At 42.7% G+C, this 144,179-nt stretch overlaps 1 protein-coding gene across 5 annotated transcripts; it reads left to right on the top strand.

Annotated features, from left to right (window-relative positions):
- Positions 1-37,443: 37,443 nt before the first annotated feature.
- Positions 37,444-77,828, top strand: CALCOCO1 (calcium binding and coiled-coil domain 1). 5 transcript variants are annotated; one of them, XM_089481228.1, is made up of 15 exons: positions 37,444-37,519; positions 50,251-50,407; positions 52,567-52,672; positions 53,536-53,735; positions 56,570-56,728; positions 58,345-58,493; positions 58,788-58,878; positions 59,014-59,169; positions 60,619-60,873; positions 62,135-62,260; positions 63,418-63,513; positions 64,140-64,251; positions 66,562-66,776; positions 68,534-68,640; positions 69,902-77,828. In XM_089481228.1, the coding sequence occupies exons 2-15, from the start codon at positions 50,267-50,269 to the stop codon at positions 70,101-70,103; spliced, it is 2,115 nt and encodes a 704-aa protein (XP_089337354.1). In that variant the 5' UTR covers positions 37,444-37,519; positions 50,251-50,266; the 3' UTR covers positions 70,104-77,828. The 5 variants fall into 5 exon arrangements, with proteins under 5 accessions (XP_089337354.1, XP_089337347.1, XP_089337368.1 ...); XM_089481221.1 differs by having other exon boundaries at positions 37,489-37,547; XM_089481242.1 differs by lacking the exons at positions 37,444-37,519; positions 69,902-77,828 and adding exons at positions 46,167-46,408; positions 67,629-67,722 and having other exon boundaries at positions 68,534-68,634.
- Positions 77,829-144,179: the final 66,351 nt, after the last annotated feature.

The following is a 144,179-nucleotide window of genomic DNA, read 5'->3' on the forward strand; positions in this document are numbered from 1 at the left end:
CCTCCCTCCTCAAGCCATGCCAACTTTGCAGTATAGTCACTACTGGATTTTCATGTAAAGCAAAAATTTAATAGGCAGTTTGGGGATCCCTGCTTGGGCATAGCATCCAGAGCATCTTCAGGGAAGCCAAATGACTTTTGACGAAACAAATACAGTTTTAGATAGGGAGGGGAAAGGAGTTGCAGCAGATCCTACATTGTAAGGCAGGTACCCTCTCAACAGTTTCAGACCAGCCCACTTTTCATTTATTTTTTTAATTTATTAATTGGAATTATTTAAAGTTCATCCTGTTTTCTGAGAAATGAACCCTTTTAAATTTACACATGTTGAACAAATTTCTTTGACACACACAATTGTTCAGTTGTTTGCTTTCAGTCAAGAAGCAAGAGTCTAACAATTCCATCTAGAGCATATAGATGCAAAATATACCAATGCAAAATGTTATATTTTATATAGAATTTCATTTCATTTCATCTAGAGATACAAAGAATACCTGTATGGCTCTGTCCTGACCAGAAGGTTTCTGTAGGACTTGATTTTGTTGTATGCCTAAGAAATCACTGTTATCTAGGTTAAAGCAGAAGATGGTCTTGGGTCTTCTGGTTTCTTAATTTTAGTTTTGAGAATGATGTTGGAGAACAATGGTTGGGACACATGTCCCAGTTTGGCAGGGACAATCCCAATTAATTCTCTGCCATCCCACTTTTCCAAGGGCTGTTACAATCTCCCAGTTTTTCTTTCCTCCTCCCCCTTTGTCCTCAGCTTCCTTCAATTGCTGCAAACTGAGTTCAAGTGCAAAAGTAGCTTGCACTCCTGAGGCCGTGGTGTATGGTTGCCACAGCCTCCTTCTGGAACAAAAACAGGCGGCATGGAGCCGCCCATCTGTATAGCCCTTCAGTCAAAAGCAAATTTCTGCAGCTTCTCCTAGCTTGTGTGCTCTTAGGGGCTGAACACACTGCCCCTAAAAGGTGGCCTGCAGCTGCCTCTTTCTTTGCTGGATCACGGCCACAGAAACTACATGCCACATCCCCGATCTGATGGTTTTGTGGCACGAAAGGGAGCCACAAAAACCAGCTCCTTTTTTGCACTGTGGAAAGGGCACCATAGCTGCCAGCACTGTGGCTTTTCGGCACTCCTTTAGCACTGCATCATCCAGATGCAGTTCCAGAGAAGCACCATGATGCTGCCCGCCATGTGGTTGGATACACGGAATGACTGTGACATCAGGGCAGCGTCGGGACATGCGTCATGTGGACGCTACACCCCCCATTCTGCCCCCAGGCCAGTGTTCATCACCGGTTTGTTGAGGCCCTCAGAAATGTTGCAGCCTAGACATTTTACAGCTTCTGTATTTCATGTCTACCAATGCAAAATGAAGACATGTACCAAAATGCATCTAGTAATACTGAACATTCATCCAACCACAGTGATCCAAATACAAGCATGTGTCCTGCTTGACAGAAAACACCTCTCTATTTGGAGGACTCTCAGAATACAATCTTGTGTTTAAAGGTGTCCTGTATTCCAAGTGCTCCTGAGTCCACATCCAGTGTAAAAATAACAAACAATATGTTATCATTGAAGCTTTGAAATTGCTTATCCACAATGTGCACCTGGACAAGAACACCTGCACAGCTTTTCGCACTATGGTGAGGTCTACTGTGTCTCTATTTAACTTACAGTAATTACTTATAAATTTGCATCTATGCATAAATCTGTGTCCTTTTTTTGTCCTCTTTTTTTTGGTGAAGCATAATCAGTTACCCTTCCCATTCACCACATGTGCAGTGTAGCCCACATCTGGAACAGAGTGTTCGTGTACATACAAAACAGTCATGCAAATCAGTCCTTGATTTCTTTTCAAAGTCAGATCTTAACTTGCATCATTAAGCCTTTTCTTCACTGTACTCAGTAGAGGAAAATGGTACACGAACACATCTTTGCCAAGAGAGGTTTGACTGATGGGATTTTTTTTTTTAAAAAAAAAAAGGCAAGGTAGGCCTTATCAGTTGTGATAGTGCCTCCTAGGATATCCATAATAGAACTATCTCAGGCCCTTATATTTCAGAGCCAAACTCTGAGACCTCGTGATGATCCCTTGTGATGCATGTCACAGGGGGTAGGCCCTGTTTGATGTTGTTGTGTTGTTAGCTGCCCACGAGTTAGCTCTGACTCATGGTAACTCCATGAATATGATGTCTCCAAGACTCCTTGTCCTTAAACGCTCTGCTCAGGTCCTCCTTGATTGAAGCTGCATCCCCACTAAGAAATAATCCAATTTGACACCATTTTAACTGCCATGGCTTAATTCGGAGATTGTCGTCTGTTGTGGCACCATAGCTCTCTGACAGAACAGAGTAAATGTCCCACTAAACTACAGTTCCCGGAATTCCATAGCACTGAACCACAATAGTTAAAGTAGTGTCAAAGTGGATTATTTCTGAAGTGTGGATACAGCCTGAGTCTGTCCACCTTTTATGTGGTCTTCCTCTCTTTCTACTATCCTCTGCCTTTTTTTGGCATTACTGTCTTTTCTAGTGAGCCATGCCTTCTCTTTATGTGGCTGAAGTAATATAGTCCTCTTGGCTTCCAGGGAGAGCCCAGGCTTGGCCTATTGTATGACCTATTTATTTGTCTTTTTTTTACCATCCATGGTATCCTCAGCATTTTTCTCTACCACCTCATTTCAGATGATTTTCTTTCTATCAGCTTTCTTCACTGTCCAGCTCTATCCTCTGTACATGGAGATGTTTCACCAATGATATTACAACAGATAGCCCCCTTTGAATTTCAATTTTTAAAATGTGCAACAAATTAGGAAAAAAATATACCTTACACGCCCCTTTCAAGGTAATATGTGGACTTGACGTTACAGGAACAGCTAGGCCCTGAGACCTGGGAACCCTAGTGCTTTTCTGAGGGTGGTTGTATTGTCAAAAAAGAAGAAAAATTATGTCATAGAGTTGCACAAAACGTACATCTGCTAATTTTTCTGTATAGAAACATTTTACTGTTAAACATTATAAAAACTAGATAAGATACTATAAAACATAGTATTGATTTGTTGTTGTGTGCCTTCAGGACTTTTCTGACTTAGGGTGATCCTAAGTTCACCCAGTGGGTTTCCATGACTGGGCAGGGATTTGAACCCTGGTCTCCAGAGATGTAGTCCAATGCTTAAACCACTATAACATGCTGGCCCATTAGTATTAAAGTACTATAATTTAAAGAGAAGTGCAATATGTTTCACCATAGGGAAGGAAACTCCAACTAGGTTACCTGTTTGCTTCTTTAACCTCTTGCCTTGGTTCTCCCTCTTCACTATTTTTACCTTTAAACCAGATTTGGATTGGACACTCCTTCAGATGTGGACAGCTTTAAAGAAAAGCCTATTTTTGGTACCCCTTCAAACAGAGGAGTGTCTTCTGTAAAGCAGGTAGTATGGACACCCAGTGATTGCATACTCTCAAATGTTTCACAGAGGAAAACAAGGACACAGGTGCCCAAAGAACATCAAAGTATGGTCAGGATAGCAATAGTTATTGAGGAAGAACACACAAGCTAAGAGAGGCTGCACCAGTTTGGGTTTGCCTGAGCCTCTTCGGAAGTATAAGATTTTGTCAAATCTTGCCAGCTGGAAGGTACAAGTTCCCCATTCATGGTGTGATGGCAAGAGAAAAGATAGCCTCACTTACAGTCAGGAAAACTAGTATTCCAGTTCTTCTAGGGCATCCACATTCTTGTCTTTCCTTAAATTAGTTCAAGCATACAGAGTTCTCCTTCTCCCTATGTACATGTACCATGTACGACAGTCATGTGAGACACATCAAGCAGAGAAAAAGAGTGGGGCGAGTTACTGGGGTCAGGGATACCTGCTGAGTATCATGGTTTTATGGGGGACTTGAATCCAAATCCAAGTGACAGCAGCAGCATTCCACCCTGAGGTCTGGCGGGGTCGTCATAGGGAATGCACTAGTATGTGTTCAGTTTGGAAGTCACTGAATAGCAGCTACACAGAAGGATGCCCCATAATAGCTCAAATCATCCAATGCAGCATTGCTAACACTGACTGCCAGCAGCTTTTGGGACTTTCAGACACAGATATTCCCAAGCTCTACCTGCAGATGCAGGAGAATGAACTAGAGATCAATTTTTAGTGGGGGGTATAAAGCAAATAAATGTATATCTAGATGAAGATTAGAATCATATTAAGTCTTAACTAGAGTAGACCCATTGAATCAATTGTGGTGAATCAACACATAGGTAAACCCTATTGATTCAATGGATTTTCTCTGCTTGGGTCTAACAACAGAAATCAGGCATGTCTTTTGCATGTAAACGAAACCTCAGGCCCTGGCAGGGATTCCACAGGTTCCCAATCTATGGGGTTGCCCAGAGGACCACACTCCCTTCCCCATGGCACCATTATTTAGTGGTCATTAATTTTGTACATGTGTCTTGCTTGTTTTAAAAAGTTGAAATGCTTCTGTTAAGGCTTTGCTATTGCCTGTGAAAAACTTTAAGTTAAAATGTGTTGGCATTTTGCCTTTGGTTCTGGACAACACTAGACTGAGAACATCTCTGAAAGGGAATTTGGCCCTGAGACCAAATGAGGTTCTCTACCTTTGAATCATAAAATCACAGAATCATAGAGTTGGAAGAGTCTGCAAGGGCCATCCAGTCCAACCCCCTGCCATGCAGGAAATCTAAATCAAAGCATCCCCGAGTCCTATCCTTGTGAGTGTAGCTCTGAAGAAAACAACATTGGAAAAAACAGGGCACTTCTCAATATGGGACAACAGCAATGTACAAAATTGTCATACAAACTTCCTACTCATAATACACTCTCTTTCTGTCTCCCCCCGCCTTCCCTCCCTCCACTTGAATTTCTAGCTGCGTTGGCAGAGAGACACAACAAGTTCACAGGCATCTTTTGTTAAAGCCCTCTTGGGTCCCTTCCCTCCTCCAGTCTTCTTTGCTGTAACTAAAGAGACCATCCTCCTTCCAATTACTAGGGAACTAGGCTGTTAAAGGCAGCAGCCAAATGCCCTCTATGGCAGCCATGCCGAGGCCCTATGGGCTCGTTTCACAAGTGACCTTACCCAGGATTTGAACTCAGCCTCTCCCGAGGCAAATAGCGGAGTGCATTAGCGCACGGTGCCACCAGAGCCCAATAAGAAGGCAACGACAATTTGTAACGGGCACAACATTTTCACGAAAGCTTTATGCGTGGCAATTATTTTTTACGATTACACCTTTAACGTGACTTATCCTTAAGGACAAATTGGAAAAAAAACAACCTTGTAACTAAATGCCCCTTCTTATCCACCCAGACAAACAAGGATTTCCTCCCGAGGCTCCCCAAAATAGGGCAACGTGAGTGAGCATCCTTCGACCAAACCCAAAACTGAAGAAGCAAAGAAGAAAAAAGCTGAGGAATTGTTTCAGATTTTTTTAAAAGTTAAAAAAAAAGGTAAGACAATTAGGAATAATAAAATTCTACATAAAGCCGAGATCTACATGTTCTAACACCCGGTAATTGCTAAATTGCCGAACCATCTGCTGACTTGCTTTACGTAAATTACCAGCTATATATAAGTCTCTGTGCATCGCAGGCTTTCGGCAGCAGAGACCTGATGACTTTGAATGGAGCTCAGGGACCCATCAAGCCTCTTTTACAAAATTTTAATTGTTTTCTTTCTAACTGAGGGGAAGCAAGGATTCAGGTGAAGGAGGTTTTTTCCCCTACTCTTTCACTTACTGAAAATTAAGCATTAAAAAAAAAAATCCAACTCCAGCCACAAACCAATAATCTTTTCAATTTAGCTGCTCTACAAGAAGGGTGGGCTTTTCTCCCCTAGAGGTTGAGGGAGAAATAACATTTATTTGTCAAATGCTTTCCCTCTCAGTCCTCTCCTGAAAAGGTGTCCACAGAGAGCCATCTTTTTTCATCAATACAGCAGAGAGGTGGTACTACCTGCTAGTTCTGACAAGAGGCCAGGAGTTGTCTTCATGGGGTTCAAATGACCCATTACTGTGAGTGTGTATCAGCTGCCAATCTACCTCTTCACCTGAACTTGCCTGGTAATTCTGAGTGGAAGAATTTCACACCTGATGGTTGTGATGAGGTCTTCCCCCCCCCCCCACCCCAAAACTGAATTTGCTTGGGACCCATTTGCAAAGGTGAGTCAGGTCAGGACTAAGAATATGGGAAAGTTATATCATCAGGTTCCCTGTATTCTTACATAAACCTTATCAGGAAGATAGTGGAAGAGATATGGGTTGTGTGAAGCCACACATGTACACAATAATGAACAGTCTCAACCAGTGATTCCCAAACTTTGGTCCTCTGGGTATTTTGGACCTCAGCTTCCAGAGATCTTGACTGTTGGTCAAGTTTGCTGGAGCTTCTGAAATCTGAAGTCTCCTTCTTTGGAGGACTTTAAGCAGAGGCTGGATGGCCATCTGTCAGGGATGCTTTGACTGTGAATTCCTGCATGGAAGGGGGTTGGACTGGATGGCCCTTGTGGTCTCTTCCAACTCTATGATTCTATTAGTCCAAAATACCTGGAGGAGGGGAAGAGTTTGGGAATGACTGGTCTAGACCTTGGTAACAGAGACTCAGAACATGACATGTTTTAAATGTTTAGAAAAACCAAACCAATGCTCGAACTATAGGACGGGGTGGAAGGAATGTAAAAGCCTCCTTAACAAATGTGACAGACCAGAATGACCACATGCTCTCTTTTTCCAGAACATGTCCTACATTTCAACATTCTGTCCAGGAGCAATTCCAAAATGTCCTCCATTTTTATGACTACGAAGCCCATTGAGTAACATCACATTTGCTGTTCCCCCTCAAAAATTTCATCTACATGGGAGCCCATCCTTGCTGCAAAGGAGGAGATTGAATGGATCCTTTTAGAGTTCTTTTTTCTTATGAGCACCAGCAGACAAGACTTGTCCCCAGAGGTCCCGGGGCATGTCAGGCTATGGGCTGCTTCAGGACACAATGCAAATACTTAAATTGGTATTTTCCTTAATTTCAGCACAATGGACAAATGAAAGGAATAATTTAAATGTAGATTCAGTGAAAGGTTTGCTGCTAGTAAAGTACAATTTGAAATAATTGTCTAGCTTACAGTTCTATAAGTATATTGCAAGCCAACAAGGCACTTTAAAGAAGGTAAGTTCATCAGAAAATTACAGTGCATGTAATATAGCTGTAAATAAAGCATATGAATTGAATTTATATTTATATTAGTGCTTTTAGCTTTTATTTTGCCTTGTCCTCCTTTGCAGTTTTGACATCTGGTCACCCTGTGATAGACAATTTAACTAGCAGCTACTGTTTTTGGAGTAGGTAATAGCTACTGTTCTAGAGTGCTTGTGCAGTGTAGTAGTTTGGCTATTACACTAGGAGTGCATCCACACTGTAGAAATGATGCAACTTGATACCACTTAAACTACCATGATTCCATCCTACAGAATCCTGGAATTTGTAGTTTTGTGAGGCACCAGCACTTTTTAGCAGAGAAGGCTAGAGATTTTGTAAAATTACAAATCCCGGGATTCCATAGGATGGAGCTACAGCACTTAAAGTGGTGTCAAACTGCATTATTTCTACAGAGTAGATGCACACTAGGACTCCAGGAGACCAGAATTTGCATTTCCATTTTACTCATGAATTCACTCTCTTCATGTAATGGCAGCCATCTGAAAACCAAGCCTCCAGATGCCTCCTGTTCCCAGATTTCCCTGGGTCTCTTGCTATGCCAGGGAGAGTAAGAAAGCCTTTTTCTTAATGGGATACACACACAAACTCCCCTCTTTCTTTCCCCACTCACCCAGCTGCATTTCTCCTGGACAGGAGGGAGAAATGGAGGACATGTCCTGGAAAAGGAGGGCTTCTGGGAGTATCAGCCCTCGCTGGAATCAGGCAGCCCCCTCCTCTCTCTCTCTCTCTCTCTCTCTCTCTCTCTCTCTCTGTGTGTGTGTGTGTGTGTATGTGTGTTTGTAGTTCTACAGTAGTTTGTAAAGGGAAACCTCAGCCTGTCTGCCTCTGAAACAGTGCAAAGAGGATTTTCCTCAGCCTGCCCTCCTCTGGAGCATGTGGGCTTGAATGCACTTGTGGAAATGACAGCTTGGAGCATGCTCAGAAAAGGTATTTCCCAAGCTAGCAATGGGGATTTGTCTTCCTCTGTTTGATAGCCAAATCCGCATTGGACCCTAAGTAATGTGTCTTTAACCCCTTGTTGTGCTCCGTGTGTGATAAGCATTAGCAAATGGACTTGCTTTTCCGGAATGCCAATATTTTAATCATTTTTGGAATGGTATCACATAGGTCCCCGTGTGAAGCAGCCCATAGTCCAGTGCTCAAAGCACATTATCTCCTAAGCATTATCATTTTGGCTCTGTCATCCCCTATTGATATCAATAGGGGTGAGTCTTGCTGAAGTCATTAGTCATCATACACAGACAGCGTGTAACTGAAATAATAAAATCAAGTATAGGACAAATGAGAAATTATTTCTCTGAATGGCAATGCAGTTTACCAAATTCCATATCTAAAAAGTGGGGAGGTGAGACCAGACAGTCATATGTATACACTTCTCTCAGTTCTGTTTTTAACATCTTTGCAAGAACTGCATTTTAAGGAGACATGGACATTGTAGCCCTACCAAAGAATGCTTTCTAATCTCTGCTTTGAACAAAAAACAGTCTACCATCACTATGAAGCTCAGTACATATATAATAGTCTGAATCCTATTGATTTGTCCTAGCCAGAGTTGACCACTTGAATCAATTATTGAATGGTAAGTCAACACATAGATAAATTCCATTGGTACAGTAAGTCTACTTTAATTGACTTCTACCAACACGATTCAGATCTGTGTGTGTGTGTGTGTGTGTGTGTGTGTTGTTTATGTTACGTGTGTTTCAAGACAAAGTTGTCTCCCTGAGATTCCTCTCCTTTACCTTGAGGATCACAGGCAAAGGACCAGGTGCTAGGACTTGAAAATCCTAATCCTGTGGTCAGGCTTGTGAATTTTCCAGGATGTATCCAAAATCATGGTTCATTCTAGATTAGATTTCACTATGCACGGAGAGGTTCCTGCTTCCATGAAACCTCTGAAAAGTATCAAGGAAAAGGGTGAAAAGGGAGTTTTAAAGCTAATAAAGTTTCTCTTTCACACATCTCTGCCTGGGACAACAGATAATGTCATTGCTGGCAGTTGACTGAGCTGTGCTATAGCTCTCTGTCATCTTCTGTTTCGCAACACCACTGGATGTACAAAATGATGCATGGTGCAGGAAAAGTGAATAATTCTAATAATTCTTTCATAATTCGAGAAGCCAGGATCATCCTGTGAAGAATGGTGGGAGAGTCAGGACAGACAAGACAAAGTACTTCCTCAGGCAGCAGACAGTTAAGCTGTGGAATTCACTACTACAGGATGTTGTTACCTGGACAAGGTTAAAGAGTTGCTGGATAAATTCATGAAGAATGAGACTCTCACTGCTAAAAAAAAAAGGGGGGGGGGGAGGCATGACTATAATAATTTTGATAGACATTTTCCAGGGTTGATGCCATTCTCTTATCAGTCCAAAAATGTATTTTCATCAGGAGGAGGAGGAGGAGGTGGTAGTATTGGAAAGCTGCAAATAGCTCACCAAGTATTTCAGAGAAAGGAAATGGCAAAAACACCTCCAAGTACTCCTTGTCTAAGAAAGCCCTATGATGAGTTACTTGTACTGTAAATGAATGTTGGTTCTGACAGCTATATATTGTCTCCAAGAACAGAGGCAGTGTGCCCCTCAGTACCAGCTGCTGATGCAGAGCGGGGAGAGATACGACTGCATTTCTTTCCTTCTTCTAGGCTTCCCATAAGCATCTGGCCGCCAACAGTGTGATCAGAATTCTGCATTAGACAGATAGGCCTTTGTGCTCTCTTCTTCCATTATTAAGCCTTTCTGGGAATCCAGAGGGTTGTCTGTCGTTGTTGTTGTTGTTGTTGTTGTTGTGTGCCTTCAAGTCATTTCCAATTTATGGCAACCCTAAGGCAACCCTATCATGGTTTTGTTGTTCTTGTTGTTGTTTTTGGCAAGCTGTTCAGAGAAGGTTTGCCATTGCCTTCCTCAGAGATTGAGAGCATGTGACTTGTCCAAGGTCACCCAGTGGGTTTCATGGCCAAGTGGCAAATCAAATCCTGGTCACTATGCCACACAGACTCGCTGGGGGGGGGGGGGCTGTCTACACTATTATAAAATCATTATAAAACCCCTCACTTACTTTGAATAGGCAGTGATCCCAACACATGACATTTTGACCAATTCATGGAGGGCATAGGTCTTTTAGGTGCCTGAAGCATTAATCCACAGGAGAAAAAAGGAATATTGTACTGATTTTCTCTGAGGGGGTGTTCCCACTTAACTTTTAAATCGCTATATAATACACCGATTGTATTAAAACCGATGTAAAATACCACGCTATTTACCCCGCTTTCCGAAACGGGTTATTTTTCGTTCCCATTCATCCCTATAAACCGGTTTTAATGTTACCAATCGTTCCCATTTAAGAAATAGATCGATGTATTTAGAAGCCGAATTTGCATATAAACCGGTTTTGTGGCTGTCAATCAATCTTCGTCATTGATGACGTAGTATTAACCCGGGTTAACATAACCCGATGTATGTTCGATCTTCGTTCCCATTTATCCAACCGTTATCTTTTTTTTTTTTTTTTTGGCGCTTTTTTTTTAATGGACCAATAAGGCAGCGCTTAAGTTGTGAAACGTCATGAGCGCTTCTGCCTTTAAAAGTCTGCCCCCACCCGCACAGTTCACTCTCCCTCTTGTGCTAGTGCTTCCTAGCCATGGACCCTCGAGGCGACCTACAACATATTTTTACCATGATTAGCAGCGATGCCTTGGGTCTCAGGAGAGAAGGAGAAGTTTGCAAGGGAGGTTTCTGTTTCACTCCTTGTTCCCCAAACCGAAGGCAGTGATGGGATTTATATTCCCATCACTTCTCAGGATGGAAGGAGGGAAGGAGAAGTTTGCTAGGGAGGTTTCTGTTTCACTCCTTGTTCCCCAAACCAAAGGCAGTGATGGGATTTATATTCCCATCACTTCTCAGGATGGAAGGAGGGAAGGAGAAGTTTGCAAGGGAGGTTTCTGTTTCACTCCCTGTCAGGGGAAGCCAGGAATCAACCTCCCTACAATCCCCCATGGCAGGAGAGTCAAGAAGGGCATGGAGGAGGATGTCAGCCGGCAGCCATTGGTGCTGCAGGATTACATGCTCCAGTCCAGCCTGTCATGAAGAACGCAGATAAGGAGAGAGACCCAATCCACTCCCAACCAGTGCAGGAAAACAAACCCTCAAACCCCCAGAAAAAGCCAAAGCCTCTCAGAGAATTGCTTCGAGAGTTGCGAAACACCATCTGGAAGCAGCTTCGTACACTAGGATTTAGCAGACAGGAGTTAGACAGAAAGCCCAATGCACAAGAACAGAAATGCCCCCCTTTTCCCTGGAGAAAAGAACCCAAGCCTTGGAAACCTTTCCAACCAGCCATGCATCCTTCCCAGCCCTGAAATGACAGAAGAGGTCCAAACTGGGATGGTACTGGACGATGCAGCCACTGGAAAGGACCAAGAGACAGGTCACACTGTCTCAGCTCTTATCAGTCCTCACCACCAGGCAAACGAAGCTCTCCCTATAAAATCAGTTCAGGATTGGCCTGAACTGCCAGTTGTGAATTTGTCTGATTCTGTTCTGTTTTGTGGCAGGTAGTTTAAAAGAGCCCTCCTCCTTGGAAAGGAGATAGCTCAGAAGTCTTACTTTGTTCCAAGTCCTGTTGACACATTTTGTGACAGAGTTGTGGATTGGCTTTTGCTTGTAGTTTTATAGTTTTCTTCCTTTGTCCCAAATCTGAGAATAGTGGTGCTATTTTAGAAGGGACAACACATAGTTTGGTTTCTTTAGGGTGCACAAACCCTGTAGACAAATAAACTTTAGCATTTCTTTAAGTTAGCATCTGTACTTAGTGGTACTTAGAAGGAAACTACGTCTTGTTTCTCTTTCACTGGCTGGTCAGCCCTGAATTCCTTTGTAGCACAGCAAGTCCTGAGGCTGGGCAAGGCAGATCTTAACCCTTGGAATGCCAGCTGAGTGGAGCTAACATAGTTAGGGAATTACAGGTCCCATCATCCCTTTGTGATAGTTTGCTGGCTGCAGGCTTTCAACAGCCCAACCTGTACGAAGGCAGCAATGGGATTTATATTCCCATCACTTCTCAGGAGGGAAGGAGAAGTTTGCAAGGGAGGTTTCTGTTTCACTCCTTGCTTCCCCAAACCGAAGGCAGCGATGGGATTTATATTCCCATCACTTCTCAGGAGGGAAGAAGGGAAGGAGAAGTTTGCAAGGGAGGTTTCTGTTTCACTCCTTGCTTCCCCAAACCGAAGGCAGCTATGGGATTTATATTCCCATCACTTCTCAGGAGGGAAGAAGGGAAGGAGAAGTTTGCAAGGGAGGTTTCTGTTTCACTCCTTGTTCCCCAAACCGAAGGCAGTGATGGGATTTATATTTCCATTTATATTTCCCTCTGGATTTAATATTCCCAGAAGTTTGCAAGGGTTTTCCAAGTATTTGTGTAAAGCTGGTATTTCTATGTGCATGCTATTAAGAAAATGGTTTTTATTAAGAAATAAATGTTGCTTTTCATATTGTTTAGAAATAATAACTTTTTATTATTCATAGCATAATTCCACTTCTGCCCGTAAATTGTTAACTCCACAAAATAGAATTAGGTCAAATATTTGGCAGATGTACATAAGCACTACACTAGTTTACACAATGTGATACTATTTTAAGACTACATTTCGCATACATTGTTAAGGGTTACAAATTGCTAATATTTAACACATATCTGTTACTAACCCTATCTTTACTGCTGAATAGAATATTATGGAGAAAAGGGAACAGGTTTCCGAATAATTCTTTGTGACCTTACTTTGGACGCTGGTACCATAATGCTACTAGTACCTGGGTCATTCCCATCAATGTGCACCACACATTCTTTATCACCAAGCTCAATCAAATCCTGCTTGTGTCTCACTACCCTGATTTCTTTAGTTTGCAATTTTGAACAAGCCTCCTTATAGATTGACGAGAGATCTTTCAGAACAGAAATAAGCTCCATAAAATTTGAATTAGTTTTATCCAAAAACATTTTATTCCACTGCATCTCTTTCCTCAGTCGATCATCATTGTTCGCACAATTTCTCACAACTAGTCGGGCAGCGTCGGTTGCTGAAATAAGCAGAAAAAAAATTCTTTAGACAGTGAATTCCTGCATGGAAACACACACTATCAGAACTTTTCCCCAGTCTTGGCTTATCTGATGTATGGGTTCTTTCAGGCTTGCAAAATGTCACTAGAGAGGGAATTCCTGCATGGAAGATCATGCATGCCTCTAACAAAACCATGTTCCTGCATTCTAAGGTCACTCACTAAAAGCGAGTCCCCTGGGGTGGCTAGACTGCTGACCATGAGAGGCTTGCCATCCTTCCTATTGTCCTGCAGGAAGTAGTGCATGGCAGATTCCAAGGGAGCAGCTGGACTGCCACCTTGCAAAATGTCACTAGAGAGGGAATTCCTGCAGGGAAGATCATGCATGCCTCTAACAAAACCATGTTTGTTACTGAGCTGGGCATCCACGATGGAAAGGCCAATTCAATGGCAGATATCTGAAAGTTGCCAAGAACACTGTCATTAGAGAGGGAGTTTATATTTCCATCTGGATTTAATATTCCCTGGATGTAATATTCCCATTTATATTTCCATCTGAATTTAATATTCCCTGGATGTAATATTCCCATTTATATTTCCATCTGAATTTAATATTCCCTGGATGTAATATTCCCATTTATATTTCCATCTGGATATAACATTCCCTGGATATAATATTCCCATCTATATTTTCCCTGGATATAATATTCCCATCTATATTTCCCTGGATTTAATATCCCCATCTATATTTCCCTGGATATAATATTCCCATCTATATTTCCCTGGATATAATATTCCCATCTATATTTTCCCTGGATATAATATTCCCATCTATATTTCCCTGGATTTAATATCCCCATCTATATTTTCCCTGGATATAATATTCCCATCTATATTTCCCTGGATTTAATATTCCCATCTATATTTTCCCTGGATATAATATTCCCATTTATATTTCCATCTGGATTTAATATTCCCATCTATATTTTCCCTGGATATAATATTCCCATCTATATTTCCCTGGATTTAATATCCCCATCTATATTTTCCCTGGATATAATATTCCCATCTATATTTCCATCTGGATATAATATTCCCATCTATATTTTCCCTGGATATAATATTCCCATCTATATTTCCCTGGATTTAATATTCCCATCTATATTTTCCCTGGATATAATATTCCCATCTATATTTCCCTGGATTTAATATTCCCATCTATATTTTCCCTGGATATAATATTCCCATCTATATTTCCCTGGATTTAATATCCCCATCTATATTTTCCCTGGATATAATATTCCCATCTATATTTCCCTGGATTTAATATTCCCATCTATATTTTCCCTGGATATAATATTCCCATTTATATTTCCATCTGGATATAATATTCCCATCTATATTTTCCCTGGATATAATATTCCCATCTATATTTCCATCTGGATTTAATTTTCCCATCTATATTTTCCCTGGATATAATATTCCCATTTATATTTCCATCTGGATATAATATTCCCATCTATATTTTCCCTGGATATAATATTCCCATCTATATTTCCATCTGGATTTAATTTTCCCATCTATATTTTCCCTGGATTTAATATCCCCATTTATATTTCCATCTGGATATAATATTCCCATCTATATTTCCCTGGATTTAATATCCCCATTTATATTTCCATCTGGATATAATATTCCCATCTATATTTCCCTGGATTTAATATCCCCATCTATATTTTCCCTGGATATAATATTCCCATCTATATTTCCCTGGATTTAATATCCCCATCTATATTTTCCCTGGATATAATATTCCCATCTATATTTCCCTGGATTTAATATCCCCATCTATATTTTCCCTGGATATAATATTCCCATCTATATTTCCCTGGATTTAATATCCCCATCTATATTTTCCCTGGATATAATATTCCCATCTATATTTCCATCTGGATATAATATTCCCATCTATATTTTCCCTGGATATAATATTCCCATCTATATTTCCCTGGATTTCATATTCCCATCTATCCCTGGATATAATATTCCCATCTATATTTCCATCTGGATTTAATACACACACACAGTATATTACACTGTGCATATATTTATGTATATATCTCTATTGTTATCTCTTGGAGATATATATATATATATATATATATATATATATACAGTGTAATATATATATGTACAGTGTAATATATATATATATGTACACTGTAATATATATATGTTCAGTGCATAGATAGATAGATAGATAGATATATCCAAACGATCATATAAATAATCATTCACCTGTCAATATGTAGATATTTATATTAACACACACACACACACACACACACACTCTTCCAGTCAGTACTAAATCACACAGCATACACCTTTTTTTGGAAAATCCTAGTGTAATCCGTAACATACCAGATCATTTGTAAGTAGATACATTCTGCTGGGGGAACGGCTTACAGAAGAAGTTTGTAATAAGTTAAGTTCGAAATTTAACATTATATCAATTTAAAAATTGACACTTATGACAGATAGTAAGGCCACCGCTATGATATTAGACAATTGCGATATGAAAAAGCCAGAATTTTTTTTTTAAATATTAAAATATACTGATCTTACCTTCGGAACCGCAGACAAAGGACGACTGATGAGAAAATGGCGACTGCCATGACGGACGGGGACTAGGCAAGGGGCCGGCCCACTCGCACTTGACTCCTCCCATACAGGTAACCCGATTCACGTCCTAACGTTCCCATTTGAAATACATCGGTAACTATCCCGGATTAGAGGAAAATAGAAGGTTCGACCCTTCTATTTTTTTAAAGTGGGTTAAAGGCATTTAACGCGGTTTAAAAAAAGGACGAAAAAAAGAATCGATTTCAAATGGGAACGCATGCGGGGTGATCTAGAACCGTTCTAGGTTTAAATCGGGTTCAAATGGGCACGCCTCTATCTGAATTCGATTCGTAACCCGCATTAAACCCCAGTGGAAACACCCCCTGAGTTTTCCTGGAAAATTTGGATGAGTGGATGTCTGACTGGCAGCTTCATATTGACAGTAGGAGGAGGCTCTTGTAGTGGTTGGATTGGGACAGACAGGGTCCGATGCTCACATGATCATTCCTGCTGCCTGGATATGACAATTCTCAAGAACAGGAAGTTCAAGTGGCTTGTCTGTTGTTATTTAAAAGATGCTTCATTTGTACACATAACTGGGTGTCAGTATATAGACTTGGTAGATATTGACATCTGTTTCTGCACACCTCCAGTTCCATATTGTCCAGACAGAGCCTGGACATGTTACTTTTTGGGGAAGACTAGACTCCCAGAATTCATTGGTCAGGATGGCCCCCATCCATTCTGGCTGGGAATTTCTGGGAATTTTTATCTTTAAACCATGCCTTGTCTAAAGTCTTTGTGAAGGCCCAGAAAAAAATGGGGGGGGGGATGTGGAAAAAATGGAAGAAAATAAATTATGGAATGTTTTGTAGCATAATTTAGGGGGGGAAACAGAAAAAAATGTTTGTTTTCCCAATTTTTTTCTGTGCCTTCACATCTCTAGCCTCAACTAAACTTGACAAGACATGAGAGGAATATCTCACACAGTTCATAACCAGAATGAATCTGTGGAAGGCTGAAATGTAGTTTGAGAAGCAGTATAAGGAAGGGATGTATTTCCATGTAGGCTACTTTTCCAATCAAAATCACATACACACGTGGATCTGGTTCTCCCCCAAAAGAAATGTTCAGATCATCCTCTTTTCCTTTGGGGGGTGGAAAAAGCAGCTGAGGTGGGCCTTTCTGAGTGTGAAAATAGGGTTAGGCACACCTGCACACCTGATTATTTGTTGCCAGTCCTGGAATCAATTCACAGTGCTACCCATAAATCCCCTCATCAATGGGCTGTATGTCAGTTTTCAAAAGGAAAAGAAGCATTTTCTTTTTGCAAAGAACACATCTGCTGCTTGTCACCCAGTTTGACCCTGAGATCATGATGAGATCCTTCGTGATGAGCTGCATTTGCCCATGTTAGGAAAGTGTAGCATCCCACTTGAGCATTTTCCCCTTCCCAAAGGGCTCATTGTGAGTAAAACGTGCTTTCTCTCTTTCTGCAAAGCTGCATCTCGGGCTCCATCCTGATGAGATTTTATTGTGCAATTTGCCCTGCCACCCTGATGGAATTTAACAAGGGCAGCCATCACTTCTTTCATTTTTAACCTTCCTTTATTTGCCACCTCTTCATCCATCTTAGTTTCTTACTACACACATAACAAACAAAGTGTAGTAAGGTGGAAGAAGAACAGCTCAGTGTCCTTTGACTAGTGTTTCGAGCAGCCTTCCTTTCTTCTGGAAGTGTAACTGGTCTTTACCATTACAATTTCTATATGATTACATGCTGGAAAAAGACATGGCAAGGTCATCCAGTGGGGCCGCTTTTGCAACATCAATCTGCTGTGAGAGCTTTCCAGCAAAGAAATTAGATACTGTAATGGGATAATCAACAAAAGCATACTCACAATTTAAAGTACCAGTAATAATGTTTCAATTATGGTCAGTTCTCTGTATCCACAGATTCAATTATCCACAGTTTGAAAATGTGTGTGTGTGTGTGTGTGTGTATTCAAAAGCCAAACTTTGATTTTCCAATTTTATATAACAGATGGCATTTCACTATGCTTTTATATTTAATCAGATCTGAGCATCCACAGATTATGGTATCCATGAGAGGTCCTGGAACTAACCCTCAGTGGATACCAAGGGCCCACTGTATTAACCAGTATATGTGTAGGGAATATATATGGCAATCCCATCACAGACTTCCTTTGAAATATAGTCTACCACGCCTGGTATTCATTCGCAGTCTCCCATCCAAGTATTAACCAGGGCTGACCCTACTTAGCTTCCAAGATCAGAAGGCATGTGGTACCTTTGGGGTATTTAGGCTGCATAAAAATGAACACCTGAAAATTTTATGAAAATCATTGTCCATTTTTGCTCTTTTTATTTATTTCAAGAATGATGCATTCTACTCCCCTTTTTGGCAATGTGTAAGCAGTCATCCTAATCTCAGTGCACTAACTTGGGTCAGATATTCAAATGCTCCAAAAGGTAGATAGGATTGCTCAGGGTTGCCCAGTGCTGGAAGGCTGATGTTGCAAGTGTGATCCTGTGTGCTCCTGTGTTAGATACTCAGATCATATTGCACCACTTTTCTACCACCTGTACTAGTTGCCAGTACACCTCTGAGCATGATTCAGAGTGGTGGGTTTTGACCATCAACACTCCAGAATGGTTAGGTCCAGTTGGATATAAAGGACAGTGCACAAATGTTATGAAGCTGTTCTTGTTTTATTCAAAATTTCTATTCTAGTGACATCACTAGGAAGGTGTGGTGGAGTACAAACTGCAACTGGTAACACCATCAGAGGTGGTGACACCAGGCATTAGAGGGGCATCCCAAAGCCCCTCCCCAGAAAGAAAGAGAGACTCTTCTTGGCATGCCCCTTCCTTTTGGGGAGGTGAGGACAGGGATGAAGCCAGGGACCTTTCTCCCCCCCCCAAAAAAAAAAAAAACTTTTGCAGCCTCCCTCTATCAGTCTGTTTGACTCCTTTCTACCATTGTCCTGAAAGGGGGTTATTTGCTGTGGCTTGTTTATTATTATTATTATTATTATTATTATTATTATTATTATTATTTCTTGAGGATGGAGATCTGGATTTGTTTCAGTTACTTTGATAGCTACGTGGGCATGTAGCTTCAGTAGGTACTTGTACCACAGGACAGCAGCTTGTAGCATGTGGCTGTTGTTTTTAAATAACCACACAATGTGTATCATAGTTATTTTAGTTACTTTCAAGTAACAAGCAATTACTAGGTTATGGTAGCTAGGTTCTTTGTGGCTTGTAACTCTCACTAGTTACTTTTAAAAATATCTAAGTTCTTCCCTCACTGCATATCACACAAACAGAGAGGAATAGGGTTTTTTTATCATTTCATTTCTAGCCTTCTTCAGCACATTGATGATGCACAATTTGCATGCATGATTTATTTCTGCTATATCCGATGCTAAATTTGCATACATAGATATGAACACAATTGCTCTCAGATGCACACCATTTGTTGACTGGGCAGTGACCTTGTGAATAAAAGATGTAAGTTAACACAACGCTCACCACACAGAGCAGTATTGCCACCTTTACAAGAGAAGAAAAACTGTTTGTATCTCTATAAAGTGGATTGCAGATTAAGTAGGCAGAATCTGTGTATCAAAGCACCAAGGCCCAGGGTTTATTTATTTTTTAAGGTTCAGCCATTCCTAAATCTAGACCTGGCCTTGTTTGCGTATAGCCACAGAAAACAATATGTTCCCACACAAGTCTCAGCTGGTTATTTCTGGGGGCCACAAGCCATAGAAGTTTCTTTGGGTGAGCATTTCCCCCCAAGAAAACATCTAATGGTTTTCTTTTATGAATCTAGACTCAGATGGAAGAACTTTATACAGTTTTTCAGATTGATGGAGCCCATTCCGGGAAAACAATTTCAGGTCAGTGGCTGGAGCTCTGCTCCGAGCCTTGCCCTCTGGTCTCCATGCCAAATATTTAATTTCTCCAGCTGGCAAAGAGGTGCCAGATGGGCAGGGCCAATAACCTTTCTTCTTTGGTGGGAGCTGAGGCAGGACCTACCCAAGCTGAGCTGCCAAGATGCAGCACTTTGCCCCTTGGCTTCCTGAGACAGATGGAAGAGACTTTTCCAAGACTGGCACACTGCTTGCCAGAATCTGAAAACCATTAACCCTTAAAAAGCACCAAGATTTCATTTCTCCAGATGGCAGAGAGCTGCCTGCTGGGCAAGGCCAGCAGCCTTTTCTCAGATTTATCTCTCTTTGGGCAAAAATCTCTCACCCCCAGCTGCCCCCCAGACTGAGCTGCCAAGATCTGGTACTTTGCCCCTTGCCTTCCCTTGACAGATGGAATGGCCCTATTTGAGAATGGCATCATTTTACTTCAGTGTATGCCAGAATTTAAAAAGAAAAAAATAATAGAAACCCTGAAATAGGACCAAAATCTCCTGACAAGGAATGAAACTCATGCTGATTAAAGTTTGCTAGACGGGTGAGCTGTAATCCCTTCTCAACTGAATGGCAGGAAATTGTTGGACTCACTCCTTTGACTACTATCAAGACAGATTATGGACTAAAGTCAGAGCTTGGAAAAGTTACTTTGGGACTCTTCCCAGGCTTCCAGGGGGTTTGGAAATTATAAGACAAATAAACATAGATATATTTTCTCCCAAATGCAACTACTACACCTTTGTTCCCACCACCCTGATCCTTTTGGAGCAGGCAGACAGCTATTTTGGTAAGTGTGTCACAGCACAAATTTAGGATATGAAACAATGCAGCAAGTGTATACTATAAAACATATATATCCAGGGCAGACCCAGGACATTTTGCAGCCTGGGACATTTACAAAAGCCAACTAGACCAGCAGCTCAATACAGAAGCAATGGGGCATCATCCTCCATCACACCTGAAGCAGCAGGTTAGCTGAAAAGGGCTCAGGGCAGATTGCGTGCTATACAGCTGTCTTCTCCAGTACCTCACTACTGTCAGGTATTTCTCATTTGTTGCCCTGCTCCAATCTGACTGACCAAAAAGGATGTTCTGTAATTCTGTAATTAATTTATTTCTTTTTGGGCCTAGCAAAATAGCCAGTTAGGCCAGACAGCAAAGGCTAGTTGCTCTTTATAAGACAGCCAGATATAGAAATATTGTTGTTCCTGTGCATTATTATTTCTTTAGCACTCCCCAACATATAAAGAGTATAAAAACCTCACACCTATTTCTCTCGTTTCAGTTTAGATTTAGGGTCTTTTTTGTCATGACAGCACAAGCAAGAGGATTACAGCACACCCTCCAATTATCCTAATTTGCCAAGGACAGTCCCAATTCATTGCCTCTTGTATTACTTTTCAGCTTTTTAAATGTCCCTATTTCTCTCTCCCCTTCCTGTTTTGTCCTCAGCTTCATCCTTTGCTGCAAACTGATTTCAAAGTGCAAAAGTAGTTCTCACTTCAGCTGCTGCCACACTGCAGAATTAATGCAGTTGCCGTAAAGTGGAAATGACTTGAAAGCACAGAACAACATATTACAATCACAGACAGTACTTATAACAGCAATCCAGCCCAACCATGCTTATAAGAACACCTGTATAAGAGTCAGAAATAAAGCACTTTCCAGTTTGAAAAGTGTGTGAGAGAGACAACATTCTCAGATACAGAACCAAATAGCTGCTTTTGGGCCTTTTAAAGAGATAAAGAGAGGCCTGGGTAGAATGCTTATTTGAGCCACCTCCCTGCAGTCAGCGTCATGCAGTCAGTGTTAAGACTGTTGGACTGTGATTCAGTAAATCCAGGTTCTAGGCCCCACTCAGCCATGAATCTCAGTAGGTGATTTTGAGCCAGGTCATATTGGCAGCCTAACTGTCCTCATAGAGATGTTGTGAGGATCAAAGGAAGAGAAGGAAGAGTATCATGTAAAGTGCTTTGGGTTCCTTGGAGGAAAAAAGGAGAGGGATGGTGGTGGTGGTTTATGGTGGTGTATGATGAGGATGATGATATATTCAAAGTAATCCCCCAAATGTGTGCCAAATGAGGGTTTGCTTAGTAGTAAAGAATTTTTTTCTATGTGCCTTCAAGTCACCTGTCAACGTATGGGCAGCCCTCATGAATTTCACAGGCTTTTCTTAGGCAAGGAATACTCAGAACTGGTTTTGTCAGTCCCTTCCTCTGAAATATAGCCTACAGCAACTGATATTAGCTGACCGTCTCCCATCAAAGCACTAACCAGAGCTGACTCTGCTTAACTTCCAAGATCAGACAGGATCTGGTGCCTTAAGGGTGTAGAATATTGGAGCATGTTAAACACTAACAGGGTCTAAGCTTTTATGGTCTCCAATCTACTTCATCAGGCACTGCAGTGGGCTGGAGACCACTGCAGCTCATGCCACAAAAACTACTAGGTTTTAAGATGCCATAAGTCTTTTTTGTTTTTCCTGCGACAAACTAACACAGCTTGCAGTTCTCATTAGTAAAGTGTGATCACAGTCACAGCCTCCAAACACCAAATCCTTAACCTCTGGACATGCTTCATGCCAGCTGGTAAGGGTGCCAGTCTTGTGAACCTGACCCAGGAGAGCATGGGCAAAAGCTGAATTCAGCATCCCATCCATCTTGCCCTTCCAAAGGATGCAGCGTGAGGAGCAGTCTCTCTCCAGATAATTAGTGTGCTCTCTCAGCTGCAATAGAGAGTCATTACCCGCCACAGCGATTCTGCAATAACACACCAAGTCCTGGTGACAGCAGTCGCCACCACAAATGTTCAGCAATTATCCAGTCAGTGGCTTGCTTAATCACCGGCTGCCCAGACTACATGAAGAGCACCAGGAGCACAGAAGGGCTCGATGGTTCCAGAACTGTGGCTACTAACAAGGAACAGAAAACTCCCCAAGCATAGCCCAGAAACAGCGAAGCTGCTGTTGAACAGGTGGGTGGCTGTGGACGGTTTGGATGGTTCAGGTTCTACTCCATCTCTGTCAGGGACAAAGAACAGCATAACAATAAAGGTTTCTATTGGACAAGACAGATGGCACCATTTCAGTACCCAAAGTGGACTTAGAACAAAACCCATCTGGGTGCCATGCGTACATTGTAACCTCTCTTAAATTAATGCTCTCCAGACATGTTGGACTACAACCTTCATCATCCCTAACTAGTATTGCCATCTGGAATACACTCATTCAGGGAAAACTGATCAGGATTACAGCCATAAACAGATTTAGGCTTTAGTCCCATAGCAACCCACCTTGGAGTAAATCTAATTGAACTCAGTGGGGCATACTGCTGTACAATCTGTATATCAGTGATTTCTTAGCCTTGTACATCAGAATCAGACCTGTTTTAAGCTCCAGCACTCGAACTGTCTTGGGTTCTTTGAGAACATTCATTAGCTCCTTCTTTCACCCTTGCTCCCAACAAGCAGAGTCAATGCATCTGTGTCAAATAATCTGGGTCATTCATATCTTACAGTTCAAGAACTATTAAAAGTGAAAACACTCTCATATTGTCATATTTTATTTAGTGGTTTGTTTATTCTGATTTATATCCCACTCAGAGCAGCAGATTTGAATTGCACATAAGTGTCTACATCCCTTTAAAGGGATTGCAGTAAAAAAATAAACCAGATTAATATATGCAGTGGTTGCAGGGCAGAATGAGCATAAAGAAAGTAAAATTTAAGCATGTTGATCTCAACAAACAAAAACACCTTCTTTCACAAGTTAAAAGAGTAGACTTTCCCACTGTTTTAAATCCTAATAAAAATGCCTAGCTTCCTTAGTTACAGTTCACCTTTATCAAACAGCAAAAAACCTGGAACTCAGATGTTCTGCTTTGATATCACAGCTCAGCTCTTGCAAATCTTAATCTGCTTTCTCTTAGTTTACCAGTAATATATTGTGCAGAAAATTCCTATGAAGGAAATAGACTCAGCAGAGGTCTGAGAAGCATTGTGCTAAGTGTGTTACAACAGATGTGGGCAATCTGTGTTTGGACTGCAAGTCCCATCAGCCTTATCTGGCAAACCTAGGTGAAAGGACGAGGGAAGTTTTAGTCCAACAACATCTAGTGGACCAAATGTTTCCCCACTACATCTTACAAAGAATGACCTGAGCTACTTGTGGATTTGTTGTGGGAAACATTGCACCCCCTTAGCTCTAGTTGATAAATACTATCAGTCAATATCTGTCCTCTTAATGCAGTATTCACAATGTATTCCACTGGTTATCATTTGATTCTTCAGGAAGACAGGCTTCCAAACTCCCTGCAACCACATGTTTTCAACATTTCCGGATCTGGCTGTGTAAGGGGTCATTTTCACTGGCAGGATGAATCGCTTCGTGGAAAGCAATTTCAAAAGACCCCTAGTTCTCATTATGAAAGAGGGTTTTTTTCCTTACTCTGTGTGATCAGGTTTTTTTTCTTGAGGGATTGTGGTTCCCACTGGCAGCACCACTTTAAACTCCCCTGTCAATCATCTGATGTAAACCCAGCTTGGAAATTGGAGGCGGGGGGGGGGGGGGCGGCTGGAGGCTGATAGAGTATGTTCTGAGGCTGAGACAGTTTGAGGCTGAGATAGTGTGACAAGGAGGATGGCAGTAGAGCAAGGCAAGGCGGGGGGGAGCGGAGAAGAGGAGGAGGATGAGACAGAGGCAAGACTGGGAAGGGAGCTTGGGGCTGGGGAAGGGACACTGCCAGACTGGGAAGGGAGAAGAGAAGGAGGAGGATGACCAAAATGGAGGGCATTGGGAACCAGGGAGAACTGTGAGAAGGAGGACAGGGCATCTTTTCTTTTCTTTTTCTTGTAAATACAATTAGGCGATTAAGCGATAGAGTGGTTTAGCACCTTTGCAAGTAGTTGCTAAACCATTGGGTCACTTAGTTTTATTTATTTATTTATTTTTAAAAAGGAACCAAATATCACACCAATAAATGACAAGGCAGGATTGGGGGGGGGGGGGTGACATCTTCCAAAAAATGGGGAGGGATGGTAAACAGCTTTCTGCCATTAGTCCCTCCCCTCCAGAATGCTACGATTCCAATCTTTCATTCCCACTTGCTCCACAAGCTTTGGAATCCCGTTTTTTCAAAAGAACCTTTTTTTAGCTGGTGTCTGGAAAAACCGGTTCTTTCGCCTTTGCCTCGCTTCATCATGACAGATTTGATCACATTGCGACAGGAACTGGTTTCAAATGGAAACTAGGGTCATTTAATTTGCTCATCAATCCGATTCTTTTTATAGTGGGAATGGGGCCATAGGTGAAGAAGTCAAATGGCCATCCACAGCACAGAAGCATATTCATTGCCCCACATCTTGGTGTATTTAATCATATAATTTGGTCTATAGTTTGGTAAGATCTGTGAGCTTATATAGAAAAGTTGTTGTGTCTGGTGATACAGAGGTGCTGAACAATCCAATTTCACAGTTATCACACTGAGAAGCTCTTCTAATGCAGTTAAGCCTGGATCATGGCATGAGACTCATCTGGTTTTTGCCACACTCACAGAGCTCAGCCAAACCAGGATGCTACAAGGTTGTCTGCTAACACCAGCTGGTCTGAACAAGGATGTGCCAGTGCTCTAATAGAGCCCTCTGGAGTTTTGCACAGTGAAACCAGCCAGGGTGTATAAATGTGGACAAAGCTAGAGGGGCAATAGCTTTCTGGAGTTATTTAGAGTTTGGACTACAACTACCAGAATTCCCTGTCCAGTGGCTTGGAGATTTTAGCAGCTGCAATCCAAAAAGATAACTTTTCCTAACTCAGGGCCTGAACAGACAGGCCAAAATACAGCTGCTTCGGGTCACTTTGGAGGTATGCTGTTTAAATGACACATGCATCTTAAGAGGACAGAAACTGTGCCAAAGCTGTGCTCCACTCCTTAGGACTGGAGAATGGCTTTGGTGCAGCTTCCGGCCTCTTAGCACGCATGCTTCATTTAAACAGCATACTTCCAAAGTGGCCAGAAGCAGCTTTATTTTGGCCTGTCTGTTCAGGCCCTCAGACAGAAGGGCAATGAGTGGTGAGGCTCTCAGAGGGTAAAGCTACAGGCTTTGGCTACAGACCTCTGGAGCAAATAAACATTCAGGGCTAATGGAGAGAGAAGATCATAGAAGATCTACTTTAGACTTTGCTTGAAAGCTGGAGTTACGTATTGGGATGGTCTGCCATAGCTGTAGTTGGTGTGCCATTAGAAGGCCGGATTAGAATTCCTATTCCTAATATTTCCTGCAAGAAGTCATTGCAACCAACATTCCCCTGAAGACTCATGAGTAACCTACTTTGCAGCTTTAACCATTCTGCTGTTCAACTTGAGCCTCTGAGTGGGCTATAAATCTGGAAAATAACCAAACCTAAGGGCCCTTTCTGAATTTCTATTGGTCTTCCACTACAACATGGAATGTCAAGGCTGCAGTAGCCACTTTGTACAGTCACTCACTAGATCAGTGATCCTATTTGCACAATGGCTGGCTTGCCCTTCTCCTTCCACACTCACATCCCATTTGTCAGATATGTCAGATCCCAACACAAAAACAGTTTTAAAGTAACTTACAAGAAAGGATACAAAATCCATAATCAATACAGCAAAGTCAATATAACCAACTGTAATAATAGAAACTAAAAAAAAAATGTTGCAATAACAACAACAAGACACAATACACAAAATCAACAGCAAGTATCTCTCCTATACACATGACCACCACAAAACATTCATTCATTCACAATGTGGGCTTGAATGAGAAGCCTGACAGTACAATTTGGGTGTGTGTGTGTGTGTGTTTAAAATTAGGGTTGTTCCTATATTTTATGTTTTGCCATTTTTGCTTGGATTATGTTCACTTATGCATCTTAAATTGCCTTTGAGCCTCTCTAGTGCTGTTTATATTCATTTCTGATTATAAAAGTTACATAATGGAGTTATATTCCCCATTTTGTGGGACAGAGAGAGGGATCTGTAATACACACAAGGATTCTGGATATTGTAAGCTTTACATGTGCATTGTGAAATGCCTGAACCAAGAACAGCTTCCACCCTCATATATATGTATTTATTCCTTTATTTTAGTAACATTTATAGACTGCCTTTCCACCCAGAATGGCCAATGCAGCTAAAACTATCAAATATTAGCACAATACTGAATAGTTGACATTAACAAACCACATAAAATTAAATATAGAGTGACAGATGAAATAACAATTCCCACCAACCAGATAAATCTTAACTTCTGAAAAAGCAGTGGTGTGCCAGACAGCAGAGAATTATATAATTGGGCTCAACCATAGGAAACCCTTTCCCCGTATCTCAACCACATATACCTCTGATATGGGCAGGGTCTGCTTGGAAAAGTTAATTGTTTGGACAATTCCAGTGGGCTTGAACATTTCTTTTAAAAATTGCTAAGAAAACACCATGTAAGGTTTGCCTTTGGGTCACCATAAGTCAAAAATTACTTGAAAACACAGAACAACAACAGCAAAAAACCATAATGTGGTAGAAAGAAAATCTGACAAATTGCTTAGCTATTAAAAGCCTGAGCTCTTACTTGCTTGGCTCTTAAAAGTCTAGAGTTGAACTTCAATATATTCAGTTCTCTCAAGGCGGAATGATGGTTGCCATCTCTTCTTCATCTTCTTTTTCCCTGGCAAGCTCCCCATTTTTAACACTTATATGGCAAGCCAGTACGCACGCCATGGCCCTCCTTTCCATGCTAGGACCAACTGTACCCACTGAATTTGGCAGGTGCAGATACTACAGATATTTGGTCAATACAATTTTGAATATGAAGTGAGCAAAATCTACAGTTTGCTTGTTTCATAATGAGAACTAAAAAGCTAAAGGGTTTTAAAAAACTGATGTAGAAAAAAGAAAAGCTGACTTTATCCATCCCTTTGCACACAAATTCCTTCTACTTTTCTTAATGGATGGTAAGACCACAGAGTGTGATGTCTTTCTCTTCACTAAGAAACAGATAGCATGTGTTGTACTTATACACAAGCTCATTATATTCCCTGCCCTAGAGTGGATTATTGAACACCACTGGACTCCCATCCTGTTAAATTTATCCTATGATCCTCCATGAAGTATTGCTAAAGAACTGGACCTAGGCTGAAACAGTGACAGTAACGATTAATGATTACCTTTTTATCCCATTTGTACTTTTAACTCAAGGAAGTACATATGGAAAATCTAATTGTAACTACAAGACATTACTGTAAAGTAGACCAAACTGAGACCATGTGTGATTTGCTTATGATAGAGGATTGGAAAGCTGTAGCCCTCTAGATACATTCTTGGACTACATCTCCCATCAGGCATTGGCTAAAAAGTATGGAGATTAGAACTTAACAAGGTTGGGGGGGGGGCTGCACTTCCCCAGTCTCTGGTAACCTTTGTGACCAAGCAAGGTCTTCAAATCAGGACCCTTTACCTTGCCCAAGACTCTGCTTCATACTGACTAAAAGCATTGTGATATCACTGTTGGAACAATGGATTTGGAAAGAGACTAATTGAGACAAGGTACTATAAATAAGGCTTTATCTATAAATGCTTAAAAGGGTAACAAATAATATACGTAACAGAATCATACAAAACCCATATATACAAAAGGATATAAAATAAACCATAGTAGTAATGGCAAACATAATAATAACAAATAGCAAATAATACAAACTATATAATACAAGCAAATAACACAAGTATAATACAACACAAAAGAAGGCTGAGAATAGAGTAAGCAAAAGAGGGAGAGAGAGACATCTCACTACAAAGCTAGCCTTATTAAGACTCTAAAGTTGATTAGAGCTATGCATATACAGCTGGAAGTCATCTCTGTTCTCAGTAGGTCTCCGTTAACCCTGTAATGGTCATTAACCCTATAATAGCTCAAGTGTAGAACTTGTCACTATCCCAACAATTCCACCATGGATGCTTCTCCACGGATACATATGGATATAGGCTTGCCATATCCCGCCTGGGGGCGGGACTTTCCCGGTTTGGGGCGGGGCCACATGGTCCCACCCCAGTTTGGCCCCTCCCCCAGGACCTCCCCCCCCAGCAAGGCCCTGGAGGCAGCTGTGTGCCACCCTCCCCGCCTCCCTGCCTGCCTTAAGCCTAGAGAGCAGGTCTTAAAGACATCTGCCACTCAGAGCTATTGCCAGCCCACTTGGTATATATACCCTGGTACAGGATTTCAGCCTTATTCTGGTGGTGGTAGCTGTAGTCCGGGTGTGCTGAAAAAAATTGTACAGTATTTGTGTGGCTTCTGCACTCCTTTTCTGACTTAAAAGGAGGAGAAAAGCAACAAATCATTTGACTTGCAGACTGAAGGATTTATACATACACAGCTTCATGGCCAAATGTTCTTCTGATGAACAAGTTCACTTTAAAGCCCAGTGATTGGCAGGCTGGAGGAGAAGAAGGGCAGCCTGGCGCGACGAGGCGGGCTGGCACACCGTGCGGGGCCAGGCACAGAATGCTGAGCCAACAGCCCCTTCTGTTCGTTTTAGTGCCAGGCCTGGCATTGGAGGCACTAATGAGAGGCAAATGAGCCAGCCAGAGTGAAGGCCTTAATTAGGTCCTGCTTCAAGCGGTGGTTCTCTTGCTTTTTAGCACTGTGCGGCGTCACTGCCCTCCAAATCTATGGCACTCTGGGCCACAAAAAACATTTTTTATGTCCCGCCAGCATGTACACACACGTGTCCATGCACACTCATCATCCCTCCGTGTGCTCCAGGAGAGTGAGAAAGCTGCTGACATGAGGCTCTGTGGGGTCTTAAAAGCATTCTCTCAAGGTACTTCAGCTCCTGCTTAAAGTGGCAACAAGACTCTTGTTGCTTTTTACAGCATGAAGCCCCAAGTAGCTGTAAAAAGCAAAGGCTCTTCACAGCAGACATTTCTTGATAGGCTTTTCTTCCATAATACAAACCCATGCTGTGTGCATCAGGTTTTCTGGTGCCAAAATATACAGGCAGACTGGGCTAAGTCTTTGGGAGATGAGGCAGGTTGCGTATATCAGTCCTACAGGTCCAGCCGAAGACATTTTGCCACCTAAGGCAAAAAGTAAGAGGGAACCAACCTCTACCTGCCTTGTTGTTGTTGCATGTCTTCAAGTTGTTTCCAACTTATGGCAGCCCTAAGGCAAACCTATCATAGGATTTTCTTGGCAAGTTTCCTCAGAGGGGGTTTGCCATTGCCATCCTCTGAGGCCCAAGGTCACCCAGTAGGTTTTTGTGTTTGAGCAGGGAATCAAACTCTGGTCTCCAGAATTGTAGTTCAGTTCTCAAAGCACTACGCCACCCTTTCTATCGCCCCAATTCCAGTGCAGAAGCCAACTGAATGGAGAATTGTTACAACAATGATGATGCCATACATTTCACTATTCCTGATGTGATAGGGACAGCCCTGATTAATCTTCTGTCATCCCAAAGGTCCAGCTCCTTTTAAAATGTCCCAGTTTCTCTCTCCTCCTCCCACTTTCCCTCTTTATCCTCAGCTTACTTCAGTTACTACAAACTGAATTCAATGTGAAAAAGTCATCTGCATTCAATTAACTCACCAGGGTCAAGAGGAGCAGGTGGAGTCTTTCCCTTCCCAGTAGGCAAAGGCAAACTGCTGCAGCCTCTTTTTAGCTTATGCATTTTAGCTTGTATCCTGTAAAGAATTTTACAAGAACGGTTAAATAAAATTCCATTTAGCCTTCAGTTGCACCAGAGTTAACAGCATCTTCACAGCACCCTTCTTTATCACTTTTACTTTCAAGCTGTAATTTAATAAGGTCAGCATTTTGAAGAACAGCAGGTGTAGCTTCTGTTGCAAACTTCAAACTCTTTGTTTTGACAATAGTTGGTTCATAAACACCAGCTTACTTGTTGTCATGTGGCTTCCCATTGACTAAATCAAGGTCAATCCAACTGAGATTTTTATCTTCTGGATTCACTTGAGCTTCATTGTGAAAAGGCCCTGAGTATTGCACAAAGAACAAGGACTATTGCCATCTTGACTACACAGGGATCCCAGTTTTCATCCATGAAACCTGCTGGGAGGGTATGTGACATATGGTATTTATCACACTATACTCTTATAGTGCTACTATTCCACTTTAACTGCTCTAGTTGCCTCCTGTTGCATTCTGGGATTTGCAGTTTTAAGGAGGGGTATTTAGAATTCTCAGGCACTCTGCCTGAGAATTCTAAATACCCCTCCTTAAAACTGCAAATCCCAGAATGCAACAGGAGGCAACTAGAGCAGTTAAAGTGGAATAGTAGCACTATAAGAGTATAGTGTGATAAACACCATTATCTTAGCTCAACACTGAGCTAAGGAGAAAGCAGTAGCCACCATTTTCCTTGAGGACGTCAAATGGACTTAGGCTATCTGCAACACCTTTCTGTTTTCTGTATGGAAGAGTGCCAGATTTACATACAAGATAGGTAAACTACAGCATAGGGCCTTAGATTAAGAAAATACATACTAAGTAAATAAATACGTTGAAAACTACATTTCAAGCTTTACATCAGATAATTCTATCAGGGCTTTTAAACATGAGAGAGTGAAATGTCTCAGGCAGTCTTAATCTCTCCCTGGTCATGGGGTGTAGGAGCTCTTCCCCACTCTACACCACTGCTGCCTCATTCGCCTAACAAAAGAACTCAGTCCAAATTGGTAGTCCAACATATCTAAAATGCTTGCAGCCCAAAATGATAGACCTTTTCCCAAGTGCCCCTCAAATGGAGGTCTGCTCCCTTATAATTGTGGCTCTTATTATGAAGAACAGAAGTGTTGTTCTTACATCTCACATTCCACAAGGATGAAAGAATGCAGGATGTTTTGGGTATACCAATCTCCCATGTGGCTGCCTGGCAGGAGCCAGCATACTGTTTCCATATTCGACTGGCATCTAGACCTAAGTGCAGGGTAGACCTGTTTCTTCTCAGTGCTGAACAAAAAAAAAAAGTCTTAGAGGCTGTGCAGACCAGTTTTATACACTGGCCTTGGGGGAGAGTGGGGGCGTGGTGTTCACAGGATACATGCCCCCATGCTGTCCTGATGCTGCCGTCATGCCGCTCACCCATCCACATGCCAGGCAGCATGGTGGTGCTCCTCTGGTGCTGCTCACGCTCCCCTCAAAGGACTGTGTTCGCAGCTTAGGGGTGCTTCTCGACTCGTTGCTTCAGATGAGAAATCAGGTGAATGTGCCGATCAAGAGTGCCTGTTATCAGCTCCGGCTGATATACAAGCTGCGCCCTTTCCTGGAGCTGGGTGACTTCAAAACTGTAGTACATGCACTGGTAACTTTAAGACTTGATTTTTGCAATGCACTCTACATGGGGTTACCCTTGTGCCTAGTCCAGAAACTTCAATGGGTACAGAATATGGCAGCCAGATTGATCACAGGAACAATTAGGAGTGACCATATTACACCAATATTGAAATCACTCCACTGGCTGTCTATTAGTTTCTGGGCACAGCACAAGGTGTTGGTCATTACCTTTAAAGCCCTCCATGGCTTGGGCCCAACCTATTTAAGGGATTGCCTCCTTCGATATAATCTGCCCCGTGCATTCAGATCCTCTGGGAGGAATTTGTTGCAGTCCACAAAGACCAGATTGACGGTGACCTCCCAGAGAATGTTTTCCGCGATCACTCTCACTTTATGGAATGGCCTGCTGGACAAGATCCTTCAAATTACCAACCTAAAGAGCTTCAAGAAAGCTGTCAAGATGGATCTCTTCCGGCAGGCCTTCCCGGAATAGAACCCGGCCACGTAAAGATCCCCCCCAAGAGACACATATAAGTGAAGATTCTGCCCACCATTATTCTATCATTGTACCATTGTTTTTAGATTTTATTGTCTGTAATTTTATTAGATAGAATTGTTTAATCCTTTTTATGGGGGGGCGCATTAAATTGAACAACTGATTCACTATGTGTGGATCTACGTGGTGTAGTGGTCTGAGCATTGGACTATGACTCTGGAGACCAGGATTCAAATTCCTGCTTGAGCATAAAAACCCAATGGGTGACGTTGGGCAAGTCACACTCTCTCAGCCATAGACAATGGCAATGGCAATTTCTGGGAACGTTGTATTTTTGACTTCCAGCTTTCAGAATCCCTAAGATAAAATGGTTATTCTGGGGGGTTCTGGGATTTGTAGTCCATACATTAAATTTTCAGAGCTCAGGTTTTAAAAGAAGCCATAGTAATACATTGGTGTTTTGGACTGACTGGGCCTTCCAGGATCTGAAGTCCAAAACATCTAGAAGGCCAAAGCTTTCTCCCCAGAATGAAGTGATGGAGAAAACTTCGCCTGTTTAATTTCAATCTATGTCTCAGGCTGATATTAGGCACTAAAACCTGGTCTCTCCCACCAGACTGTAATGATACCTGATCTTCACAACAGCCAGAGTACAGGGGAGGAGAAGCAGAGAGAGAGAGAGAGAGAGAGAGAGAGAGAGAGAGAGAGAGAAAGCATCCATCAAACGCTGATAGGTTGCAGCTCCTATAATGCATCAATCACTGGCAATGTGCAGACAGGTAGCTGCCACTCACCACCCTGGCATACCGACACATGAAAAGATTTGTCTCTGGCAGAGATGCCCCAAGACTAAGGGATGGGGAATAGATGCCCCTCCAGATGCTGCTACTGGACTACAACTCCCATCTTCCCTCCTCATTGGCTAACATCAGGAGGACTGAAGGGAGTTGTAACCCAACAATCTCTAGATGACCACTTATTTCCCCACCTTTGTCTTAGCTGAATTTTGTTCCAGTGTTATCCCACAAAAGGGGATAGACAGGACTGATTTTTATCTGAAGTGCATGTTTTCCATCTTCTTCCTCTCTCAGCTTTCTTTGGAAAGATGGTGAGATAAAAATTTCTTTTTACCTGAACTATCCATTAAGTAGATTAGGATACAGGCTTTATGTATACATAGATTAAAGTCATTAATAAACTTTTGTTTTGAACAACAAGCTACTTGTGTTGTTTTTGAGTCAGTCTCGGTTCTTCAGGAAACGTAGGCCCGTTACAGACCGCCGAGAAGTGGCGGTCTGCCGCCGCCGTCGGTTGCAGCGTCCGGGAACCACAGCAGCCAAACGGTGCGGTTCCCGGATGCTGCAGAGAAGGAGCGCGAAAATCGCGCTCCTTCCTGGGCCCCGGAAAAGACGCCGTGAGGCGCTAGTCATGCACTTGTGGCATCACTTCCGGGGCGCAACGTGCGGACTGCTATGTCAAGATGGCGGTGGCCATGTGGAACGGTCGCCGCCATTTGTTACGGACTCAGTCCGTGGTAGGGTTAGGGGCATCTGGAAGAGACGCCCCTTTCTAACACTAGCATGGACTGAGTCCGTCCTAGGGTGCCCATGTGTAACGGGCCGTAGTTACACAAAGGCACATTTCTGCTGTTCTGCTGATTTAAAGCTGGTCCCTAACAGGCTTGGCTTTGACATTTTTGACATTTCCAAAGGCCGAAGCCTTAGGAAACTTAAATTACCCTACACAAACCTCCTCTGAAGAAAGTTGCCAAGAAAACCCTATGATAGCTTCTCCTTAGGGTTGCCATAAGTCAAAAATGACTTGGAGGCACACATCAACAACAAACAAGGAAGAAGTCATCTTCTTCCATTTGTAAACTTCCCGTGTTCTTCCTACTGCTTCTTCTATCTTTTTCTACCTATTTAAGAGGCAAAAGTGGGCAAACCACTCAGTGTTCTTTGTCTGGTAGAGTTAAGAACTTACAGAATCAAAGAGAGGGAAAGGACCCCAAGAGCCATCTAAACTAACCCCCCGTAAGTGCAGGAACCCACAGCTAAAGCTAAACTTTAGAGCATTCTCTGAAGATGCCAGCCACAGCTGCTGGCGAAACATCAGGAAGAAACTCTTCTAGAACATGACCACGTAGCCCGAAAAACCCACAAAAAATTATGAAGCTAAACTGTTTGTCTGGAAGTGCTCAGAGAGGAACCAGTGTCGCTGTATCCCAGAAAGGTGCATAAAGCTAGGATCCGATTACCTATATTTTTAGTAGGCTGTTGAACTGGGCAAGTAGCAACTTTCTTCTGTGGTCCTAAGTTATATGGAACCAAGGTGTAAACCTTCCAGGTTCTCACTGTGGCTGAATCTGCATTGCAGAAAAAGCAATGCAGTTTGACACTACTTTAACCATAGCTCAATGCTATGGAATTCTGAGAGCTGGAGTTTTGTGAGATATTTAGCCTTCTCGGTCTGAGAGTTCTGGCACCACAATAAAAACCACAAATCCCAGGATTCCATAGCATTGAACCATGGCAATGTCAAACTGGATTATTTTTGCAAGAGCAGATTCAGCCTGTTTCCTAAGTGACTAACTCTGTCTGTATACCTTGGTAAATGCTGTTAACAAGAATATGAAAAAAATAAAATAAAAACCAAACATGCATTCTAGAAAGCCAAGGAGGTAGTTAAGAATGGTGGATCAGAACCATGGAGATCCAGAATCAAATCCCTGCTGACCCATGAAGGACAATCTGACTGGCCCAGTTCACAGGATTGTTGTGAGGATGTAGTGGATAGGAAAACCATTAATGCTGCCTTGTGGTTATTGGAGGGCAGCTGAGATACAAATATGAACAAGACTAAGGTTTGAACCCTTCTCCACCATGGAAACCCATTGGGTGGCCTTGGGCAAGTCATTCTCTCTCAGCCTCAGAGACAGGCAATGGCAAACTCTCTTGCCAAGAAAACCCAATGATAGGTTTGCCTGAGCTTCATCATAAGAAAAACAAAATATAGTACTTGAAGGCACACAGCAACAATAGTCCATGTCCATGTCATTGCTATTTGCAAAGTGCAACTTCAAAGACAAAAAAAGATGAGAGCCGGGAGTGCAATAACAGGTAACAAAAGGAGTCCGCTTTTATCTGCGTATGAGCCTTTGGAATTTGGAAACGGTGTTGAGACAAGCAGCCAAAGCTCAGGCATATGTAACACACCATTTTGTGTGCCTCATGAGGCTTCACTTTGCATGCTCTGTACTATTTCATATCACTTACGCCTGCACAGGTGCAGTTCAGGTTTTGTAACGGCGCATTCAAAATGCCACTCTAAGACTTTCTGTGCAAATTCTTTAAAATACTTTTTCATGTTAGTGGATGTAAGGCTTCTGTAGAACAATTTCTGTCTTTTGACCTCTGTGCCAGCTTCTGTTTATTTGCAAATGGGGCTTAAATCATCAAGTCCTTACGCTATTAGACAACAGCATGAATTTTCTACATGTGGGGGTGTGTGTCATTTTTACAGTGCTATTGTACACAGTGTGTTTTTGTGTGTATTCCTTGGTCATATATCTTAACATTTCTTCAGGTTCAGCTTCCATAAACCACATTAGGACATCGTTCTGGTTGCATTTCAGTGAACTTTTATTGTTGTGTGCCTTCAAGATGTTTCTTACTTAAGGCGACCCTATCATGGGGTTTTCTTGGCCAGTTTCTTCAAAGGGTATTTGCCATTGCCAGCTTCTAGAGCTGAGAGAGTGTGATGCTCCCAAGGTCACCCACTGGGTTTACATGGCCAAGTGGGGCTTTGAACCCTGGTCTCCAGGGTCGTAGTCCAACGCTCAAACCACTACACCACGTTGAACTTGCTCCACCTGTACATCGCTTTCAATACAGGTTGAGTTTCCCTCATATGTGTGTGTGGAATATCTCTATTTTCATTAAACTTCGTAATGGAATACAGGTATTCCATATATATATATACACATACATACATACATACATACATATATATCTATATCTCCATGCAGCTATATATGGAATGCCTGTATTTTGTTATGAACTTTAATGAAAATACAGGTATTTCATACACACACACACACACACACACACAGGGGATACCAGTATCCATCTGTGTGTGTGTGTGTGTGTATGGAATACCTGTATTTTCATTAAAGTCTATAACGAAATACAGGTAATCCATATATATATATATATACACACATACACACACACATACATATATATATATATATATATATCTACACACACATACACACACCTGTATTTTCTCATATATATGTGTGTGTGTGTCAGTCTATCTGTCTGGAATACCTGTATACGTGTCTGTGTGTGTGTGTATCTCCAAAATCCCAAACACTTCTGATCCCAAGCATTTCAGGTAAGGGAAACTCAGTCTGTGGTGGTGGTGGTGGTGGTGATGATGATGATGATGATGATGATGTAAAAAAAGGAAAGCCCCCCCCCCCCCCAGCTCCAACTCAGAGCCAAGGCAGGAGGCCCTTTCCAGGCACTGAATCCTCCACTCCAGCAACTGGAGCCTCCCTCTGAATTATTTACTTCCCCTCAGCTAGCAACCCAGGCTGCTCCCTAAGTGCGTCAAGCCCACCATTTTCCCCTTGAGCAGCAAGGCTTGGGGAAACTACTCCTCCCACAACCCCTAGCGGCCCTCCCCCGCGCTCCTCCTTGGGAGTTGGAGTCCCCCGCTCCCTCCCAGCCCTTGGCCAGGCGGCGGAGAGGACTCCATTTCCCAGCATCCCTCTGGGCCTGGCATGCTCTCCATCTCCTCCTCCTGCTCCAGCTGGCTCCTAGGCTGTTATTGTTGTTGCTGAAAGGTTAGTGGAACAGCTGTTTGCTCTCTGGGTAAGAGACGTCTTCTGTATTGGGGAAGGGGAAAACTTTGGAGTTTTCCTGGCTCTCAGTGGAAGGGGATGGAAGGAGGAGAGGATTTGGGGGGTTTGTTTTGTTTTTATGGTGGGGGGGAATGAACCCCCATCCCTTTAATTCAGGAGAATTAAATCACCTGCAGTTTTTGCTGGAGCAAATTTTAAAAAGGGGGTGGCAGCCATTTGCACTGACTTCCACCCCACTTTAAATGGGGAGGAATGTGTTTATAGGGTTAAGAGGAGATAAAAATTATAGACACATATATGAGAAGCTAGAAGATTATATATATATATATATATAGAGAGAGAGAGAGAGAGAGAGAGAGAGAGATATTCTCTGTGTTTATATATACAGAAATTCCATATGAATAGAGATATTCCAAAGATTAAGACCTGTGCCTTCTTTGCAGGCCTTCAATCTGGTTTGCAACAGGGCCTCAAAGCAAGAGAGCAACCCCTTTTCTGCATTTAAATATAGTTCTTTAGTTAGTCCTTCCTAACTACTTTTTTTGTTTTACTTCTCTGGTTGTAGGATTCAAAGACCTGTCCCTGTTAATCTGGGAAATCAATATACAAAGGGATCTTGGAGCACCTCTGAGGCTAAGGTCAGAAATACACTGCAGAAATAATCCAGTTTGAGACCGTTTTAACTGCCCTGGCTCAGTGCTAGCAAATCCTGGGAATTGTAGTTTATTGTGGCACCAGAGCACTCTCTGACTTAGAAGGCTCAATGTCTCATAAAACTACAGTTCCCAGAATTCCCTACCACTGACCCAGGGCAGTAAAAGCGGTCTTAAACTGGGTTGTTTCTGCACCATGTTTTGGACCTAAGAAAGGGTTTGAGACCCTCCTCCTCCTCCTCCTCCTCCTTCTTCTTTTTTGCTGCATCCACACCACTGAGATAATCCAGTTTGACACTGCTTTAACTGCCATGGCGCAACACTATGGAATCCTGGGATTTTTAGTTTTGTGAGACATTTAGCTTTCTCTGTCAGAATTCTGGTGCCACAACAAACTACAGTTCCCAGAATTGTATAGTATTGAACCGTGGCTGCTAAAGCGTTGTCAAACTGGATTATTTCTGCGGTACAAGTGCAGCAAAAAAGGTCTTAAATTATTATTATTATTACTATTATTATTATTATTTTCTTATATCCCGCCTTTCTCCCAATATAGGGACTCAAGGCTGTAGGTTTTGAAATGGCTCCGCATTTCAGCAAAACACCAAATCTTTCTTTAGCCAATACTTTAACCAGGGAAGTCACTTCTAGGTTGCATCCACTTCGCAGAAGTAATCCAGTCTGACACTGCTTTAACTGCCATGGACCAGTGCTATGGAATTCTGGGAGTTGTAATTTTTAGAGACATTTAGTCCTTCTCTGTCAGAGAGTTCTGGTGCCACAACAAACTACAGTTTCCAGAATTTCGTAGTGTTGAGCCATGGCTGTTCAAGTGGTATCAAACTTTTTCACTCTTGTAAACTGTTTAAAATAGTTTCAAACTGGATTATTTCTGCAGTCGGGATGGAGCCTTTGAGGCTAGTGTCAAAAGTGATGCAAGAATAGATCCCTTTGCCTATTTTTTCTTCTGTCTCCCCTTTTGGTCTGTAGACACAAACACATATATAGAGAGACCTGCAGACTTGGCCAGTTCTAACACAACCCCAAATCTCTTCTCTTCTGCCCCTTCTTCACATCTTTTTGTGCCTGCAATTTTTCACTCCACTCTTTCTTGTCTCTCCGCTTAGCCAACTCAGCTACTCCTGAATATGTATGTCTCTGCTATTGTTTCTCAGCTGAGGCCTACCCACTCATCCACACACAGAGAGAGACATACACACAAAAGCATAAATGCAAATAAGAAATGTGAGGCCTGTGCGAGAGCTGACTTGTTGTGTTTATAATCTGAGAAAGAGAGGAGAGAGCGAGCATAATGACGTTTGTCATTTCTCGTCATTTCTCGAATACCAGTTTCCTTTGTTTGGCGTAAAGGCCTAAGCTTGGACAGGAGGATATTTCTCTTCTCTTTTTTTCCCAATAGGAGAATGATAGCCATTTTCCAAAACAAGGAGGGGATTTCAAAGCCTTCCCCTTTCACCGACATTGCAACACGGGCCATTCCCTCCTATAAACCAGGGTGATGAGTGGCTTGCGTAAGAGGAGAGGCGCTCAGGTTTTTGTCTGGATGCTTCCCACGCTCCTGTCGATTTCGATGGAGAGATCTAATTGCGCCTGTGTTTTTGTTTTTTGACTGCACCCCAACTCAAAGACATGCCTGGGCTCTTCCTTGGGCTCCCAGTGGTGTGCCACTTGGAAGAAATCCCACCCAACTTCCTACCCTCTTCAGCAGAATGTAATCTGGCTTGTTGATGCTGCCAGGGTTTCGTTTACCTTATGGCTTGGTCACCCGGGGCATTTTAGGAAAAGCTCGCATTGCCTTGGCATGTTGTGCTAATTAGGAGGCGTCTGGTACAGGCCTCAAAGTTTCATAACAGACTTTCCCTGTGAGGTATGTTTACAGCATTCGGGGGTTTATTTTTTTTAGTTTAGGAAAAGGTGAAGCGTGAGGTGGACTTCTGCAGTTATGCCTGCTGAGTATGGACAAACTGCATTTCCCAGAATTGCATAGCACTGAGCCATCTTTCTTTAGCAATTACTTTAACCAGAGAAGTTACTTCTGGGCTGCATCCACCCTGCAGAAATTATCCAGTCTGACACCGTTTTAACTGCCATGGATCAATACTACGGAATTCTGGGAGCTGTAATTTTCAGAGACATTTAGCCCATCTCTATCAGAGAGCTCTTGTGCCACAACAAACTACAGTTTTCGGAATTGCATAGCATTGAACCATGGCAGTTCAAGTGGTGTCAAACTCTTCCGCTCTTTTATCTTTTTAAAATAGTTTCAAACGACTTTTTCTACTGTGGCAGTGCAGCCTTTGAGATTGCAGTGGTCCCTTCACATTTGTTGGGGTTAGGGGTAAAGGGCCCCCATGAATGTGGAAAAACCACACATTAAAAAGAAAACTCTATTCTTTTTACCTCTAGGAGTCTCCAGGCTCTCCAGCACAACTCTGTGGTCAACATCTGCCAGAAATGAATCACAGAATCATTCTGGAGGGCCTATAAATGCCCAGAGAAGTATTTTCTCTAGGAAGTTCTAGGTTCTCCAGCACAACTCTGGCAAAGTTGCACTAGAGAACTTAGAGATTCCTAGAGGTAACATTTTAATCAAAATCACAAATAATCAAAGCCACAAAAGTCAAAGTTGCAAATATAGAGGGCCAATGGTAGTCAAATGTTTTCCCCCCTCTGCTTCTTACAAGTTCCTTGAGGCCACTCTGTTTTTAAAGCAACAGGTGCATGGATTTTGTTTGTTCGTGTGTCTCTTCAAGACATTTCTGACTTATGGCAACCCTAAAGTGAACCTATCATGGGGTTTGCTTGTCAAGTTTCTTCAGAGGCTGAGAGTGTGACTTGCCCAAGGTCACCCAGTGCCTTCCCATGGCTGAGCTGGGATTCAAACTATGGTCTCCAGAGTCCCAGTCCATCACTCAAACCAGTACACTACATTAGCTGAAGGTGACATACAGACAAATAAATAAGGCACAGCTATCATGGCAAAGGTAGCACCATCATCACCACCATCATCTTCATTGGTCCAGTCCTGCTATGGATATGATATGTGAGTAGTAATCACCCTGTAAATATATTCCAAAATTTTGTTATGATACAAACCAAAGTCAGTCCTGCAAATTTAAAGTCTGACACCTAAAAAGCTCTCTGTATTACTGAAATGAAATGTCTTATGCTGCGTTTTGGACCACAAATACTTCACTTTAGAAAAAAAGCAGTTCTCTTCTTTTACCATGAGAACGAGAAATATTTTTCTTGTTTAAAAAAAATCAGTAAAAGCACTAGTCATGGTGGGCTGCCGTGTGAGAAATTTTCACATTAGGCCTAATAATTGCTATTCTCAATGATCTCTTGTGTTGGTAAGAGGAAAAAGACTATCAAGGACACAGTATTATTGTGTATGTGTTAACTGCCTTCAAGACTTACAGTGATTTGATGATGAGACACCTCCATGATCCGCTATCTTCAACTGCCTTATTTAGGTCTTGCAGACTCATGGCCGTAAGTCTAGCCACCTGCAATGCAATCTTCATCTTTTCCTGCTACCTTCTGCCTTTCCATGCATTATTCCCTTTTCTAGTGAGTCATGTCTTCTCATGATGTGTCTAAAACACAACAGCCTCATTTCTAGTCACTCTAGCCTCCAGGCTTGATTTGGTCTCAAATGAGTTGGTTTTCTTCCTATGTGCTTCCTTTACCTTCCAGTTATCACATCCGTAGTGGTGTGCAATACAATGGCATGGACAGTCATAACTAATATTCAATGAAATGTCTTTCCACTTTAAGATCATGTCTAGTTCTTTCATAGCTGCTCTTACAGTCCTAGTCTTTTTCTGATTTTCTACAATCCCCATTCTGAATAATGATGGAGCCAAGCCACGGAAAATCTTTATTTCGATTTCTTCATTGTTGTCATTGAAGTTATGTAAATCTTCCATGGTCATTATTTATTTATTTTTCTATAGTGTACCTTAGCACCTTGTTCAGCAATTGTTCCAAGTCTTTGCTATTTTCTGCTTGTATTATGGTCCCATCTGCATATCTTAGATTGTTCCTTTCTCCAATTTTCATGCCTCCCTTCTCCAAGTCCAGTCCTGCTTTGGATATGATATTTTCTGCATATAAGTTGAATAAATATGATGCAGCCTTGCCTGCCCCCCACCTTTCCAGTTGGGAAAAATCTATTTCTCCATATTCTTCTCTATTAGTAGCCTGTTGTCCTGAATATAGGCATCACATCAGGACAATCAAATGTTGTAGCACACCCATTTCTTTGTATTAGGACCTGCTAATTACTTTCAAAGTCTCAAGGCCAAACTTGTTAATACTTGCTCCAAATCTTTTGCTCCACTTTGTAAAACCTAGGATTAAGAAAGCAAGTATCTGGGTTTGTATTCCAGTGTGCATGACTAGAACCTTACTTTGGTGACAAATAAGAGGATTGCAGCTGGAAACCTCACAGTTCCCCCCAAAAATACCACATAAAAAAGTACTCCTGGGCTCATTTCAAATGTAGGAATATTGATAACATCAGCTGAGCTGCAGAACAGGAGTGGAAACCATATGGCTTTTCAGATGTTGTTCAGGTACAGCTCCCATCATCTTTTACTGATGGGCATGATGACTAAAATTAAGAGTCCAGCAATATCTTGGGCCTTATGGTTTCCTCACTCCTTCTGTAAAATATGCAACGCCTGTTGCTTGGAGCTTGCTATTGTTTCTCCCCTCCATGGCTGATAGAAGTCAATCCCAAGGAGGGGAGGTAGAAGTGGCAAGTGCCTGGCGCACTAGGCTTGCCACCACCACTCCCTCCCCCCTAGGCTGTTGAAAATCAATCCCAGGTTGATCGTGGCCAATACTGTATCTAGTATCTAGTATGCCAAAGGCTCCAAAAATTTCCATCCAGAAACCACCTGCCCACAACAGAATAAAGCTTCAAGAGGATGGGGGCAGTGGTGGCAGCAAGCCCTGAGCAAAGGTAATTTTAAATTTTAAATACTGACTTGAGCATCAACATTTTTGAGTATCCATAAGGAGTTCTGGAACCAAATCCCTGTTGGTACCAAAGGCTCACTGTATTCCAATTCTATTGTTTTTCTTCCTTTGTAGTGGTTTTTTGTTGTTGTTCAAGGATTTCTGTTCTAAGGTCCAAGATGGAATGTTTAGGAAGATTGGAGGGTTCTGCAACTGGTTTTTGTGTATCGCCATTCCTAATGTCTCTTTATCCAGAGGAAAATCAACAAACATCAGACATTAGGAATGGGAATACACAAAAATCAGTTGCAGAACACTTCAGTCTTCTTGAGCATTCCATGTCAAACCTCAGAACAGGTCTTCTTGAACAACAACAAAAAACCCACTACAAAGGATGATTGGAAAAAGAAACAACAGAATTGGAACATATCCACAAATTCTAGTCCATCAGTAGTGGGTTGAACAGAAACAATGGTTTCCTGGCACACCACACACATTATAATACTATTTAACAACCCAACCTCATGAAGGCTCTCTTGGGAAGTTCATCACATCTCATTTCTGGTTCTGAACCTGCACACACCACATTTCAATAACTTCCACCTCCAATCATATGGTTATCTACTTACCTTGACTTTAGGCAACATCTTTCCTCCTGCCTTTGGCCCCCAGTGACCATAATCAGAACTGCACTTGTCACCTTATCACCATACTCATAAATTTTGCATGTCTATTGTTAGTCACACATCAGCCTGCGTATAAAGGTCTGTTCCTAGGCACTCCACTCGGTGTATCTGAGTAAGTAGATTTAAGTCTATGAAAGCTTATGTTACCAACTTCTTTGCATGTTGATGTTGTGCAATGAAATACACATAAACAACTTCTTATTGAGCCAGTGAGTCCTTGCTCCCATACAGTAGAGATGGGTATCCATGTCTTAAAGCCACTTCACGTAATAAAATCAGACCTTTTCCTCCTTCAGTGCTGCCTGTCCTACCTGGTGAAATAAAGCAATTCTCTGAGGCTCCAGTTTATCCCCTGAGACCTGATTTTTAAGTGCATACAGGGTGAGAGACAGAGCGTGAGCAGACTTGATACTAGAGTCAGTTGCCATAAAGCTAAAGTGGTGGAAGAGGCATATGAGAGATCCTCACGCAAATCTCTGCCTGTTCAGCCATGAAACATGTTCTGTGGCCTTAAGGGGAGGGGTAATCTCCCACAGCAAATCTCTCCTCATGCTGCTGCTTCAAGAGAAAGATCTAAGGATGGTAAATTGCCCTGTGGGCTAAAAGTGTTGGAGAAATAAATGGTGGCAAGTAATTATAATGGTGTCATTTTACTACTGGTCAGATGGCAAACCTGTCTGGGTGCAGCTGACCTCCTTTTCTCCTATATCCCAAGACTGCATTGCAGACAGTATTGCTATCTGTTCTGGAACAGAAGGAAGTAAGAGTTTATTGTGCCCTTCCCTGTATCTCTTGAAATATCAAGGACTGGTCTACTTTTTAAAATGCTCCCCAGATGCCTTTGTTTACAAATATCACAATACAATAGATAGCTGAGGATGGTGGGAATTGTAGTCCAACACATCTGGAAATTGCCCAGCACTGGGTTCTAACAACCAGATCCATCAGTTTAATTATCTAAGGGCCTGAACACATAGGCCAAAATAAAGCTGCTTTGGGTCACTTTGGAGTTATGCTGTTTAAATGACACATGCATCTTAAGAGGCCAGAAGTTGCTCCAAAGCTGCTTTCCAGTCCTTAGGACTGGAGTGTGGCTTTGGCATGGCTTCTGGTCTCTTGGGACGCATGCAGCATTTAAACAGCATACCTCCAAAGTGACCCAAAGCAGCTTTATTTTGACCTGTCTGTACCAGCTCTGAATTTCCCTTCTATTCTTTTTACATCCACCAACATAGAAACTGTTCACTTACCCTTCAAGTGCCCTGAATACAGCGGGCCTTCCATGTTTGCTGGGTTAAGGGTGCAAGACTGGCAAGAAAGTAGAAAAACATTTTTTTTTTTACCACAAGGAACACCTCTCTAGGAATCTCTATGTCCTCTGGGACAACTCTGTGGTCAACATCTGCCAGAGGTTGACCATAGAATAGCACTGGAAGACTACAAATGCCTAGAGAAGTGTTTTATCTAGGAATCTCTAGGTCCTCCAGTGTGACTCTTCAGCTTCTGGCAGAATCATGCTGGAAGACCTAGACATTCCTAGAAAGGACATACTAATAAAATCCGTGAATAGTCAAATCTGCAAATGTGGAAAGCCGACTGTAGTTTGTTTGGATTGGAAAAGATGAATAAGAAGGATGTTCTTATTCCACTTGGAGAACACTGGTCTAAATTAATATCGAAGTGCACAAGCAAGTGAATGTAAAGATCAGCTGGTTTAAGGGGAAAGAATTCTTAATCAGATTTTTTTAAAATTATGATCACATGAAGAACATTTTCCTGCATTACTGAATCACCACATCCTTTGCCTCTCTGTTAGAATTAAAAAGCATGATTTTCAGTGATTAATGGAAGAGCACATACCTTGCATGCAGTTGCAACAGAAAAGTTCAAAACTCAATCTCTGGCATCTACAGTTTAAAGGATCAGATATTAATGCAGCAGACCCAGAGCTCGGCAATGTCTTCCTTACTATTTTTGTCCTGCCTATATATACTCGTACACAAAACCTGTCTGCCACTTTGTCCTTTTATGTACTCTTTATACCAACCTTTGTAGCATTTCCATTAAATTTCTCCCTCCTTCCATTTCTCTCTCTTTCTCTCTCACATACATACACACACTCATACACTTGTGTATGTAACTGTCCACAGAGGCTTCACTCCATCCATTTGATGAAATGGATTAGAGTCCATGAAAGTTGTTAGTCTCAAAGGTGCTACTGGATACCTTTATGCCTTTTTATGATAAAACAGAGTAACAAAACTAGCTCATTAAATTCATTCTTCTCATACACTTTGGCCTCCCCCTCATCCCAGTTTTGTCTTTCTCCTGTTTTTAAAAACTTGATTGGCTTGGTGTACAAAGGAAGGGATATATCTGCTTCATGATCTGGAAAAATGGACATACTGGAAACAAAAAATTGCAATCTTATACCTACTTACCTGGAAGTAAACCTCACTGAACTCAGTGAAACTTACTTCTGACTAGATGTGTACACAACTGTGCTGCACTTGCACAAAAGATTATTTTAAAAATAAAACAAGGTGAGTAGGGCATGTCTCATATCCTTTCCCTCCAGAATTTTTAGAAGAATTCATTAAGGGCAGCATTTTGTTCTGTAATAAGCAGATGTGGAAAGTTTTACATACCTTGAAAAATACCACTTTAATAAAACCATACAGTGGGAATACCTGAAAGATAACATACAGTTATTTTTCTAAAGATGGTAATGAACTTCAAAAAAAAAGAAGAACAACCAACAACCCTGACAGAACAGTAACTGGAAGAGAAATGCCTTGAATATCTTTTCAGTCCTAACTCCTGATTTACATTTTGCACAGAAATTCTCATGCAAAATAAACCTTCAACAGTAAAGGGGAGGTTGCCTGCTTGAAGCCTCTTGAGCAGAGATAAAACCTTGTTGTGTTATAGAGTTCTGCCCTGTTAAGCCAACCTTTTCTTAATATAAATGAAACAAATGATTTCCAACAGATTATTTCCAAGCTCTGCCTTGGGACAGAGCCCTGTTTTGTTTCTCCAATACACACCCCACAATGCGCCATCGAAGTGGTTGATGTGGCATAAATAAATGATCATACTAATTAATAATTAACAGGTTCTCACGGCTGGGGAAATAGCATCTGCAGAAGATTGGGTGGGGTGCTACATCTGTGTCCTGTGTCTTTTCTTCATGACCTTCAGCTGTGTCCCTTTGCGCATGTGCCATCATGGCCCACTGCTTATTCCTGTCTCAGTTCCTGGCTGAAACAGTCCACCTGAACATTTGCTAGTTTTGTGCACGCATCCCAAAAGCTGACTGTTTATTTTAGAGTGATGGGTATGGATTGTAGAATCAGGTGGATCAAATGTCGGTGGAGGAAAGAATCCACTTAGGGAGCTATCCATGGTCTGAACCCAGTCCCTAAAGTTGGTTAACTCCCCTTGATAGCTCATTTTAAAGTTCAGGCAAAAACCTGGAGCAGATGGATTGTCCTACTAACTGCCTCCATCAGAGCTAACTGCCTCCATGAACAAACAAAATTTTTATAGTCTTAATGAGTCAGGCCCCAATACTGATTGAATGTGTTGTGTGCCTCCAGGCTGTTTCTCACTTATGGCTACCCTAAATGAGACCTATCACGGAGCGGGGGGGGGGGGGGAGGAGAGATTTCTTCAGACGGGGGTCATCATCGTCTTCCTCGGAACATGAGAGAGAGTTTGACTTGCCCAAAGTCACCTGCTGGTTTCCATGTCTGAACAGGGAGTCACACTCTGGTCTAATAGAATCCTAGTCCAATCTCTCTCTCTCTGGCTTTAATTTGCGAACAAAGATTCAGGAAGGACTCATCCCGTGCTTTCTACAAGAGCGTTGATGACTAAAAAGGTCAATCCAAGATAAACAAGTCTGGTTGCAGAAAACACAGCAGAAAGTCTCCTTGGGTGATGTTTCCAGGTTGTGGTTCTTTCTGCGTTGTCGTTTCTCTTCAAGATTCGTTCGGCGTGAGTTTTCGAAAAAGGCTGCAGCATCGTAGATAGTGCATCTCCATGCCTCTTGATGCAAGGCCAGGGTGGGCCATTGTTGGTGATCAATGTGGCCAAGCCTGAGATGTTGTTTCAGGGAGTCCTTGTATCTCTTCTTTGGGGGCAAGTTCACTGTAGAATACTATTTTAGGGAGGTGATGGTCCTTCATCCTAGAAATGTGTCCTGCCCAGCGCAGCTGTGTCCTCAATAGCATGGCTAGTGATCCCTGCTTGCTCAAGGACAGCAACATTTGTCACATAGTCAGTCCAGTGTATGTTTAGAATTGTGCGTAAACAGCGCTGATGAAAGCGTTTGAGGAGTCGTAGGTGTTGGCGATAGGTGACCCATGTTTCAGACCCTTCACAGTGAATAGACAGTACAATGGCTCTATACACACTGATTTTGGTGCTTCGCCTCAAGTGTTTGTTACTCCAGACTCTTTTATGAAGCCTTCCGAATGCACTGTGTGCCTTTGCTAGTCTGTGATCAATCTCTTTATCGATCTTGGCGTCTGAGGAGATAATGCTTCCCAGGTAGGTGAACTGCTGGACAGACTTAAGCACAGATTTGCCAACAGTGACGTGAGGATGGTAGTGTTCTTCCTGTGGTGCCGGCTGGTGGAGAACAATACTCAAAAGATTATGCTATGGGTTCATCTACATTTGTCAGAATAATCTCAGCTGCCCCCAGAGTATTCTGGCTCTGAATTCCACCCAAACTCACCCCCTTACCTGCTGTGGATTTTTAGCAAACTATTGATAATTGCCTTCCCATGTGGTACCTGCAAGCATCCTCGTCCAATTCAGCAGGGGCTGCATGGGAAGGCTGCCAGCCATTGTTGCCACATTTTGCTCCAGGTTTTCTGGAAGGCCCAGAGCAAAAGGTAAGTCTTTTTAATGGGGACAAGGCATGCAAACCCCAAATTGGATCCAGGTGTTGTGTAAACAGCCTGGACCTGATTTAGAGTTTGGGGCCTGAGTAGTGTAAACAGCACACAGCCAGCTCAAGGCGAATTAGGGGTTTATACGTATTGTAGACAAGCCCTGTGCTGACTCTAATTCCTCATTTGGCACCTCTAAAATGTAGAAAACCAAACTAGAGTGAAGAACTGTGCATCCCCAGAATTCCAGTGGTAGTGCTTTTGAGCAAGTTTCAGTCAAGACTCAGGATGGTCAGATATATAGCTAGATGCAGACAATATAAACCCCTCACTCACCCTACCCTGAAAAGACCCTGGGACCTTGCACATATAAACCTTATTCACTTGGCTGTGGCTCCTTGGCTGAACATAGTCTTCCAAAGGACAGTGAGTCTTGCTCACATCTCAGGCCAATAATCTGAGAAGTGTTGCCCCACCAAGAGAAAACTAGTTTGTCTTTCTACAGATCCAAACAACTGTTAATTCTGGAACCAAATCTGGCGCTCTTGAGCTCTAATCTTGAGCTTCTGGGCTTCCTCAGATGGCCACCTCCCTCCCTTAATGACACCATATTTCAGTTTCCCAGCTTTTGTATGATTCTCCCGCACTCACCCGTTCTATAAAGTTCAAGTTCAAATGCTTTTCCTTTCGCTGAGGCTGCATCTGCACTACAGAACTAATGCAGTTTGACACTGCTTTAACTGCCATGGCTCAATGCTATGGAATTATGAGATCTGTAGTATTGTGAGATATTTGGCCTACCATCAGAGAGCTCTGTTGCCACAACAAACTACTAATTCCAGGATTCCATAGATGGAGCCATGGTGGTTAAAGTGGTGTCAACTGTGTTAATTCTGCAGTGTGGCAGCAGCCTTAGTTCCACAGATGGAACTGTGTAATCAGTGGTTCACATACAGCCCCTTGTGTAGCCTCCAGGACCTCTCACCTTTGAGACCTAGCACCTTTGTGGGGGATTTATCCCTAAATGACCCCAGAAGCATCCAGGGGACACAATTTTCAATTTTAAGGCTGTCACTCCTTCCAATAGACTGTCTCTCCCAAGGCTTAGATATTGGCATTAAGTGCTGTAAGCTAAAGTTGGGGTGGGAAGTATGACATTCCAATACTGCTGGACTGCAAGTCCCAGCAGCTCTAGCCAACATAGCCTGTGGAGAGGAATGAATACTCAGAGTTGCAGCCTAATTTCTGGAGAGCCATATGCTTTCTACCTTCGAGCTAAGATTTGCTAGTATTTTTGGTCCCACCTTTTTTCCTTGGCTGCTATTTTTCTGAAACTGATTTTGGCACTTGGATTGAAAGAGGGTCCCTATTTATGATGGTTTTGTTGGCATTTGTTCTGGCAAGCACCATGCTAGGTCCAGCTTCCAGACTGTTATCACTTGAATACTTCTTTGCTCTGCTAACTACCCTCATTTGTGTTACAGCCACCCAGCTACGGAAATGGAAGAGGTGCAGGCCAATCCGGGGGTGACTTTCCTGAATGTGGCTCCCAGTTATATACCCCACACCAAGGTGGAGTGTCACTACAACCTCCCGCCAGGCATGAAGCCATCAGCCAGAGATTGGATTGGGATCTTTAAGGTACTGCGATTGAGGAGAAGTAGCCGTTGTGGAGGGTTTCTAGGAACATTGGAGTACAGGATTTCTGGAGTTTTTTAAATATAGTTTCATGCTGTTGTTGTTTTTTAAAACTTCACAGGTTTTTTTTTTTTCAAATACTATTTTTATGTCTTGGAGTGCTGACAGTACTTAGTTCAGAAAGGGTGCTGATTTTATCTCTGATACTGTTGATCAGGTCTACATGTTCAATAGAATGAGTGAGGAACCTTCAGTCCTTGTAGATATTTTAGACTATAGCTCCAATAAGCCCTTGGCGTTAGCCATGCTACGTGAGGCAGTTGGAAGTTGTAAGCCAAAAGACTGAAAGACCCAAAGTATCCCCACCTCTGCAGTATGATGGGAGATTCTTGAGATGGGGACAGTGGAGCATACAACTTCAGTTGCAGGTGGGAGGAGTGATCTTTTTTAAGCTCTTGTTGACTATGCACCTTCAAGTCAACTCTGGCCTATGATAACCCAATCATAGGGTTTTCTTGGCAAGATTTATTCAAGGTTTGCCATTACCATCCTATGAATCTGATAAAGTGTAACTTGCCTGGATGGCATGAAACATTTGTTTTGCCTTTGAGCCCCGAGCTTGGAAAATACTATGCATGACTGGGGGATTCTGAGACTTACAGTCCAAAAAGTAAATTTTCAAAACTTTAGTTAGTCCTGGGATTAGTGTGAAATGTAACCTGATTAGTTAGTGATAAAGGCCTGCTATTCAAGTATAGCAGAATGAAACAGTAGAGTAATTAAGACAAAATCTTTGGGGGTATTAACCCGCCTGCACCTTGCAATCATGACATACAGCCTGTCTGTGAAATCCTTTTCTGTACCACTACACATATACACAATCAATCATGCTTAAATACCTGCAGTGAAGGAGAGCCGACCAGTTCCTAAAGTACTGTGGTCAAACCTGTTCTTATAATTACATAGTTTTTTCTAGTATTTAGCTCAATATGACTTCTCTATAATTTTCACTCCACTGGTTCTAGTCCTTCCCTCTGGAACAACAGAGAACAAGTCTGCTTTGTTTCTGCATGACAGCCCTTCAAGTATCTGAAGACTAAAAGGAGTTACAGTTTTCTTTTCTACAAGTTTAACATAGACAGCTCTTCCAACCGTTCCTCATAGGACTTGATTTTCTAACTCCGCACCATTCCTGTAGATATGTTCAAGTTTGTTATTGTCTTTTAAATATGCCAACTAGAACTGAGCACAGTATTACTGTTGTAGTAGGATTTACTTCAGACTGCAGGTGGAGAGGTCTCATTGTGCCATCCTCCCAGAATATTAAAAAACTTGCTGCAAGTAGAAAATCAGCATACCAGGGCACTGAGTAGAGCTTTCTTCCTTAATGTTTTATTTTTCTACTGCAGGGACTCTTGGAAGATTGACATTGCCACTGTATAGTCTAAAAGGGTACTGTCTATGTCAGGGGTGGGCAACCTGCGGCCCACGGGCCGGATGCAGCCCGGCAAGGCCTTGGGACTGGCCCCAGCCCGGTCCTGCCGCCGATTGCCACCGGAGCCTTTGGGGGGCAATTGTCTATAGAAGCCTCAGAAACATGCATTTTTATTAACATTTTTTAAAAAATCAGCAAATTTTTTCACGCGTCTTCCATTTTTTTTAAAAAAAAAAGTGTCTTCCATTTGAAAATTTTGTCCTAACATTTGTCCTGGTCTATTTATATATTTAATTTTTTAAAAAAATTATTTAATTATTTATTTTTTGGCTTCGGCCCCCCAGTTGTCTGAGGGACAGCAACCCGGCCCCCAGCTCAAAAAGGTTGCCTACCCCTGGTCTATGTCATTGCCTTATAATTTTGTATATATAGACTAGGCCTAAATTAGAATTAGTTGGGGCACCCTGGGAAACCCCAAACTTGAAATTACAAAAAAGAGCAGTAGGCTTGTGTTTCTTGTTATAAGTTTGTCTCCTGTCCTGTTCTGTTTCCTTCCATACTTGAAAAAGGGAGGGCAAAGAGGAGCTAAGGCAAATATAGGTCTCTTCTCTTCCTAGCATTAATGTACCATGTTCCATAAGATAGTGAGATGACCTAAGCAACATGCAAAAGGGGAGCTATAGAGATGTGGGATACTCTAATCTCTTTTAATCTTGCCCTTTTTTAGGCAGAAGCCTCTTCTGTGCGTGACTATTATACCTTTGTGTGGTGCACAGTGCCAGATGGTGGAATGTCAGCAGGGGCCCTTCTTCACTGTAGTGTCCAATTCCAAGGTGGGTGTGTTAACTCAGATAGATTACAGCAGCCTGATTGTGGGGCAGGGGCTAGTAGACATATACTTCGAAAAAGGTGAAGAAATGATTGAGGGATATACTTGGATTTGCTGCAGTTGGTTAGAGCAAAATGTCTGGCCTACCCTTCAGCTTCTATACGTCAACAGAAGTGCATGTGTATATCTTATACAGTGCTAGCAATAAGCAAAATCTGGCTTTTACCATTTCTGCAGATGGTTCATCACAAAGCCACTGGCCTGAGCTGTGGTGATGTCATGGGATATTTGTGTTTATTCCAGTCATTGAGAGAGCACAAGTTTTTATTTAGTAGTTTATTAATTATTTTAAATCTGTGTATGTAGCTTCAAGTCACCTGTCAACTTATGGTGACCTCATGAATTTGATAGGGTTTTCTTAGTCAAGGAATATGCAAGGAAGTTTTTCCAGTTCCGTCCTCAAAATATAGCCTACAGGACCTGGTATTCGTTGGTGGTGTCCCATGCAAATACTAAACAGGACTGATCCTGCTCTGCTCACAAGACCAAAAGGATCTGATACCTTTAGGGTATTTTTGTTGTTGTTGTTGTTGTTGTTGTTGTATGCCTCCAAGTCATTTTTGACTTATGGCAACCCTGAAATGAACCTATCATAGGGTTTGTGCCAGACTCTGAGGCTGAGCCATCTAATCTATTATTTATTAAAAGTTATCTCCCCCCCATTTCAGTCATCTTTGTCTTCTTTTATATATAAAAGAAAGGACAACTGAAATCAAGAACTGTATTTTTAAAAAACTTTGACAGACACTTTTGATTTATACAGAAATCAGAAAAATAATAAAGCATGTCGCTCTGTCCACTTTGCAGCAAGTTACCTGCCTAAGCCAGGCCCCCAGCACTACCAGTTCCGCTATGTGGACCGCCGTGGGGAAGTACGTGGTCAAAGCTCCTCTTTCCAGTTCAATGAACCACGGCCCATGGATGAGCTGGTCACCCTGGAGGAGGCTAGCGATGACGGTGGGGGCACTGATATGCTGTTGGTGGTTCCCAAGGCCACTCTGCTGGAGGTAATATACGTCAAGCCTGGAAATGTAACTTTGTTCCAGTTCTAAGAATTCCCCAGCTTCCATCTCCATTTGAGGGATTCTAAGAGCTGTTTCAAAAAAAAAGCAACTCTTCCAAGCTCTGTTTCAAATCAGTATCCTGGGGCTCACATATCCCATTGTAAGCCACCAGCCCTTCCTCCTGTATTGTCCTTTTTTGGGTGTTCAGTGTGGCAGTATTTCATTGTAAAAATAGGATGTGTACTGGACAATGCAAGCTAGAAAGAGCTTTTTAAAAGTGAAGAACCCGTGGTCCTCCAGATGTTGCTAGGCTGCAACTCCAATAATATCTGACCATATTCCATGCTACTTGGAGCTAATGAAATGTAGAGTCCAAGAACCTTTGAAAGGACCCAGACTACCAATCCTTAGCTTAAAACTTTGTCTATCCTCTAGTAACTATGACACTTCTTTCTTGGTTTCCCATTATTATTATCATTCCCATTCTTAAGCATCAGTTCTCATGCCCTGTGCTTCACTGCTTTGTTAATTTTGGACTGAACATAGGGGAATGTCGGCTCACATCTCCACTGATCCATGAACAGTGATGCAGTGATAAATTTTGAAATGTAGGTTTTCAACATGACAAATTTCCAAAGCCATGGAGAGAGTCCAGAATTGGAGGCAAGTCATGTTGATCCATATCAGCAAACCAGTTCTAGCAGTTTTCATCGCTATCAGGGGCTAAGAGGGGTGGGAGGGGATTCTTTGTTGCTCATTAAACAGGGATAGCTCATAATGATATATTGTTAGTGGAGAAAAATCAGCTATTGTACTGGTTGTAGCTAAGCATACAAGGGTGAAGGAAGCCCAAGAGGGATGTTGGCATTTGACAAAATCGTCCCTGCTTATCTTCAAGTCCTAGCACAGTAATCCTGGCATTACAAAGTTCATGTCACATTCTCTGGATAGCTGAGGACTAATTGCTGTCAGTTAATCTTACTGATTTCATGGGGTTGTTGTAAAGATAAAATCAGGGGAAACTCATTATTCCTTTGGTTCCTAGGAGGAAAGATAGGCTATATATGCAAACAAAACAAAGAATAGTAAGAATTTTCCACCCCATCATTCCCATTTTAATAATCTCTGCTATTTCTCCCATCACTCCCTTGTCTGGATTAAAAGTCCAAAAATGTTGGTAATAAGTATCTGACCTAGCACTCTCTGGGGTAAAGGAAGATTAAATAACAACAAGGTGAGTGGAGCCTCACCTGGAGTATATTTCTGTTTAGCAGGGAAACTAATCTGTTAGTGTCCTCCTGTTAAAACAACGTCTTCCTTCTTTCTCAGAGAGATATGCAGAAACAGAAGGGCCAGAATTCTAGACTTGAACTAGATGTCTCGTGACCTGACATTAGGCTGTATTTACATTGCAGAATTAATGCAGTTTGACACTTTAACTGCCATGGCTCAATGCTATGAAATTCTGGCATTTGTAATTTTGTGAGCTATTTAGTCTTCTCTCATAGAAATCTCTGATGCCACAACAAACTACAAATCCAAAGATTCTGTAGAATGGAGACATGACAGCTCAGGCAGTGTCAAACTGCATTAATTCTACAGTGTGGCAGCAGACTTGGTTCTGTATTCGTAAACTATACAAGATTATTCTTTCAAGGTTCTCTAGATGCTATTGGACTCCCAAGCCCAGCAGCCCCAGGCAATATGGCCAAAGGTTGGGGATGATGGGAATTGTATCTCATGAACATCTTAATGAACCCCAAGTTCCCCAGTCCTGATATAGATACTCAGACATCAGTCCCCTCCTTTGAGTCCATAAGGGAACAAGGCCTTCACATTGGCCCCTGTGATAGGTGGGCAGTCAGGAAGCCACTGGATTAGACAGACCTTTTCAAAATATTAGAAGACTGGCTTTCTGTCATAGCTGAGTTAACAGTGCAGGGTGTCTCTTCTGCAGCACTCACCTCTTTAAGCACCAACATCAGTACAGAAATTTACTTGAAAGACTTCTGAAATTGAGAAAAATTACCTCATTATCCAGAATGTCCTAAAGCCATAACTTGCTGGGGAAACATGCCGCTATTTAGATGTTTCTAGGCTTCGGCTCATATCATACTTCACTACTGGCAATTTACTCTGTGGGAAGGGTCTTCCTAAATTCATAAAACTAATATGTCTGGGAGAGGACTGAGCTCAGCCTTCTCTCTCCAAAGTGCTAATTTCTCATGTACAAGGTTGTTATTCTTTTTCATAAAATGTGGAAAGTACTCAAATACATGATCCATGAAGTGTTAAAGGAGAAAGGGACTGTATGACATGCTGTTTATTCTGAATCAGCTCAGAAATTCAAGGGCAGCAATATTTCACTGCACTGATTTATTTGCTTGTATAAATTGATATACTGCTGAGCAGAAAAAGACTACAAAAACCATGCAATGTGAATTTCATAATAATAGAATCAAAACCAATATCCAAGCTGCTGAAACGAGATGACAAAAGTCATCATATTGGTCTAAACCTAGTTGCTATTCCCAACTAGAATAAAACCATTGAATTTACAGATGTGTTGACTTACCCATCAAGAGGTGAATCAATGGGTCTGCTCTAGATGGGACTAGCAATTGGATTTAGGTTATTTTATTAATGTTCAGCAGTATATAGATTTGTATAGGCAAAAGTCTATAGCAGTATACAACGTAATATTCATGAGTCTAAAATACAACCAAAAAAGTTAATGGTGAGGAACGCCTGTGCCTCTCTGGTGGATGTGATACCTGGTGCCTGAATCAAAGCAGTTTTTTTAGTTTTCATCATCTCTCTGTTCCTTTCCTTAACAGACTCAGCTGGAGGAGAGCCGTCAGGAGCAAGGAGCCCTTTTGCAGGAATCGTGTCGCCTGAAAGATGAGGTTCAAGAACTGCAAAGCCGTGTGGCTGAGCTGGAAGCAGCTCTTGGCTCCCTGCGTGATGAGCACACCAAGCTGGCTGCACAGTACAAGGCAAGAAAGAAAGGAGGGTGGGTGGAGGGTGTCTGGAAGTTCTCAGTTGCTCCATCACCTGTTTCTTTGAAAGCTTAGAGGCAGGGAATTGTGCTCGTATCTGATCAGGGGGTATATGGGAAAGGACTTCTCATTTCAGAATGGGTGCCTTCACCAGAAAGGGCTTAAATCAGGAAGCAGTTGACTCAAGCAGCAGATGCTGGTAGATAGTAGGAATATGCTGGAGCAAAAGATTTTGTGCTATTGCAATCCCACTGGATGACCTTAGGCAAGTCACATGTTCTCAGCCTCAAGTGAAGGCAATGGCAAACCTCCTCTGAGCCAATCGTGCCAGGAAAACCCCATGATAAGTTCACTTTAGGTTTACTATAAATTTGAAACAACTTGAAGGCACACATCAACAACAAATCAGAGCCATCTTGGTTTTTGCCTCACAGAACAAAATGGCTTGGTTTGGCCTTCCTGGCTTGGAAGGTTATGTAATCTCCAAAAAGTGAAGAAGGATCTTACAATCAGAATTCCAGTTGTCCCTTTATAGAAAGACGTAAACCCCCAAGATTTGAGCCCTACCTGAGCCCTTTTCCACACAGATGTGCTCATTAATTTGAATTAAAAAATTATGTGTTTACTCATTATAATGTGTATGCCACTCTTCAAGCTCAATGTCAAGATAGATTATAATAAAGTATATAATAAAGCTTTAAAAACATCCTTCAATGGATGTTAGTTCATACAAAAAATGAACTAAATGCAGCAAAATTATAAAGGAAGTACAAAAATAATATTAAACTAATCCCCGTAACAGGCCTTATAAAGCGTGAGGGAACGAAACAAGTATTTTTGCTTGGAAAAATGTGGCACTAGCTAAGCCTATCCTGGAAGAGCTCTGTAAAACTAGGTGCCTTCTCTCCCTTAGTACCATTGGTGGTCAAGGAAGCTGGCCTCAAAAAATTCCTCCCCAGATTGGAAATAGTTATAATAATATATTTCCAGAGGCATTTTGTCTTTGTAAATCATCTCCCACCTCACAGCCATCCTCATTCTCCCTTCACCATTTTGTTCTGCAGTCTAGCACTTCTTTTCCCTTACCTTTTGATTTAGTCACAAGGTTGATCCCACTCAAGTCAGAGTTCCACAGTGCACAGGAAGTTTTCCTAGCCAATCATCATTGGCTGTATAATGACATCACGGAAGGGAAAACAATGGAGAGTGAGGGCAAGTGATAGTCATTTAACTATTTTGACTCCAAAGAGTACAAAGATTCAGCCAGCAATGACTTGAATGAATATATATATATATATATATATATTCTCCAAAAAGCAAACCTTGATCTTGCCATTTTATATAGGGGATATCATTTCACTACGCTGCTGAATTTAATGGGACTTGAGCATCTATGGATTTTGGTGTCCACAAAGGGTCCTGTAACCAAACCCCAGTGGATAGAGGGCCCACTGTAAAAAGCTACATGAGGGCAAAATGAGACATCTTCCACATTAAAGTTCAGCATCCCCAGTTAAAGCTGGAAGCCTTGCCTATGTTGTCAGCAATATAACAAGCAGGAAGTGTGTGGATACTGTTCACTGATCTGCCTCACCTCACTTTTTTCCGAACAGGAACTATCAGATTCTTATGCAGAAGTGTCCAAAGAAAAAGAAACACTAAGCCTTCAAGAAGCTGATCACTTGTCCCGAATCCGGGAACTGGAGGGTGATATCCAGGCCATGGGTGAGAAGATGCTACAACGAGAGACAGAGTTGGACAGGTGAAAAGTGTGACTGGGAGAGCCCCAGAAGAGTATAATGAGGCTATGCTGGGTTTGGGTTAATGTTTCTAAGCTCTTGGGTCCAAATCATCATTTTAGCCATGGGCTTAAGTGAGCACTGCCCAGTGGTGTTGTCTTCTGCTGGGGAAGTCAAGAAAGCTGAAGCCAAGCCCTCCAAGCCAATTTCCTCTGGGATCTCTGAGCTGGAAAGCAAATGCATTGCTGTATCCCAAGGGCTGCTTCTCTCTCTGTCTGTCATACATATACATACCATTTCTCCTCTTTTGTCTCTAGAGTGAAGGATACAGTCAAGTCTCTGCTGCGAGAACAGGAGCAGATTCATAATCAACTCAAAGAGGAGAATGCTGAGAAAGAGCAATACCAGGTGAGCAAGGAAAAGGGAAGGGTGCTTGTAGAAGGAAGCAAAATGGGAGCAAGAAATCCAAGCAGGTTGTGGGAGAGGGATTGGTGGAGAGATAGTGGCCCCACATGCTTCGACTGCCTCCTTTTCTCTTCTCAGGTGAAGCTGCAGGCCTCAGAGAAGGAGAGCCGCAGCCTGGCCTCTGATCTGCAGGAGGCCAAGACCCTTCATGGCGAGAGGGTCTCTCAGACTCTGCTGCTGCAAGAGGACATCAACAAGTTGCAGCAGAAACTGGCCACTGCAAATCGACGCACTGTAAGTGCACCGTGGGCACCATCCTAAGACTGTGAGAGAGGGGGCACTTTGGACCTTCAGATAAGTGGGCTGTTCTGACTGTATAGAATCATAGAATCATAGAGTTGGAAGAGACCACAAGGGCCATCCAGTCCAACCCCCTGTCATGCAGAAAATCTCAATCAAAGCATCCCCGACAGGTGGCTATCCAGCCTCTGTTTAAAGACCTCTAATGAAGGAAACTCCACTACACTCCAAGGGAGTTTGTTCCACTGTCGAACAGCCCTTACTGTCAAGAAGTTCCTCCTAATGTTGGGGTGGAATCTCTTTTCCTGTAGCTTGCATCCATTGCTCTGAGTCCTAGTCTCTGGAGCAGCAGAAAACAAGTTAGCTCCCTCCTCAATATGACATCCCTTCAAGTATTTAAACAGGGCTATCATATCACCTCTTAACTTTCTCTTCTCCAGGCTAAACATCCCCAGCTCCCTAAATCATTCCTCATAGGACATGGTTTCCAGACCCTTCATCATTTTAGTCACCCTCCTTTGGACACAACATCCTTTTTAAATTGTGGTGCCCAGAACTGAACACAATATTCCAGGTGGTGCCTGACCAGAGCAGAATAGAATATTACTTCCCTTGAGCTAGACACTATACTTCTATTGATGCAGCCTAAAATCACATTGGACTTATTAGCTACTGCATCACACTGTAACCCCCTGCATGCATCCCCACTGGCCATGGTGTCTAGGGCTGATGGGAGTTGGAGTCCAATAGCATCTGGAAGGCCACAGGTTCTCCATCAGACTGAGTAGTGTTCAGTATCCAAGATTTTATTCATTCATTCATTTCTATCCCAGAAAGGGATCCAAGGAGGCTTACAGATAAAATTATTTTAAAACTTTACAATAAAATTTTTAAAACCATTAAAATAATCTATCCAAAAACAGTACAAAATTATATAAAACATACAAAAGAAAACTTAACTAGAGCACACACCCCATTTAAAATCCTCCCTGACACTATACACACACCTGCGTCAATAAAGATAATTTTAAAATTGTAGGAATTGCATTGACCTGGATTTGAACAATCTTTCCATGCACTTGAGACTACAGATCCCCATAATCCCTTACTTGTCATTGTAGATGAGACTGATGGTAGTCCAAATCACCAAATGACCAGACTGTCTGTCCCAGGCTATGTAAAATAGTGAATGTGCTTCCATAAGGAAGGTATTTACCCACTTGGGGTAACCTCAGAATTAACTGAAGGATTTAAAAAATCTTTAGGGGGACAACCAAATGAGGAAGACTCACTATGGAATGGTGGCCAAGTGTTGGGGAGGAATGGGGGGAAAAGGGGAGATGCAGGAATGGAGTAATCCCTAATATCTCTTGTGCCCATTTATCCCTTTCCTGCCTCTTCCTCTCTCTCATCCTCTATTTCTCTCCCTCCCTCCCCCCCCAGGCTCAGATGGAGTCCTTGTGTGAACAACTGCGCTCCACACAGGACATCCTGGCTGCCAGCCAGCAGAAGGTGGCACTTTTAGGGGAAGAGCTGGCCAGTGTGGCCTCTATCCGGGATCGCACCATCTCCGATCTGCACAAGAGCCGCCTGGAGGCAGCTGAGACCAACATCAAATTGGCTGACATGACCCTCAAATGGAAGGAGGGAAAAGGCCAGTGGTGGAAAGAGAAGGCCACCTTGCTGCAGAACATGGAGGTTTGTGGCATATGGGCACTGCACAGAACATGCCTTCTGGCACATTCACACATGTATCTTCTATTGCTCTGTTTCAGAGCCTGGAAAAGTTAGCTTTTTTGGAACACAGTTCCTAGAATTACCCAGTCCCCCTCCAGAAAAGTAACTTTTTCAAGCTCTATTCCATTTTCATTGTGATAGTGCAGTAAAGTGCAGTGCATACATTGGAGCAATCATTGATTCTTTCTGCAGAGATGAAATTAAAGCAAGAGGGAGATATTAAATCGATTTTGCATGCCGAAAGAGTCCATTTCCCATTTATATGATTGATGTCAGCTCTTCTTGTCTGCACAAGAATATTTGGATTTTGATGATAAGAATGAATGTTTGAGGGTGGTGTTTCTTTTCTTTCTTTTTTAAGTAGCATTGATTTAAATTTAGAAACTCATCACTCTGTGTTTTAAATTACCAAATATTCTCCCAGGTATAGATTCTGGGTTATATTTTGAGTCCTTCATGACAAATACAAAGATGTGAACAGAGATTTCCTCACATCCTTCATCCACTCACCTGATACGGGCTAACTAACTCAGCTTTACAAATATTTACAAATAGATGGAAGGAAAATTTTGTCATTCCAAAGTTTACCTATAGAAATCTTATATCAGATTTGAATTCACTACATTTGCTGTTGTGCTTTAAAGTTAAACATTATTCCACATTTTTGTTTGACCTGACCTTTCTGGAGTTTCTGGTGGCATCCATATCCATTCCATGTTTTAGTCCAAAATTTAAATAGTTATCTAAGAAGCTATTGGGAGAATGAGGCTGAGTACCTTAGAAAGCTCCTTTGAAGGTCAACGAAAACTTGGAATGGATCAGAGTGACCAGAGTTCCTCCTTTTCCAGGACCTGTCCAATATTTCAACCTTCTGTCCAGGAGGAATTACAAAATGTCCTCCATTTTGAGCATGACCAAGAAGCATGAATTTACATTTATATTAGTGCTTTTAGCTTTTCTTTCATCATGCCCTATGTTTTTCTTGAATGCCCTACATTTGCAGTGCTTTGCCCTCCTTTGTGGTAGGGCATCTGGTCACTCTGGGAATGGATTCACCATGCTAACATGAAAGTTACTCACTGCCAGCCCCTTTCCATGTCTGTTTTATACAATGGTCCTCTACCCATTTGCTGCTTAGTTACACCTCAGGAGGAGGGAGTGTGGGTAGAGGGTGAGAAACACCATCAAGAACCATACAAATTCAGTCCTGTGGTGTTAATAGGCAGAAAAGGACAAGATCCTGAAGCTGAGCGCTGAGGTGCTGCGCCTAGAGAAGAGCCTGCAGGAGGAGAGGTCCCAGCGCCAAGTGTTGCGTGTAGAATTGGCACAAGAGCGTGACACCAGTCTAGTAAGCATGGGACCATGACTGGGGTGGGGAAGGGGATCCCACTGCCCTGGGTGGAAGAAATATAATCCCTTTGGGTCCCAGTTTTCCTGTTTAATTCACAACCATGGCTTCCATATTTATCACTGTCACCAAGCTATACTTGGGGTTATTTTTATACTTCATTTCCTTTCTGCCATAAAGGTAACTTGCCATTCACCCTTTCTTCTACTTGTATTCCTCTGCTGCAACGTACACCAGGTTTTGGAAAGGATTTTTCGCATGACAAGAGGATGGGTCTTTCAGTATCTGTTTGCAGTAGTAGCTGAAGGCAAGCAAGGCCTGCAACAAAATGTTGCCATGTGAAATGCTCCTGTTCAGGATTGCAGCCATTCCTTTCCTTTCCACCAACACCACAGTCAGTAAGCAGTCAGCATCCCACTAAGACACAGCACAGGCAGTCCTCGCAGGGGATATGTTTGGGCAAGTGTGCAAATCATGCTGCCGTTGGACAGCATCTCCCAGCATTCTTAACTTTTGCCTATACTAGGTAGGACTGCTGGAACATGCAGTTTAACATCCTGCATAATTGCCAACTCTGTTTGAAGTGTTCCTATCCCCTTTAAAGATTTTCTAAACATCGTAAAACATTGTGGCTCCCCCAAAACCACTGACATTTCTTTAGCCCAGGAGATGCCATCTTGATTATGTAAGGAACATGATGTAAGGAAAAGCCTGAACAGCCATTAAGCTATTTAGAGCCATCTGCTTATCCTCTGTTGGGCTGGGCACATGATTGCCTTGTATCTCTAGTACAGTTGTGCCTTGTAGCCCATCCAAATTCCAGCAGTCTCAGCCAACACAACTCATAGTGAGGAATGATAGGAGAAGTGTTGGCCCCTTCTGTTCTGGTTGGACCCAGCATGACAGTTCCCACATTCTGATACTGTCCTTTGCTCTTCCTCCCAGCTTAGCCTGTTTCTGCTGGCTCAGCTGGTAAGACAGAAAGGCTGGGATGGCTGAGCAGCCAGCTGTGCAAAGGAAGAAGTCTGAGGACATTGAAGGTGGAAGGTGGTGTTGGGAAGGTTTTACCTGTAGGTCAAGGTGGAAAAACTTCTGTTCTCCAGATATTTTTTGGACTAATATTCGGCTACAGACACCTTCTGTGGTTGCCTGTTTAGGTGCAGGTCTCAGAGAGCCGTCGGGAGTTGCGTGAGCTTCGGGCTGCACTGCAGGTGGCCCAAAAGGAGAAGGAGCAGCTACAAGCTGAAAAACAGGTGGGTGGGTTGGTTGTGGAGAGGAGAAGGTTCAGGAATCCAAAGAATGAATGTTTTGGGAACGGGGGCGAAACAGTACTTACGGCATGGCCAGTGAACCTGTTGCTTTTTAAATTTGTTTAGCTCCAGTTGCCATCAGCCCCAGTCAGCCTGGCCAATTATAAGAGATCTATTTTGGGAGAAAGATGGGATATAAGTGCTATAAATTAATTAATTAATGGTGGGAATAGTAGCACATCAGCATCCAGATGGCCACATATTCCTCCCCCTTGATCTGTGGGCAGAATCTAAGCATAGAAAGGTGGAGGTGGAGGGGCATGTGGGTGGCAAGGGGGTGGGCCATTAACAGGAAATAGGTGGAGCTGCTGACTGTGTCACATGCCATGCAGAGTCTGCCATAGACTAGCCAGTGGTGGCTGGTGGCTCCCATGCCAGTGGGGCACAGAATCTGCTGTAGCTTGGGTCTGAACTTTAAAAGACCTCTCCAAGATGCTGAATGTCTTTTGAGGGTGTGGGGTCTGCATTTTGGGTAGCTCCTTCAGACTAAAACCCAGAGCAGCGACAGGGGCCACCCATCACCTGTTTGACCCTTTCTGCTGACTTTTCAACTGGTCCCCTGTCCTCAGGAGCTGCTGGTGTACATACGACGCCTAGAAGAGCGTCTGGAGAAGGTTGCTGATGAGAAATGGAGTGAATCAGTTCTGGTGGATGAAGAGGAGACAGCACAGGAGGCCACTGGTCAGTCACACCCAACTTGCACCACTACCCAAGGATACTTCAGTCCCCATCACCCTCACCTCTGGTCACGGTGCCATCAGCAAAAATGTGTGGGCTGTATAATTTAGGGTGTGAATGCTTGGCAGATCTCTGAAACCAAGGCCCGATATAGATGGCACAGAAGCACTGTTCTCGAGCCAAAACTAGGGCTAGGGAGCACGCAGCATCTGCACGCTCCCCAGCCCTAGTTCGTATGGATGGCACCATTTTGGAAGCACACCGTCCATACAGTGTGCACGGCGTCACACACGTGTCACCTCCACATGGACTGGCGCATGTGACGCCACCGCGGCGCTACAGAGCATTTGGGTGCCATTTCAGCATCACGGGAAGGAGCTCCGAAACGGAGCTCCTTCTGTGCGCACACATCGCTGACGCTGGTGTGGCCTCTACATGACCGCACCGGCAATGCAAAGAAGAAAGGGGCCAGGCAGCCCCTTTCTCCTTTTCGCCATGCCTGGTGGGGTGTCCAAGGGAATGAAGCCCCATGGATACCTCTTTCCAGGCCACGGAGAAGCGGCATTCTGCTGCTTTTCCATGGCCTGGAAAAGTGCTGGGTTGGGGCCGCAGGGGTTGCTGGTGAGGCTGCCCTGCTTCCAACTGAGCAAGAAAAGGGGCAGCAGCGGACCGCCCCTTTTCCGTGGTCTGTACTGCGCCCAACTTAGCAATGTAACAATTCTAATGTCTTTTAAATTAAATACAGTTTGGGAGAGAAGAAGGGAAGGCTTTAAGTTTGAGGCAGCTAAGCTTTTTTTTATTCCATCTCTAATTTGTTTTTTAAAATAAGCATCTGAAAGAGGCAAGGGAAGTTATGAATAAACATCTATAGGAAGCCGGGGGTGGTGGTGCTACTAAGGTGTGGCCTTTCAGATATTGTTGGACTGTACTTCACATTGGCCTCAGCAAACATAACCAGCCGTAAAGGATTGTGGAATTTACATTCCCACAGCCTTTGCAGTGCCCAACCATTCACATCCCTTTTTAAAACTACTAGTGCAATATATAACCATTTCCATTTCCTCCAACACTTTGGGATCTCTAGCAATGTCGCCAAAGCTGAACTTTAGGCCCATGTACAATGCTTGTATTATGTGAGGTAGAACATCCTGTTCTCTGGAGACTGGGAGCATGCAGCCTTTGCTTTTTGGATTTCCCTTCCCCTCACCCCATTTTTCTGATGTGAAATTTAAGTGCGGGGAGGTCTTACAAGACTGCTGCCATATAATCTATTCATTTCAGTTGACAGGAATACAATGAAAGAAGGGAGGGAGGGAAACCAAAGCAGGGAGGTGTCAGACTAGTTCCCATCATATCATAGAGCAAGACCATGGGATCAGGACACCTTTGTGGAGAAGTCAAAGAAGAGCAAAGGCCACCATCTTGCCTTTTTCCTTTCTCCAAGGCTAGAAAACCCTAGAGAAGATCCTAGGAGCCCCCATGTAATTCAAGCATTATGGAACTAGTGGCCTTCCACATATTGATATCCCTCGCCATTAGCCAGACTAGAGTGGCTGATGGAAATTCTCCAACATCATCTGAAAGGGCACACATCCCATGCCCCTGATCTGTTTTTAACAGAACCCAGGAAGCCAGATGCCTGTGATTTTGCCACCTGTGAGTGAAAGGACCAAATCTGAGTTTATTTCTTTAGGTGAATTTTTCAAAATGGCAGAATTTGCTTCTGAAGTCAAAATTTAAAACTATGTGCATCATCACTTTCAGGGAAGATTCACCTCCAGTGGCGTCTCCACCTCTGGTATCACTCGCTGCAGGATGGGAGGTAGCGGCATTCAAAAGGGCATACTTGATGCTCTCCTTTCCTGGAGATCTCCACTGCCACAGCAAAGCCTGGAGAGGCATGCTTGGTCCTCTCCTTCACTGCAACATTGGAGGGCTCCTCATGAGGAGCCGTCCACTGCTACGGCAAACCATGGAGAGATGTACTCAGTCCTCTCCTTCACCATCGAGGCAGAGGTTTCTTTTTAAGGAGGCCCCCATCGCCATGGCAAAGCTGGGAGGGATACACTCGGCCCACTCATTCGCTGTGGTGACGGAGGTATCCTTGTGAGAAGGTCTATGTGGCAAAGCAGAGAAGGACACAGCAAAAGGAGAGCCCCACAAGTTGTCGCCTCACTTCTAGTGTCACCCAGTATGGGCTGCACTCTAGTGACCTCATTCTTCACTCTCACTCTTGATCTCTTTCTCTCTTCTCCTGTCCCCTCACACTCCTTGATCATGTGTTTCCCCAACATGCTCACATGTTTATCCCAGGTCCTCTGGATTCGCCACTGTCAGACTCCGAGGATGAATGCCCTGAGGACATGCGCCTCCCTGCCCAGCTCGGTTCCTACAGTCTGTGTGACAACCGGGCTGCCACCACCACACCACCTTGTGCCCGTGGACCTACTCACACTGTGGTGATCAGTCAGCCAGCACCAATTGCCAGCCAGATCAAACAGCCATCAGAAGATTCCAGTTCTGACTCGGTGAGATCCCAAGGGGCAAAGAAGTGAGGCACTCTTAGGATAGAATTTATGGGACTGGCTCAGCTTTGTGAACCAAAGAATTGCTTTGCTGGTCAAGACTGTCTGTGCTAACCCTCTCTGTCCAACAGTAGCTAGCAGGATGCCCCAGGTGTATCTCTCAAGCAAGGCATGGTGAACAATTGAGCAATTGTAGTTATATTAAGGCAACTGGATCTTTCCTCTGCCTATACCAGGTGGCTTTAAAAAGCATTCTGAAGTCCACATAACCATGTTGCAGCAGTAACAGCTCATGGATGGAGCAGATCTGTGGCCTTCTGAAACTTGTTAGACTACAGTTCCCATCAGCCCCATCCAGCATGGCTAGGGATGGAGGGAGTTCTAGTCCAACAACATTTGGAGGGATGCGTGTTCCCTGCCCCTACAGCTGAATATAAGTTGCTTGAGGAAGAATTGGTTTTGGCCTGCCCAAGGATTTATCCACACTTCGGAAAGCAGTTTGATCCCACTTTAACTGTCGTGACTCCATCCTGTGGAATCCTGAGATTTGTAGCTTAATGAAGTATTTAGCTTGGTCATCAAAGAGCTATGGTGCCTCACCAAACTACAAATCCTAGAATTCTGTAGGATAGTCATGACAGTTAAAGTGGTATCAAATTGCTTTATTTCTGCAGTGTGGGTACACCCTTAGAGAGTTTCACTGGATGAAGCCTTGCATGTTATTACCCTTTTCCCATACACCTGAGGTTGTGCTACTGCTACCCTTTGTACCTAATGATCTTAAGAACAGAAGAAGTAGCCTTATACCAGCTCAGAGCATTTGTCCATCCTAAGGTTCTAACCCTGTGTTTCCAGAGAGGACATCTTGGTGGTCCAAGTGATTCCTCTCTGCAGAGTGGGAAGATCCGCGGGCAGAAAGAGAAATCTGCACTCACAATACCTCTTTCAGGTGTGGAAACCTCTGTTCCAATTATCATCAGTGTCATAATTGCCACAGCTTAAGAAGCTAGGTTTTTCTGAGAAGCATAAACAAGTCCACAATTCAGATTTGCTTCCCTTGTCCCCTGCTGTATTGCTCTGCATTTTTCTGAGCTGGAGAATTCGTCAGTGCCCCTGGCAAAAAGGGAAAATTTATTCCAAGAGAAAAATTGGGAAATGAATCATAGCCCTCCTTGTTCCCATGGTACACCCTGAGATAAGGTGAATGGAGAAAATAAGCCATCCCTTCCCCCCCCCCCCCCCACTCTAGCTAATTCCTATGCACCTTCCGTCCTGCCTATATGATCCCATCTGAGTTTGGGATTTGGTGCTTTGTCCATCATGGATTCCCCCTTGCCCCACCTCTTGGCATTGTTCTTCCTGCACCCCTATATCCCAGTGTTTACTGTGTCTGGCTATGGTTCTCAAGGGCCTCAGGCAAAGGCAATTCCTATCTCCTCAGGACTGAGCCTAAGGTCTTTGGTGTGCCAAGGGATATTCAGAGAGGAAGAACCCCTAGATTGGGACTCCACTTGATAATCCAAGGTGCACTTGTCTGTTTGCCCTCATCCATTCATCCATCTATCACTTTATTTATATCTACGCTTCTCTCTTTCTGCCTGGAAGTCCAGGCAGCTTATAAAAAATTACAATAAAAACACGTGAACTTAAAAACATACAAAGGCATGAGACAGGGATGATGAACCAGGGTTGTGGAGCTCAGTCAGAGGTAGAATGACAAGTCAAGCCTGCATAGACTGCTTCTTTCTTTTTGTATTTAGGAGGCAGAGGATGAGAAGGCCGTGCTGATGGCAGCCGCACAGAGTGGTGGCGAAGAAACTAATCTGCTCCTTCCAGAACTGGGCAGTGGCTTCTATGAGGTAGCCAGGTAAGATAAGGATGGGATGTGTCAGGTCCTATTATGAGTTATTTCACCCTGGAAGGCAAGTATCGCCCGTAACCTGTGCAGGTCATCTCAGATGTTGGGGAACTGCTACTGCCAAATTATGCCTCATCATTGGCTAGATAGGGTAGAAATTGCAAATGTACAGTATCTGAATATTTCCCAGCCTTGCTTGATGGGCTCTTTAATAGTCAAGACTTTGTGGCATGCACAACCATTCACAAGATTTGGAGACAGGCTTTTCTAAAATCCCTGGAGGCTGGTTTTCAAATGATTTCTCTCAGGATCTCTCTTGCATCTCATCTCAGCAAATAGTCATTCTGAGTGTACCATGCATTAACCAAGGCATTGTAGTTTATTGTGGCACCAGAGCTCTCTGGCAAAGAAGGCTAAATGTCTCCCAAACTACAGTTCCCAGAATTCCCTACTATTGAGCCAGGGCAGTTAAAATGGTCTCAAACTGGATTATTTCTGCATTGTGTTTTGAACCTAGGTTTTCTGTCAAGGAAGACTTCTCTGGCCTCGACACCTGGGTTTGGCCAAATCTGGCCTTGCACATATTGTAGGACTGTGACTCCCACCAGTCCTAGCCAGTGTAGCCACATTGCTCAACTCTGGCCCAGACCCTCTTGCCTACTGTGGGACCGTATGTGACTTTGGGTCTTACTTAGCACAAGTGAAAAGGAGCAGCAAATTGTGCCCCCTGCTTTTTCAGTCATGACCTTCAAACGTTTACTTTGTCATGCACTGCATTCTTTGCGCTGTCTTGAGTATCACGCTCCCAGGACTGTTGTGCCTTGTTTGCACAAATCTCAGTCTAGACTCTATCCAGATCAGAGATCACAACTGCTCTCTTTCAAGCCCAAGGCTTGGGATCTGAGTAGCCTATTTTACAGACTGAGTCTTATCCAGAATTCTGAAATCCAAAATATTCTAGAATCCAAAAGTTTCCACATGGGTGGCTGAGATACTGACACCTTTGCTTTCTGGTGGTTCAGTGTTTCATGCACAAAATTATATATAATATATAACATTAAAGCTATATGTATACGGTGTGTATGAAACATAAATGAATTTCATGTTTTCATTTGGATTTCATCTCCAATATACCTTTTTATGTATAATTAAATATTTCAAAATCTGAAAACCTTGAAATCCAAAACACTTCTTGTACCAAGCATTTCAAATAAGGGAGACTCAACTTGGTACACTGTCCGTCCCTCCCTCCCTCTTTCTTTCTCTGCAGTGGGCTGACCGGGCGTCAGATGTCAGAACCAGGAGCCTGTGGGATAGGTGCATCTCCCTTGGACCTGCCTTCACCAGGCTTTTGGAAGGAATGCCCCATCTGCCATGAGCGCTTTCCCCCTGAGAGTGACAAGGAGACAATGGCTACACATATGGATGGGCACTTCTTTTTCAGCACCCATGACCCTTTCACTTTTGAGTGACCCTCTCCCTCCCATTCAGTTTCACCACCACCACCCCTTCCACAGTGTCCCCTCAGTTCCCCCTCTTCTCCTTTAGTGGGATCCAGGCTGGGTACCTTCCTTCCCTCCTTTTCTCCCTTCCATAGAGAATTAGCTAAGATGAATGCACTCCTTTGCAGAGTAGCTTCACCTAGTAGGTGGCAATAAAGGGGTTGCTGTCTTCCCAAGACCTCTCTCCAAGGCAGGGTAGTCAGAGCTAATTTGCACTGCGAGGGGAAAAAGATATTTTACTAGCATATATACAGCCTCACTCATTATCACACATGCACACCCTGGATATAAATATGTCTTCATACATGCACACACATTAAGCAGAGTTGGACAGCCTGTGGTCCTATCTTTTGACTCCATTGGCTCATGCTAATAAGGGTTGGAGACCATTAATACTTGGTAGGTTCACAATTTCCTCACCTCACCTTAATCCCAAACCAAGTATTAGTTGACAAGAGTTCTGAATGACTTCAGGGCTCTTGTAGTGAGAAAACCTATTCACATATGACTGGATACTTTGTGAGGTCAAATGGCAGGGGGGAAAGAGTCAGCAATTTTGACTGCATGTGATTCTCTTCTTGCTAAGTGAAAGGTATGCAATCATGTGAGCCCAGAAGGTATGGAAACTGGTTACCTTTGGTAGGTGTTTCTCACAGGTGAGAGGAGAAATGCCATGGCCTCAGTAGAGGTGCTTCAGTGAAATACCCTGTGATTCCTTGTTGTGTAGGTCTATCTTGGTTTTGGTTTTGGTTTGTTTTATCACAGGATAATAGCTTATATTGATAAATGTGCCCTCACCTTTCTGGACAACATATCTATGACAAGCCCATTCATAGAAGCATGATTGTCTTTGTGACTTGTAGCACTTTTAAGCATGAGCTTTTGGGGATTTCAATCCACTTCTTTAGATTAACAGAGTATAATCTTAAAGGTTCAGGGATATATTGGTGCTGTTGTGTGGCTTTATTTCTGATTTATGGCTACCCTACGGCAAACCTATCATGGGGTTTTCTCAGCAAAATTTGTTGTGAGTTGGCTGGTATTGCTTTCCTCTGATGCTAAGGAAACCTGGTGAGTTATCATGTTCAAGTAAGGATTTGAACCCTGGTCCTCTTCAGTCCTACTGCAACACTCAATTCACTACACCACATTGCCTATCTTCAGGCATATATATATATACACAGTATTAATGCTTAAGGTTGCTGTGATACTCTGTGCATTTGAAGAAGTCAACTGCAATCCACAAAAGGTCAGTCTTCAATAAGTCTGTTAGTGTTAATGGTGCCTTTAGACTCTCTATTGTTTTGCTGGCAAGGCTAGCACAAATATCCCTCTGAGTATTTTCATCCCAACATATCACACCAACCTTGCCCAAACTAGTGACCATGAGATGAGCTGGACTACAATTCTCATTCTCTGCCGCCACATAAACTTGGTTGGCTCCAGCTGTTGGTCCTTGCAATAAACAAAGCAAACCGAGTCATCAATTTTAAAAATCCCAATAATTTTCATAGGAACAGTTTCTCCCCATAGAGATTGCCAATGTGAAGTTGAACGCTTTCGAAAAACACACAAAAAACTAATTTTCATAGGACTCAATCTTGCTGTCTTTCTTTCTTTCTTTCTTTCTTTCTTTCTTTCTTTTGCCAGTTGCAAGCAAAAAGTGCAAAGGATTTTCAAAATGACAAGCTCCTTATTAGAAAGAAAAGCTGGGGGATTTGGCTGAGAACAGATTTCTCTTGCCATCTGAGCAGGATTGAAGTGAAGGTGAGCAGATACATAGGGGCTGTTTGCACAAGACCTTCTGATCATCCTGCTTCATGCAGTCTGGGCTTTGTCTCTTGTTCTTATTTCATTAGCCAGACTAGGAAATTGTGGGTTCTCAGGCATTACACAGAGAGTGAAAACTGGACAGGTGAGTTCAAAATTGTTATATAAACCAGATCTATATATGGAGGTGCAAAGCAACGTTAAGGAACCTGACCACTTTGGAAAAGACAGGCCTTTGCTGCTGTGGGCTGTGTACTGATGATGGCCTTTTGTAGTAATGAATGCAGGGGCAGCCTAGAGAAGCAAGAACTATTAGGGACTGGGTGAGGATAAAAAGGATTGAAAGCCTTGCCCACATATAGGCACGTCTACATCTTTTATTGCAGAATGGGGGCCAACTTAAATCAGGGGTGGGAATTGTGCAGCTCACTTAATGTGCTTAGACTGCAACGTATTTGTATCCTGCCTTCCCCCTAGAATTGGGATTCAGAGCAGCTCAAAATCTGAAAGAGCAATACAATTAAAAACATACCAAAAATGAACATTAAAATAGCATTAGACTATTTACAGCAGGGCTTCCCAACCTTTTTGACTCACTGAACCCTTATTTCTATGGCAGAGCCCCTAAGAGGCCTGTCCTATATCTTGGGAAGTGTATGCAGATCCTAAGGGCTCCTCAGAGCACAGGTTGGGAACTGCTGATTTACAGGGAATTAAAACAATTCACACCTCAAGTTAAAATGCATTGAAAAAGATAAAAAGCAACAGTTAAAACAATATAGCAGCCCCAGGCCATTCTTTAAAAACATGTTTTAAAAGCCTGTCTGAATTTTAAAAAATTAGCCAACAAGGAAAGAGTCATTTTGGCCTACTTGGGAAGGGAGTCTAGTGTCAAGAGTCTAGTGATTGCTACTGAGAAGGCCCTCTCCCATGTCCCCACCATCCATGCTTGCAATGGTGGTGAGACTACATGAAGATCCTCTCCAGATAATTCCAGATCCTGGGCCAGCTCATACAGGGAGATATGGTTTGCCAGATAACCTGGACCTGAGCCCTATAGAGCATTATACGTCATAACCAGCACTTTGAATTGTGCCCATAAAAATGGCAGCTAGTGGAGCTACTTCAACCAAGACGTTGTATGGTCTCTCTAGCCTGCCCCAGTTGACAGTCTGTAGCTGTTTGGAGTATCTGATGTTTCCAAATATTCTTCATAGTAGAGTGCCTTACAGTAGTCCAAACAGAATTTAAGTAAGGCATGTAGTACTGTGGCTATATGTGTTGTCTCAAGAAAACCAGTACAATTGGCACACACGTTTTAGATGTGCAAAAGCACTCCTGGCATCCACATTCAAAGTTGTGTCCAGGAATACCCCCAAACTGCCAATATGTGTCTTTAGGGAGAGAATAACCCCATCTAATACAGGCTGAATCCCTATTCCCTGATCTGTCTTCCAGCTAACCAAGAGCTGCTCTGACTTGTCTGGATTAACTTTCAATTTGTTTGTCCTCACCCAGTCCATTGTTGATGACAAACACTGATGTAGGACCAGGGCAGTCTCCTTGGATTTGGGTGGAAAGGAGTAATATGTCCCCAAATCCTTCAGCCAGCACAGCCAATGGTTATGCTAGCTAGGGGATCTTTGGAGATTAGTCCAAAAACCTAACTTTTCTAAACTCTGCAATAACATATCACTTGCTAAGGATGTGCAGTTTGAGTCAGTGGGGAAGGGGGGAAAAAGATGATCTTTGAGTTCTTTGTTTGCCCTATAGAAATTGCCTCAGTAGCCATTTTTTCTAGTCAAGGAAGTATTTCCCATCTCTCGCCATACATAGGGTTGCCATTCGCCAGGACCTCCAAAACGGGACAAATGTAGGACAAAATTTTCAAATGTAGGACACATTTTTGTGTCCTATATTTGAATAGGAGCCTCCCTGAGGGGAGGCTTTCCTTGCCTGCCTGGGCCCCACCCTCGGTGGGGGCGGAGCCCAAGCGGCAAGGGACTCCTCCCCTTCAGGGAGGCTTTTCCTGCCGGCCTGGGCCCAAGCGGCAAGGGAAAGCCTCCCTCAGCTTGCCATATCTCGCCCGGGGGTGGGGCAGTCACGGGGGCAGGGGCAAACCGGGACCGTGCGGGCCCGCCCAAAACCGGGAAAGTCCCGCCCCCAGGCGGGATATGGCAAGCCTAGCCATACAAAATGCACTGCCTGAAATGGTACAGCCCTGCTTCAGAAGCCTCTATTGGGTTTTCTGTTCATCTCCCTTTTAACTCTGAGTGTGTGCTCAGAAAGCAAACATGGATGCAAATGAATGGATTTGGGTATTTATTGTTTTAGCTATAGGCCCTTACATCAGCCACACCCCAAAGATTTTATGGCATACATTTGTACATTATATAGCAGGATGTTGTTGTTCTTTTTAATAACAACTAAAACAACAAGGCTATCAGACAAGTAAATTAAAATAAAGCAGAGAAAAGATTCCAATAAAATCTCTTTCTGCCTGCCTCAATACTATCGGAACAAAACTGTATACATTTGCAGATCTTGGCACCCGCCCCCTTTAAATATGATCAATATCTTTCCTAAATGTAGCTGTTACCTTTGCATAAATAGGAAAAAAGCTAACATTTTTCATTGCATAATAATTCACATTCCCAAATATCCAGTGATTATATTTGAAAATTTGAAAAAAATCAAGAGCTCTAGAGTTCTGGGGGAAATGGATTAAGTCATTTTGTAACAAGGAACAAAAAGACATTCATAAGGGAAATTTTTAGACAGGTGATGAAGCTAATGAGCTCTTGACCAAAGTGGTATTCTGTCCCCCTCCTTTTGAGATCAAATTAGGCAAATCCGGTAAATTAGCATAACCAATGAAAGAATTGTTCTAAAATAAGAACTTTAAGACATCAGAAGAAATAGCCAGCCTGGGTTAATTGCAAGGAAGAGAGTTCTGTAGCACATTAACAACTGATTTATCATAGAATGCCATCAAAAGGGCTGGAAACATGGGTGGCACCTTTGTGTGCCTTCAAGGCATCTGCCAACTTATGGCAAGCCCATGAATTTCATAGGTTTTCTTAGACAAGGAATACACACATGTGGTTTTGTTATCTCCTTCCTCTGAAATATGCTTTATTATTATGTTTTTAAAAAGTTAAAGTTTACAGGGTGTGGAATTTTGAACTGGGAACCATGCATGTGCAGAATCCACAGATGCATGTACTGTATATGTGTGTGATAGAGAGAAAGAGAGACAGAGAGAGATCTTAATGAGAAATAACACCAATTCCCAAAAGACAGGAATGTGTGGTCCTCCAGAAATTGTTGGACTCACATCCCCAACAAGGTTAATGCAGAATGATGGAAGCTATAGAATGAGAATATCTGTAGGACCACAGGTTCCAAACTCCTGTAATGTAATATCTTTTGGAAAGGATGAGAAGGGCCCAGAGATGGAACTCAAATAGGTGGGGCATAGACAGAAGCACTGGGAAAGTTGAACTTTGTTTTCCATTACTGTTGGGAAGCGATTCTGCATTTCTAAGGATGCATCATTCTGAGATGCTGTATTTTTGATATTCAGAGTATCCAAGGGCACTCTGCTGTGTTGATTTGCACAGAATGGTTCGAGTTCTAATACAGGAGAATGGTGTGTGTGTGTGTTCATGTGGGCATGTTTGTTTGCTAGCTAGTCTGCAGAAGCTTGATAATGCAGGACATGTGGGATCTTCTATCTAGTGTTAACCCACCAAATATCCACTTTTATTCTCAACAATGGCTAGCAAAGTGTATCAATTTCAGGACAGATGCCAGGTTACATTAGTCCTACAAGACAGTATGTATGTGTCTTATAGTGCTATACTGGCATCTGATTAAGTAAATGGAGTCTACAAAACATGATGCTACAAACTTCTTTCTCCCAGTTAGTCATAGACATGCTACAAGATCCCTTGGTTTATCTCCAATGCTGTCAGGGTTAAGTGTGCTATTGGTGCATTTCTGGTTTTTTGTTTTTTTTTTTCATTGTTCCTTTGGATTGATGAAACAGGAGCTTAAGAGCTGCTGACACAAACCTCAGGGTCTGTTTGCACATTGCACTGATGGTCAGCACTTGATATAGAAGAGTAACCCTACCCATTACCCTGTTGCTCCCAGCCTGGCTCCCACTCTTGGGCAGTTGTCCAGCAATCAATCTACATGTGCAACTTAATGTCATCTTTGTGCAGGTGCCCTTTACCATTCCAAACTGAGAAGAGAGATTTCATGTCTGAACGCTTCCAGAAACCCTGCGCATATACAGAGAAAGTAACATGGCAGGTGAAAGCATTTTCTGCTAGCCCTCTCTCTGATGCACTAATTTCTCTGCTTAGGGAGTTGAGGGAAGCATTTGAGCCTTTTACATACCGCCTTCAGTTTGGAATGGTACATTCCTGTAGACCTGCTTTTGCTGCCCAGGTAGATAGGTTATAAAATTTGTAAGAAACCAGAGCCATATTCAGGTATTCTTAATCTGGATACTGTGAACATAAGACATGGGGAAGCACATTCATTTCCTGACCCTCTGCTGCTATATGAAAAATTATTTTTAAAAAAATGAAAAAGAAGATAGCATTCTCTGTCCATAGAGGCTCTCCCCATGATCTGGAACATGGAAGAGGTGTTTACACATTTGTGCAGAGTATGTCACATTGTATGTACATGCTTTCAGATGTTCATCTCTTAAATATGCAAGCATACAGACAAACCATCTGTATAAACACTGAACCTGTGTTGAAAACAATGTTTGAACACCCTTTGATTTGCATGGATAGCCTCAGCAAGTAGAGGGATCACTCCTTTTCATGCAGTCACCCTCTGATGCATAGAGTGCAAGGGGGGAGTGGGGCTAGTGCATTCCCCCTTCATGTGACTACAGTACCCAAATTAGGAACAGTTGAATAGGGCTAAATGTCTATGGGATGATTCCTCAGGCAGCGACTGAGGATAACAAAATGTAGACATTTAAATGGTTTGGTGACAACTGCGAAGACAGAGGGGACCCTCCTTGAGCAGCCAATAGTTCCTTAAGTAGACTTGGTTTTTCTCCCGATCTTGTTTTGTTGTTGTTGTTGTTGTTGTTGCTGTTTATTTTTAATAGCCCTTTCTCGGTGCTGTCATGCATCAGTTGCCACCTCTTTTGCTTGCTGCCTGCTGCTATTGCATGCATCTCCTTTTTACAGCACTGTACCTCACACTGGGCTCCCATTGTGTTTGGTTTATGATCTTACATCCATTTTGTTCCCTACCCCACACCTTGGCTTCCCTGGTTACTGAGCCTCCTGCTTGCTTTTTACTAATTATTTTGGTCGCAAATTCTTCTTTTTTTATTCTGCCTCCTGGCATTTCTGCCAGGCCCTAAGAGAAGAGTGCAAGGCTGTAAGTTCCACTATAACAAGAGAGGAGAAGAAGAGGAGAGAGAGAGAGAGATTGCGATGACTCCTTTGTGATTGTGCCTTTTTGGAGAGGCTGTCATGCCTCTGCTCATTTGCGCAAGGGAAACCTTTTCATCCTACTGCATTTGTGAGTTCTCCTTCTCTGTTTCTAGACCGCCTTTCCTTCGAAAGCTTGCATAATGTATTTTATGCTTTGGAGTTGGCCCAAAAAGGTATCGCTGCTTGTGAGTTTTGGATTTTGTTGTACTTCACAGCACGGCCAATACGGCTATCCCTGAACAATTTTTCCCCTTCTTCAGTGTTTCTTTTTTTTACTTTAATACAATAGTAAGTGGCTCAAAAGCTCAAAGCAATAAACCTCTTTCCCTCCCCCCACCCAATTTTGACATGCCCCCAAGTCTATGTACAGGATGTACATATATATATATTTATATTTATATTTATATGACATGTTGCAGCAATTCTAATAAAATGCAATCTTTCTGCAACAGTCTGCCTATCTTGTCTGTTGAATAGTGTGGTTGTACCTAGGTGTGTGTGTGATAGCATAAGGCTCTCCTTTGTTCCACACTGTCTGCCAGCTCACCTGCTGCTCATGGAGATGACATCAATCACACATGCCACTAGATCACAGGCTTTGATGAGCAGGGAAAACAAACAAGCCACAGCAGAGGCAAATGAGTTGCCCCTTCTGAACTGCTGGAGAACAAGATGGCTCTTCCCACCAGAAAGTCATGTCCAAATAGATAGGAAAGCACAAAATCGACATCTCTGAGACCCTGTGGAAGAAAAGTATATCTGATCAGGACATTCTCAGGATACAAGTATACACACGACTTCAGTTGCCTCCAATAGGCCTTCAGAGCCACCATCACTTTGGTAAAAACTCTTAGGATTACAGATCTGTAATCCTTGTACTGAAAATATTGGCCCTTGAACCATTTCACTGCAGGAACTTGGAGTGAAATTGATGTACTAGAATATCCAAGTACGCATCAGTCAAATTAATGGATGCAACAAAATCATGGGGTCACAGTGCTCCCAGATTGTCTTGACAGTCTCCATTCTGAACTTTTGTTTCCTCACAATCCAAGTGACCCATTTCAAATCTAGGGCAGCCCTCCACAATTTGTTCTTTTTTTGGAATGATGAAAAATATGAAGTACGGTGGGGCCTCCGCATACGCTGACTTTTTATAAGCGGCTTTGAGCGTACACGCTCAAGCCGCTGGGCGCGTGCGGGGCGGAAGGGGCGGCGCGTCCCATTCAGTTGAATGGGCGCGCGCGCCCGTTGCGCCGCACACACGCCCGTTTCGCCCCGCGCACCTCCGCGCCGCCGTGCACGAGCCCCATTGTTTACAATGGGGCTCGAGCATAGGCGGAAATCGCCATACGCGGTGGGATCCGGAACGGATCCCCCGCGTATGGCAAGGTTCCACTGTAGGAACCTTTTGTTCTTTCTGAAGAGGGCATTGCACCAGTGCCTTTAGTGTTGACCAGATACTCAGTGGCCTCTAGTATCAGTCAATGCTTTTCCAGCAGTGTGGAAAATTAGCCTCATGACTGGTACAGGCACTGCCTCCACTCTAGAGCTAAACTGAATTATATCTAGACTAGTGTAACCAGGACAGGAGCTATGCCTATGTCAGCTCACTCTAGATGGAATTACATATTTGCTCGAATTACTGGCTGGGTTATGCAGCCCAGGGATCATCCCTATGTATACCAAGGTTGGAGGCAGAAAGGACCGCAAAGGCAAATCCTCAATGAATTGTATTTTATTTTAAAGGGCAAAATCAACACATACTCTTAACATTCACTCACACAAGCACTGAGAAATAAAGGTGTTAGGTTGGAACAGAGTAAGGCCTTATAATGGAGATATGACACCTATTTGGATGCTGCTCCTCTTGATGACATTCCAGGATGGGACAAAGGGAACTCAGTCACTCCCAAGGCCACTGGAGGATGGCAAGCAAACAAGGGTCTAACAAAGTAAAAACTGGCAGGACCTCTGCCTGCAAACCAAGCAAATCCAAAGGAAAAGTTCCTGAATTTATAGGAAATTTGTGCCCTGGGGCAAAATCCAGGGAGTTGTTGTGTCCAAATAGTCTAAGCGACACTTTGAAGTTGGTTCTCCCAAAGTGTAACATGGTGTGTGAATGGGGGTATTCATACAGCAGGAAGCTTAAAGTGTCAGGTAGATGGAGTTGTTTACTCTGACTGGAGCCATCCTATTGTCTCATGGCTAGGCTCTTCCTCATCAACTGCAACATGTCTGGAAAATAAATCTTCGCAACTCCTAAGTTAGTCGACATGACCTGCTCGCTTTCTCATAATGACACCCACATCAGGATCATATGGTAACTCTGATATCAAAGAGGAGAGGTTGTTTTAGGTATGTTTAGGGCTAACACTAGCATCTGCTAAATTGGAGTTACTTTTAATAACTTGTTAATGCCTTGATAGAATTTCATATTTCCTTGTGGAACCTTCTTGTATAAGGCCTTTGGCCCATACATACGCTGTACTGGGGGAGGGGAATAGACATAGCTGAGGCCTCCCTGGTTTCCAAGGATGATGCTTCATAAGCCCTCTTAAGAGCTACAGCTGCATTCTTCTTCTCAGGGTTCTTTAACATATCTTCACTATCTTTTGCATAAATGGAGACTGATACTGGTGCATCTACTAATGGGATGTGTCAGTTTTCCATGACCCATTTCAATAAACTGCAGGACTGTTTGACATACATAGGATTTGGGCAAGCTATGGCAGGTCTGGCCCATTCCTCCCTTACCACTTTTCATAAAATCTGCAATACATGGTATATCCAAAGGGAAAGGTCCTGGTTTAGAGAATGAGCCACCCTTATCTTGTGGCAAATTTGGATCATTTGTTTATACTGATGGATGGGGGCAATTCCAAGAGTATAACGGCCTTGCATAACAGACACCAAAAGCCCTTACTATGAAAAGGTCTGGATGAGGATGGTGCACTTGAGGTAGTCTCCTCATCCTCAGACAGTTCTCCTTCATATTCTGACATTGAAGGGGATCTTGAAGCTCTTTCCTATTGCTAATCTGAGGAATGTACATTAGACATGGCTTTTTTCTTTAATTTTTTAAAAAATCCTTCGGGCCTTGAAAGCCATCCTCTACAGTTTTCTTCCCTTTATCCCTATGGTCTTTGGACAAAATGGCCACTGCAGCTGCTACGTTACACTTTGCTCTCCTTCCAAAATGAAGTAGCTACAGTTTCCTTAGCAATTATTGCCTTCAGCCAATTGCAAAAAATATTGTGCAGTTGTTGCCCCACTACCACTGGGTAAGGAGAAGGATGCAAAACTATACTTCACTTTTCTCCTCCCAAGACCTGATCCAGGCCTGGCACTTTTAGCATCCCGATCAATGAGAGAGGGATTTCCGTCCTCAGACCTCACCCTCTTTGCCTTCCTCTTAGCCACTTTGGGACCCAATCTTGGGAGAAAAGCAGGATAAAAATAAATATAATTGTCATCGTCATTGTCATCTTAGAGCATTCCACAACTTGGATCTTGGATTCCCCAAGACAAGTTGACATAACAGGTGTCACAGAGTCCCCTGATATCCCAGGGGGTTTCATGGCCGACTGGGAATCCCAGAACCGATTTCTTGCCTCAGAAATTGCCTCAGCCATTGCAGTTTGTAGCTACCAGTCACCATCTAACTGTCTAGTCTCTTAAAAAGAGCGACACAGATAGGGAGAAAAAGAAGAAAAGTTGAAGACAAAAAAGCCAGAGAAACAGGGGAAAGGAAATTGAAATTGAAAAGAGTGAGGAGAGTGGCTCTAGGAACAAAGCAGAAGCAGTAACTTGACTGAGGATTTGTGAAGGTTGCTCCCCTTACTGATGACTCCCTCAAAGTCTATTTCCTGCTTACCTGAGCAATGAGGAGGAACAACCCATGATAAGATGTTTCCTCCTCCGCTACTAGAAAAGTGTGTTTCACTTTGGCTAGAGAGGGTCTTTTGCCAAATCCCTTGACGGGGATGTGAAACTAAGGAGCTGCCTTCATGCACCCAAGACTGCCTGAAGCAAAGTCCAAGAGGATGTCCTCTTTCCCCATTCCATGTACAGAAACTGACCAAATGACACTCAAATCTGACTTCAACAGAGATTTTGTTTGTTTGTTGTTGTGTGCCTTCAAGTCATTTCCAACTTATGGCAACTCTAAGGTGAAGCTATCCTGGTGTTTTCTTGACAAGATTTGTTCAGAGGTTTGCTTTTGCCTTCTCCTGAGGCTGAGAGCATGTGACTTGCCCAAGGTCAGCCAGTGGGTTTCAGGCTGAGCTGGAAATCGAACCCTGGTCTCCAGAGTCCTAATCCAACACTCAGACCACTGTAATAAACAAACAAACAAACAAAACTTTCATTTATACCCCACTTTTCTGTCATAAAACAATGAAAGTGGCTAACAATCAAAATATTCTCACACAAAATTACACCAGTATTACAGCATCCACAGATAATGTATTATTTGTAATCAATTCCTTTTCCCACTAACAACAGCATAGCCACTTCACATTCGTAAATAACAGTTGTAGCCAAGGAAGTAACAAGAGGTAACCTAACTCCTTGGGGAATAGATATGACAGTGCCCCTCTATAGTAGCAGATTTATGTACAAACTAAGTACATCCACAGTTTAGAACCACAAACTATGAGTGACATCTAAATACAAAAATATTATTAAATTTCTATGACAGTCATATATATTTTGGTCTCTTTCTTAGGCTTGACATAACTTAGGTCCTCAGTTTTAATCTGACCCTGTTTTAATAGTTATAGGGATGTGGCCTCATTAAGTCAAGGGAAAACAATTCCCAGGGCTTGGGCTATTCTACTTTCCTAGGGAACATGGAGGCCTGTGCTCACTCCACATCTACCAGACCTTTCCTACTCTCCAACTTTTTACAAATGAAAACTGGGACAAGTGTGCCCAAATGACACCAGAGTGTGGTCGAGAGGGCAAAGATTATTAAGGAATGAATTATACAAACTAAGGTGCGGTCCAGACCAGCGCTTTGCGTCGGCCTGGCTATGTACTAGGGTAGTGCAGAAGCCTGTCCAAATGTTTTTTTGTATCTGGGCTCTAAATTTTTTATAAATTAAAATGTTTAAATTACATGTTAGTAATTTACCACCCTTCTGCCAGGAAGTTCAATGTTTGTTGTATACTCTGCCTGTCTCTCAAACACCCCAACAATCTGGTGAGGCAAGTTAGGCTGAAAAACTAAGTTCTAAGGCAGGGGTAGGCAACCTGCGGCCCGCGGGCCGGATGCGGCCCGGCAAGGCCTTGGGACCGGCCCCAGCCTGGTCCTGCCGCCGATTGCCGCTGGAACCTTTGGCCTCTCGCGTGAGGGCGTGGGGCCTTTGGCCTATCAGGAGGAGGCGGGCAAGGGGGGCAAGCGGTGGGCAAGAAGGGCAATTGTCTATAGAAGCCTCTTGAAACATGCATTTATATTAACATTTTTTAAAAAGTCAGCAATTTTTTTGCGTGTCCTCCATTTTTTAAAAGTGTCCTCCATTTGAAAAATTTGTCCTACATTTGTCCCGTTTTATTTATTTAATTTTTTTTTAAAAAAATTATTTAATTATTTATTTTTTGGCTTCAGCCCCCCAGTTGTCTGAGGGACAGCAATCCAGCCCCTGGCTCAAAAAGTTTGCCTACCCCTGTTCTAAGGTCATCCCATGAACTACATGACTGAGTAGGGATTTGAAGACAAGTCTCTCCAGTCCTGATCTGACTCTTTAACCTCTGTGTCACACCAGCTTTTGCAATAGAATGGGATGGTCATAGAGCCACCCTCCAGATGTTGTTGGACTGCAGTTCCCAGCATTCTTTATCACAGGCCATATTTGTTAGGGTGGCAGTGAAACAACATCTGGAGAGCAACATTTTGGCTACCCTGCTGTAGGATCTCAGTGTAGATGCTGAAGAACTTGTGTGATGAGTGCCCATCTCGCACGATATCTAGAAGTGTAAATGTGTAAGAGTTCTTGGGTTTTATAGCAGTAGCAATAGTAAGTACATTTTTATACCACTTATCAGCAAACTAGCACTCCCTAAGTAGTTTATAGTGTGCAAACCAATTGCTCCCAACAAGCCGGGTACTCATTTTACCGAACTACGAAAGGATGGAAGGCTCTAGGATCAAATTTACGTTGTTGTGGCTGCAGTACCAACATTTAACCACGGCATCACCAGGGCTCCTTATAATCAATACTTCAAACTGTGCCTAGAAAGATTCGCTCCATTTTTCAACAACTCCAAGAATCTCATGTGGCCATGCTGGCTGGGGGATTCTGGAAGTTGTAATTCCTAAAAGTAACTTTTCTAGGCTCTATAAAGTGGTCAGATGCACTGACTGTGACATCTTGGAACAAATTTGCCATTCGAGCCCTCAGCTCTAGTGTAAACATGTGGCAGTGAGGTCCTCAGGCTTAAGTAACTTGGGCAGGAAAACCATCTGGATTTATTGCCCTGCCAAGTAAGCTCTTCAAAGTTGGCCTTGGTCATGACTTCTTGTTTCAACCACTAAGCCCCAGTTCACTGCCAGTCTCCCTACCAGGTCCAGTCTCAAGTAAGAAAAAAAAAACAGCTCATGCTTGGGAAAAAGGGAACCGCTCTCCCTGTTCCAGCACTAGAGCAGATAACGACAAAATCAATTTTTATCACCCTTGGCTTTTATGGACCCTTTAAAATATAACAGCAAATCATTGAGGAATTCATTATACCCCCCCTTCTTTCTTTCTCTCCCAGTGTGTGTATGTCTCGGGTGTCGGTGTGTGTAATTTTATTTAATTAGAAATGTAAAATACAAAAGACCTGCAGGCAGGTGAAGATGGACAGGCGGAGTGGTACTGAGTGATGGCCCAACTAGGCCGGATTTACTGCTGTACGGATGGAGGCTTTGCCCTTGTATAGCCAATAGTAATGGAGTGTTGCAATCCAAGTCTTAAGCGCGATGGGTGACCTGGGATCTATAGATCATTAATACAACCTGACTCACGGCTGCTGCAATTATCCGGGGTGAATAAGATGGAAACACAGCAGAGCCAGGAGGGGGAGGGAGACAGGCTGCTTAAAAAGAGGCCAGGTGCTGAGCTGTGAAGGAGGATTTGAAGAGGGCTGATGGTGTTGGCTTAGTGCTGCACTGCTGTGGAAAGTAGGGAGGGGTGGGTAAGGTAGAAGTGGATGCAAGAAATGAAGGGTGTCTCAAATTGATTTATTCTTTTGGATCTGCCCACAAGCAAAGTCAAAGCTTTACATAGGGGAAAACCACAGCTTGTCTTTCACCATCCCTTTTACTCTATCCTGACAGAAATCAAGCCACCATGCTCTGAAAAGCAAATAAATGCTAGGTACTGTCCTAAGCTCCATACAGAACATGCTCTCCACCTCTCTTGGCTCTGCCATTTCTCTCTGGCTGCAGAGAAGAGGATGTTTGAAATAAGTCAGCATGGCATCCCTACTTAGGTGTGTCGACAACAAGAGAAAACCTATCTTCTATACTGCATGTTTCCACAGCAGCTTTCCATCTAACCAGAGATGGCATGTACAAAAAGACACCTATCACCTTACAAAGACAGGGCTCTTGCATTTCCTTTCTTGTATCCAAGGGCCTGGTTTGTATTTTGGTCCTGACAAACCAGGGGAGGGATCCAAGGAAGAGCAAGCATCCTTTGAAAGGCACTGGCCAAACTCAGTGCCAAAAGAAATTATGTAGCTAAACCAATACCAGTAACTTGAAATGTTTTCTTGTTACTCCTTGAAGTTTGGCTGTGGGTGTTTCACTGGCTAGCTTCTCCATCTCTGATCTAACACAGTACAAGCACAGCACAGCTCAACTAGTGCTATGTGGTAAGAGATCTGTGGCCAAAATTGTCTTTGATGCTGACAGAGGGTAAAGTTTCACTGAGGTACTTATATGTGAGGTCTACATGAGAAGAAGGTGGAAGTCTGGCTGAGGAGAGGGGGACAGGCACAGAGGGGATTTTCCCAGTCTCCCTGAAACCAGTCATTGGATGAAGCTGTGGAGTTGTACTGATCAGCCCTCTTGGTTGACATTGTGTAACTGGGAAGAAACCACTGCACAAGTAGATACTGGATCCCTCCTTTACACAATAGCATAAAAAGAACTTACAATCTGAAGAGAATTTACACATGTGTAACCATCTGTTTCTGCAAGCATAACTCACCAAGAATATTCAGGCCCAATTGTCCTATTTGATAAGAGATGGTCCTCTGTTTGAGGGCTGTTCCATCAAACTCCTCATTAATATATATATATATATATATATATATATATATATATATTAAAAGCATGATTTGGATCAAACATTTTACAGGACAGAGACTGAAGTCAAGAAGTCAGAAGAAGATTAGATAAGAGCAGTTATGAAAGAACTTGATAAGAAAAGAGATTCCACCTCAACATTAGGAAGAACTATTTGAGAGCTATTTGAGAGTAGAACACACTCTCTCGATGAGTGGTGGAGTCTCCTTCTTTGGAAGTTTTTAAACAGAGGCTGAATGGTAATCCGTCAGGGATACTTTGATTGTGTGTTCCTGCATGGCAGGGGATTGGACTGGATGGTCCTTGTGGTCTCTTCCAACTCTATGATTCTATGATTCTTAATCCTGAAGTGTGTAAAGATATACAGCTGAACACTAAAGTTAGAATCATCCAAGCCATTGTATTCCCCATTACCATGTATGGATGTGAGAAATGGACAGTGAAAAAAGGAGGAAGAAAATTAATTCATTTGAGATGTGGTGCTAGAAAAGAGTGCTAAGGATACTGTGGACAGCCAAGAAGACAAACAATTTGATCCTTGAACAAATCAAGTCTGATCTCTCCTTGGAAGCCAAGATCACTAAATTGAGGCTTTCATGTTTTGGCCACATCATGAAAAGGCAAAATGACTCCTTAGAAAACACAATGATGCTGGGGAAGGTGGAGGGAAGTAGAAAGAGAGGAAGGCCACATAGATAGATAGACTCAATCAGGTAGACCACAGGACTGAGCCTACAGGACCTGACAAGAGAGGTAGAGAACAGGGAGGCTTGGAAACATCTCATTCACAGGGTTGACTTGAGTCAAGATCAACTCAAAGGCAACCAACAATAACAAGGGGCATATGGGCCAGCCTTGAAGTTACCTATCCATCCACAGTGTGCACCTGGACATCAGGTAGTCCAAGTTCCTGTAAGTGACCTCAATGCTGGTATAAACTTCCATGATGCCAGCCGTGTTGCAGAAGGAGGTATCCAGTTTCCAGTTCCTCCTTATGCAATGACACACATTGACTCCTCATGCACAATTACTTTTAATACTTCCAGGGCACAGCCTTACAGCCAATCAATAGCTGGGGCAGCAAGATGTTTACAGAAACCATCTAGCTGCTATTGCAGGAAAAGGAAACAGCCTTCATCTTTCCAGGCTTCCACCCTGCCTATAGGACCATTGGGGTTGCACAACCAGTGACAGTGAAACTCCAGTGAAGGTATGTTGGTGGAAACCTATGCTCTGCCAGACGTACGGTTGGATATCAAACTGAGCAGACACACAGCTCACCTGGTGAGTGGTACCATATTTGTTTAAATTCAAGTGCTTGCTTCTAAATTTGTTTCTCTTTCTCTGTAAATTGGCACATGAAAATCTATATCCTGTCTTACTATCTTTGTGAGGTGTTGGGGAGAGTTGTGTAAGTAGCCACGTGATTACACAGATACAGTATAGCTCATTTTTTATCAATCATTTGGGGAAAACTAGGGTGAATTCAACTGCTTATTCCCTCTTCAATAGTTGGTTAGTGTGACCCTAGCGGGTTTTTTTAAAGCATCACTTACACATAACCCTGCCTCTGCATGAGGCTGGTAGTGAGAAATTATGTGCAGATTCTTTTTGTACATAGATATATATACCTTATGTCAGGAGTCTTGGTCCATTGGCTAGGTGGCTCCAGCTGGATCAGTGTCAATGTGTGCCTTTAGAAATGTATTACCAACTTTAAAAATAAAATCTACTGACAGTATCTTACCGAAAACAATAATACAGGCATCAGAAACGTACGTTGAATGTGTTTAGAAGCCTATTAGCCCCACTGAAATCAATGAGCTTCAGTATCATATAGACATCTATTACTCTCAAGGGACCTATGCACTTCAGAGTTGGGTTGTGGCCACGCATCTCAGCATACAGTCAGTAAAAACAGATTGTAAGAACAGAACAACAGCCACAGCTATTAACTCTGGTCAAATGGTCTTTTGGATGAGCTGATATGGAATGAATTGTGGGGGAAAGGAATGGATATAGAATTGTAGCCTTAGGTAAGATGCTTTCATCTCACACAAGCACATTTGAAGACACACACACAATCTGTGCGTGCTTCTCAGAGTCTGGGAGCATTAGCATTAGCACCACTGGTTGATGTCAACATTAAAGGCCAGCATGGTGTCATGGTTTGAGCACTGGCCTATGACTTTGGAGATCAGGATTCGATTCCTTTCTTGGCCATGGAAACCTACCGGAAGGCCTTGGGTAAGTCACACACACTCAGCCCCAGAATCTTGGTAGCAATCTTATAAATGCTTTTTTAAGAGTAAATACCACTGAGTTCAACCAAATTAACTTCTTAGTAGGCATGCATTCCTTAGGATAGCAGTGTTACCTAAAATGCCAGAGTTCCACAATCAATATTTAATAAGGGGAATTGTATTAGCTCAAGTGAAGCTGCTGAGAGGGTATTGGGCAACTAAAAGTAGGGATCAAGCCTGTGTATGCCCATCTCCAGAAATAGAATTCCAGAATGCAAGGTCTAAATATAATTTTATTTATAACAACAAATGGGGCATCAGCTTTTACACACACACACACACACACACACACACACACACACACGAACAAGTGATATAAAAAATGGTAGCAGATTGTGATTTTCAGAATTGCAGAGGGTGATCCTGTACTTGATTCCAGAAGCAAAGATTCCAGGTTTTTTGTTTGTTTGTTTGTTTGTTTTTTGGGGGGGGGGTGTCTGTGAAAGGAAAGTGGTTCAGCACATTGCATGTGGATCTGAGTTAGCCAGCACTTACTGAGGAATCAGGTGAGATACAGACAGAGTATCTGTCTGGCCTCAAAACAAGACCAAATTGGTAGTGCCTGAGCAGGTATGCTTTATAGGGGAAAACATATCCCTGGGCAGTTTGGGGATTAAATGGCTGGACAATCACTATGAATATCCCTAGACAAAGGAGTTTCTCTCCCAGATGGAGGTAATTTTGGATTTCTATTCATATGCAAACACAGGTTTATCACCCATGGTCCTATTAAAATATTAAGTCTGCCTAAATACCCTAAAGGCATCAGATCCTATCTGATTTTGGAAGCTAAGAAAGGAGCACACATGAAATTTTGCATATTTAACTGAAGACAAAATGGAAATGATAACACCCTGGATCTTTCATTTGCTCTGTTGTTATTCTGTTAAGACGTGCAGTACTGAAATCTATTCACTAGCCAGTTAAGAACTGTTGTGCTGAAAACTTTCTCATTATCCTATTAGGAAGACTTGCTATCTGAAATCTATTTGGACTGGTTACTACTGCAGCTACCTGCAATTTATTGTTGTTTTAGCCATTTTTCTATGACTCTTTATTAATTACATCTTTGATTCTTGTTTAAATATAATGTATCTTTATGTTCATTATGGAGAACTCACAAAATAGATATGGGTTAATTTATATGATGTGCTATGATATGATATACAGCAACTTTTGGAGTATTTTGTTGTATTTTTGCTATTGATCAGTAAATATTAGCAGCAATATCATTTATCTATTATATGTGTACACCTGTTACTTTTGTTCTAGTATTATCCTATCAGAGGTTTTGTGGTTCAGTTTTTTAACATAATTCCTAACTGGATGACATTTTTCATCTTTCTAATTCTATGATTCTATATTTTGATGATGAAGATGAAAATGAAGATGACACTTCTTTCTAAAAAGTTTTTTTTTAAAAGACCTGGGGTATAACAATGAAAATGTACAAAAAATTATGCAAAGGGAACTTGTAGCACCTTTGAGACTATTTTTGCAAAATAAGTTGTAGCATACACTTTCCTAGACTTGGAGCCCGAATAGACAGACCAAAATAAAGCTGCTTTGGGTCACTTTGGAGGTATGCTGTTTAAATGATGCATGCATCCTAAAACGCCGGAAGCTGTGCCAAAACTATGCTCCCAGTCCTAAGGACTGGAGTGGGGCTTTGGCACAGCTTCTGGCCTCTTAAAGATAAGTGTGTCATTTAAACAGCATACCTCCAAAGTGACCTGAAGCAGTCTTATTTTGGCCTGTCTGTTCAAGCCCTTGGCCTACTTTCTCAGGTGCACAGAGTGAATTCGTACCCAGAAAAGACCTTTATAATTAGACTGTATGAATAGCCATAGAAATGCAAAACTTGTAGGTATGGTGATGAGGTGACAAATTGAACTTCAACTATGGCTGTTGAGGAACAAAGGCAGGAGGAAAGATGTTGCAGGAAGAAAGATGTTGCCAAAGGCCAGGGTAGGTGGATGATCAAATGAATGGTGGAGGGAGTTTTAGAATACGGTGTTTGCAAGCTGGGAACCAGAAAAGAGATATGATAACCTCGCCCAGACATCCTCATGACATTGGGGTATTAATTAGTGTTATGTGTAGTGTGCCAGAAAGCCATTGTCTCTGTTCAACCCACTGTTGATGGATTGGAGTTTATGTATATGTTCCAATTCATCAGTTTCTCCTTCCAGTCTTTCTTTGTAGGTTTTGATGTTGTTCAACAATTGATGTTCTGTGGTCAGAGAAGGAATGCCCAGGGAAACTGAAGTCTTCTGAAACAAATTGTTGCATCTTCGCATTCCTAATATCTGATTTATGTTGATTTAAACTCTGACACTAAGAATGGCCTGTTTGCCCAATGTAGAGGGCTGAAGGGCATTTTTGACAGATGATAGCATATGTCGACTTAGAGGATGAGCAAGTGAAAGTGCCTCTTATATTGTGGGATCTGTGATAAGGTCCTGTGATGACGTGTCTTCTGTAGATGTGAGGGCAAAGTTGGCATTTGGGCTTGTAGCAAGGTCTTATACCCTTCTCCCCATCTGTGCTGTGCATCTTCCTGTAAGTCAGAAAATGTTTGAGATTGGGAGGCTGTTTGTAGGCAATTAGAGGTTTTCCACCAAGAGCCCTTGAGAGGGCAATGTTATTGTACAAAATAGTTTATAGTTCAGTTATCATGCATCTGAGTAGTCTCAACTGAGAGCTGCATGTGACTAGCAGGATTATATAATTTCCAGTCTTCAGTTTCTTCTGTAATAGATTGGTCCTGGGTACAAGTTGTTCCTTGTTGATTTGCTGTTTTACTTCATATGCTACAATGTCTTGCTCATAGTTAATTTCAAAGATCTTCCAAGTTCCCCTTGCATATTGATTTGCCAGACTAACATAGCTATGTCTCTGAATTGTACAAACAAAAAGAACATACAATGGCATGAATCCTGCTGCTAAAGTAGACCAACTGAATCATTGGGATATGCCTATATATCTACTAAGTATTTTGCATTCAATGGTCCACTCTAGTTGGGACTAACAAGATGCAGGCCAATAAAAAGAATACATTTTATTCTCCTTTCCCCAAGAATAATAACATCAATTGATGAAATGCTGATTTTTTTTAAAAAAAAATCAAAAACGTGCACGACATCAAATGCCTAGCACTGAAAGGATGATCATGGCTGAAATCCTGTTGGCCTACTACACTGTATAAAAATCACTATGCAAGTAGTTGCACAGTCTCAGAATTTGCAAGTGTGGAATGCAGTGCAGCCAGTAGTTCCACAAATACATACACATACACACTTTTGACTTAATTGGGAAGAGCTAACTAAATGTTGCACAATGGGTGAAGACCAACGTGCAGAAGACAGAGGACAGAGGCCTAGACTAGCTTAATTGTAGTGCCTTACAAGCCTGTTGTGATATGCAGTCGCCCCTCTTAATTTGCAGATCTCGGATGCGTGACCTTGAAAATCCACGGAGGGGCGAACTCAGCTATTTTGAATGGTGTGTGCCCCCACGCGCATGTGCACAGGTGCACACACAGGCATGCAGCCCATTCAAGCCTATGCAGATTGAATATGTACGAGCCTCCATTTTCACAGAGAGGTCCAGAACGGATCCCCCATGAAAACGGAGGGCCAACTATACTTCCTAGCCAGCCATGGAGAACTGCGTCTCCAGCAGCACATTTGCAATGGTTCCTATGAAGAAATGTATATGAGAAAGATTTATTCCCCAGTCTGTTCCAGAGAAAATCTAGTTAGGAGCCACACCTCTCTGATCAGCCATTACTATGCACTTTGCCAAAGACTAGTCACTTCAGCTGTGCATCTTCCCCTGAATGAACCCTGGGAAAATCTCACCATTGCTTCTCTGCTACTCAACAGTGGCTTAAACTGTGGCTGATCCTCTCTATCGCATAGGCTTTCCTCACCTTGTTTTCTCTCTCCCCATCCTTGTTTTCCCTTTCCAGCCTGAATGCTCCTGACCCAGCATTTGTGTGCTGACTTTTTCTCTCTCCTCCCCAGTTGTTTTCTACTCCCAGTGTGGTGTTGAAGACAGGAGGGGATGGCTGTGAGAAGAAGAAGAGAGGATATATGATGTCGTCAGTGCCCTGTGACACCCCTATTTGTCAGGGGAGCAGAGAAACACTTTGCCTGGGTGATGAAAAAGCTTTTCTAATGAGGGTTGATCAATATCACTCCCACTGCACCATCCATCAGGGGTTGTTAGGAGCCAGGGTGTCCATTTCTGACTAACTCCTGATGTTGGGGGCTGCAAGGTGGGGCAGCAAGGGGAGGGGACAGGGAGACAAAATGGGGGAAGGGAAAACTCTGGGACTGCCTTGGAAGGAATTAGTTCTAGAAGCCTTGGAAGGCTGAATCCTGTCCAGATCCTTGGGTGTAAGAGAAGTCTATGAGAGATTGATGGGGCTGCAGATGTTTCTGCCTCCATTAGGTGGGGGGCGCCTGCCTGTGCTCTGCCTTAAACAAACAGCCTTGTAAATCAGGACCAGAGAAGGCATCTTGAGGATCTGCAGCACTGAAAAAAAACCTAGCAGTGAAGCTCTCAGAACTTCTCTGAATTGCAACTGGCTTCCCTGCTTCATTTGTGCAGCCAAGCACAACTGGGGGGTATAATTATGAAATGTGTTTTTGGTGCAATGGCCATCACAATGCACAAATTCAAGACACAGCATTGGACACAAATTCCATATTCTTATCATATGAGTTGGGGTGGGTGGGTTAAAAATAAGCATATTTTTTGTCATTATAGCTCCAAGGGCAGAACTAGGGAAATCTCAGTATCCAGAACTGGGTGATATATAGCCTGCAGTATTTTAATTTTTTTAGGAGGTGGTCTTTTCATACTCTCAGTATGCTGTCCTTGCACTGTGGCAAACACTAGATGAACAGAATGTTGTTATGCAATCCACAGCTCCACCGTGAGCAGTGTGGAGTTCAAAGGGACAAGCATCACTTAATCTAGGCTTATTTCCCTTTGGCAGAGTAGATCACTGGTAATTTAAGATGTGTTTGTAACCGCTGAATTTCTTTATGAAGGTACTGGTTCAGCATAGGTGATCTAAACATTTTGGACAGAATCCTGCTGATACAGTACAGGAGCAGTCACACTCTTTCTAGGCTCCTACAGCGGTAGCAAAGGCTGAGATCCTATGTCGGGATGATGCACAATTTCAACATTTGAAATGACACTTTGATTTATCCTACGCAACCCTTGTGTTGAATGGCAAAGCAAATGTACAACCAAGTTGAAACCAAATGCATGACTGAAAAAAACAATCCAATTCCACACATGCACATGCAATGGCATCACTCTATTTCTGTCAAGGTGAATTGAATCTAAACACTGCTCACTGGACAAAAATATCCAACAACTTCCATGCAGGAAAGCTGAGCAAGCATAAGATACCAAGAGGATCCACGGCTCTTTCTGCCAGCTTAAAACAGCCTACTTCTTCAGTGCCATCCTTTTTTCCACAGCTGCTATGTCTGCAGAATTTTTGCTGCCGCTACCACCACACAACAATGGTATTGTTACTCCGGTGCAGTGTACCTGTGGAATTTTAGCATCCAATACCAACTCAGTGCTCCTCATAAGATCCTTCAGAAAGCCACCCTCCTTACACACACACACACACACACACACACACACACTCAAATTCATCTTCTCTGCAAGTGTTCTGCTGCTGCTGATTCTTCTGGCTGACCCAGTCTGCAGTGTCTCTTGTGTTCCTTGATTTGTGTTTGAATACATGTTTGAATACACGGTGTTCAAACATGAATCGAGGAACATGAAAGACACTGCAGACTGGGTGAGCCAAAATAACCAGCAGTAGCAGACACATTATAAACCATCCTGGGCATAAAATGCTATTTGGAAACACTGAAATTCTGGACCATGCCAACAACTATCACCTCAGAATGCACAGGGAAGCCATTGAAATCCACAAACACCTGGACAACTTCAACAGGAAAGAAGAAACCCTTAAAGTAAACAAAGTTTGGCTACCAGTCCTGAAAAACATCAAAATCAAGACCCAGCAAATGCAAATGAAAACCACCCAGAATGAGGGGGGTTTCCCAGCAGACAATGGATCATTAATTAAATAGACACATTGAAGCCTTGCCATTCAACAACACAAACATCAGAAATATACTCTTCCAGAACATGGCCACATAGCCTGAAAAAGCCACAAAAAACAATAAAAAGGAACTTCTTGATAGTAAGTGATGTTTGGCAATGGAATCAATTGCCTGCAGAAATGTTGGGGTCTCCTTCTCTGGACATCTTCAAAAAGAGACTGGACAGTTACCTCCTGAGATACTTTATTTAGAGATCCTGCATTGAGTAAGGGGTTGGATGTGATGGCCCACGAGACCCCTTCCAACTCTAGGTTTCTGTGACTCTAGAGCACTAAAGAGTCCTCCCATTTTCTTGTACATGTCTCTTTTAAATCTTATCTTGGTTGAAAGTTCATTAGACAGCCTTCCTGGTTTCTTTAGAGCAAGGATTCCCAACCTCTTTGATTTGAGGAGCCCTTATTCCTATGGTGGAGCCCCTAAGAGGCCAATCCTATGGCTTACAAGTTAATGGTGTTTAGGACAATATATAAGAATATATTCTTATTCTTTAATTTCATTCAATTTTTATTTCTTTCATTTTCTTGGAGCAGCCACAGAGCACCTGGGAAGGGCACACAGAGTCCTAAAGGCTCCTCAGAGCACAGGTTGGGAACCACTGCTTTAAACACGTCCCATTTTTCCTCCTCTTTAGAATAGTTTGCAATTGTGCCTTCAATATCTCACTTTTTTACTAATACTTTTTGTTGAGATACAGTCATCCCTCAATAAGCATGGATTCTTTATCCACGGATACTTCAAAATATTTTTGCAAATATACAAATTCTAAAAAGCAAACCTTGATTTTGCCATTTTATATAAGGGACACCATTTTACTATCCATTGTATTTAATGGAACTTGAACATCCATGAACATCCACTGTAATATGAACTGAAGGGCCTTGGATCCCTTTCTGCTAGAAAGGTGGCATAAAAATGAAATGAATGAATGAAAATAAAGCAGGAAATAAGTCCCATACCCTATTCAGAGCATTCCAGTAAGGTCAAGAAGCCTTCTTAGTGCACAGAGCTCCCCCAAAGAGTCATTTACTGACTTTAAAGTATATCCTTAGAGTATATCAATCGGTTTTTCTAGCTCATAGTGCTCCTTTGTTGTCAACCCAGAGGCTGTGATCCAGCATTGCACCAATTCATGCTGTAGCAATAGCTGTATTCACAGCAAAAAATTGCAAACCCGTAGAAGGGGAAAAGATCTGAAAACTATACTTAATTTGACATGTTATTTCAAATGCAGAAACTTCCTAATTGAGAGGGAATGAAGACTAGTTCTGACAAATATGTTGGATGTTCTCATCTTTCAAAAATTGGGCTATTTTTTCAACCTCTGTGTTTCCAGTTGTGCTGAAAGGGGACGGATTGCTCTGCAGCTTTTCCAATGCCCAACATTTGTGAAAGGGCCGGCAGCTGCCTAGATCCTCTAGTATGCATGTCCGTCTAAAGGACAAAAGTCTTCCTGTTGAACCTTGATCAGACTGTCTGAAATGGGACTATATAGTAGGATTATAATTTTTCAGGAGTTAAGGAGGAGTGGTGTTGGATTACCACAATCTCCAGTAACCTCAACTAAGGATTGAGTTGATGAGGTTTGTAGTCTGGCCACCTCTGGGGCATCTAGGTTGTTTAAAAGGATATCACTACTGCACACTTGGCCCAGATCCTAAATCTGTTCCATAGCATATCCCCCAATTGAATGCAGTGACTGGGGCAGGAGGAAAGGAAAATGCATTTACCTGTACTAGCTAAGCTTGTTTCTGCTGTGAAGGTAGCTATAGTTTAAAGGTGAGGGAACTCTGGCCCTTCAGATGTTATCCTGCAACTCCCATCATCCCTCACTCTGGTTCTGCTGGCTAGGGCTAATGAGGTGAGTTCAATTTCTGGAGGGCCCATCCCTGCCATTGTCCATAAGCCTGCAGCTTTCCTAGAAAGAACCCTGGGAACTATAGTCCTGGGGAAACAGGGAGACTAATGATTGTTCAAACTGATTTAACACCAGCCTTGCCAAATTACAATTCACAGGATTCTTTGGCAATTAATCTGGTTGAAAACCAATATAGATTTGCATTGTAGAGATTATTCTACTCACTGAGTTGAAATTATATTGAAGCAATGTGAGGTGGGGTGCGAGAGAGAAGGGAATAAGTTTCTCTTGCTATGGAAATTGGTTTTTCCTCGCTGTAGAAATCCTTCAAAATCAGCAGCCTGGAACTGAATGACAGATGGTGGGTGTGCTTGTGAAATGGAGCCAGCTTCAATGAAATGTACTATTCACACCTACAGTACTCCTGGCAGATTTGGAAGGTGAGGGAAATGTACACATATATACTGCAACCACTCTTGCTTTTAGGCTACTAAGGTGCATATGAGACTTCTGCATAAAGGGAACACAGCTTTTGTAACCAGAGCAATTTTGATAATGGATTGGTCTCCATAAAAGACAATGCCTCCATTTGTACAACGGTCACCCTCTTGTTTCAGGATCACATTTTTTTCCTTCTCTGAGACTCTCGCACATGGGTTCACTTTCCCCAAATTATTTCCCACCTTGACTCTGCCCCCAGGACCACCCCACTTTCACCCACAACTTCAAGCAAAACTTGGAAGTACCAGGCTGGGAGTCTCCTCTCTTCCACTCTGGGCACGCTGCCAGATCCTCACATCCAGAAACCAATTTCATAAGCACCATTTAAAGCACCTTTGAGCCTCTCTCCTCCCATTAGCACGCATGTGTGAGAAACAGAAATGTCATTTTAAATCTGCTTGTATCAGGCTTTTAAAATCAAGGCAGGCTGGTGGATTTCTAACTGCCTCTCAATCTTCCTACATTTTTGGTGTCACCTGTCAACAGATGCATTCTGTCTGAAGTGCACTTTTTCAAACTGTTTTAATTTTTATTATACAGTAGGTTTCATTTTCTTACATTAAAATATGCATTTCTTCATGCCATTTAAAATGTTAGTTCTCCACTAATAGTGTTTAACCAACACAGGAACTGTTTTCTCTGCCCACCACCACTTCTTGCAATTTTGAGTCTGAAAGAGTATGACTTGCCCAAGGACTTGCCTATGACCAAATAGGGATTCAAACCCTGCTCTCCAGTCATAGTCCTATGCTCAAACCACTACATGATGCTGATTTCATATGTGAGTGTGTGTGTATGTGTATAACTGCCACCTATTTATCCCTTTACTATACTCTTCAACATTTCACAGATGAAAACTGAGACACATGGGAAAGCAACATTTGTGTTTGGTAAAGATGAGAAAGATGAGCAAGAACACACAAGCTAGGAGATGATGCAGTAGTTTGATTTTGCCTGAGCGTACAGGCAAGGGCAAGATCCCTCCTACTCCTCTCCTTCCCATTGATAATTTGAGTCAAGCTACTTTTGCATTCTGAACTCAGCTTGCAACATGCTGGAGGAAAACGGGGGGGGGGGGGGGGAGAGAAAAGCTGAGACCTTTTCAAAGCATTTATAAAAGTAGCATGACAGAAAATTAATCAGGACAGTCTCTATCAAATTGGGACTGCTGGAGGGTATGATGTACAGAACTGTCTCTTCAGTCATGTGTGATATAGCTTTTTCTCAAATCCTTGCACCATGTCCATAAACACTGAAACACTGCCCTACGGCTATTCTTCATGTCCCACAAATGTGGACCAGATGCTTTGTGGTGCCCTATGGCAGTGGTTGCACTTTTCCTAAGGTTGCAGAGTGAGGGAAACCACACACAATCTAGCAGCTTCAATCAGCCTATTTTTGAAGCTCCTGCAAAACATGCGAGTATGGTAAGGAGGTGACAAGTTAGTTTTGTATTTCTGTTGCTATTCACACATACAATCTGCCCATTCATAGATATAAAAATCTGTTGCTAGACACTTCACTCCATGTATCTGATGAAGTAGACTTAAATCTATGAAAGCTTAGGCTACCAATTTTTTTTTCTTTCAGTTAATCTCAAAGGTGAAACAAGCACTATAATACTCACAGTTGATGCCTCTGGATATATGGACAAATATCCTTAGACCATATGCCACCAACACTCCTAGCTCAATGAAGGACACTACCAACTTCCTGAACAAATTACAGTCCATCCACAATCTCCCTGGGAACACCATCTTAGCCACTTTGGATGTGAAATCCCTGTATACCAACATCCCAAACAAGGATGGATTCGAGGCTGTCAGGAACATCATTCCAAATGGGACCACAGCAGGCCTAGCCACCAAGGTCTGCCACTTTGTTCTCACACACCATAACTTCACTTTTGTTAATAATATATACTTTCATGTTAATGGTACAGCCATGAGCATCACAATATAATAACATTATCATGGTAGATCTGGAATAATGCTCCCTTAACTCCTGCACCCAGAAACCTTTCGCCTACGTGAGGTACATTGATGGTATCTTCATAATTTGGACGCAATCTAAGCTTAGAACTATCAACAGAACAAGGTCACTTTCTGGACACCACCATATAGCTACACAGTGCACATCTAAGCACCATGCTATATTGCAAACCCAGTGACCACTACAGGCCCCCATTTTTCATCATGAACACATTACCAAATCCATAATTTGCAGCCAAGCTCCAATATAATCGTATTTGATCAGACACACAGGACAGGAATATGGAACATATGGAATTGCAACAAGCATACAGTACCCACCATATGAATTTTTAAAACCAAAAATCAACAAGCTAAGACTCGTTCCGATATTATTATCAATAAACTATAACCATTCCAGACAAAAAATTGCTGCTTCCTCAAGGGCTCTTGGTGGCAGGTCTTTACTAGTCCACGGATAGCCTCCCAATCTCAAACAGTTACTTACCTACAGGAGGACACACAACAGGGATGGGGAGATAGGTACAAGACCATGCCACAAAGCTAGATGCCAGCTCTACCCACATACTTACTCAGGAAATGTCATTACAGGACCTAATCACAGAACCCACAATATCAGGAACACTTTCACTTGCCCATCTTCTAATGTGATATATACCATTAGCTGTCAACAATGTCCTTCAGCACTCTACATTGGGCAACCAGGCTCCAGAGGTTAAATGGAGATAAATCAGATATTAGCAATGAAAATACACAAAAAATCACTTGCAGAACATTTCAATTTTCTGAGTGCTCCATCTTCTGAGAACAGCAGTTCTTAAAACAAAACAAAACAAAACAAAAAAACTGTAAAGGAAGATTGAAAGAGAAACATCAGAATTGCAGTGTATTCACAAACTGCAGTGTAGTGACAGTGGGTTGAACAGAGACAATGTTTTCTGGCACACTACACATTATAACACAAGTTAATACCCCACTCTCATGAGGACTCTCTTCTCCAGTGTATCACATCTATTTTCTGGTTCCCTACCAGCAATACACTACATTCCAAGAACTCCCTCCACCATTCATATGGTTATCTACTCACCTTGCCTTTAGGTAACATCTTTCCTTTTGCCTTTGTCCCTCATAAACCATTGTTAAAACTGAACTTGTCACCTCATCACCATATCCACAAGTTTTGTATTTCTATTGCTAATTACACATACAACCAGAACATTTATAGCTTTAAAGATCTGTTCTTGGGAATTTCAGTCCATGCATCTAGAATCATAGGATCACAGAGCTGGAAGAGATGACAAGGCCATTCAGTCCAACTCCCTGCCATGCAGGAATACAAAATCAAAGCACTCCTGACATAGGGCCATCCAGCCTCTATTTAGAAACCTCTAAAGGAGATTCTATCACCCTCTGAGGCAGCTCATTCCACGATCAAACAGCTCTTACTGTCTGGAAGTTTTTTCTAATGTGTAAGTGGAATCTCTTTTCCTGTAGTATGAATCCACTAGTCTGTCTAGCAAAGCTACAAAGCTTATGCTATCAACTGCTTTCTCTCAGTTCAAGTGTTACAAGATCCCTTTTTATACACACCCTTTGTGACTCTTAACACAATGGTTTTTCTTCAGGAACAATTCTTTTAGTGGGGATACTGTGAAAAATAAAAAGCAACAACCACAATTAAAATGTACTGTTTTTTGCTGTATCCTTCAGATCCAACAAGATATCCTGCTGAGTCCTGATGGGCTTTCTTATCCCAAAAGTGTACAGGACTGCAGCATAAATCCTGAATCAATGTATGAGTTATGGGACAAGGGACAGAACAAGGAGTCTGCTTTCCTCAACCTTTTGGAAATGACCCTTAGCAACAGTTTCAAGAAAATTACATTGGAGGTACATCATTAGATTGCAATGGGAGAAAACCAATGTGTAGAACTTGTGAGTACCTCACCACACACTCTCATGTAAGTGCTATCTGAACATATCTAGGGAACATGTGGCCCTCCAGATGTTCTTGGACTGCCGCTCCTACCATCCCTCACCTTTAGCCACAGCTGATAAGAGTACAGTTTGGTAACATCTGGAGGACCACACCTTCCTGAACCCTGGTCTTAAATACAGCCACCCCTCCTTATCCATGGATTCTTTATCCATGGATCCAACCATTCTCATCTATCTATCTATCTAGCTAGCTATCTAGCTATCTAGCTATCTTTCTATCTATTCCCAAGAGCAAACCTTGATTTTGCCATTTTATATAAGGGACACGTTTTCACTATGCCACCGTATTCAATGGGATTTGAGCATCCACAAGTTTTGATATCCAGGGGAGGAAGGTCCTGGAACCAACCCCCAGTGGATACTAAGGTCTCATTGTATATCCAAGAGTGGACTTTTGACACCTACTGTGAAATTTGCCTGCATACATGCTGAAACACCTCTCCTCCCCCTGCATACCCTATGCCCAAGAAATAAAATATATATTCATACCCAGGCAGATAGACAGCTATAGACTTAGATACACAAAGGGGAGGAGGGGAATTCCAGGTCTTGTTGCCCTCTCCCTGCATTCATCACCCCAGGAGTCTATGGAGACCAGGGGAAGCACAGCACAAACGAGCCCCTTTTAATGAGCAAGACTTTATTTGTTCCTGAGATGGAGCATCCGGTAGTTACGGCTTTGACTTTTATGAGGAACTCAGAAGCAGTAATAAGCCAATGGTCCTCTCCCTCCCTCCCTCCCTCTTCATTCCCCCCACTTTGGAGCTAGCAGTAACCTAAGGGCTCCCCCTCTTCCTAACCAATGTTTTATTTCCCAGCTATCAGAATTGTCCACTGTCCACTCATCAAGTTTGTCTGGTGGTTTTAAAAAATACACATATTCTCTCTCTCTCTCTCTCTCTCTCTCTCTCTCACCATCCTTCCCTAAGCTTTGGAAAATTGCATCTGTAGCATCCACCACCACCACCACCCCCTTTATTTTTGCAAAGTGTGAACTCTGCATGCCTCCTCATTTCCCCCTCCACCACTGCAGCCCCATTTCAAGAGAAAGAGCAGCTGCCCTTTCTCAGCTCTCCCTCCCTTCCCGCTCTTCCATTTGGTCTCTCCAGATCCCATTTGTCTTCCGCCTTATAGGCTGGTGGTGAGTCCTTTTTATTACAGGCCTGGCGGAGTCCTCCTTGTTAGATTGAATTACATGATTCACTGTTTGATGGTGCTTTTCTATTACCTTATAAATTTTGTTTATTCCTTCCCTGACCCTTTATTCACAGCCTGGGATTTCTCACAAGATACAAAATAAATTTATAAACAAATCAATTAAATATTTCTTCACAATTTGTCAGCCCCCCTCCACAAAAGACACACAATATTGCCAAGAATTATGGGCCGCAGAGCAAGGCAATGCAGCTCCGGGCTGCCAAGAGAGAAGGAGAGGAAGGAAGGAAAGAAGAAAGGAGAGAGTGAGGGAGGGAAGGCAAGGCAAGGCAAGGCAAAGAGAAACTAAAACCACTGCAGTCTTGACATCTCTAACACAAGCCAAGCTTCCCAGTTCCCACCACCACCAGCACCACCCTTCCATTTTGCTGAGTCAATGAGTACAGACCACAGGGAGAAACCTTAGCCCAACACACAACCTGCCATAGGAGCTTGTGCCTGACATTAATCACTGGTGCCCACATTTTGAGATCCATGTCTGAATAGGCATGTATTTATTCCCTTTGTAATAATCCTGTATGCACCATCCTTTGGAAGAGGCTTGCCAACTGATCTGGTAGGAAATATCTGCCCTGGGTTGCTCTTGCAATTTTACCAAGACTTTCATTTACAGACCAAACTTGCCACGGTGTGGAAATAAATTCAACTGCTCATGTGTCCAAATGAATATGTAATGGTTAAGACCAGGCCTCAGATTATCTCTACAGTTTTTAATTTTTTTAAAAAAACACCCTACATTTCTGTAGTAGGGAGTAGGATTATTAGGTCCAAATTCAATGGCGTATTCAGGATCTATCAACAACATCCATGGTTGGGATTTCAAAGAACCAAACTAACAATGGGGCACTGGGATCTTTTTGCCTGACTTGCCATTTTCCAAACTTGATCCCATGCTCATCCAAGTTTCCCAAAGGAGCAAAACATTTAAATACAGTGGTTCCAGGACCCCACCCCACCCCCCACCCATGGATACCAAGATCTGTGGATGCTTAAGTCCTATTAAATCCAATGGCACAGTGAAACGGTGTCCCTTATATAAAATGTCAAAATCAAGATTTGCTATTTGGAATTTATACTTTTTTAAAATATTTTCAAGCCATGGATGCTTGAATCTGTGGCTACAGAGGGATAACTGTACAACACAAGGCAAATTGTGGATTGGCAAGCTTATACTAGTTTGTTCATTTATAAATACAGTACTTATGAACTGCTTGTATCTGCTTACCTATCACGTTTCACAGTGGAGCACAACAATAATCCAACATGAGACAAAGCAAGGCATAAAATCAAGATACAACATTTACATTATCCATGAAATAGATCATAGAGGTGGACAAAGCAAAGTCCTTATATCACTGGATGGGGCTGATGGAGCTGCACATATTGTAGTGCAGAGTTTCAAAAAGCTACTGTTTTAGATCATAGCTCCCAGAATCCCCAGCCAACATGACAACAATAGTCATGCTACTTGGGGTATTTGGGGAGCAATATTCTGGAAAAGTAACTAAACTACACCCTGGCAGTGTCTGTTTTGATACAGAGCATGCTGGATGATGTCCTTGTTACTATTAGCTCATTATTTCCCTCTGTGTGTTGTTGGCATCATCACGAGCATGGATCAGTTATGTTTCCAGCTCTGTCGAAAATGTGTTTGTCAGGGTCAAAATAGACATTAAGGGAAATACATATTCCCTACAATTATCTGATCTTCTCCCCCTTAATGGGATTTCCTCAGAGAACCCTGTCTCAGTGATCAGACTTGCAAATTAAGCACATCTTCTCCTTCCCATGGCCAATCACAAAATGAAGCAGGCTAAATACAAGATTTGTGTTTGAGGAAAAACATGAAGGACACACACATCCTTCAGTGCTTTGAAGGCCACCTCTGCAAACAAACACAATGTAGCATCTTGTTTGATCCTCCTTTTTGCGCATCCTTCCCACCCCACATACGCACCTCCTGAGCTCAAGATGTTTCACCAGTGACCACTGGTTTGGCTGCAAATGGCCCCAGACTAGTAGATGTAGTAGCCACTACTACAAACAAGAAGGCAGGGAGATTTACACATTCCAAAGGGAGAGAGAATCTTTCATATGTTCTTTTGAGATGCAAACTAGGTGCCCTGTTGCTTATTGATTATGCAATTAGGGTTTTATGTGGACTTTAGTATTTTAATTTAATATGGATTTGAATTGCATTTTTAATGATGTACATCACCTCAAGTACCTTCAGGCTCCAGGACACCTCCTAAATACAATCGAAGGAGGGAGAGATATGAGACAACAGGATTGTGAAAATGTCTTTCTGGTGGAATACTAACAGAGAAATTCACTGAGCTGAGAATAGTTTAGCACAGGGATGGGAAACTATGCTGTATCACTTTTAATTCCCACCTGCTGTATATACTTGTGTATAAATCATCTTCACGCATAAGTTGAGGGCAGCCTTGGGGGCAAATTATGAATTTTGATATGACCTGTGAATAACTCAAGGGTAAAACATAGGGGCCTGTAACGAAGGATATAAATGATGAAGCAAAGGAAAATAATGCCAGAGAACTTACAGAATTCTGGCAGGCATGACTGTTTGTGCTCCCCTTAAGGCTGGATGGATATGGAGGGAACTATGGTAAATGGCTGCTGTGTGATGTGTGATGGAGGTGACCAGGTGTGGACAAGGTTAAAAAAACATGCACATGTCAGAGAGGATGTAAAGGCAATAGTTAAGGTACAGTATTAACTCTTATCAAAAAGGAATCATACTCTTCTCTGAGCAGAGTGGCAAAAGGCAAGAGCTTACTCCATCCCAAGAGATCCTAAAGGAAGCATCAACCCCCTCTGCTCTCTTGGTGCTCCTTTGAGGAGAAGCACCAAATTGCTGTCATAGCCACCATTTCCTCCCCAGGCAATAAAAAAGGCCAGAAGCAGCTCTGCAGTGGAGAGAGTAGAGGAAGTTGGTGCTTCTTGTAGGTTCTCCTGGGACAGACTAAGCTTTTGCCTTTCACCACTCTTTTAAGATAACAGTATGGTTCCTGTTAAAGTACAATAGTTACATTGACCCATGGATAAGTCGACCCAGGTTTTTTGGGTTGAGTAATGGATAATGGGAAGTATACTCCAGCATCTTGCAGGGCATATGTTCTGTAACTCTTGTCTAGAAGCACCTAATTATTAAAACTCAACTCCTCCTTGGAAAAAAAAGCTTTTTAAATACACCCAGTTTGGTATATTGATGTGAGCATTGGAGTATGATCCTGGAGACCAGAGTTTGAATCCCAGCTCTGCCATGTAAACCCATTGGGTGACATTGGGCAAGCCACACTCTCTCCGCCTCACAGGATGGCAATGGCAAACCTCCTCTGAAGAAGCTTGCCAAGAAAACCCCATGATAGATTTGTCATAGGGTCCCCATAAATTGGAAACAACTTGAAGGCACACAACAACAACAAAACTTTCTAATCTAAACGTGATATACCAGGAAAAATAAATGGAATTAGGGCATGTTTGAAGATGAAAAAAACAGAGAATAGATTTCAGAATTAAAGTTATTACAATACTTTTACCCAGGGATGAGTTGCTAGGGATATCATGCTAAAGTTAATCATTGTTTAATAAAACACTAAATTTAGTTCTTGGGGGGACAGAGTTGGGACACAAACCAAGCAGGAATAAAGCTATACTACCTTGCTAATGGCACAGACTAGGACAAACATGGGAGGTGTGTAGGTGTATCATGCTCCTGGGCTTCACCATACCATCTATACTTCTATTTGCACTTCCAAAGAGGTGTGTCATAGAACCTTTGAGTTGGAAGGGACCACAAGTGTCATATAGTCTTCCATGTGGGAACACACAACTAAAGGGCCACTTGAAAGATGCTTTGGTGGTTTAAAGACCTCCAAAGATGGAGAGTCCACCATCTTCCAAAACAATCTATTATACTGTTGAAAAGCTCTCACAATAAAAACGTTTTTCCTAACATTTAGGTGGAATCTCTTTTAATTTGAATCCATCAGTTTATATTCTAGCCTCTAGAGCAGCAGAAAACAAGCTTGCTCCATCTTCTATATGGCAGCCTTTCAGATATTTAAAGAAAGTTCTATCACCTATCAATCTTCTCCTCTCCAAGCTAAATATACCCAGCTTTTGAAGCCATTCTTCATAAGGCTTAGTTTCCAAAATTTTGATCATCTTGGTTGCTATTATTCCAGCTTGTTGATATAGTTCTTGAGATGTGGTGCCAAGAACTGAACACAGTATTCCAGGTGGGGTCTGACCAAAGCAGAATAGAATGACACTTACTATTTCCCTCAACACTATGCTCCTATTGATACAGCCCAGAATTGTATTGGCTTTTTTGGCTGCTTCATCACACTGTTGAGTCATGTTTTCTCCAAGGAAGCTTCTGCGTTAGTTACTAACGCTGCTAAGGCATCTTCCCAATGCTCTCAATTGATGGACACTGATGTGTAATAGCAACTTTACCTCTAAACATAGTTATTGATGACTGCAAGGGTGTCTCTGCTACAGGTGTAACCTGGTGTGATAGCCTACTGGCCTTCTCCCCAGCAGTGCCTGGGAAGTGTAGTTCTCTGAAGTACCTTAGGGATCAGAAGCAGACAATTCCTGTCCCCATCTAGAGCAAGCATTGGAGATCACTGAGTTACCAGAGATGTAACTGTGCTGTTGTTATAGAGATCTATTGGATAGTGGTTATGATGTCATTGTATTACTCTTTCTTATGCCATCACTGCATAGTTTTTTCCCTTGTGACATCACTGCACAGTGCACAAATCTCTCCCTCTCCAAACCATGCTGTTTTGTAGTACAACTGTCATGAACTTCTGGCAGCAATCTGGGCACTGGCCCAAAAGAACTGTTCATGGAATCTGGGGAGCCAACCATACAACCCACATGGGCACTGCAGCTGGAACACAACTGTTGAGCAAACAGAGAACCTCCCAAAACTGAAGGCCCTGATCCAGCAACCTCCTCCTCCCTGCCCCCCAGTGAATATGGCCAATAGCTTGGATTACACCAAATTTACAGCTGGATTACAGTTTTTTTGTTGTTGTTCTTGTGTGCCTTCAAGTCATTTCCAGTTTATGGAGATGCTGAAGTGAACCTATCATACAGTTTTCTTTGGAAGTTTCTTCAGAGAGTGTTTGCCTTTGCCATCCTCTGAGGCTGAGAGAGTGTGACTTGCCCAAAGTCACCCAATGGGCTTCCACAGCCAAGTCAGGATTTAAACCATAGTCTTCCATGTCCTTAAAAACATGGGAGTGCCAACACATCTAATAATCCTAATGAGGAACCTTTACTCAAGACAAGATGCTACTGTCAGAACAGAACATGGAGAAACATAATGGTTCCCAATTAGCAAAGGGGTCAGCCAATGCTGTATCCTCTCATTCTATCTGTTCAACTTGTATGCAGAACATATTATAAGAAAAGCAGGCTTGGACACAGAAGAAGGAGGAGTGAAAATAGGAGAAAAATACCAACAATCTAAGATATTCAGATGACACCATAGTACTAGTAGAAAACCTCACAGACCTAGAATACCTACTAAGGAAGATCAAATAAGAAAGTGCAAAGGGAGGCTTAATGTTGAACATAAAGAAAACAAAAATAATGACCACCAAGGACCTTCACAAGTTCAACCTAGACAATGAAGAAATAGAAATAGTAAAAGAATTCCCATACCTGGGATCAAACATTGATAGAAATGGGGACTGCATTCAGGAAATCAGAAGAAGATTAAGAATGGGGAGGGTGGCTATGAAAGAATTAGAAAAGATTCTAAAATGCAAAGATATACAACTGAGCACAAAAGTTAGAATCATACAAACCATTCTATTCCATTACCATGTATGGATGTGAGAGCTGGACAGTTAAGAAAGAAGATGGGAAGAAAATCCATTCTTTTGAGATGTGGTGCTGGACAAGAGTGCTGAGAATCCCATGAACAGCCAAAAGGACAAACAAATGGGTCTTAGAGCAGATCAAGCCAGAAACCTCCCTAGAAGCCAAGATAATCAAACTGAGATTATTGTACTTCGGACATATCATGAGAAGGAAGGACTCACTGGAAAAGACAATAATGCTGGGAAAGGTGCAGGTAAGTAAGAAGAGAGGAAGGCCACATGCTAGATGGATGGACTCTATTAAGGAGATCACGGGTATGGGGTTGTAGGAATTAAGCAGACCAGTGGGGGACAGAGGGTCTTGGAGATGTCTCATCCACAGGGTCAGCATGAGTCGTGATAGACTCAAGGACAGCTAACAACAACAACTTCCAGAGTCCTAGTCCAACACTCAAGCCATTACACCACACTGGCTCCTGTGGCAGCCCCTTGTTTTTCATCCAGTTTGTTTATTACTCCAGGCTCTACTAGGCAGTGTTGTCCATTGTTCTTACCATTCTCAAATGCTCATCACTTTTTATCAAATGCCCTTTCTCTTATAATATGCTTTGTGGTAATAATCGGCAGGTATGTTTGTTTAGTTTTATATCTACAAATAAGATGATCTTCCAGGGGAACCATGGTCTTCCTTCTAGAACTCAGGTTATTCAGGCTGAAACTCAATGATTTATGGATACAATTCAAGTTAACTAAGCGTCCATTTCACAGAGACAAGGACATCATCATCCTCAATACTAGCAAGCCATGCAAGGAATACAAAGAGCTTTCTAGCAGAGTTTGAGTCTTCCTAGGGCCCTATAGAGCCCAGTTCTAGGGACATTTTTCTGTGTCAGAATTTAGCTCTACTGGAACGTTGGTAAGCAAAACAATAAAATGTTATATGTTGTGCCTCTGAACATATGTAGAATGTCTTCTCCTCACTTAATTATCACAACTATCCCTCAGACATATGAGACATCTGACAGGGGCATCAGACTAGCTGAGGTCTGCCTCTCAAGAAAGAGACAGGGTGTCATTATGGTTATTAAGAAAGTTAGACAGCCCGACAACCTGTCAACTGGACAAGCTGTAAGGCACTGGTTCTCAACCTTTGGTCTCCAGATTATTTGTAATTTGACAGCCAGAGTCCATGACCACAGGCTCTGCTGCCTGGACCTACTTCCACAACATCTGGAGATCCAAAGACCACTGGTGGAGAATGACAAAAGTGACAATGGAGAGAAGCTCAAATAGCAGGGCAACATTTACAATCCCTCAAGAGCAACTTTTAATAGGCCCTACTAGGTCTGGCCTTGGGGGTAGCAAGCTGGGCACTCAACCTGGACCAAAATATTAAAGAGTAGTGAAATGAGCTTGATGACTCAGTGTCTATTAATCATATACCACCTCCAGTGAATGTGGCACCAACAATGTGTTCTTTACAACTATTATTCCATAGTTCTACACTACATAATCTATAGGAAGTCTGGGAGCTAATTACAAAAATGAATTCTCATCAATGAGCTTTCAAGTGTGTTTCTTTTTCAATTTCATTTGGTGCCCAGTGATGTACATCAAAATCAACAGAACAGGACTCTCTACGTGATCAAGCATTATAAGCACAACTCAGAAAAACTGCAGTGAATTGAAGCTTGGTGTTGGTGTGATGGTTGCAGGTGAGCAGCTCATGTCCAAGGGCTCTGAAACTAGAATTCTGTTGGGGTTTACACCTGAGTAATTTCTGGTTATGTCTGTGGTTGTAACTAGGTAGAAACATGCAGAAGACAGTATCCAAAAATCCCATAAGCAAGCCGCTTCTCTAACTGCCCACAGTGTAGTGTCACATTGCCAGGATACCACGTCTCACCCACCCACCTACTGGCCACACTACCACCACTCCCTGACTAAGTGCAACTTCTGCTTCACTAGCCTTCAACAGAATCTTTGCCAATTTATCCTGGGGGCTGGGGTGGGCCGCTAGTGGCACCGGGGTGGGGGGCATAGAGCACAATGGGGATTAACTGGGTGCAGGCTTGGATCCATAATAGTTACATCTCCCTCATTCCCCAAAATACCTCCAGTACAGGAGAAAAACAATACAGGCCAGCCTTCAAGGTGGCATAAGGGTTCTTGTTCCCATTGGAATCAGTGGAAAGAGAAAATGGAAGAAAAATAGGAGGAAATCCTCCCAGAAGCCCCTTCTGCAATGGCAGCGGCAAGCTGGCACAACTTAAGTAGTGGTGGTTCCTGTGTCACTGACTCTTCTACCACCAATGGTAGGGGAATAGTGCCTTAACCACCCATGTTCTTTTTGCTATCTTCACTAGTAAAACAGGTTTTGCAGTGGTGTGAAACACTGCCCCCAAAAAAACAAACCTTCCAAAGACCTGTCCCAGCCAGGAATGATTATGTGACTGGGGTACACACCCCATGCAATGACAGCCCACTCATTACCACTTTCAGCTCCAAGAAGTTGAGAGGGCTGTCTTCTCTCCTTCCTCTTGCAGGCAGCGACGGCTTCCATATCAGTGAGGGCAGTGGATCCCCTTCATGTCTTAGTCTGAACTCTAAAGGAACTATCCAAGGTGATGACCCTTTCCCTCCCAAAAGGGCAACTCATTTAAAGTTCAGGCTAAAAGCTGGAACAGATTCACTAGATCCACTGATATGGAATTCACTAGCCATGGCTGCTTATCGGCAGATTTCAGTTCTAAATCAGACACTGCCTAAAAAAACACTGCCACAGATGAAATAACTACTGAATAATGATCCCAGGATTGGTGATGAAATGTGTGGCTTCTTGAAGGTCTGAGAGACCAAAGCCTCTTTCTAACTCTGTTCCCCCCCACCAAACCCCCCACCAGACCCCCCACCACCACCACACATATACACCAATGACAGCTCAGACCCTCTGGATCAATCAGGAGGCATGCAATATAGCCTATGAGCTAGCTGGAGACTTTGACCAAGGCAGGAGCACCTTGGCGAAAGCAGCTGTGAAGGGGGTGAGAGGAAGGAGCCTGTCAGACTTTGACAGGGCTCAGGTGATATACAATATTCCTCCAAATTTATCTGCATGCAGTAGGGGGCCATTGAGATGAATTACAGCAGCTTTACAATCACCTTCCTCCAGTTCTGGTACCAGGAGCGATTCCCCCAGCCACCATTTTGCCAAGGGGTACAAGACACATTTGACACCTGAGACCATTTCTAACGGCTGTGCCAATCCCTTCCCAATTGCCCCGCTGGGCCTCTTCAATCTCAGCCACGTGCCAAGGTTTCTGAGCATACTGGGTGTCGTAGAAAACCACCAAGCAACATTAATAATGGATTATTATAGCAACACAGAAACAAACCTACACATGTAATGCATCCAGAAATATCATGGTGCCAGTTTGCAAGCAGGCATTTCCCTGTTTGGTGCCATACTGCAGCTGGCTCTTAGGTGGTGGGTGTCTGGGATAACCAGAGTGACCCAGGCTAGTCTAGGATTTGAAACTACGATCCTGTGCACACCGACCTCTGCATGCTAGCACAATATGGGTGTCAAGCTGTGGGATGTAAGTAAGGCCCACTGAATGCAGCAAGACTTCTCTCTGAGTAGAACTCTATAGTCTTGTGCTGAACAACTATAATCCCAGGCCCTCTTACCTGGGAACAAGCCCTTTAAACTTCACTAATGGCCTGAACAGACAGGCCAAAATAAAGCTGCTTCAGGTCATTTTGGAAGTATGCTGTTTAAATTATGCATGTGTCCTAAGAGGCCAGAAGCCATGCCAAAGCCACACTCCAATGCTAGGTACTGGAGCACAGCTTTGGCGCAGCTTCTGAACTCTTAAGATGCATGTGTCATTTAAACAGCATACCTCCAAAGTGACCCGAAGCAGCTTTATTTTGGCCTGTCTGTTTCGGGCCATCAGACTAACTTCTGAGTAGGCATGCATAGGATACATTGCTAATGTCCACTCGGAACAAAGTTAATCCATCTAAATCAGTGATTCCCAAATGGTCCTCCAGGTCTTTTGGATTTCAGCTCCCAGAAGCCCTAGCCAGCTTGTCCAGCAGATAGGATTTCTGGGAGCTAAAGTCCACAACATCTGAAGGACCAAAGTCTGGGAACCACTGATTTAAATGGACCAAATCTTTAAAAATGCACATCTACTGTTCTTTTATTGTGTTTGTTGAATGCCACCACTAAGGTGGCCACAAGTTATTATTCTTGCAAAAAAAAAAAAAGGGGGGGGGAGGGGGAGAGAAAATAAAAGTAAAATACTAATTTGGCCTATAGTAACGTATGTGTATGTTTGAATATTGAGAAATAATAACTATTATTTTAATGATAATACAGTACATCTTACCGCAGTAGGGGAGCCTGTTGTGGGATAAACTGCCTGCCTGCTCTGTCTGCTTTTCCAAGGGCTGACAATACATGGGCAGAAAAGTCCAAGGCCCCTGTGTTGCTTCAGCTTCTTTATCTTTAAAGCATACCTGGACTAGACAGGGTGTTAAGTAGATGGTGCCTTCAAACAAAGGACTATCCTGCTCTTGAATGCCAAAACAGTGCTGGGAAGTGTGTCATTATCTAGCTCTGAGGAGGCCATATTGTGTCCTTCCAGAAGTTGCTGTTGGACTGAAACTCCCATCATCTCTCACCATTGTACTTCAGATGGATGGGGGATATCATCCAACCTCACCTCCAGCATCACAGGTGGCTTATCTGAGGGTCAAGATACAGATACACAGTTACAGGTATAGGCACAGATATGAGATTAGCACACTGCACAGGAATGTGGTTGACAGATGAAAAACTGGAGAGGGCTCCTGTACCATTTATGGTTGTGTAGAATAGGGAATTTCAGCAGGTGGTGCTTGTAACATACCTGGCTGCATGACAAACAACAATCTGTTGCAATCCCCTCTTCTTTTACACAACTGTTAAAGATAAGGGAGCCCAGTGTTTATTCTGGCAACCCTACATGAGAATAATGAAGCACAATATGAAAGAAACTGAAATAAATCAGACAAGTCTATTTTGGAAGAACTTAACTTGATAATCAATCAATTTCTTTTTACTATGGGTGATTCCGTCCCTCCTGTTTGGTGCTACTACTGGATGAAATTATAAGAATCCACACCTTGACCACAGAAATTACAAACTCTGAGAATCACCCATGGGACTTGCTTTAGGTTCCCATTTTGACAGCACTGAATGAAAGCCAGAAAACTAAAAAAGAATACGGAGAAGGGCTGCCTTACCTTCATATCTTTCTGGAATCTTACCTTGTTTTTTTTTTTTTTTTTTTCCATTAGTTGTTCTACATTTTCACATGGTAAGTGGAAGTGTCACTATTGCTATACATTTCACAGGTTCTCAGTTTCAACTAAATCCCAGCTTTCCCAACTTTGGTTCCCCAGATGTTGTTAAACTACAATTCCCATTATCCCAGCCACCATGACGAAAGGTCAGGAGTAGGTGTTGAATCTCAACAATCCTTGGGGAACCCCAAATAGGGAAATGCTGAACTATTAAAGGAAAAGTAAATGAGAGCATAATGGGACTGGAGCCACAGAACACAGAACACATCACAATGCTCTCAGGAACCATTCAAAATCAGCCATCCCAGTTAATTCACAAAGGAATCCTATAATGCCTGCTCAGAAGTAATCCCACTGAATTCCATGAGGCTTCTTACCAGGTAAGTATTTATCTGTTTTTGGTGAGCCAGCATGGTGTATTGGTTTGAGTGTTGGAGTACACCTCTGGAGACCAGAGTTCAGCCATGAAACTTGGGCTAGTCACATGCTCTCAACCTCAGGGGAAGGCAATGGCAAACCTCCTGTGAACAAATCTTGCCAAGAAAACTCCGTGATGGGTTGGCCTTAGGGTTGCCATAAATCAGAAATGACTTGAAGGCACACAAACCCCTCCAGACACATAGGGGGTGTTCCCACTTAACTTTTAAATCGCTATATAATACACCGATTGTATTAAATCCGATGCAAAATACCACGCTATTTACCCCGCTTTCCGAATCGGGGTATTTTTCGTTCCCATTCATCCCTATAAACCGGTTTTAATGTTGCTGATCGTCCCCATTTAAGACATAAATCGGTGTATAATGTAGGATTTAAACCGGTTTCGTGGTTGTCAATCAAATGATGTAGTAGTGACGTAGTTTTAAACCGGAGTAATATAACTCGATGTAAGTCCTACAGTCGTTCCCATTTGTCCGTCCGTTACCATTTCCCCTTCTGTTTTGCGCCTGTTTTTTGAAAGGACCAATCAGGCTGCGCTTTGGCTTTTACGTCATGCTCTTGAGCCTTACAAGTCCTCCCCCTTCGCTCTGCAGTTCTCCTCCTTCATACAGCCATGGATCCTCTAGGCGAGTTTCATAATTTGTTTTCTCTGATTAGCTTGCTTATGCATAACTTGATGGAGCAACGCGAAATAGTCATGTCTATATTCGAAAATGGTGAACATGATGCAGAAATGCTTGCACATCTTGAAGATCTTAATGGCATGCTTCGTTTCTACTCGCAAAATTCCCAATTGAGCATGCAGCCGATGTCTAGAAGGTGGTGGATTTACCCCAAATCTGATGTTCACTGGAATGTTTATGCCAGAACTGTCTGGTCTGATGAGATGTGGAAACAGACTTTCAGAATGCCTCGCGCTATTTTTAATATTCTTGTTAAGGAGCTGCGTCCTCATCTTACCCGGAGAGACACAAGGCTACGTAAGGCAGTCCCTGTGGAAAAGCAAATTGCCATGGCCGTCATGTACCTGGCCCATAAAGGCTCTTATGCAACAGTTGCTACATTTTTTGGAGTGGGCAAGTCGACTGCTTACAGGGCGATAATTCAAGTCTTCCTTTGCATGGAGACGCATCTGCTCCGTAGAGCTGTCTACCTTGGAGACTACAGAAAGGTTGGTAATTTCTTTGGCCTTTTCCGATTTTGTAGGCTGTTTCCAGCTATTCGAGGGTATATTACTTTTTTATCAGTATATTACTACTGATAAGTAAAGATTTTTTTTCCCTCAGAAATCCATAAGCTTCAATTTTAATTGAAGACAGAGAGAGAGAGAGAGAGAGAGAGTTATAGGGAGATTGCAAGAGAGGAGGGGGGAGGGAGCAAGAGAGGGAGGGATAGATAGATAGATAGATAGATAGATAGATAGATAGATAGATAGATAGATAGATGGATAGATAGATGAATGGAGATATATATATATATATATATATATATATAGAGAGAGAGAGAGAGAGAGAGAGAGAGAGAGAGAGAGATAGCTGGATGGATGGATGGATGGATGGATGGATGGATGGATGGATGTATAGCAGGATAGATTAAAAAATATATGGATCTAAATTTCTACAGGTACAGGTTAAGTCAGTGTGAGGTATTTATGAAAGAGAGAAAGAGGAGGGATAGAAGCTGTCCTTCCTGCCTCCCTAGCTTCATTGAAAGCGAAGACAATAGGAAGGAAAATTGCGCCTTCCTCACATTTTGCTTTGGAGCTTGGAATGTATCGATACATTCATCTACTTTGCAAATGTTCAACGATAACTGACTGACACAATTCTTTGTAATGTTTCATCCCTAGGTAATGGCTGGTTTTGAGCGGCTAGGATTTCCACAGGTGGTTGGGGCAATAGACGGCTGTCATATTCCTATAATTGCACCTGCTCATGAGGGCGCGCAGTACATCAATCGGAAGCAAAGGCACTCCATGATTCTGCAGGCGACATGTGACCATAAAGGAATATTTCAGGATCTTTTCACCGGATTCGCTGGGTCCAACCACGACACATTTTTGCTGAAAGAATCCCCCATTTACCACGCTCTGAAGGCTGGTATTTATGTACCCGGTCGTCCGACTATGACTATTGCTGGAAAACAAGTTGGCCCAATTCTGCTTGGAGACGGAGGTTACCCGATAAAACCTTTCTTGCTAATCCCTTTCCAGGTGGGACACAGCAAAAGGGAGGGGGTGTTCAACAGAAGGCTGTCCAAAGCACGTTGTATCGTGGAGAGGAGCTTTGGTAGATTAAAGTCAAGATTTCGGGCCCTCCAGTGCGGGCTCGATCTCTCCGTGGATAACATACCATCAGCGATTCTTGCTGGTTGCATTCTCCACAACATTACTGAAACCAATGGGGAGGTTTTAAATGGAAGGAACCCTTCTCCAGAAACATTTGTTATAGACCCACGACGTTACATCAGTGATGATGATGAGAGGAAATTGGGGGAGGGAATAAGAGATGCCTTTGTGACATATTTTAATTCCTAAATTTGGTAATTTAGAAATGGCTATGAAATACTAACATGACATGGCTGCAATATGCATCAAGAGAACATGTGTTCGTATAATGTATATCAATAAATCATTTCAACAAATGACAATTGCTTTTTTGGTATGTTTTCATTGTTATTCAACATTTCAATACACATGCTATAGTTCCTCGGCTCTGTGCAGACACTGATGTTTTAACTTCCATTACCACTCTGTGCTATGGTATTTTAGGATTTTTAATTTTGAGGACCAGTTCAGCCATCTCTGTCAGGTGACACAAAAGGGTTAAAACCAGAGGACATTAGGGATGGATTATGAGAAAGGGGGGGCACAGACTACGTTCAAACTTTTTTAAGGGTTAAAAGCCCCCTACCCTCACACAAATGGAGGTTCAAGCCTTTAACTTGAAGAGTTAACTTGAAGAGGGGAAGCGGGGGGGGGGGGCTGCTCCAATTCCTTGCAATTGTAAAAGGCAACTCAGGTTCAGGCATGTCACCTTTTGCGGGGGGGGGGGGGGTCCCTCCTCCTCTGGCCTCTGGGTTGCAACCTGCATGTGGAGGGGGCAGGGAAGGAATACAGTACACCTATTGCCTATTACAGCGATAGAGGGAGAGAAAGGAACAGCGACCACACCTACTAAGATGCATTGAGAAGCAATAGTAATAACATTAACAATAATATGTATAGAGATCTTGCAGCATTACACACCATCTATACACATTGGGACTCATTAAACAAACACTCTAGACTTCACACCTAGACTTCAATCTACTTCCTAAGTTGCACTGCGATGCAATAAGAATAATATGTATATAGATCTTCCAGCATGCTCCCTTGGGGACACATTAAACAAACACTCTCTCAGCCCCAAATAAACACCAGCTGAACACATTTACCAGGAAAACCGCTTATTGAAATTGCCTTTGGTTTGCCATGAGTCAGAACCCACTTGCAAGTAGCATCAGCAATGGGATCCTGGGATTTGTAGTTTTGGAAGCAAAGTAGCCATCTATGCCAGCCACAAGACACTCTTGTGCAATTCTAAGATCGCCTCCTCAAGTCATCACTTAACTTGTTTCATTTAATCTGTGCCACCTTCTCCCCAGAAAAGAACCTAAGCCAGTTTTGCTTCTATGGTTGACTCCACTTTAACTTTCATTACCGCTCTGTGCCAATGATATTTGTGACTTGTATTTTGGAGGACCTGTTTAGCCACCTCTCAGAACAAAGAACAAAGAACAAAGTGGGAGGGGTGGGACTTTGAAGCACTGAATGGTAATGTCTCTGGAAAAATAAAAAGGTCTTTCCATGATGCCTCAAAGATCACAATGTAGACATCAGGAGAGCCTTTCTAGGGAAGGCAGTCCACATCCAGGGAGCCACCACTGAAAACGATACACCTGCCTAAGCTCATTTGTTAGTGAAAGCAAGAAGATGGGTCTCAAGGGGATGCCCATGACATTCAGACAGCCATGTACGGGGTGTAGAACTGCTGTCTCAAAGCATTCAGCACCTTGGACAACCATTCTTTCTAAACCTTCTCTTTTCTCTGAACTAAGCCATGAGAGCAATGGTTTAAGTTTTGGACTAAGGCTTCTGCCGCACTGCAAAATTAGTACAGTTTGATGCTACTTTAAATGTCATGGCTCCATTCTATGGAATCCTGGGATTTGTAGTTTGTTGTGGAACCAGAACTTTGAGAGAACAGTCAAAATACCTCATAAAACTACAAATCCCAGAATTCCATAGCATGGAGCCATGGCAGTTAAAGCTGTGTCAAACTGTATCAGTTCTGCATTGTAGATGTAGCCTAGAACTCTGGAAACCAAGGTTTATATCCTCACTCAACCATGCAGACCCACTGGGTGACCTTAGACAAGTCACACTCTCTCAGTTTCAGAGGAAGACAATGGCAAACCTTCCCTGATTAACTCTTGCCAAGAAAAACCCATCATAGGTAATGACTTGAAAGCACACCGCACATAAAAATTAAGCAGCATTAGCACTAAATATCTAATTATTTGAATATTTGAACATCAACGTTCAATACTGAATATCAATATTAAATATTTGAATATCAGGTTCTCCTACACATGGGGTATTGAGAAGTTAATATTTTGGAGTACTGCTCCTTAAAATCCATCAGCTAGCTAGTGGACTGTGGACAATTTCCAATCACTGCTCCTACATTTAACCATTTTAAGCTTAACCACATTTATTTTTATCAGAACAATTTTGACCAGAACATCTTTAATACTAGAATGCAACAAGTTGCAGATGCCAATGTCCCATCTTCTGTACAATTACTGCAATGGCTTTGTACCTTTTTGTAAACTGATTTCCATTATGTTTTTTCCATTTCCAAAAAGTTTTGTCTGAGATATAGTAATAATAATAGAAAAACAAAACAAAAACTGAATGAATAACTTCAGATCAAACAAATAAGTACAAAAAGAAGCAGTGAAACTATTACTGCTGAGAACCTGGTCTCTCCTCGCACCTGCGGGATATCTGGCTGTAAACTATTCTTGACATGAAAATGTAGGGTTTTACCAAAATGAAAACTTAAACTTGTGTCACAAGTCAGAGTCTCAGAGTTGTTCTAGTTCCTGGTGGCACTAACTTGTCTGAATATCTGCTTCAGCTATGACCAGCATTCCTGTGTGCACACATACTGATCTGGTCCACAGGTTCTTCTGAAGCACCTCTGTCTCTAGTCCCTCAACAACTTTCCTAGGAAACCCCACAGGCTGCCAAATCTGGTTGGCTCAGAGCAAGGACAGAGGACATCTGGTACTCCAGATGTTGCCAGACTGCATCTCCTGTCTTCTACTGCCATTGGCTATATAACATTGTCAATACAACATCTGGAGGCCTGTGTGCAAACTTCTCCAGCTATCCCTACAAGCCACCTGGAGAAGTACAGTCTGGAGGAGGAGAAGCTCATCCCTGGCTCGGAGCAGAAATTCCACCAAAGAATTTCTGAAATAGAAGGAGAAGGAGGAGAAAGATGAGGAGCGAGAGAAAAGTGATATATTATCATATCTCAAACTGTCATTACATGCCTTCAAGTTGACTCCAAATTGTGGTGACCTTGTCATATGGTTTTCTTGGCAAAAGTTGTTCAAAGAAAGCTTGATGTTGCCTTTCTCTGAGACTGAGAGACTGTGGCTTGGCTAAAGCTCCCTAGTTGTTGAGCAGGAATAAGAACCCTGGTTTCCTGGAATACTAGTTCAACACTCAAAACCACAATCCCTCACTGATTCCCTCCTGTCTTCATTTCAAATGGCACATATAGGCAATCCAATTCCCTGGAAGCACTCACACCCTAGATACGCACTCATTCCCTGATTAACTATCAGTTGACTATTAGGGAGCAGGCCATCATTTCTCCACTGCTATGATTACTGAATGAATATCAAACAACTTTAAGAGACAGAAAGAGAGAGAAAAGGGTCCTGATAAATGTAGCACTGAGGCTGGTAACCTCCCAGATGCTGGACTGCCATTTCCATCAGCTCTAAATAGGAAAATGGTGAGTGATGGTAAGACTTGTAGTTCAATATCTAGAGGGCACATATCTGCCACTGCTAATACAGTCAGCCCTCCATATCCACGGATTCTTTATCCACGGATTCAACCATCCACAGCTTGAAAATATGCCAAAAATATATACACTCCAAAAAGCAAACCTTGATTTTGTTATCTTATATAAGAGACGCCATTTTACTATGATGTAGCATATAATGGCACTTGAGCATTCGTGGATTTTGGTATCCAGGGGGGTCCTGGAACAAAACCCCAGCAGATACCAAGGGCCCACTGTACAGCAGATATGGACAGGAACCTGCACTATATACCCCTTGTGTACCTAGAGCAGAGACTGTTCACCATGGCACCCCCACTGCAGAAGCTACAGAGTGCAATCTGAGAGCTGTATCACTCCAGTCCATGGCCAAGGTGACCAGATGTCTTCCTTTTCCAAGAAATGTCCTACATTTCAGCCTTATGTCCAGGAGGCATTCCAAAATGTCATTCATGTTGAGCATGACTAAGAACACCACTTGCTTTTCCCCTTTGAGAAATGTGTCTACTTGGCACCCGGTCCCCCTGCAAATAGGGGATGGGATGGGATGGATCCTTCTAAACCTATTTTTTCCTAGGATCAGCAGCAAACAAGACTTGCCCCCAGAAGACGGGACACATTTGTTTCTCAGAGGGGAAAAGGACAGTAAATCTGTTATGCAATGGGCTGCTTGAGGACACAATGCAAATGTTGAAAGCTCCCCCCCCCCCCTTATTTTCAGCGCAATGGACAAATGTGGGATTTCCTAGGAAAGTGTAGACAAATGACAAATGTAGATTCCACCAAGGGTTTGTTGCTAGTAAACTACAATATTAAGCATTTGTCTTGCTCAGAGTTCTAAAAGTATATTGCAAGCCAGCAAGATATTTTAACAAATGTAAGTTCTTTAGAGAATGATGAGTGAGTAAATAATAAAACACAGGATATGTAATATAGCTGTAAATAAACCATAGAAATGAATTTATATTTCTATTAGTGTTTTTAGCTTTTATTTTGTAATAGCCTTCATTTTTCTTGAATGTCCTACATTTTGTGAAGCCTTGTCCTCCTTTGTGGTTAGGACATCTGGCCATCCTGCCCATGACTCACTTGCTGCTTCCTTTGACAAGTAGATCTCTCCAAACAGCCCTGCTATGAGGCCCAACTGAGCCTTGGCCTTTTTCAGATCCATGTCTGACTTCACCAGTTGCTCTCCCAGGTCCTGAATCTGAAATCTGCTCCCTGACCCCATTATGGGATGACTCTCACTGACTTGCCATCCTGGCATGGTTTCACTTAACACCTTGAGGGGCCCGGCACAGCCGTGACAAAACAGGACAGCCTGCAGATCTATTGCAGCCATTTACATCCCCGAGACAGGACTCCACAAAGATGCATTCTCTCATGCAATGCCCATAAAACATGTGTTTTTGCCTCTTTCTCTCCATAATCCCTAGGGATTGATAATGGTACGGGTTTTGCCTTTTCTCACGTACCCAGTTCCCATAAATATGCTGGCTCCCCTAATTTCCTTCAGTGCATGGCTGTGCATCCATCCCCAAATCCCTCCACTTACATATACACACACCTGCTTCCATTACACACACATCTTATATATGCCTGCCTCAGATCTATACTGGACACTCACCTGCACACACACACAAATGGAGCAGGCCTCTTTAAATCAGTCAGCTGTGACACAGCCCTCTCTTCAGAGCCCTGCTACCTTTCATTCTTCCCCCCTTTACATCCCCCCCCTCCAGTGCTATAATATATAGCAGGTCCTGAATGCATTCCAGTAAAATCGCCCATAATGGATGGGCACTATTTCAATCGAGGCTCCTCTTTATTGATTTTCCTTTAATGAAAGTTAATTATAACAATGATTTAATTAATAGAATTTCTCTCTTCCTTTATTGCTTCCCGCATTAGGACTATTAATAAATATGACCCAGACTGACAGCAGTATGAATCACAGCTGTGGAGTCCCATCCCGATGGCCGTGCCTTCGTTTCCCCCCTCCTCTCTCTTAATCCCCCCCTTCCTATGCGTAGCTCCCAGCCCATAAAATTTACAAGGGTGGGAGGGTTAATAATACGGGAATTATTATCAAACTTTTACATTCTTAAGTAGGTTTATGAAATCGTCTGTTGAGTTATGTCTAATGGCATCTGGGATAGCCAAGCAGGGAAGCCACAGTTTGTGCGTGTGCATGTGTGTATATATAAAGATACCCTACCTGGCTGGGGGATAAAATGACACAGAGCAAAATTACATACACCCACCCATGTGCACACAACATGTCATCTGCTAAATCACTCTGTCCTAACCTAGAGAACTCCAGCTGTTGAAGGCCGCAACTCACATCATACCCAGTCAGCATCTGGGAGAAAACCAGGCTGGTTGAGGAAAACTATGCCAGACCATTTGAATGTGCTTTTTCTATGAAGACTATATGGAATTATAGAATCACCAAGTTGGAAGAGACCCCAAGGGCCATCCAATCCAACCCCCTGCCATGCAGGAAATCACAATCAAAGCATCTTCGACAGATGGCCATCCAGCCTCTGACCAGAGGTCACAAAGCCAGAGAAGATCAAGGCATCTCGACTTGAATGTAGGACATTCAGGAAAAATGTAGGACATTACAAAGCAAATGCTAAAAGCACTAATATAAATGTAAATTCATGCCTCTGAGTCATGCTCAAAATGGAGGACATTTAGGATTGAAGGTTGAAATGTAGGACAAGTCCTGGAAAAGCAAGATCTCTGGTCACCCTGTGTATAAAGCATTCCCTCACATCACTAATTTATCTATAGATATACAGTGAAGCAGCATCTCAAAAATAAGCATTGTAACATGCAGTAATAATCAACTTGATTATTTCCCCACATCAGTAAACTGTCACAAGACTTTTAGCTGCCTGAGACAAAGGACAAAGTGGCAGCCCCACCTCTCTTTCACATTCAAAGCCAACAGAACTAGCCATACAAGAGGCACAGCTCTGTCCCCCCAACAGAATAAAATAGCCACTGCTCCTTCCCCACCTCTGCCAATTCAGGAGATTGTCTAATTCTGCCTAGTGGCAGGACTGACCTTGTGCTCCCAAAGAAACACATATTGAATTGATTCATGATACCCCATGTGAGACAAGCCCAGGCTGGATCCTGAAACTCTGAGGTACTCAGAGAGGATTTAAGCTGTGCTCCACCATCAAGTTCTGGCAGAAAAAGGAATGAGGAGGATGGCTTTATTTATAGCCTGCTTTTCTGCAGCTGCACCCAGAATTGTGTACAACAACCACAGTTGAACACCAATGCAAGCTCAGCCTGGAAAATGCAAAAACTACATAGGATGTGCCCACAGCATCCCTGGAAACTTCACCAGTGTTCATCATTTGGAAACTGTGTACTAATATCCACATGCCATAAATACATATATTCACACAGAGACAGACAATCACGTGTTCAAATATGTGGTGACAGACATGTCTCCAATGCTGGCACCCATCATCCCCCTCTCCCTCTTCCCTCATGCAATACCCCATACCTTCTGCCCCAGGGACACAGTCACCAATGGTTCTGCTATTGCTAGCCCTAACCCTAGACATCCCCTACATGCAAGAAGATTGTATTATGTGTCTTGCTGCAGGGGATTCTGGCAGTTGCAGTCAAAAATGAGAGTACACCCACCGCCCTCCTTGAGACCTTTTATCCAAGGGTGAAAGACACAGGGAAGTGGGGAGAAAAAACTCTTGCCCAGCAGTGTATAGAAGGCACTGAGCCATGAAACAGGGGGGCACAGACCTACACTGAAAGCAGTATCTTCTACTTGCTCACTCTTCTTTTTAAAATTCTGATTAATTTTATTGCTTTGAGGAAATGGTTTGAAAGCCAGCAAGAGGAATTTGAACCCCAATAGGAGGAAAATATTCTGCAAAAGGGGGGGGGGGGGGGGAGAGACAGTCCTGTCTGATATAAATGAGAATAAGTGCCTAAGACTTTAACCCACACTGCAGGTGTCCCAAAGTAATTCCCTAACCAGTCAGCCACAGGAGCAATAGTCATCATATACAACATGGGGGGGGTTGTTCTTTCCCTAAACCTGGTCAGAGCTGCCGCATGAAGAGAAGCTGTGGAGGGAGCTGTGACCTGCTGTAATTTCTACTTTACATGTAGAAATCACATGTTCAAATCCTGCACAGAACTCTGCACTAGGAAATGGGACAGCCCTCCTCTGAACGGGCAGACCTGAGCAAACAGGAGGAGGACTAAATGTCCTGAAACCCAACTCTTCCCTGGGCCAGGCACAACTCTTTTGGCCTACATCTTCTACCCCATCAAAGCATGGGGCCATTCCCTCCTCACCCCTTAGTATTTGGCTCAACACACTAGCCCTGCCAGGTAGTACCCCAAGCACAGTGACCAGATGTCTCAACTGCAAAGGAGGACAAGGCACTGCAAAATGGAGGGCAGTCAAAAATATAGGACATTACAAAAGAAAACCTGGAAAATGTCATATAAATATAAATCCGTGCTTCTTAGCCATGCTCAAAATAGAAGACATTTTGAAATTCCTCCTGGGAAGAAGGCTGAAATGTAGGGCATGTGCTGGAAAAAGAAGATGTCTGGTCACCCTGACCCCAACAGGCCTGCCTCATACTTACCCACCCCATTCCTCCCTCTCTCCCATGCCATGTATACCACATTAGCCACACGCTTCCCACTGGTGGATAGGCTGACCATTTATACATTAGCAAAAAAAAAAAAAAGATATAGAAGCTATGCAGAAGACAAAGAAGAGTGATTTACATAAAATGGGCTAATGTGTACATGAAGAAGTAGTTGGTACACCATAAAGGGGGTAACAATGCATCACACCCCAAGGGGAAAGACTGATAGCAGAGGTAACCTGGGTGCCCACTCATGGCTACTGTACAGATGCTCACTGCAGAACAGCAACCTCTAGGCCTCTCCCTGCTCTCCCATCTGAGAATCCAGTTGTTGGGCTGTGAAGGTGGAATTACACCAGTGTAGGCAGTAGCAAGGGAAAGGCCATGGGTGCAGAAGAAGGAAGGGAAACCTTTGAGGAAGAGGCCCCTTAAAGCGGGAAGATTTTGTCTGCCTTCTCTCACCACCGTTGTACAGTGGCATCTCTGCCTATGGTGACATCCAATGTGGAGGACTACTGGCAAGGAAGACAGCCTGCCTGGGCCTCTCCTGCTAACTTACTCACCTGTCCCCAGCTCCGACCACCTAGTTGCCTGTCGCCAGACCAGACCCTGAAAGGATTGCCAGGTGGTGATAGACTCCCTTGTTACTTCTCCCCAGCTGCTGCTTCACCCAGGCCGAGCAAGTGAGGCAGTGGAAGGAGACAGAAGGGACCAGAGACATACAGCCATGGGGCATATTCCTTACCATATGAGTTGGGGCCTCCCTGTGTGACTTTGTATACCACTAGAAATGTGCTAAGAATAAGTGGCAGGTTACTCTGCATCCAGAGCTTGGACATTGTACTTTGGGGACATGCTGGGAGATTCTGTGAGTTGTCATGCAAAAATAACTTTCCCAAGCTCAGATCCGGTGGCTCTGTCATGGCAGTCTCAGTAAGATGGTTGCCAGTGTGGAGACTACATTTTTTTCTCGCTTCTCCTACTGAAGTCAACAGAATGGAAATATTCTGGGTCAGCTGTAGGGATGATGGAACAGTGTACCATTGGTGCGGTCCTGTCTGTGAGCTGAAGGAGCACATAAAATAATCTGCAACTGTATTCCTGTGCCACCCTCATCCTGCCCAGGGGCTTCACCCTATTACAGCTGTTCTGGTGGTACACTTCACCAGTGACACAGCTCTGACCCACCAGCATAACTAAGCTGTTTTCTGAGCTTTAAAATTTTATTTTGTTTGGACTACAGCTCCCAGAATCTCCCAGCCGGCATGGGAGTAGTAGCCTTCCAAAGATGACCACATATCTAGACTAGCCATATACCTGGTATTTGAACTGCTTATAGGACTTCTGTTGAATCTTTTAGTCCTAGAGTGGGGAGCTTCCCAATGTCAGGTGGCTTCATTAGACACACATATCTTGGAAATCTTGAAAAAGCAATTTGTTACAGTTATGCCTGATTTTATCCTCTTAATTTCAGCATTCTTGCTGATTTTATCTTGTAAGCTGATGCTATTTTAACTTTGGTAAACTAACATGGTAGCAATACAATACATTACGTACTGAAACTTAGTTTAAAATTTAGAAAAAGAAATGTTGCCTATAAACATCTGAAACAGTGCCCCTGAACAGAAGAAGCAATCAGACTCCTTTGTCACTAGACGGAATATTTACAAAGCTGAGGAATCCATTTTGCCCGTGCTGAGTTGTTAGGGAGCCAGTGTGGCAGAGTGGTTTGAGCGGTGGACTACGACACTGCAGATCAGGGTTCGATTCCCCACTCAGCCATGGAAAACTACTGAGTCACATACACTCAACCCCAGAAAACCCTACGGTTGCCTTAGGGTCACCATAAATTGGAAACGAAAGCACAAAAAAACAACAACAGTGTTAACTAAGCTGCCCACCTGTTCCTACCTCTAGCAAAGATTAAAGCAAATGAAAGGAATAAAAGGGGTATACACTGCTCATGAAGAACCAGGGATCTGGAGAATGGAAACAATTGGGATTTCCCCAGAGTTCTGGTGTGGCTAGGGTTGCCATATCCCACCTGTGGGCGGGACTTTCCCGGTTTTGGGTGGGTCCACACAGTCCCGCCCCAGGTTGACCCCACCCCCGGGATTTCCCCCGTCCCCGGGCTTTGTTGCAAAGTCTGCAACAGCGGTGGCGGGGGAAAGAGAGAGGCCTGTGTAGGCCTCTCTCCTTTGGCAGGGGGGCTTCCATCCCCTCTTTGGCTCCGCCAGAGCCAAGGAAGGGAAAGACGCCTCGCCAAGGCCAGACTTCTTTCCCCGCCTTGGCTCCGCCGACAGGGACGGAGCCCAGGTGGGGAAAGAAAGCCTCCTTGAGGGGAAGATTCCTTCCCCGCCTGGTCCCCTCCCCTCCTGACAGGCCGGGCCAAAAAAAGACCCTGTGCCCAATATTTAAAGCACTACAGGGCTTGGAACCCTGGAGGAATGGCAAAGGAAGGTGAGATGATTGTGTAATGAAGTGACGGGCAGCAAGGACTCCATGGGACAAAAACAGAGAGCAGCTTCTAACCAGAAAGCTGGTACATAGGTCTGCCGAAGAAATCTGCATCCTTCAAGTTAAAGGCTGTAAATCACATGCCCTTTGAGAGATGAGGTTAGATTGGCTGGGTGAGTGACTATTTCAGCCTGATATAGTTTATGAACTTGGTGGGGCCCACCTCTGGGATCTAAAATGGGATGAAAGCCACCAGTACCCTTGAAGATGATGAAGTGCCCTGAACAGCCTCGTTCGCTTGGCAGGGAGCAGCTTTTATTCTCCAGCGTGTCACTTCTGAATGTTGCGGATGCTATCGAGAAAAGTGAAGGAGAGTCATTTTTAAATCGAAATGCACATTCAATTCAATGTAGTCTTTTCCCTTCAATGCTACTGATGTGGGAAACACGGGGGGGGGGGGGGGGATGCATGGAAGACAGCCACAGTGTGGAGTCCATTAACAATACAGTGTTTTGTACTTAACACACTTTACATGTGTCATATTTTAAGTGTTTTTCTCTTTCTTTTCTTTCTTTTTTTACATTTTCCTTGCTATGTAAACTGGCTTACATTTTTGCAAAGAATATTTTTTTGAAGGCAGTAAATGAGCACAGTCAGTGAGAATATGCACAACAATGACAATGCTGGTTCCAAAGGAATATCTGCTCCTAGTCATCTGTCTGTTTGTGTATCTACTTATATATTTAAGCTGAAGGTTCATTTCAAAGCCAGTAAATTAGGAGCCACATATACTGTCTAAGAAAGAGAATCCCTCATACATGAGGCCACCGCTAAGAAAATATGGACCAGCTGGTGTACCTATACAGCAATTATGTTTTGTGGGCAATATCCTGGGGGCTAATCTGGGTACTTTCTGTGACTGTTCTGATGGACATGATGGGACCACTGGACAAGCACACTGAACCAGCCTTTAAACAAGTCCATTACTCTGCAGGAAAATGAAGAACTGCTTGCATAAGGGGGTACTGGATACCTCCTTCTACAAGCATGTAATTTTACAAGTGCTAATGTAACCACAAGTTACACCAGTGTAATGCCCCAACAGGATTTTAGCCTCTTTCTATATCATAGCTTGTTCAACCAGGAGGGTATCTACTTATTTTTCTTTGCAGTGAGACGTCATACACTTACACGATGGGCTATCATTGGCAGTAGAGCAATATAACAATGGCCAGAATCCTGTTGACCTCTTCTGCATCTTCCACCATGGAAGCAGTTGGACCTTTTTGTCTGATACAGAAAGTCTGTGTTCAGTTCAAGTGTATATACAGGTGTGCTGTTTGGTGTACCTCATTTGTGCAACTTTTGCCACTCAGCACAAGGGCCATGTAGTGCAATTAATGCTCATCCTCTGGAAATTCAACAGTTTATGCCATGCCACCCCAGTAATGGATCTTAACCACAACCTTCAACAGAGTGCTGTGTCAGCCTCTGAAGAGGTTCAGCCCCTGGAAAAATATTCAAACTGTGTTTCAGGCAACTCTGGACTACTTCAGTGGCAAAGCAGAACCTTCTTCCTCCTTGGAGTGCTTCCAGACAAACCTTTTATTGTGCAGTCATACTGCCTCCAGCACAAAATTTACATCTTCAGTTTGTAGCCCTCTAAATGTTTTTCTACCACTTCATCTCTTCTTCTTTTTTCTTACTAGAAAAAGTTCAGTTAAGACACAAAAGAAAAAAGATGGAATAAGGATGCCATGTGGTTTGATTGTTAAAATGAAAAAATACTCTGGGCATTTCCAGAGGATGGGCTCCTTGCCCTAGCAGAGTAGAAGGAACTATGCAGCTATTCCATTTTTTTCCTGCTTAATGGATTTTTTTTCTTTTTGAAGATCCTAGCATTAATAGTCTGCTAGCATAACTCCATAGGATCATAGAAGAAACCAAGGCAGGCAAACTGAGAGGGGGAAAAGAGAGCTGTGCCCATCCAACAGACATATAGTGCAGGCTAGGGGAATACTTATGTATGAAGATCTCGGGCCTGTTACAGACTGCCAAAATAAAGCTGCTTCGGGTCTCTTTGGAGGTATGTTATTTAAATGATGCATGGGTCCTAAGAGTCCGGAGGTCGCACCAAAGCCACACTCCATTCCTATGCACTGGAGTGCAGCTTTGGTGCAGCTTTCGGATTCTTAGGATGCATGCATCATTTAAACAGCATACCTCCAAAGAGACCCGAAGCAGCTTTATTTTGGCAGTCTGTAACAGGCGTCTGAGACCTTCTTACACAAGCTGGTAAAAAGTCCATCCATAACAAGTGTAAAGTCCCAACATAATTCTGGCTAACAGAAGCAGTGGAACAAGTGAGCATCATAAGTGGAGCATAACTGAATCCCCCATTTGGAAGCCGTCCTGGAGTGGCACTTTGCCTGCTATGACCACACTGCATGCTCAAGGCAAAGAAGATTATCAGACGGAGGGAGGGGGGAATGACAAAAGGACTTGAGCACAGCAACATGCTCCCGTCTTTACTGCGTGATCTCGCAAAGATTATCAAACACATGGTGCTTATCCTGTGATTATCTGGTCAATGAAGAGGAATTGTTCTATCACCTCAGTATTAATGGGTTATCCTGTTGTTAAGAAATAGAGGTAAATGACGGGACAATTCCTCTTCATTTACGAGATAATCACAGGAAAATCACGATGCCATCTGATAATCTTCAAGCAATTGCGCTATAAGGACAGGAGCATCACGCTTTGCTTCCATCCTTCTCCTATCATTACCCCCCGTCTGATAATCTCCAAAGTCTGGGTGCCCTCTCACTTCAGCTTGCCAGTAAAAGTGGGCTAGGAGCTGAGACAGTGACTGTGAAATGCTTGGTAGAGTTGATGGCCCTTAGGCACAAGCCTTACTGGTGTTTCACATAAACCATGACAAGTCAAGAAGACAGGCATTCCTATTCATCGCTGAGAGGTCATCTCAGTAACCAGCTTTTCCAAACTTGGCAGGGATTCCTAAAATGATATTGTTGTTCTTTGGCAGAGATTCATATGATTCCCTTTCTATTCCTTTTATGGTTAACTAAGCACAAAACATCTGGAGAGAGTTTGGAGTAACAGGTTTAAAAAGTTCTATTATCCCTAAGGAGCCTTGGTGGTGCAGTGGTTAAATGCTGGTACTGCAGCCACTCACAAGGTTGTGAGTTCAATCCCAGCCAGGGGCTCAGGGTCAACTCAGCCTGGCATCCTCCCAAGGTTGCTAAAATGAGTGCCCAGCTTGTTGGGGGCAATTAGTTATAGTTGTAAACTGCTTAAAGACTGCTTAGTGAGGTATGAAGCAGTATATAAATGAAGCTGCCATTGCTATCCATACTTTTACATGTAGCCAAAGTCAAAGTTGATCTAATCTGTACTGCAGAAATAAAGCAGTTTAACATCATTTTAAATGCCATATCTCAATGCTATGGAATTCTGGGATCTGTAGTTTTGTGAGATATTTAGCCTTCCCTGTCAGAGAGCTCTGGTGCCCCCACCAAACTACAAATCCCAGAATTTCATAGCAGTGAACCATGGCAGTTAAAGCAGTATCAAACTGCATTATTTCTGTAGTGCAGATGCCACCTTTGTTACTTTAAATCATTCTAACATCAGTGATGGTAACACTTTGAGTTTCTTAGTAGCAAATAATGTTTTTTCCTACTTTATGTAAGAGACATCTTGGTGAATTGATCGATTTGGGGCATTTTAAAATAATTAATTAAAGCCTATTAATTGAAAGTTAATTATAAAAGAATGTGTTAGTACAACATTGCTAAGTAGTGACATATTACTTTACTTTTTTGCCAGTTCCAATTGGAGGCTTTTTAAAAGCCTAATTGAGGGGTGCAATGTGAATGGAAGGAGGGTGAAAGAAAGAGACAGAACAGTAAGACTTTGGTGTTTATCACACTATACTCTTATAGTGCTACTATTCCACTTTAACTGCTCTAGCTGCCTCCTGTTGCATTCTGGGATTTGCAGTTTTAAGGAGGGGTATTTAGAATTCTCAGGCAGAGAACTTCTACAGAGCATCATGTTTGTTTTTCATAGAGGAGCAACCTGCATCTCATATTACTTTTTAACTGACATGGAAAGGAAGGCCTAGACTGAAAACTAGCAGGAAAGCCACGCCTGTTGTAACCTAAGAATGTGGATACAATTCCCAACCAGGGCAGGGTAAACTAAGGACATGCCTGTAGGGTTGTTCTCATAAACAACTGATACTCATGTGAACTCATAACTATTTATTTATTTGTGTATATTGAAATATTGCTATGCAGCTTTCTAGCCGTAGATCTCAGGACAATATACCAAAAAAAAAAAAAAAAAAAAAAAAAACCCTCCTCAGATCTGCCAAATTTAAGACAGTGTGAACAATAAAAATTATTTCAAAAGGCAAAAGCATATAAAACAAGCTAGCAAGTTTTAAAAAAAGACTGAGTAAACAATTAAAAATAGTTCATAACTAATTAAACCCATGTACATGGAATTGCCATAATCGGGAAACACCTACAAGATATCTTGCTGTCTGAAGTAAAGAATAAGATGGCACTCTGCCCCATTCCATGTACCAGATGTGACTGAACTGGCAGATTCTTCTGCCTTTAACAGGGCAAGTGGGACAGCATCCCTGAAAGAAGGAGGCTAATTATAGGAGGGAGGGGCTCCCAACACCTGCTGCCTGAGGCAGGTGCCTCTCACTGTAATGATAAGGCCAACCCTGCTCTCATGGAAGCCATGACCTGGACAGATGTTACAATAATGACTTCCAGACTGTGTTATGGGGATTTCTGGGGCTACTCAAACTTTTAAGGGATTCCACATTTTAATAATCAATCCAGTTTTCCAATCCATTTGTATTCCCTATCACCATGTGAAAGATGGACAGTGAAGAATGTGGATAAAAAGAAAATCAACTCATTTGAGAAGTGGTGCTGCTGCAGAAGAGTGCTGAAGATACCATGGACAGCCAAAAAGACAAAAAAAAAAAAAAAAAAAAAAGGGTCCTTGAACAGATTAGGCCAGAAATACCCTTGGAAGCCAAGTTGATTAAACTGACACTGTCGTACTTTGGCCACATCATGGGAAGGCATGATTCATTAGAAAAGACAAGAATGCTAGGAAAGGGCGAACGCAGCAGAAAGAGAAGAAAACCACATGCCAGATAGATGGACTCAATCAGAGAAGTCATGAGCTTGGATCTACAAGACCTAAGCAAGCAAGCAGAACAATGGAGGATAGGGCTTGGAGGTGTCTCATATACAGAGTCACAATAAATCAAGGTTGAACATGAGCAGCTAACAACAGCAATTATTTCCAAGTTACTGCACCATTATAGTTCTTTCTCTGCCTGTGAGGGAGTGAACAGGCAGGCCCAGCTCCACCAGGGCTAGCCTGAAGAAGAAGAGCCCTCCCTGCAGTCCATCTGCCTTGGTCCAGGCCACAGAGGGAGAGAATAACCACTGGAACTCATCCCCTTTCCCACCACCATTCCCTTCCCCTTTTGTGTTGTGTCTTTTAGATTGTAAGCCTGAGGGCAGGGAACCGTCTAATTAAAAATAATAATTGTAAGCCACTCTGATAGCCTTTAGGGCTGAAGGGCGGGGTATAAATACCATAAATAAATACATATGCACACATCCACATTATATTTGCCATTGTATATATACCTGTACAAACTAAACATAAACACTAAATAGGAATACTGAAACAATTGTTGTTGTGTGCCTTCAAGGCATTTCTGACTTATGGCAATCCTATCATGGGGTTTTCTTTGCAAGATTTGTTCAGAGGAGGTTTGCTTTTGCCTTCCCCTGAGGCGAGAGCATATGACATGTTCAAGGCCATCCCAGTGGGTTTCATGGCTAGGTAGGGAATCAAACCCTGATCTCCAGAGTCTTAGGATATTATCAGACAGGGGGGGAAAGGTGGACGAAAAAGGCATACTCCTAGGATGATTGTGCAATTGCACATCAGATTTTCAGAAGAGGTTGCACTCAATTGAGACTTTTCCCAGGAAGAAAGAGCAATTAAATGGGAACAAACTATTCAAAGGACATCCGATGAATAAGCTTTCCAATACCGCAACTGAAGTGTGATTGCCAGGGTATGAAAGCCAATCGCACTTCAACAGTGGCATTGGTGAAGCAATCCAAGCATTTTAAAGGGGCAGCACTGACTAAACAGCTTTACATTTTAAAGGGAACCGGCCAGGGATCGCTCGTTTTTTAAAGTGGCTGCAGGCAGTAGTCAGGGACATTTAAAATTTAAAGGGCTGCAGGAAGCAGCCCAGGAAATTTAAAATTTAAACCACACATGTAATATGGAATCATTATCTGACATGTACGGAAAGTAATTGCACAATTCTATGGCTATTTTTTGGCTATCATTTCTGTGCAAGAGCATGGCTATGTGAAAATATTCAGGGCTATAGCACCATTATTCCTTCCTCTTTTCACTACCGCAATTATTGCTGCATTGGCCCTGGTGTGATAATCTCCATAGTCCGACACTCAAACCACTTCACTATGCTGTATAAAACAATAGCCAAGGTAAAATATTTTTGCTCTGTAAATGTCATGTTATATAATCACATCAATGGCAAAAAGCTTCATGAGTATTTATACCACTTCTATTTTTAAAACATACATTCAATGTAAGATACTCAGGAGTGTTTACCCTTTTCTATGTACCCAACTAACAATATTAATTCCTTAGATCCAAAATAGTACTTGTAACCTTACAAAACATGCATATCTAAAAAATTACTGGCCTCTTTGTCAAGTCATTTAAAACCACAAATCCCATGGTACAGTGAAATAACAAGGACACAGTCATGCGTTAAAACATCTGACAGTACCTGAACAGAAAGAAAACCATAGATCCTATTTCATGAATTGACACAAGGGCAGAACTAGCCAAAATCCAAAATGGAAACTAGAGTTGCCATGCGGAACAAAATCCAAAATCCACAAAGCAACAATGCCTTTATTAGGTCACATCCAAAACATAAAATACATTGTGCCAGCTTTCAGAGCTTCACTGGCTTCATCAGACAAAGATGTTAAAAATCATACAAGAGAATGTTAGAGTCACATGCCTAGATTTTGTCTCAGATATTATTGTTATCAGTTAAGATAGTATTGAGAGATCTCAGCGAAGGCGGAGGCCACTTACCTTGAGGACCAGGGGCAAAGGGCAATAAAAGACAGGTAATAAAATTCCAATTCCATTAGCAACAGAAAAGTAACTTCCCAAAGAATTACCATGCAAATTGTTTCAACTTCAGGGAGAAAGAAGATAAATAAACAGAATTCCCTCTCCTTTTGTTTTCATTATGGACATAATTCACTTTAATACCACTTTTCACGGTGATAAAGCAAAATGAGCCCATCTTCATTTTACATTTAATTTCATTAAATCTTGAATTCGTTTAGAAAGACTTAGCTCCAAATATAGAAAAAAAATAACCAACTTTATGCTAAGATTACTGCCAGCCTTGGTATGTGATAATCCTATTAGAAATGAGGGTAGACAGGGTGGTGGATGATGGTTCTAATTATAAATATGAATAAAAGAGGATAGAACTGCACTGTAAGGAGGAAACTAAATTCCACCCAACCCAGACCCATGCCAATTCCATACAAGACAGGGAGGAGAGAACTGATATGCTTACCCCTCCATCCCTTTATTTATAACCACACCTTTCTCCAGAACAAATATGATAAATACAGTGTTAAAGATACAAAACCTTGTGATAAAAACTTAAAACCAAAAATAAAATAAAATTCATTTGGAACATTAACAGAATACAAAGAAGAAGAGCAGAAATGGACATGTGTGTCAGCAAAACTCCAAATCTTTAGCCATTACTTCTCCCAGGGAAGTTACTACTGGGCTGCATCTACACTGCAGAAATAATGCAGTTTAACACCACTTTTATTGAATTTGATGCTAAATGGAATTCTGGGATGTGTAGTTCTGAGACCTATTTAGCCTTCTCTGTCAGAGCGCTCTGGTGCAACAACTACAAATCTCAGGAGTCTATAGGATGGAGCCATGGCAGTTACAGAGGTGTCAAACAGCACTGGGAATTGTGCCTGCTGTTGTCATGGCCAGCCAAGAGCAGGTCTCGGAGGATGAGGAGGAGGATGGGGCTCCTCCAGAGCAAGAGGTAATTGAGGCTACACCAGGTGCTAATCCTGCTCTGCCAGAATCCAGCCCTGATCTCCCAGCCCCAGAGGAGGAGGCTCGGCCAGGTCCTAGTGCTGGTGGGATTCCTCTGGTGGTACAGCAGCCTAGTGGTGACTCTGGAGAGGAACCAGGCTTGAAAGTTCCCTCCAATAGACAACGCAGGGCTGAAAGTGCTGGCAGGCGCAGATCCCAGAGAATTGCTGAGGAGCAATTAGCAAATCAGCCTCAGGTGGCATGGGGAAGAGTTTCTCTTACTTAATGAGCAGAGAGACACCAACTCCATGCCAGAGTTTATTGCATGATCCTTTGGTGTGACTACTGCCTGCACTGGCTCCCTGTACCTTGACTCCTTGACCCGTTACAGACTGCCAAAATAAAGCTGCTTTGGGTCTCTTTGGAGGTATGCTATTTAAATGATGCATGCATCCTAAGAATCCAGAAGCTGGACCAAAGCTGCACTCCAGTGCTTAGGAATGGAGTGTGACTTTGGTGCGACCTCCGGACTCTTATGACCCATGCATCATTTAAATAGCATACCTCCAAAGAGACCCGATGCAGCTTTATTTTGGCAATCTGTAACAGGCCCATATTGCCTTGACTCTTGACTTTGGATCAGACTGGACTGTTGCTACCTTCTGGCTGACCTGACCTGGGACTGGACTGACTATTGAGACCTCTGTTATCCTGATTTTGGCTTGGCTTTCGGTTTGCTTTCTCTCTTTCTCCTACAAGGTTTGTGGACTACTTCCAGCTCCATAGTTAATTGCCTTCCTTATTGGTGTGTGTCTGTGTGTGCTGGCTGCAGTCCAGGACAGCTGTGCTTTAACTCTTCTATCTCACTTTTCAGTTTTCCACACTGAATTATCAGGGGAAAAACATAAATACGGATCATCTGCTACTGTCATATCCAATTTTTCTCTAAGGGTCAACACCCATCTCACAGAAAGTGTATTGACGAGAGCTTGGAAAGATTTCGGGGGGTGGGGGGACTACAACTTCCAGAGACCGCATTTAGATGGCTGCTGCACACGTGGATTGCAGGAAGCAGTCTGGAAGTCTCAGTGCAAAAAAGCATATTTCCAAGCTTTGGAACTGACCACATCAGTTGCACAAGGATGACTCTTTTCCTGTAACACACAGTGCATCCTAAGTTACTGATCTCAGTTTGTTTCCTTTACTCTGTTATCCCTTACCTTTGCCTTGTCAATGGCATTGACTACAATTCATCGAAAAATCCAATTTTTGCATGTACAGGGTGAGAGGTGTTTCTGCAAGGCCTTTTACAGCCACTTCATCATAGATAATAAACCTTACACCTATACAATTGTGAAGGTTCTCCAGAGAAGTAACATCAGAGGTTTTTTGGAATGCCTATTTTCTTGTCTTTGAGGCAATTAGGACTCCCATTCCTCATGGTAAACTCATCCCAGCAGTTCCATATTGTTCATAACACAACCTCTGACCCTTTAGATGTTTTGAACAACAGCTCCCAGTATGGGTAGGGGGCAGATGGGAGGTGTACACTAAAACACTTGGAAGGGCAAAGGTCCACATTTCGGATTCAAAAAAAGTTACAGAGGCCAAAGGAAGGTTTGGGCAGGAGGGTGAAGAATTTTTACAGAGTTTTTAAGCTGCTTTGACCGGGACACTCCCTATTAATCCTCTGTTGTCCCACTTTTTCAGCTGCTTTTAAAATGTTTTGGTTTCGCTCTCTTCCTCCTACTTTCTTCCTTTGTACCCAGTTTACTTCAGCTACTTCAAACTCAGTTCAAAGTGCAAATGTAGGCTGCACTCAGTTTCTCCCAAGCATTGATACACATGTAGGGTTTGTTTGAAACAACAATTTCTTGCAACCAAACTTCTGAAAAGGGGCTGACTCTCTCAATATACAGGGTGAAGCAGTTGCCTCAAGCGGTAGATACGGAGGCATGGCAGTGAGAATCAGAGAGGAGAGCTGTATAAGTGTCACTTGCCTGTTCTGCAGTTCCATTCTACCCCACAGATACATCTTTTTCTTCTATAGTCCTTCTCAAAATGGTGTCAGATCATTTCCTGTTCCTATTTTGGGAGGCACTGCAGAAGAAAACAGAGGTATTTGGGCTTGCTGCAGGGGTTGGTGGCTTGTGGATGAGTTGGGGGGGAATTGGCCCATGGCCCCCAAGAACCCACCTAAACCTGCCCTTAGTGAACTTTCTGCCCTCAAGTGCCCAATTGACAATGGTGGTGAAAGATTCAACAGCCAACCCCATTGGCTTCTATAATGGATCAAGTTGAAAAATAAGAGGTTCTTGTGTGTTATCTGACGGAGCAGAAGGCCATGGCCCAGACTTGTTGATTCCTGAGCAACGAAAAGATTAAAACCTCAACCAGCCAGGAGCACCCTTACTTAAATAAATTGTGCATAGGAGTAGGGAATGAGGAACCATCTTAGATAATGCAAAGGGATTACACACCTTTCAGATTAACTGAGCAAAAGAAGTTGTAGCATAAACTTTCATAGACTTGATCTATTTCCTCCAGGGGTGTCACTAGGGTCAATGTTTTTTCTACTAATTTACTTATAAATTGTTATTCCCATATACCACTGAATGTAAGGGTAACAGTTGTGACATAAACAACTAGCAAAATTAAATTTATATCTTTAAATTATAATAATAATAATTTGTTTTATTTATATACCGCTATTCCAAAGATCATAGCGGTGAACAGCAAGTAAGCTAATTAGCAAGTAAGCTAATTAGCCCCAAACAGTCTGGGTACTCATTTTAGCGACCTCGGAAGGATGCAAGCCTGAGTCGAGCTTGGGCCCTTTTGCTGGTCTTGAACTCGCAACCTTGTGGTTTTGAGTGAATGGCTGCAGTACAGGCATTTTAACCACTGCGCCACCAGGGCATATACATCATACACACATCATGACATCATACACACAGAATAAATGTGTTTACATATACATAGTTTCATGTAGTTAAAGTGAAAATTTGGTAAAATGTATAACAATATGAATGGTGGAGGAGTTTTTGGAATGTGGTATATGGTGGCTGAGAACCACAAAGGAGATGGATGAACTGGTCAAGAGCATCTTATGAGACTGGGGTGTTAACCAGTATGATATATAATATATGTAGTGTGCCAGGAAACCATTTTCTCTCTTCAGCCCATTGCTGATGGAGTAGAGTTTGTGGATTTGTTCCACTTCATCTGTTTCTCTTTCCTATCTTGCTTTGCAGGGATTTTGTGTGCGTGTTCAAGTACTGCCGTCATGTCAGAGATGGAATGTCTAGGAAGACTGATGTGTTGTGCAACAGGTTTTTGAATATTCCCATTCCCAATAAATATCTGATTTGTGTTCATTTATCCTCTCATGTAAAGACTGGCCTATTTGCCCAATGTAGTGTGTTGAAGAGCATTGTTGACAGCGGATGGTAGATATCACATTAGATGATAAGCAAGTGCAAGTGCTTCTTTGTAGTCTCTGCCAAAGAGTGCTGATCACCCACAAAACTACAAATCTCAGGATTCTTGAGGATGGAGATGTAGTCGCTAAAGTCAACCATAGCGTCAAACTGCATTATTTCTATAGTGTAGATGTATCCTGGGTGACTGGTGCGTGCCCGCTCAATCTCCTGCTCAGGAGCTCATTGCTGAAGGATGATCAGCTTCAAGACCCTTTCCTGCTCTTCTTTCCAATGGTTCTTTACCTACAGTGGAGACAATTGCAACATCAGCAAGCAAAGGTGCCTACATCCTTGAACTGACTGGCCTTTCAAAATGAGGATTGTCCTCTGTCAAATAGGTCACAAGGGCATCAAACTAGAGCCTGCCACTTTCTTGCTGAGTGTGTACACAATGACTTAAAATAGCTGTATACCATCAACCACAACATGAAAGTCCAATAAGCAAGAAGTAATTGTTAAGCAGTACAATCTGACAGAGAAAATACTTTATACTCAGCAATGGCTCCCTTTAAAACTGTGGTCCCCAAACTGTGCCCTTTAAGAGATTTTGGATTCCAGCTCCCAGAAGCCTCAGCAATGTTGGCCAATAGTATGGGATTCTGGGAACTGAAGTCCAAAAGCCCTTAAGGACACAGTTTAGGGACCACTGCTTTAAAGCTTGGCATGATGAGCATGAGCAAGGCTTTTTCCATGTGTGGGGGCCATAATGCTCCCAATATTTCATTGTTTCAGGACACTGTGGGAAATGTCAATTGCAACTCCTCCAGATGCAGGTTCTGGATTTGGGAGTCTGAACAAGTTCCAACAACTGCCCAAAGATGCTGCCAAGGCATGATGAGTGAGCCATGGTAAACCATGCTCCCTTCTGTCCACTTAGAAACAGACTTTTAAAGCCTCCATTTCAACATTCCCCCAAACTAACAAATGTTTGTAATTATTGATTAATTTACATTCATATCCTGCTTTTTCCCCAACAAGTTCCAGACTCTCCTTCTTCCCGTTTTATCCTCACAACAACAGCCCTGTGAGTTAGGTCAGGTTGAGAGCTTAAGATCCCACGGTGTATTTCATAGCTCAGTGGGACTTCCAATTTGGATTTCCCTTGATCAAGTCCAACCCACTGGTTCTCAAACTTTGGCCCTCCAGATGTTTTGAGCCTCAACTCTCACAAGCCCAGGTCAGGAATTCTGGGAGCTGAAATCCCAAACACCTGGAAGACCAATGTTTGGGAACCACTGCTCTAACCATTCCCAATCCAGTGCACAGCACAAGTTGCTACATTCAGATGATGTGACAAATGATGACTTGCCACCATTTTGAAATACAAGATAGGTTTCTTCTCTGTTTCTTCCACTAGTGGAGGCGGAACAAGATGAGAGAAGAGGATCTTAGCCTCATGTTTGCTATGATTCATTTCTAATTTTCCAAACCATCCATCATTTGGCAGATTGTCTGAACTGAGCCTTACAAGGAATTCAGGAGGAAAAGGCGCAGTGCCGTGGCAAGAGCACAATGTCTCTTCTGCAACATCTATTTTCACCCTTATTTGTTTCTGCACATCTGTTGCCTCTTCCCTACCTGTTTATCTTTTCAGATCAGAAATCAACAGACAACCCTTGCTTTTGTGTCCCCACCTCTAATTTTTTTTTAATTATGTTTGCTTTTTGCATAATGTTTTGGACAGAGTCTCAAGTCGCATGGCGCTTCATCAATAATCGTCATTATTATGTATTTAAAAAGGCATTTTTGGATGCGGCAGAGAAAGTCCTGAAGGGTATCCACGCAAGGCTGTGTGCAGTTCCAAACACATTGCTCAGTCAAGGTCAGGTAGCTCAGACGCCAGCCTCTAACAAAAGCAGGTTTGGGGCGGTGTGACAGAAGCCAAGAAAATAAGGGGATTTTTATCTCCTTATCTCCCTTGGCTGTTTTAGCCACAATTCTTGATGTACTAGAGACCCCTGCTGGTGACTCATCAGACTCTCAGAGCAAAAAAAGGCCCCCAAGTTTGCCTTCAGTACAAAGGACAAAAGCACAGTCTCTTCCAAAGAGAAAACTGGAGGTGAAGCCCCCCAGGGTCATGTGCAATACAGGATGTCTCCCTGTATTTTCCCTGCAATCTCTTCTATACATTGCCATGAAAAATAAATTCACAGTTAAGCAAAGCATAGAAGATGCATTCTATAAGAAGCTTTAAAAAAACCAAAAATAATTACCTTTCCTGCTGTTCATTTTTGCAGTCTGCCATCTTCTACTGATTATTCCTGAGTTTGTCAGAGGCTTGTCCATATTGTGGGGGTTCGCTCCCATTTACAATTTCTAAGAGACGAGGAAGGAATAGCAGTGATTATTGCAGGGGGAAGACAACAGAGAGTCCTGCAGCACCTTACTATCCACATTATTTTCTTTGGAACAAGCTTCTATGGACTACAGCCCATTTCATCAGACATGTGGAATGTTGTTTCAGTTGACAGACTGTTGTATACAACATGGCTTGTTGTGAGTTCAAAAAGGAACAGATAGACATTTTTTTTTAAATCATTTTGGTTCAACCACTAAAGGTACCATAGTAATATGGATTATTGCATTCCCCACCCCCACCCCTTTGCTTTCTGTTCTTTCAATATGAGTCTAGTTGCTAGCATATCACAGAATTAATGCAGTCTGATATGGTTTTGTCATGGCTCCAACCTACTGCATCCTGGGATTTGTAGTTTGTTGTGACACCAAAATTCGCTGACAGCAGTCTAAATACTTCACAAAATTATAAATCCAAATATTCCATAGCATTGAGTCATGGCAGTTAAAGCGGTGTCAAACTGTGTTAATTCTGCAGTGTAGATGGAGCCTTGGTCATTTGGGATAGTCCAAACCAAGACAAGCTGAGGTGTTCAGTCATGGAGTACTGGCTTTAGTACTGGGTCAACTGTAGGATATTGCCTAGACCCCAGAACAATACTGTGACAAGGGGATTGCTGACTTTTAGCCAACACACCACATGGATACATTATTTGGTGCCATTAGGGCAGGACTGAAGTCCAGGGAGCACCATTCAGCAGGAGGATGAAGAAGACCTGCAAATCTAGCAGGGGGCTGGCTTACTACATTTGGAAGTAATGAACATTAAAGATGAGAGGGGTACAAGACATTAGGTCCAGAGTTTAAAATCACCTAACTGTATTACAGAGAGCAAGTGTGATACAGTAGTTTCCATGTCAAAGTCAAGGATTTGAATCCTTGCTTGGCCATGAAAATACATGGGGGTGTTGTTGTTCTGTGCATTCAAGTTGTTTCTGACTTAAGGCGAACCTATGAAAAACCTATAATGGGGTTTTCTTTGCAAGATTTGTTCAGTGAAGGCTTGCCATTGTCTTCCTCGAGGCTAAGAGCATGTGACTTTCCCAAGGTCACTCAATGAGTTTTGTGGCCAAGCTGGGAATCAAACCCTGGTCTCCAGAGTCATAGTCCAACACTCAAACCATTAAGCCATGCTATCTCTCCAACACATGGGGTAACCATGGGCAAGTCACACTCTTTCAGGAAGGCAACAGTAAAACGCTTCAGAATAAATCTTGCCAAGGAAAACCTGTCATAAGTTGACCTCAGGGTAGCTGTAACAACTTGAAAGCACAAAAGAACAATAAAAACAACTGTGTTACTACATGAATAACTCATTGTCTATAAAGCGTATTCAGGGGTAGCCATGTTGGCCATATTGGCCATATAACAAAGTACAACATACAAAATCCACAAAACAGTGACACCTTTATTCAGACAACCCAAGTGCATACCGTGTATTGTGCAACCAAAATGCTTGCATCATGTACAGCTGTCCCTCCAAATCCATGGACTTGAAATCCACAGACTTGAAAATCCGCGGAGGGACGACTGCCATTAAACTTAATGGGGTGTGTGCCCCACATGCACATGCCCCATTCGAGTCTATGGGGCTTGAAAATGTGCAAGATCTGGAACTCAGGGGGGGTGGTCCGGAACGGTGCCCCTGCGGGTTCCAAGGGCAACTGCATTTTGTACATTTTGGATAAAGGTATGACTGCTTTGTGGATTTTGGATGTTATTGTGCTTTATATTTTCTATACTTATCTATACATTTTCTATACTGTTAGGGTGAAATTGTTTCATTGTTTTTTTCTGGGAACATGTCTGGGCAGACCTTGAAAATTTGGGCTGCAATCCTATGCTCAGTCAGAGGAGTAAATCCCACTGACATGCATATGAAGATGCTGTTTATGGTTACATTTTAGACAGCGAAGACTTGAGCTTTGCTGCCTAGCAACCTATGCCTTTTAATGTAGAACAAGAGTGGGAAAAGTATGGCCCATGCAGTTTCTGACCCTCCTTTTACATTCTCCAGTCCTTTCCAAAGCTCCTGCAACTCTTCACATTATAAAAAAAAATCAGGCAAAAAGAACAAAATGCTCCCAAACACCATGTGAAATGATGTTTTTTCTATTACCATAACCTCTCCATACTGGAAACTGGCCAAAGAACTCAAACATCAAAACCAGGGGTATGATTTCTGCATCTTCTTCATTTATATCCCACCATTTTCCCAGTAATGAGACTCAGGGCAGTCTACAACCTAGTAAAAACTTTACATATTACATGCTATACAAAAACATCAGTATAAATATATGTGAATATAAAATGAAAAACAATTGAACAATCTATAGAACTAAAACCAATTAAAATCCTTAAAAGACCATATTTTAAAAACCAACAAAAAGAACATCATTAAAAGTCTGTCACAGCAAATTTCTAAAAGCCTGATAGAAGAAAAATGTTTTAACTTGCCAGCAAAAGGAGAGCAAGGAGGGAGCCATCCTAACCTTTTAAAGGGAAGGAGTGCCAAAGTCTGGGAGCAGCCACCAAGAAGGCTCTCTCCCTTGTTCCCACCAAATGAGCCTATAGTGATAGCAGGACAAGAAGAGCCTCTCCTGAACTCATTGTGCTCTAATGGGTGTGTATATTCCACAGCCTAGTGTTCTTCACAGTGTTGAATTACATATAACCATTCCCATCCTGCAAGGAGCATGCTAGTTGGAGTGATGGGAACATATCTGGAGGATATCAGACTGGGAAAAGGTGATCAAGAACTCCTGAAAATGGAACTACTTTTTTTTTGTTCCTTCTGAATGCAATCCATTGGTGATCAGGAAGGAAAAGTCTCCTGGCCACACTGGATGGAGGATCCTGAGAGTTTTCATCTACCAAGAGTTTTCCCAAGGTCTGCCACTGACATATCAGGAGAATACAATCCCTGAACAGCTTGACAAGAGAGAATCCAGCTCCCTGCTCTGGTTCAAGCATTTGGCTTTCACTCATTTGCTATAAACACCCACTGCATCATTTACCACTGATAAAACTTCTTGTATAACAATTAATGGCCTAAACCTTTCAGTGCTGCGGGGCTGCTCCGGGGGGGGGGGGGGGGGATGGCAGCAGCCAAAGGGATGGACTTGGCATTTTCCTTTGCTGCGGTAGCAGAGGCCTCCTCGTGAGAGGGCAAAGCTAGGAGGCGCACATCCCTGTGCCCCCTCTTCTGGGGTGTCATTCAGTATGGGACATATCACCAGCCATAATGTGTCAGGTTTTTTGTATCAAATAAAGTCCTGGGGAGGCCCATTCCAGGTCAGGACGTATAGTTCCTCTAAAACAAGATAAAAGGATATTATGAATGTCAGTTTCACTTTTTAAAAAAAATGACAAAGGACTGTTCCAAAATTTAGGTTTGGTTGGTTGATTCACTTCTCTTACGGGATGGTAATGGCTTTGAAGTCAGGGAGATAATGATGACAAAATTCAAGGTTTTTGAGGGGAAGGGACAATAGGAAAGCATTTTATGCCAGGTCAAACTCTTTGTCCAAGACA

The sequence above is a fragment of the Sceloporus occidentalis genome, unplaced genomic scaffold (assembly GCF_023333645.1).
Source record: "Sceloporus occidentalis isolate IW3139 unplaced genomic scaffold, rSceOcc1.0.p SCAF_1, whole genome shotgun sequence".
Lineage (NCBI taxonomy): Eukaryota > Metazoa > Chordata > Lepidosauria > Squamata > Phrynosomatidae > Sceloporus > Sceloporus occidentalis.

Bases quoted from the DNA above. Each gene is read 5' to 3' on its own strand.
- CALCOCO1 (XM_089481213.1), top strand. From the start codon at position 46,353: ATGTGTACACAACTGTGCTGCACTTGCACAAAAGATTATTTTAAAAAT. The intron at 56,729-58,344 runs GCAAGAAAGAAA...TTTTCCGAACAG, and splicing joins AGCTGGCTGCACAGTACAAG to GAACTATCAGATTCTTATGC. The intron at 64,252-66,561 runs GTCAGTCACACC...TGTTTATCCCAG, and splicing joins GACAGCACAGGAGGCCACTG to GTCCTCTGGATTCGCCACTG.